Consider the following 143797-nt stretch of genomic DNA (forward strand, 5'->3'; position numbering starts at 1 on the left):
CCCTCTGGTCCCCTCTGTGTTGTGACAAAGTCAGCTTCTTTGCAGCAGCTGTGGTCAGTCAGACCCTGCATTACTCTCTGAGCTTCATGGGCAAATCACCCTTGGCCTTCTCCACTGAGCTGCCTTCCATTGTAGGGCTGTATTGGTCAGTCACAGTCCCTGAGGGACCTCACTAACATGCTGGCTGCCAGCTGGATTTGGCACCACTGATCACACCTCTGACATCAGTAGGCCAGCCAAGTCTCCACCCATCTTATCATCCACTTATCCAGACCATATTTGTTTATACAGAAACTATGCAGACTGTGTCAAAGGCCTTGCTAAAGCCAAGGTGTACAACATCCATTGGATTCCCCTTGTCCACAGGGTCAGTCACCTTGTCAGAGAAAGCAACGAGGTTGGTCGGAATGCTTTGCCCTTGGTAAACCTATGCTGACTGCTCCCAGTCACCTTCTTGTGCCTGGAAATGGCTTCTATGAGTATTTGTTCCACAAGCTTCCCAGGTATCAAGGTGAGGCTGATTGACTTGGGCCATTCTTCTTGCTATCTTCTTGCAGAGAGGTGTGGTATTTGCCTTCCTCCAGTGATCAGGAGGCCAACTGCCATGACCTTTCTAAGAGGATGGAGAGCAGCCTTGCAGTGATGTTGAGCTGCTCCTTTAGCACCCTTGGACCCATCTGCTCTGGTCCTTGGAGTCCTGTAAGTCCAAGTGGGTTAAGTGATCCCTAACTTCATGTTCCTCTGCTGTGGGTACTGCTTTATGGCCATGAGCTCTGATAGGATGCTCAGGGACCTGGGAGACCTGAGGCCAAACCCTACCAGTGCAAAATGAGGCAAAAAAAAAAATTTTTTTTAAAAAAAAAAAGGCATTGTGAGCCTAAGCCTTTTCCCTATGACTTTTCTCTAGGTCACCTTCCCCATTGACCAGTGTGTGCACAGTCTTCTTGGACTTCCTTTTGCTACCAGTGTCTTTACAGAAACCCTTCCTGCTGCCCTTCAACTCCCTTGCTAGTTTCAGCTCCAGCTCAGCTTTGGCATGCATAACCACATTTCTACATGCTTGTATTACTCCCAAATAACGTGTTCCTGCTTCCACCTTCTGTCTGCTTGCTTCTTCTGTTTTGGCTCAGTCTGGAGCTCCACATTCGCCCACACTGGCCTTCTGCCATGCCTGCTCAATCATCTGCACACTGTAATGGATCATTCTTGGGCTCTGAGGAAGTTGTCCTTGATGACCAATCAGTTCTCCTGGGCTTCTTTGCACTCCAGGGCAGTTTCACATGGGATTCTGCCAAGCAGGTCCCTGAACAGGCCCAAATCTGCTCTTGGGAATTCCAGGGTTGTAATTCTGCTGTTTGTATTACTCACTCCTCTCAGGATCTTCAACTTCAGTCTCATGTTTGGTGCAGAAAAGGCTGCTCTCCATCTTCACGTCTTCAATCAGTTCTTCTGTGTTGGAGTATACCAAGTGTACAGCCTCCTCTTCAGCTTCCTACCCTGTCTTTTCCAAAAAGCTTCTATCCACCAGTTGCAGCACTCCAGTCACGACAGCTATGTCCCAGCATGTCTCTGTAATCCCAGTAAGGTCAACTCTGCAACTATGCATGGACTTCTGACGCCTCCTGTTTGTTCCCCACGCTGTGCGCACTTGTGTACAGGCATTAGAGCTAAGCCTCAAACTGTGCTGCTTCTACAGGGAAAGTGTGCTTTCCCCCAACCACACTTTGACCCTTGTGCCCTCGCTTGTCTTCAGGTTGCAGTAACCTTGAGATCCAGTTGCTGCCATACACTGATGCTTCTGAAGAAGATGGAAAATGCCACATAACAGAACATATTTAAGCAAACTGAGCAGCAGGAAGACAATAAATTTCCCTGACACCTGCAAGGGACTGCATGAAGCTCACAAGTGACACATTTATTTACAGACAGTTATTAAGTGTTTGTATTTATTTACTGATATTCTTATAGATATGTAACTGCAGGAAAAGCAGCCATTCCGTACAAAGTTACAACTGCCTTTACCACTTTAAGCCTATCTGGAAAAAAGCTTCCATGTCAGCCAGGACGAGCAGGATTAGGATTTGCCTTCCATTTTCTTTCCAGATACTGTCCTAGATTACTTCCTAATCTGTTTTTATAGCCATTGATCCCTTTGCAATGGTCAAGGGAAGACAGCTGGGGAGCTACAGAACAGAGCAGGAAAGAGGGTTTGGGCTCCAGGAAAGACCCTTTTGCTAACAAAGAAAATGAAGAGCAGAGGCTTATTATAGAAGCCCTTACTCTGAGGAGTTAAACTGGACAGGATTGCCTGTCCTGGAACAGTCATGGGAGCTGTGTCCTGGGAACACAGGTCTTCATTGGCAATATAGGCCATTCTGCTGTTTATTCCGATGTTTTCAGATACACATATTTCCATTCATGCTGCACTCATATCAATCTGCATATTTCTGTTTAAAATCCCTACGCTGGCACAGCTTTAAAACAGAGTCACAGCCAGCTGTTGTCCCCAAAAATGGGATCTTTCACCTGGTGTGCAAAGCCAATACGCACACAGGGTCGAGGAATTTCTCTGTTTACAGGTGTGAAATGTGCTTATCTGACTCGTGTTCCTCTTTGTTCCCCTGAGTTTTCCTTCCCCCACGAGGATGTTTTAGCTATTTGATGAGCAAAATTGGGAAATAGATAATATCTTGCCTAACACCGAGGAGACAAAGCTCCAGATATCAAGGAAACACTTCTACACGCCCAGGACACATCTACAGGATTGCTCCTTACAAGAGGAATTTGCATCAGAAAAGGGGCCCTGGCTTGTGTTCAGGGAGGAAGATTCAACTAATGCAAGGAAGATTAAGAGCGATCACCGGAGGTGTAAATGAATCCCAGGAACTTATCACCAATCACCAGAGGTGTGGGTGAATCCTGGGAATTTATCACCGTGGGACTGCCCTTCTCAGGAGGTCTGATTAATGTGTGTGATTTTTGTGTATATGAACCGATGTGTCTTGCTAGCCCCTTGGAAAAGAGCACGCCTATTATGAATATGTAATTAATGCTAGACTATAATAGAAGTTGCTTTGTTTTTCACGGTGTGCATCCTGGTAGAGCAGAGACTCCCAGTGCACCCAGCGCTGTTTGCTTATCTCTATTCACTTAATAAATTGGAAACTTTGTTTAAAAACCTGGTTTGGGACAAAATTATTTATCACACAGGTTTGCATAAAGCTGGAAGCCAGGTGGTATTCCACAGAGCTAGCTTAACTGGGTCCAGGAGCCACAGCCTATTTATCTTGATACGTGCTTACAAAAATCCACCCAAGTTTACATTCTGAGTTTGATTGGTTCTTGCTTTGCCTGTCTCTGTGTAAAGTCACAGTACTCTTGTAGTTTACAGCGCACGCTCAGAGAGGGGTGGGCAATAGTGAGTAGGGGGTTCCAGTTGAGTTGGTGGTCGCGATCTCCCCCTGCCGCATTTACTTTTCCCCCAGTTACCGCAGATTTTGCTGACTCCATGCTTCTTTGATAATCGTCTATCTCTCTGGCATTCTGAGGCAGGATGTTCCCTTCTTATCAGTCTGTCTGTCTTTCCTCAAGGATGCAGTCGTTAGTGAGGCGTGCATGGTTTATACAAAGTAACCAGACCTATACAGAAGGAGCATTTATCACAGCCTTATGCAAAGAGATTATTTTTCCTCGGTAGAGAAGTAACTACTCAGGAAAAAAAATCTGCTAGGAATACATTCACATTATGAGGTAAAAAGTCAGAGTGCCATTCTGGTTTTAAGAAAAGTCACTTCCCCAGCACAGATTTAAAACCCACAGAAACAAAAACCTCTACAGCAATCTCTGGAAGCTAAAACCAGTGTGATTGTTTCTGGTAGATGAAAACACCTCATGTCAGAGGCAACAGCCTGAGAGGGGAAGCTACTGCAGCTCCCTGTCCCCAGGTCCAACTAGTAGCGAGGCTGAAAACATATTCCCAGCAGGCACACACACACAGGGGACACGCATGCACCACATACGTAGACATGGCCTCTGTAAGAATCTGGACCATTGAATTTTATGTTTGTCTCTAACTTTGTATCTCGGTGGTTTTGAAGAGGAAGTAGAGACTCAAGTCGCGATAACAATGGGACACTGCCTTGAGGCCAGACATGGCTGATGACTTTGGGCTAGATAACATAATTTCTTGGAAAAACACCTGTTTTGCAGTATTTGCTTGTCGCTGTGTTGTAACAGCTAAAGGCATGACTTTGTTTTGGCTAATGCGCTAAACCTCACAAGCTGTGTAATGAAGGTTGCATAGACTGTTAGCTCGTGATCAGCGCATGAAAGTGGCGTGCTGCTGTTAGGTTGGATCTCGTCGCTTGACTGCAGCACATCGCCATCGGATTGGCCTGAGACCATGGCATAAAAGGGACTCTTAGCAGCCTCCGTTTTGCCTTCCAGGGACTGGACCACTACCCGACGGAGAGGACCACCCGACTGGAACAAAGAGGGATCAGCAGGATGCTGCAGATTCCCGGTGGTGACGATTGCTGCTGCCCCTGCCCCCCTCTCCCGCCTCTCCCCCCCTCTTCTCTCTGTCTCTCACCTTTTCTAAATAAACATTTGTAATGGTATTAACAATTGTTGGCCTCGTTTGTGCCTTAATCTCTCGGCAGGTATCCAGACTGTAACAGCGGCCACACAAATCACAGACACTCAGGGCACTCACGTGAACAGTCAGCACCAGTGGCCTCATCTTGCTCCCCTCTCTGGCTGAGCAGGATGGACAACCACTAGTGGGAAAATATCTATGTGTATACATAGATATATATACACACACACACACATACGTACAAGGTGGATCCCTCCAGCAGCTGGGCTCAGGCACCCAATTCACCCAATAGCTGCCCCAGGATCCCAGTCTCCAGCAGCTGCTGGGGCCTGGACATACAAGACCCCAAGGCATGGCCCTACTGCAGTTGGCAGTACAGGCCATCACACACACACGGAGAGAGCTGGCCAGGACTTTCCAGGTCCCATAGCTGACCTCCCCATGCTCTCGTCCCTCAAGACTAACAGGTCCCCTCACAGCTAGAGCTGGTCCCTAGAGATCCACTTGCCCCCAGCTCCCAGGCCACCTCACCTGGGCATCAGCTGGCCCATCACACGCTTGCTTGCATATCTGCACTCACTCCATCGCTGGCTACCCCTTTATTTTCCCACAATTGTTCCTCCCCTAAATTTCTCATAATAATTTCTCGTGTGATCCCAAACTGCTTTTCCCCTGCATCCCATCCCTTTTCCACCCTGCTCCTTTTCCTCCCCTCCTGACAGGTACCTGGGAGGAGTGCCCCTGCCCAGCAAGCCCCACACCCCAACCCACTCCAGCAAGAGACTTGCGCAATGTCATGGTTATGATTCACAGTTAAGGAACTGTCAGCCCCAGCCCAGTCCCTGTGCGTGGGGTGACACCAGTCTGAATTGATTGCAGTTATTGAGTGTGTGGGGGGTGGGCACATCAGGCAAGAAGAGAGCTCCCACCTCCTACCAGATGAGCTTTTATCACATAACCTAACAGTTTCCACACAACAAAAAACTCAAATTGATTTTTAAATCCTCAGGCAAAGGCCGTTAGCTGATATTAAGCAGACAGTACAGAACTAGGAGAAGGTTGTGTAAGAAATCAGGGAGGGACAAGAAAGCAAATGTCCCAGCATGTTCTGCAAAACGCTATTTCAAACACTCTAGGGAAACCAGAACAATAATAATAGTTGATTGCGTGGGAGAGCATAACTATGGGGCTGACAATGAGAGAAACTGAACTAGCCAGATGCCTGAAAAGAAGGGAAGTCGCTTTGGCAGCTTCATGCCCAGGGTGTTTCCGCATACTTCAGCCATCCCCAGAGGGACAGAACTGCTGATGTGGTCACTTCAGGCAACCCATTTGCCTGCTTTCTGTGTTTCTCCATTTTGAGTTTCTGAGACTGTGGTATGCTTCCAGTTAGACTGAAAGGAAAAGAAATGGCATTTGTGATGTGCTGTATCTTCCTGCCACGTCCAGCTGTCAGGCAGTAGCGTCTTCTGCTGACAAGTTCTCTGTGCTACAGAGTGCAGGTCTTCCTGGTTTGACAGAGAAAATCTATTTCTCAGTTTTACTGCCCTAAACTGTGTCCTTGGTTATCAACACAGGCCATTCTTTCAACCTTTGTTCTGCTATTTCTTCTGGTGCTTACACACATCCATTTCCTTTCATGCTTTGCTCATACCAATTGATATTTCAGTTTCAATTCTCTGAAAGCTGACTCAGCTTACTATGAAGTCAGGTGAACACAAGAGCCAGGACAAACATGGAGATATTACAACTGAAAGTAGAGGACAGCAGAGAGAAAGATGTACAAGGATTACACTTCTAGCAGCAGCAAGAGGTTACATCAACCCAGCCACTTTTTGAGTGGTTTCTAACTTTAGGCAAATGGCTTAATATCTAAGGCCAGAATTGCTCACTGCTCTGTGAAAATAATAGCGATTTGGGACTCTTCGATACAGTGATCCCTTCTGCTTCACCCAGCTGAGTTGTTTCGCATAAACTGGTTCTGTTTGAAGTTGATAAGGAAGTCAAGTATTGGGGGCATTTTTATTTGCAAAACGTTATACCAACAAACAGAATAAATCCAGTAACATTTCTTTTTTTGCTTTCACTTTTTTTGCTTTTTGATCCAAAACCCTCTTAAGTGTATTTCGGTGTAGACTAGAACAACATGCTTGCCAAGATTGTATTTGCAGCTTCCTTCTGCTTGCAGTGCTTCACTTTCCTGCTCCATACTGTTAATACTGTTCCAACAAAGTGTCCAGTAAAGCTCCTCTGCCCACATAGTTTAGATTTCGGAGTGGATTAATGCTTGTTCAAATGCATATTTTCACTGGAACTGGCTGCAAAACAGAAGACATAAAATGACTAAAAGTTTTGCCTGATTCATTATTATTATCTACTGTTTAGAGTTAGCAATACATTGCTGACTCACTGTTTGAATAATTTTCTATCTTATCAGTCAGTCTTGAAACTACATGGAGTATGGATCTGAGTTTTATTCTCCTCAACAACCTGTTGACAAACTGAGAATGCACGTATGCATGCCTAAAACATAAACCAGCCCAGAACTATCAATTTAGTTTTCTGCATCTAGAACTGATGCAGCAAACTTCTCCGTCTACCGCTCTACTGCTTTTTTAAAATTACTTCATTTGTTCAAGTATCATAGCAAGAGGATAAATATGGGGAAATGTGCCAAATGAAAAGATCCTTCCTTTCAACAAAGAAAGAGCAAAACCACAGACTGTATACCCTTGGTCCCATTCCTTGAGGTGGTTCTCCTTCTATGACCTGAACAGTGATTGTGACTGTGACTGCGTAGTTTCACATGCCTTTCAAATCAGGCATTAGCATCAGGCAACACGGGCTGGCATTCACTCTTTTTGAGGTTAAGTCCTCAGTCCAGAGGGAGCAGTTGATACTTACTGCTCCTTCAACTTGCATTGCTGGAGAGTTTGAGTATGAAAGCTCATCTCAAATGGATCTAATACTCAGCCCTCTCCCCACCTTTCCAGTTCAGTATTTGCCGTCCCACAGATCCTCCCAAGCCCTACTTGAGCATTAACTGGAACCAGTCACTTCTTGGCTTCACATCCACCGCTGCAACCAGTGTTCAGCAGCTGACTGCCAATATGGATGAAAGAAAAGTAACAGCATTGCCACATAAATGCTAAAATTATTTGGGTATGATAAGTTTTTCCTGCTACATTATAGGCTTGATGCTCTGTACATTTGTGTTGCTGTTGACCTGCAAAAGAACTCCGCAGTCAAAGTTGATTGTGAAGCAGGTATGTTTATTACAGCTCTGCAGCGCTGGGTGCAGCAAGGGTCAGGTGCCCTAATGATGCTTGCACCTCGAGCTGCGGTAATTGTGTCCCATTTAAAGTAACAAAACTTACATATTCACAAGATTGCTTCATTGCCTAGTACATATTCATCACTCTGTCCCGCTTCAGATGCAAATTAGATCTCCTCCCCTTGCGCGGGCGCAGTCTTCCCCTTCGGGGGTATCTTGGTGGTCTTGGGGAGGAAGTAAGAGTTCCTCGATAGTCTTCATCGTGATTATCCTTCTGAACCCATCCTCCAGAGCATGCACAGTTCAGGGACAGCTGGGCAGTGTCTCCCCCGCAACCACAGCTCAAGGCCAGTTGGGCAACATCCTCCTCCGTGGTCATGGTTTGTGCACAAAGACAATTCCTCCTTCATCCTTATCTTACCTCAAACAATGAAGCAGTCCTTCAAGTGATAAAGACCCTACTTAAGCCCTGCCAAGGGCAGGGAGTTACACTCTTGATTCTCCTGATTAGGCAATACCAAAGACAAGGCTAACTAGCTAATATTGAAGAGACTAAAGCACATCACACATTTCAAAAAGGATATTTTCAGGTATCTTCTACTTTCCCATCTCAGTGTTAGGGAGAGATAGCAGAAGTGAGCAGGGAGGTGAGGAAATCTTTCAGCGGACACCAGTGCTCCGCTCTATCCCCACACACTGGGAGGGACTAGCTGGGGTCCACACTATATACATAGCGACCAACAGCAATACTATATACAGAACGTCATCCAGGTGGCAGCTCATCCCCGAATCCAAACATCAGAAACAGCAAAGAACCCGTCATTTAAAAAAAAAAAAAAAAAAAAAAAAAAAAAAAAAAGGAAGAACACCCCCACCGCCTTTAATCACTTCTCCCATTATTTATCCCCTCGGTTTTCAGCCGAGGGGGCCTCCGGGCTCCCCTCGCGTCGCTGGGCGCCGGCGGCCGCGCCTGGCGGCGGTTTCCCGCTGTTCGCTTCCCGCCTCACCCCTCAGGGCTCCCTCGGCGCAGGCCCCGCCCCGCGCCTTCGGTTTCGATTCCTCCCGAGCCCGGCCGGGTGGTGGCCCTGAAGTCCCGCCCCGCCTCGTTCAGTCCAGTGCGGCTTGAGGCGAAGGGGGAACGATGAGCGACCCGTCGGTGTGCTGCTTCCTCACCAAGACCCTCTGCGCCCATGGCGGGTTGCTGGGGCTGCCGGAGCTCCGGCAGCACATCGGACTCTCGGCGCAGCAGCTGGAGGAGACGCTGTTGGCGGCGGGACCTCGGCGGTTCCTGGTGCTGCGCGACGGCGGCGACGCCCGGGTCCTGGCCTTGTCGGCTGTGCGCATCTGCGTCCGCAAGGAGTGTAGGGGCTGCGAGGGGCTGCACCTCTGCAAGCTCCACCTCATGGGCAGGTGCAACCTGGGGCCCAGGTGAGCGCCGATGGGGGGGGGCGGCGGGGCGCGGGCAGCTGTTGGCGCCGGCCGCCCTCGTGGAGAAGAGGGGGCCGGTACACACACACACATACACACACCCCCCCCCGACCCCGACCCTCCCGGCCTTCTCCCGGGAGTCGGCCGCCGTCGGGACCGGCTCGGCGGCAGCCCGCGGCCGCTTCCGTCCCTCGGCGGTGACGGTGGCCGTGGCTGTGGCCGGCCCGCTCCGCCGGGAGTGCCGCTCCTGCCGCGGCCCCCTATACCCCGGCACCCTGCGGGGGAGAGGCCTAGTCCCCGTCCCGTCCCCGTCGTCCCCATCCCCCCCGTCGGGTAGAGCCTTGTTGCTGGGAAGGACTCGTTTGCTGTTCTTACTCTTCCGGTAAAAGCCCGAAGTGACTGCGGTAGGTTGCGGTTTTTTAAAGCCTGTTTTTCTCTGTGTCCTGGGATAGACTTGATTTTCACAAGAAGCTGGAAGGGGACACAGCCTGGAGAGCTGACCCGAACTAGCTAAGGGAGTATTCGGTGCTGTATGATACCAGTATACAAACTGGGGGGGATGGCGGCTCAGGAACAGGCTGGGGATTGGGTTCCAGGTGGTGAGTGATCGCATTGAGCATCACTCGCTTCATATATTTTTTTAATTAGTATTATTGTTATTATTTTTTTCTTCTCTCCTTGTGTTGTGCTATTGAGCTGTCCTTGTCTCAACCCACCTTTTTCTTCCAATTGTCCTGGCACCGAGCGAGTGGCCACATGATGCTTGAGTCCGGCTGGGCCGGAACCACACGACACTGTGTCAGCATGACGATTTTTTTTGTTAAAGTGGCTTGCCTGGCACAGCTGTCCCTCAGCCCCCTGGCATCTGGATGAAATAGTTTACAAATATTTCTTGAGTAAAAAAAAGGCAAAATACCATCTGGTTTTAATCTAGAAAGTTATGAAAGTTTAATTTTGCTGTAAGTCACTGCTCTGCTTACAGCCGTTTCTGTGAGAAGCAGTGTTTAATTTCCCATGTACATCAGTCCCATTTTCTGGATGTGCGGAGAACTCGCAGGAAGTTCTGGCAGCATCTCTAGGCACAGACTGGCCAAAGGTGGTACCTAGTTTGAAAAAATGATAAAAGAAACCGAATGCAGAAGTGAAAACCACAAGCTTTTCAGTGACCGTCAATGGCAGCAGTGAGCTCTGATGGAAGCATTTGCAGTTTTAAGACCCCGAGTCCCTGGTCTTGTGCTGTTCGAGTGTCAGTAATGTGCTGACACCCCACCAGATTCTTCCTCATCTGCCCCCGCAAAATAGCTCACTTGCACTCAGGTCTGAAAAGCATAGAGGGGAAAAGCCATGTCTGTCTCAGAGTGGTACTAGCGAAGTATTAGGGTGCTGAGATTTTTCTCACTGTTTCTTGTTTTGCTGACGGTACAACAAGCTTCCGTGTGATTTGCTGTTAGACATACCTTCAAGTGCATATAGGCACTTGGGCTGGTTGACTCCATGGGAACTAAAATGTGAAATGAGGTGAGATTCCCTTTGTAATGATAAACCATTCTCTCAATAGCACTAAGTATTTAAAATCACCTTTGTATGTGTTAAGTAAGTATTTAAGAGTATGCCATTTGTGGGAGGGAAGTTGATTAAAATGAGGGGGCAGAAATACTGCTAGGTGGACCGGGTGAATCAAGACAGAGAGTATTTTTTAACTGATAAGGTAGAATCTTGTCTTGGTTCCAGATTTTTTAACTGATAAGGTAGAATCTTGTCTTGGTTCCAGATCTTGAATCTCTTTTGTTTTAGAATCTCTGGAAAGAAAATTGTGCAAGTTACTGGGGTCTTCCTATTTAGTGGAATCAGAATTTTTAGTCCAGTTAAACTGGTTTTTAATGTTTCACTTCTTTTTTTTTTTTCTAAATATGTTACTAAACTCAGCTGATTAGTTATCATGGTATTTGTGGACTGTTTCAACCTTTGACTTAGAAATCTGTACTCAAGTGGTGTAGATCACCATATGGCTGTTGGTGGAATCTGAAGTTAACTGTGGAGGAATACTCTCTAGCTCACCTACCTTCATAGCCATTGATCAAGTGCCCACAGAGTCTAATATCCTTAGAAGATCGTTTCTCAGGATGAAAGATGGCACGCTTCTGCCCGTCAGACATTGCGTTATTGTTTACTTGATTCCAAAGCCCTGTGTCCAACAGGTAGCAGGGGTCAGGGTGAAATGTCTATACAAGGGTCTGTACAGAATAATTGGATCAGACACAGCATGAGGTAAAAAAGCTTTCATGAGGAGGTTTTCAGGAGTTAACTAGAGGCTAAAAGGATGAAGGGAGCAGAAACTTGAGTCTGGTAGATTAACAAGTACCTTTATTGGCTGAGTAGGTCTAGTCTTAAGGCTGTGTGGAATAATTTCTAAAGGTGACTTGGGAATTAAGCTTATATTAAAGATACAGTATTGTTCACACATGAAGGAAAGATAAAGAACAGAGTGCAGTGGATATGCAAGGAATCCATCCCACAGAAGTTCCCTAGGCCACCTTGGGTGTTGGCAACATCAGGGGAGCTTGATGTGCTGACTCTTAAGAGAAACTGCATGGAGGTGAAGACACCATGGCCAGGCTCTGAGGTACCACTGCTGGGATGGGAACTTGATGGTACCATGGAACTGATAAGATGCATATTTGCTAATCTGGACCAACAGTCTGTAATTTTTTGACATAATACCGTCCTTTGGGTGAACTTTGCTCGTTATAGTCTCATTGCGATACCAAAACACACCTCCATCCCAAAAGTTACCCGCCTTCAAGGTGCAACCACCCCTCACTGAGCTTGCACCCTGAATTTCTTTAGTCTGCACCTTTAAAAGGGAAGTGAAAGAATTTTATACTAGTCATAACAAAGGTGTGTATGACTGGAGTCACTCAAGCTCCACCTGAAAAGTAAAAAATAGTTTAAAATAGCTTAATAGAGGAGGATGTTAGGGAAGATACCATCAATGGCAAGTCACAGACCATCTTAGACTTCTGGGATCAGCTGACGGGCTGAGCCTCTCTTCCCCCCCCCCCCCCCCCCCCCCATAGATATGCCTTTGAGTAAGACTTGAATGCTCAGTTACACCGAGTGCTCCCTGGGAAACTCAGAAATTTCTATAGAGTTGCTTTTATCACTTAGTGTATTTTATAGCCAGGCTGTGTTATTCTTATCTAAACTTGCACGTGCTTTGCAGGCAGTGAATTTATCACTGGCCATCCAAAGAACTTGTGTATCTGTTGCTGCTCCATTATTAATTATTATTAATCCAGCTGTGTGAGCTCTTTTGGACATGACCACTACTCCTGGCCATACTAGTTTTGTCGAGCACTGCTAGACTGATATTGGATGCGACCAGACTCCTAGAGCCTCCCTTTCCTCCTCCCTGATGTGAGTTGTACTGATTTCATGAAAGAATTGGGCATCACTTAGAATCTAAGCCCAACCACGCCCAGCCCCTCTGATACATGAGGACAAGCTGGAATGCAAGGGGGTTTATTTTCTCCCAAATTCCTTTGCCCTTTAACACAACAGGCTGTATCAAATCATGCTTTTGAAGAGCAAGCCATAAGGAAGCTGTATTTTACTGCATTGAATTAATGCAGAGGTTGACTGTGTTTCTCCTTTTATTATTGATTTGCAATATCTTTTCAAATAGATGCAAAAAAAATTGCAATCTCTCTCTCTTTCTAATTCATACTCACTTCAGACATTTCTCTTGGGTTAGTAAGTGGCACCAGCATCTTTGTTATTGTTGTTTAATTGCTTCTTTATCCAAAACTCGGAAGTTAATGAACCTTCTTGGGTTTTGGGGGGTTTTTTGGTTGTGGGTTTTTTTTACTTCCCAGCTGGCAAAGATAACGAGTTTTGTTGTTTTCAGCTTAATTATCTCTTTGTTTTGGTGCTCTCAGATTCTTGTATCTTTCTTTACATGCCATCTCTGAGACAACAACCTTTTACATTCACAAAATCAAGTCTGTTGCAGCTTCCACTGCTGTTGATGTGTTTCTCTAAAATTAGCTTTCCCTCCAGCTGTTTGGGTCGTGTGGCTTGACTTGCCTTTTACTGGAGGGGAAGAAGGTGTGGGGTAGACAGAATTGGTTTCAAATCTGTGCTGCTAGCTTTCTTAAAAGTGGTCTGGCCACATCGATGTTTAAAATGGGGATAATAATGCTACTGTATTTCACAGAGTTATGCCGTTTGTTCCATTCTCTAGGTAATTACAGAGACCATCTAAATGTTGACATAGAGACTTTTGCCAAGCTACTTCTCTCTCCGTGGCTTTTTCCAAGTTGCATGTTGTGTGAGCTGACACTGGCAGGACACAGGAACAACCACAAAACCATGGATGAAATGCAAAGAGTAAATTTATTCTCGTTACTTTGTTGTCCGAGGGATCCTCGGAGCAGCACCGGGGCAGAGGCACACAAGCAGGGACACAGGCACCACACAGCTCGGTCCTTGCCGGACAATCACAGAACCTGCTGTTGGTGCCTGTGTTTCAGGGATTCGTGCAGGCATAGCTGTCCCCTGGGCTTTGATCTTTCCCACAAATCTCAAGCACATTCAATAGGGTGCCTCTAAGTCTATCACAGGCCTATGTTAACTGAACACAGATGCTCTACTTGTCAAACACACAAGGATAGACAACAATTAGAATTATATGACAAGGGGCAGCGGGTGCAAGCTGGAGCATAGGAGGTTCCACATTAACATAAGGAAAAACTTTTTTAACTGGGGGCGTGACAGAGCACTGGAACAGGCTGCCCAGAGAGGTTGTGGAGTCTCCTCTGGAGATGTTCAAAACCTGCCTGGACATGTTCCTGTGTGACCTGCGCTAGGTGGTCCTGCTTTGGCAGGGGGGTTGGACTAGATGGTCTTTCGAGGTCCCTTCCAACCCCTGACATTCTGTGATTTTTCTACACCCCAGCTGCAAGTCACTTGAGCGTGTTTACAATCTTCCTTACCACTCTTCCATTATTTTCCCCCACACATTATCTGAAATTCTTCTTTACATCAACTTGACTGAAGAAGTAAACATTGATATTTGTGTGTTTTCTTGCAGATTTTGTAAGTACTCACACGACATCATCAGCGCTGAGAACAAAAAAGTTCTGAAGACCCATGAGTTGTCTAGCCTCGATGAGAACGATCTGCGAGTGCTGCTTCTCCAGAATGACCCTTTCCTCCTCCCTGATGTGAGTTGTACCGATTTCATAAAAGAAGCTTTTGTTAAGTAGCAATGGGAGAGGGCAGGATAGAATGTGGGGTTCTGATCTTGATTTCAAGCTGTTAAGATATGTAACAGTAATATTAAGATTAGTCTGAGTAATGTATGAATGGGAATGGCTGTGTGAAACCTCCAGAAGAAGCAATGCAGAGCCAGGGTTATGAAAGTGCTGTGTACTTACAACCAAAACAACCCCAGCAGCAATAAGAGTGTGTTGCTTATGTGAATACCAGAAGGCTTGTACCTGGATAAGGCCATGTCATCTATGACTTGTCAGCAGAAGACCTTCTGTCTGACAGCAGGAAGTGGACAGCAAGGCTACAGCAAACAAAAAAAGTCAGCAACTTCACTAGAGATTTACAGATGGTGAGGTAAGCAAGATGGAGGTGAAAGATCACAATAATTGTGCATGCCTGCAAGATAAAAGGCCTGACCTAAACCCAGTTTGTTGGCTCTTCTCCAAGAGACGGTGGAGACTAGGAAGCAAGGGCCCCTTTCCTTTTTCAGCCTATGTAGGTGTCAAGGTTTAACCCCAGCTGCCAGCCAGCTAAGCATGATGCACATGATGCAGCCGCTCGCTCACTCCTCCTCCCCCACCCCTGGTGGGTTGGGGAGGAGAATCAAAAAAAAAAAAAAAAAAAGTAGAGCTGGTCGGTGGAGAAAAGAACAGTTTAATAACTGAAATAAAATATAATAATTGTAATAGAAAGGAAGATAACAAAGAGAGAAATAAACCCCGAGAAAGACAAGGGATGCACAGTGCAGTTGCTCATCACCTGCTGACTGATCCCAAGCCAGCCCCGAGCAGCGATCCACCCATCCCGGCCAACTCCCCTCGGTTTGCATACGGAGCATGACGTCCTGTGGTGTGGAATATCCCTTCGGCTGCTTCGGGTCGCCTGTCCTGGCCGTGCTCCCTCCCAGCTTCTTGTGCAGCTCCTCGCTGGCAGAGCATGGGAAACTGAAAAGTCCTGGGCTTAGGATAAGCACTACTTAGCAACAACTAAAACATCAGCGTGTTATCAACAGTATTCTCGCGCTAAATTCAAAACACAGCACTGTACAGGCCACTAGAAAGAAAGTTAACTCTGTCTCAGCTGAAACCAGGACAGCAGGCCTGCACATTTTGGTGCTTGGTGATACAGGAGAGTAAGCAAAATCTATGAGAAAATGACCAAATGACTGCAGTTCTATGTAAAATCTACCCCTTCCAAAGTGCACTGAGTATTTGTACACTAATTTTCTATGAAGCAATTTTTGTCTGGTTTGTATGCCAGTCATTGATTTTGTTAAATTTGGCTGAACAATCCATTCTGGTTCTGCATGTGTGTATAAGGGCAATGCTATCTTCAAGGTCTAGCTGTTTCAAAGCCAAGAAAATCCTGTTTTGGTTACAGATGTTCTTGGTTAAGAAGTTACCAGAGTACTGACTGTTACCCTTGTCTTTTGGAGGTTATAGCCTCCGCAGATCTGTTGGCATAACAGTTCTATTGTTTTCTTTTCCCCTGCTGTGACAGTGCTGGGCTTTGACAAAGTAGTTTGGGTTATTTTTTTGGTAGTGTTTTAAAATATGTTGTGCTGGCAGATTCAAGGAGCATGGTGGTGGATAGGAGCAAGGAGGATTAATAATATCTTTGTCCCACTCAGCTGCATCTAAAACTTAAGTGTTTCTTGTTTAATTACTCCCAGTAATGAGCAGGTAATAGCAACCATCATTGATTGGTATTACTCTTAAAGTCTTATCTATAGATCTGTTCAGCCCTCACTGCTGGCCGGCATCATTAATTACCTCTAACTGAGCACCTTAACTCCTGTTATGAAGTAAAATAGCAGAAACAACAGAACATGGTAATTGATGTAAGCCATTTATAAACCTGAGAGCTGGGGAGAGGGGTGTGAAAGCAGACTTGGCTGTTTCTTGCTTAGAGATGCTGACTGGCTCTGTGTGTGCTGACAAATGGCATGTATAAAGCTCTCGAGCAAGAGGAGGCTTTGGTCTTCCATAACTTGAACTGGGGTGCAGGGTAAGAAAAACACAACAGACCACCAAAATCAGGGGTTTTTATACTTTCCCACACCTTCTTTCTGGCTCCTTTTTTTTGGGGGGGTGGTGTGGTGGTGGGGTTTTGTTTGTTTCTTGGCAAATGCAAGGGGCAGTTTGCTTTCTGAGGCAGCACTTCGGTTTGGTAGTTTATCCTGATGCTCCCATGTAAAAATTTTGTCTTGCATACTAACATCATCTTTTAATGCATCTTCCTTTAGATGCTCCACAAAACCACTCTCAACCAGATTCAGTGTCTTTAAATCTCTGGGAGTTTCGCTTGGTAATTTAAGTGGCCGGTATCTCCGGAAGTGATGTTTTGTGTAACAGATGCTCCATACAAAATGTTTGTATTTTCAATCCTCTTTCAGCTTTTACCCAATCCTGTACCTCAGTTGCTCTTTTTACTACACTCTTGAGCAGGAAGATGCAAGCACAAAAGCAATTCCTGTGCTCTGGCCCCCAAAACCAGTGTCTGACATAAGTCTTGTGCTTTTTTTTTTTTTTTTTTTTTTGTAGTTCTTCAACCGCCTTCTGGCTGCATGACGGACTGTGCTCTCTGCTTCTGGTTTTGATTAGCAGTATTCTTGGAGGAGAAAGGTTCTAGAAAGGAGAGCATATTGAAGTTAAGGGGGAAAGATTGGGTTGGGGAAAGACCTATTAAGGAAGCAAGGAAGCAGTGGTTTAAAGTTTTTCTAGAAACATCTAGAGAACTATTTTACTCCTTTGAACCAAGAGACTACTGTGTAAATTTATATCACAGCCCTTAGTTTGTGCTTGGTTGTCTGTCTCTGGTGGATGTTGGACTGTTTGTTTCCAGCTCAGTAACTTGAACAGTTATCCCCACTTGGAGGGGTGGAAAAACAACTTGCGTGTTTAAAGCCTTAACTTATTTTTCTTGTTAGATAGGCACTTGGATGAGGCATGTACATTTTAGATGAGGTTAACACTCTGAGTGGTATCAGGTCCCAAAATAGAGCAACATTCTTCAACTGAGGGAGACCATCCCTTGGCAGTGGTGTAAGACTCGAGTTCTTTAGTGACAGAAGTTGCAAAGCATCTCTGACAAGAGAGTGACAAGTTTGTCACTATCTAGCACTTGCCTATGTTCTTGATACATAGATCTTAGAGTGCTCTGGAGATGATGAGCCTTTCTGCATTCTCCTCGAACAAAGCTTGGAAAATGAAGGAGAGAAAAATGGATGACTTACCCAAAATTCTGGAGTAGGTGAATAATTGCTTTGCGTTGTCACGTGCTGGTACTTCTGGATCTCACTAAGAAAGGCACATGATGCTTAAGATAAATAGCTGGTTATTGCTAAAAGTTATGATGTGAAGAATTCTTATGTGTCCCTCTGATGTTGTGGGAACCACAACAACACAGCATCAAACAGACCATGACTTGTGCAGAATTCCCATCCATGGTGATGTTTGGCACCCTTGCTGTTCTTCACAGCTTTATAGTATTTTTCTGAAAAATAAAACAAAAACAAACAAAAAAACCACCCCAAAGCTATTGGTTTTCTATCCATATAAAACTGAATGTTCTAGATGGTACACTGAGGTTCACCGAAAGCGTGATGCTTTTATGCATCTCTGTAGGAACAAGCTCTTACAAACTGTACAGGTTGTATTGTTAAAGACAGTCCATGCTAATGGCACGGTATTTGCTCTCGTTATGTGCCTGTCACTAATGACACACACTAACGTGTGCACCTCTGCAACCAAGGCCTACAGATAAACTGCTTAAATTTGCTAGAAGTTGCTATTTCCTCATTATAATGTCTTCCAGAGTGGCCCACTCTGTTAGCTGAAAATAGGTCAAAAATTCATTTTCCAAAATTTATTTTCCCAGTACAAGAAAGTGAGGAAACTACTGGAAGAGGAGTTCAGCAAAGAGCCACTAAGATGATGAAGAGTCTGGAGCATCTCACATGAGGACAGGCTGAGAGCTGGGTCTGTTTAGCCTGGAGAACTGAAGGCTTAGGGGGATCTCATCAATATTTACAGACGCCTGAAGGGGAGGGTGGAAAGAGGACAGAACCAGGCTCTCTTCAGTGGTGCACACCACCAGAGGCGATGGGCATAAACCGAAACACAGGAGGTTCCCTCTGAACATCAGCAAATGCTTTTTACTGTGAGGGTGACTGAGCACTGGCATAGGTTGCCCAAAGAAGTTGTGGAGTCTCCCCACTTTGAGATACTCAAAAGCCACCTGGACGTGGTCCTGAGCAACCAGCTGTAGGTGGCCCTGCAGGGGAATCTCTGCTCCTGGAGTACCTCCTGGAGGCACCTAGAGTACCTCTTCCTTCTTCTCACCTTGGTGTCTTCAAGGCTTTTTCCCACTTTCCCCACTGCCCCCCTCACTACTGTGCAGCGTTTTGCCCTTTCCTAAATACTGTTTCCCAGAGGTGCCACCAGCTTGGCTGATGGTCTCGATTGTGTCCTGCAGTGGGTCTGTTGGAGCCAGCTGTGTCCGGCATGGGGCAGCCCCTGGCTTCTCACAGAGACCATCCCTGCTGCCAGTGCCTGTCATAGGCACCCAACAGATTGTAACAGCACTGATAGCATTTTGTGATGCAGCTAAGCTTAAATATATAAATAGCCATAATTGCAAGGGGGTAGGTGGAAAGCTGTGATATAGCTGCACAAACAGGGTGCAGGAAAACATGTAGAAATAAAATGCGCAAGATATCTGGTAAAGTAAAACCCTGCAGAGCAGGCAGGTAGGGTATGTGGCGGAAGTAGAATAATCCAGTGGAACAAGCAAAACCAGAACCAGTCCAGATCCCCAAAATAAGATGTCAAAAGCATCCTTTGGGGTGTTAGGGGTAGAAGAGCATAAAGCATCCACAGTGACAGAGGGAAGAAAGTTGACACCCCCCTTTGATTTCTGCTTCTTTCAGGGGCCTAAGAACCATCAAGGGTAGTAGCCATCAGTGCTCAATTAAATTTCATCAGTTCAATGGCTTTGTTTGCTCCCACCTAATTGAGAGTAAGTTTGTGAAAGTTAGTTGTTCTGTACATGTGTCTCGTTAAGAATAAGGATGTGACATTTGCCTGTCAGAGCCCTCTCAGGGACTTTCACTGAAACAGTTTTGCAAAGTTGCAAATATTTATATATATAATTATCTAATTTATTAGAGCGATGGATGTAAGAGGTGCGGAATTGCCATTGACAAATGCACTCACTGCAATAGCGCTAATGTACTATAATAATGCTGGCCAAGTTTTCCCGGGTATTCTTCGCCAGGGCTAAGGTGCAATTCTTACCAAGAAGACATCCCTATCTTGGGTAGAGGAAGAGGAGCACAGCCCGTCGACCGTCCCTTCTAGATCTTCACTCCCTTTCTCCCAATTTTTACCCCTTATTCTCCTCTTTTTATTCTCTAGTTCTCTGTTTCCCTTCCCACAGGTTATGTATAGCATGTTTTAGGCGGTGAGTTGAGTGACATAGTCATGTATGTATAGAATTAGGCAGAGGTGTTAACTGTAATATTAATTTCCTAGATAATTAAGCAAAAGTTTCACTCCAGGGCAGCGTGGCGTTCAGAGTTTTGTGCTGAAACAGTTTTTCTGCACTCTTAGCCAAAACAAAGCCATCTTGCCTCTGCAAGGCTCCCGCTTTCAGCTGTTAACTCCCCTCGCAAGGTTTCTAGTAGGGAGAAGCAGATACCAGCACTCCTATCCTTCTGCTGTTTTTTGCCAGGTGAACAAGTTGCTCAGCTCTTGTCCTTGCTCTTTCCAGGCATAATGACCTTACAAGCCTAGTGTTTCTCCACAATATGATACTGATGGACAGCGATGAGGAACTTGCCTTTGGTGACGGGTAGCATTAATGAGTATGAATCCAGTGAAGAGTTAGTTTGCAGTTGAAACTGGCCTGATTTTTCAGTCTTCTAAACACTGCCATCCCAGCAACCTTAATTTGCTAGTTGATATATAAATCTATATATATTCAGTTGCAACACAGCATAAAAACTGTCTCCGTTGCTTGAAATGGGGGTTGGGAGGGAATCTGTGACAGTTCAGGTGTGATGTTCTGGCTGTCTGCCAGAGAGCTCTGTGTCCCCCTCAGAGCAGCTTTCTTGTTGTGCCCTGCTCCTCTGTGCTGCAGGAGCAGAAATGTTGCTGTGGTGCTTTGTGGGCAATATGAAGGAGTTTTCCATGTGTGATTTGTTCCCTGGGTCTAATTCACTGCATATCTCTGTTTGGTAAGCAGAGGAATAAAGAAGTGTGTTGTTTTTTCCATATGTACTCTAATCTCAAAGCATTCTTCTTGTTTTTAGATGCTCAAATCTTCAATGCAGAATAAGCTTTACAAAGCACAAATGCAGTTTCAGTTCCATGACATAATACCTCACTTGACACAGTATACATGTTTTTGTGGAAACACTTGTTTTTTGTTATGATTTTGGGTTGGGTTTGGGTTTTTTTTTGATAGAGTAACTGTAAAACAGTCAGTTGTTGTACAACTGTCTTCCTTACGAGTGCCAGAAATGAATGCTTGTTGGATTGGCTTTTCTTAAAAAAAAACAAACAAACAAAAAAAAAACCAAAACCCCAAAAAACTCTGTACAACTTCAAAACTGAAAATGCCTGAGTCAGCTGAAAATGCCTTCTCTGCAAGAAATCTGTCTGGATTAAAGAAGTCATAATGAACACATGCCTTTTAGTCACAGCTTTTCTGCTGTTAAAGCTACATGCCTATAGGACAAAGACAAAAAATACTGATTCTATTGTGGTTTTCTGTTTCATATTGTATCTATCCTCCCCACTTCTAGGTCTGCCAATTTTACAACAGAAAGAATGATGCCTGCAACCAGCAACAAAACTGCAACAAGCTTCATGTATGTCGACACTTTCTCCAAGGGGAATGTAGATTTTTTCCATGCAAGAGGTCCCATAACCTTTTGGATACCCATGCGTTGAGAGTGCTGGAAACTGGAGGCATTGATTTGAACATAGCCTCAAACATCCAGGCTATATGTGATCACAAGCATGTGGAATTCAACAAGGAACTGAGGAGGGGGAAAAGTAAGTTGTAAGAAACACTGGGTTTAAATAGGATTCTGAGTCTGATAGAGGTAGAAGCCATTCTTGCCTTCCTCACAGCTAAACCCCATTGTCTTTTGTGTGCTTTCAGTACCCAACTACAAACCAAAAGAATATTATTCAAAAAAACCAGCAGTTACAAGGAGTAAAGAACCGAGGATACCTTTGCAAACAGTGGGCTCCACACTGCATGTGCCACCTTCAGAAGGTAAATATCTAGATAAGGACTGACTGCTGCTGTGTGAAATCAGCTTTCCTATTTGCCCTCTTACAACATGTACATATTTTTTTTCCCTTCTGCCATTGTTCTGCTTTCAGGAATGGAGTCATGGCCAAGTCGTGCGGGCGGGAGAGCTGCATTACTGTTGCCTAAAACATTGCATGCAAAATTGCTGTCGAGTGGCTGATAGGTGTGACTAGCTGGGATTTGTAACTATTGTTGCTGATCTGTTGTATCAGCAGTGGAGTGCTGGTGGAAAACTATGTGTGTATGGACGTAATCCTCAACACACAAATTGGGATGTTGCCAGCTAGCTGAGGTTCTGGTCCAGCAGTGCTGTTCATTTGGTCTTCTCATGCAGGTCCCGGTAGCAATGTACCTGGTCAGAGCCAACACCAGTTGCCAACAGGAGCTGAAGATAAAGACAAAGGTATGGATTGTTTCTAACCCTCCAGTCTTGAGATCAGTGGTTCTCACTGGGATTTGGTTTCACACAGCTCTACAGCTCCCTGTGGTAGTTGGAGTGCAGCTTATGTGCTTACCCTGCCGTATGCTGAAAACCATAGTACTGGACAGCCTGCAGAGGGGTGTTGAGATTCCTGCCCAAGCATTGTGCAGCACAATGGGGAGCGGTCTGGGATTGATCTCTGTACTGTTCTGGATGCATTGCTTCCTTCCTGGGAAGGACACAGAGTTGTATCTCTGCGTGTGATATCTTTCCTTGCCTTCTGTCCCCAGGGAATGGGTATAGCTTTGTCAGTAGAGCAGTTGTCTTGATACGCCTTCCAGTGAGTGAATAGGAACGTGTGAATCTCCTGTCCTCCGGGGCAGAAGGGCCTTGTCTTTAAAGCCTGTCCGAGTCCAATACTCTCTGAACAGGTTCTTTTAGATATTCCACATGTGGAGGGTGTAATGTTTAATACAAAATTTGCTTATTTGAAGATAGTTGATGTTACATGGGTGTTGTGGGTTAACCCTGGTGGGCAGTTAGGCGCCACACAGCTGCTTGCTCACTTACCCCCCCAACCCCCAGTGGGACAGGGGAAGAGGAAAGAAAGAGGAAAAGCAAGAAAACTTGAGGGTCAAGATGGGGGGGGGGGGGGAAAGCAAACGGTAAGTGAAAGAAGAAAACAAAGCAAAACAGTACTTGCCACCTCCCACGGATAGGCTGATGCCCAGCCAGTTCCTGAGCAAATGATAGCTAACCCTCCTAAAAACTCCTGCTTTTTGCTTTTATTGCTGAGCATAATGGTATATGCTGTGGAATATTTCTTTGGTTAGTTAGGTCCTCTGCCTGGGTATGTCCCCTCCCAACCTACTGTGCACCCCGCAGTTGATGCACTGGGAGGGCAGGGTGAGAAATGAAGAAGGCCTTGATGCTGTGCACACACTGTTCAGCAAAAATTAGGGCATCTGTGTGTTATCAGTGTTGTTTTGGTCACAAAGTAAAACAGTGTCATGTGAGCTGCTATGAAGAAAATCAACTCTATCCTAGCCAGGCCCGGTACAATGAGATTTCTGATGTAGCAGGGGGATGCAAAACACACTGAAAACAAAATACAAGTGTTAAATTACACTTACTAAAACGTAGCAATTGCAGTACATGGTTCAATCGCAGTACCAATGTCATTCCCATTACAGATCTGTATTATATGACAATGCTGTCATGGCACTGGGTGTCCCCAGTCCCTGGGAAGGAATACGTGGGTTGAAGCCAACTCAAGTCTGTTGCTGTCTTTGAGATTCTTTTGTTGTTTAGTTTTTATACCCCTGTGTTGGGCTGAGATCTGTATTTGCTCCCCCCATGCTGGTCTGGCTAACTTGGGGAGAAACACACAGCCAGCTGATCCACTCTGCTGACGTAGCCAGTTATCTACGACAAAGGCCACCCTCTGGTCCCCTCTCTGTTGTGACAAAGTCAGCTTCTTTGCAGCAGCTGTGGTCAGTCAGACCCCGCGTTACTCTCAGCTTCATGGGCAAATCACCCTTGGCCATCTCCACTGAGCTGCCTTCCATTGTAGGGCTGTATTGGTCAGTCACAAAGCCCTTACGGATGTAGTGGGCTGTGTTGGGGGATAGTTACAGCCTGAAAGTGCTCAACTCAGCTACTGCAGCCAACCCTTTGTTATTTCTGGGATGAAACACCGAATGCAATGTTTTTTTGATAGAGTAACTGTTTTGGTAGGGCAAATAAGGACTGATGTGTTCTTTGCTGTAGATAAAAAAGACAATTCCTCTTCAAAAGCTTCAAAGGACAACAAAGAAGATAAGTGTAATGAGATATGCGTGTACTATGCCTGGAAGTACTGCAAACATAATGGTAAGCTTCATAAACAGTAACATTACTTTCGGAGAGCAGTGTCTGCAGAGGAACTCCCCGCTCAGTGGCTCAGGCTAGTGGTGGCATATGGAGTAGCAGTGGTGATTGTGCTTTCTCACTCATTCGCTTTGTTTCCAAGTCACTAATAAACACTGTCAGAATTACAAATATAATCAGAGGAAAGTCACGTGGATACACCTGAACTGTTTCTCCTCTGGATGATCCATCTATGGCCTATTTCAGCCCTGTTGATGGAGGCAGGCTTTGGGTGCGTTTCTGTGGCAAAAACCCTTCAAGTGTTAAATATTATACTTTCTGTAACTATTAGATCAATTTAAGAGCTGGCCTTATGCTGTCATCATTGACAACTGGTAACAATATGTCATCCTTTATTCCTGCTGTATCCTATGTACATCAGATAATAGCCATATTCTTCCCCATTAAGTCCTTTAAAAAGTGATCTGAGGTCTTAAAATGTTTTAAGAAAACACAGTAGTTGTACCAGCTGAGCTAAAAATAAGTCTAGTCCATCGTCTATCTGGCAGTGGCCAATTACAGAGCACTGGGGGAAACATAAGTATAAACAATTGTATTCAGGGGCTGCCCCTGAACAGTTGTTTAACCTCCACTTTAGGCTCTTCCTTGGTTATGAGGAGGTAGCATGAGATTTTCTTTCAGTGAACTTGTCCAGTCGCTTTCTAAACCACCTTTCTGACCACCTACTCTTGGTAAAAGATCCACTTAAATTAGATCAGACTGTGTTTGCTTTCACTTAGAACGTGGACAATAAGTTACCTGATAACTGTTTTGTCTGAGATGCCTTTGTGTATTTAGCATTTCTGTAGTGGGTTTGTGTTCTGGTAAAGATGCAGTTGTCTTGTCAGAAGCTCCTTTTCCGAGAAGCAAACAAGTAAGTTACTGTAGGGCTTGATAATACCTCTTCTTAACCGTTACTTTGAAGTGAGACAGTACTTTAAAAAATAAGTTATCTCTTTTTATGGGCATTTTATGGATCATAGAAGTGAAGTCTGGCCAAGAGAAACCAAGTGTTTTTTCTACAGCTTTTCAAACACTTTTAAGCACAGTGCTTTCAAGAAAGAGTTCATTCCAGCCCTGCTAACAGAAAGGAGGAGGAAAGGGGTGAATGACGCTGTTCTCTTCATAACTGGGGTTAGTTTCTATATGTTCTGTGGTCAGATACGTCAGGGGCCAGGAATGGTGAAACTCCTTTTGGCTCTGTCTGTGCAGCAGCTACTCCAGCCTTGTATCATGTTTCTCGGACCCTCTGCTTCTTGAGGACCAGGCTTGAGGCTTAAGTTTATGAACTTTTGGACCTGCATAATGTGAAGGGTCTACCCATGTGCTAGCTGTGGAGGTGAGGCTCAAAGCAGCTATACTGTGACCGCCAAATAGCTAAGCTCAAATAACGGTTGGAGAGTTAGCGTCCGTGTTAGTTGCCATGCCACGTTTGCCTCAGAAGTTGTAAATAAAAGGACTGGTCCATACTCGGATGCAGAGTGTACATCAGCTTCCCGCAGCAGGGGGGCCTGGAGGTCAGCCCCTGCCTGTATCCAGCAGCATGCACACATGCAGGGGTGTTAAGCAGGTCTGAACTCAAACAAGCAGGCGTACATGCATTGAAAACACAGATGATTTTAAAAAAATAACAAGAAAACAACCAAACCAAAAGTCTTCCTCTTCCTGTGTGAGGGGTATAGAGCACTGCTGCAGGTCTTGCACGCAAGGCAGGTAAAAGTTGCTGCTTCCCGTTTTCCAAGAAGCAAAGCAACTATTCCAACAGTGCCTAGCAGTCTTGTTCATAGGGCAGCGTGCCACCTGCTCAGGGGTGAGCAAGGGACCCTCTTGGGGAATGTTCTGTGGAGTATTGCAGTGGTTTATGCTGCCTCATTCACTGGGCTGGGCCAAAAACCCCCGAAACATTCAGACCTTGGTAACCACCCCATAAGCTCTAAGGGAAGGAGAGAAGCAAATGTGTCAGGGTGCTTATGTGATGTGTAGACTAGACTTTTTACGACTGAGAAATGTGGCCGTGGGACACACAGTCACACGCTTCTTACCTGTGGCACTGCTCTCCCAGCTGCCAGTGTTGTGTCTCCAGGAAGGGAAGGCTGCAGTTTCTTTGGAATATGTTTGGCGGTAAGAGGACTTTGCTGTTTTTCTAGATAAGATTGGAGAAACACACACCGCTGTTGTTGAAACATACTTAGATTTTCAGAACTGTGTTTATTGCTCATACCAAAGCCCAAGAGATAAAGCCAGAGTGTTTAAAAAAAAAAAAAAGTAGCTTGTTTCTTTTTTTTTTTTTTCCCCCTTGCTGTCTGTGTTTATTGCAGAGCTCTTGACTGTGTCTGATCTCATTACAGATAAATGCAGATTTGTTCATTACCGTTTGCCATATCGATGGCAGGTATATAATGGGATCACCTGGAATGACCTTTCCATGATGGAGGAAATTGAAAAGGCCTATTGTGACCCAAAAACCAGCAGGTATAATGACACTGGACTGCTTGCTTAGAGTACTGTAGTTGGGCCCCTGAGGAAAAATTCTTGTTACCTTCCTAAAGATGTCTGACTTTCGTAACTTCTGATTACTGAGCTTTTCAGAATCTGGGCAGATGTACAAATAAGGTTTTCTTTTTAAAAAGAAAAATAGAAGTGATTGCATGGAAATATCATCCCATTTTTGTCTTCTAAAAATAACAACAATGTCTTGCATTTAAAACTATACAGGGTAAAAAGAAGAGGGGTGGAATTTAGTGCTTAAAATATTAGTATTTCAGATAATGAACCGTAATTTATTTATAACTAAGTTGAGCCTTTTACCAGCAGTTCAGAGCTGGTTCTTCTCTGTGGCTATTCCTTTCCTAATACAGCTAGTAGCTATAATAATAATAATATCTATAATGTGCCTAGAGAAGTTTTATTAAATGCCCTTTGTGTAAGCAGCCCTTTTTTTTTTTTTTTTTTTTTTTAGAGTGCATATTCCCTTTAACTCCTTTCTGAAAGCCCACTGTAAGCCACCTGGACTCATAGGGGACCCCAAGTTTGGCCTCAATAAAATGGTATTGTCATTTTGGCCCATGCCTCTTCAGACAGCAGATGATTTTGATTTGCAGCTCGACTAGGCTGCTGGATGTTGCAAATCACAAGCAAGATTCCCAAGAGGAGGCTGCTTTCAAAGTCTTTCTGCCTGAGAGTTAATTTTTCAAGCTTCCCAGGAGCAAGAGCCCAGGTGGCTCCAGTGATGAATGCTATTCACAGAACTCACAGCTGTGATTGCATCCTCTGTAACCACACAAAAAGGACAAAGTTGATAAGCTGCAGGTGTTTGCTGGCAAACTCAGTTGCGTACCAGCTTCTGTTTCGGTACTGAAAAAACCTGTAACCATGCTTATTTTTTGCAGAAATACCTTTTGCCACATTGTACATGTAGCCCCTGACTGTCAGTAAAGCTGGCAGTGCAACATCTGGCTAGCGCTTGAGTGCGCATTTGGTGTCCCACAGGCCATAGTTCACTTCTGAAGATGGGAAGCAGTTTTCAGAGTTGCCATGCATGCTGTGGGAAATAGTCTTATTTCGGGCCTAATAAAGTTCAGACAGTCATATTAAAGAAAATTACACCAGCCTAAATTGGGCATTAGAAGATAAAATATATACTGTTAACTATAATAAACCTGAATTTGTCCTTACAGCATAGCAGATAAGAGCATTGATTTCCAGACAATGACCTGCTGTTCCTCTTCAATTCGACGCCTCTCCACACCGTCATCAGTCACAAAACCCTCATTTTTATTGACCACGGAGTGGATTTGGTATTGGAAAAATGACCGAGGCCAGTGGATTGAGTATGGAGAACAAGTGAGTCCGCATCCCGTGCTTTGAGTCACTTCTGAAGAAATGTGTGGAGCCTCTTCCCCCCACTCCCCTTTACTCAGCCAGGTTAATTAAGTAAATACTTGTGCTTAAATTTTACGGTGTCAAGTAAGGCAGTGAAGCTACAGATGTTCATAACTGATGTGGTAAAATGATGACAGGCTGGGGGGGAGGGAACATGCCTTGTCTCCTTGCAGTGAGATTCAGTATGAAAGGTCATCTGTCTTTTGTGTCGGGAAGATTTGTTTTAACTGCTTTCCTGACACGGACGTTGTTGGCAAATGGAGGAAAGCAAAATGCCTTTTTTTTCAGCGCGTGTTAATCATACTATTTTTGATGATGCATGCTGGCATCTCTAGTCAGATTCCCTTTTGGCTTCAATGCAGATTTAACATGTATATACTGTCCTTGAGAGATACTGCCTTTTAAATTACTCAGGAAGTAGTCTTGCCTCCCTTCTGAGCATTGTCCTCCTTCCTTGGACATGCAAGGATTGCTCTGCTCTCTCAAGTCAAATGTTACCTTTTTCCTTGGGTGGCCAAATCTTTTTTTGATGAGAGAGTTATCTGTCTGAAAAATGCAGGAAAATAAATAAATAAGGAATCTCCCCTTCCCCCCGGGCAGATGAGTTTTCCCCATCTGGTTCACAGTGTAGCTACACAAATGGCAGAATACAAAGGTGATCCAGGGGTGCAGGGAAAGGTGATGGATATAGTGGCTCTGGCAATGATGTGTCTTGATTTCAGTAGGCAGCTTAAATGGGAAGTGTCTCCTTCAGCATACCTCGCATTTTACATTGTTTTGTACGTTAAAGAATTACACTTGCATCGTGGTTTAACACTGGTGCCGTGGAGCAGATTTAGAATCTACCGACTACACTGGTTCGTGGCAGAGGAGATTTTAGGCTGTTTAAAGAACCACCACCAAAGGTAGCAGCAAAAGTAGTTTTATTGAAGTAGGACATTGTAGAAGTGAGACTTAAAGTTTGACGGCAAGGTTCACTCTATTACTTACTGTGCAGAGGATATAATAATAATTAAAAGTTATGAATAAAAAACCTTAGTACGCTGTAATACAAGGTTACGTGCATTATCGGTCACTTACCAAAGATCTGCAGTTGGTAAGGGGTCTCTCACTCTCAAGGAGTACCCTTGAGAGGCATCCCAGCTCAAGGGGCGATCACTGCTGTACGGCCCACTCCTTAGTAGGGAGAGCTCAAAAAAGGCTCACTCAGGCTGCCAGATTTATGGAATAAAGTGGTTGGCTCTCAGTCAAATTATACGTGATAGAAAAGGTAAGTGTGACACTTGTTCTACCCACAGCTTGCTTTGTTCCTTGACAAATTAGTCTTGGAAGAACCACTGGCTATTCATGTGTTAATTGCATGATTGGTTTCCAAGCTCATATGCATCAATGCTCACCATGTCACCTTGTTCCTGTGGGTTTGCAGAGAACAGGTTGGAACTAGAGAAGTTCATGGCCCAGTCATGGCCCAGGCCTTTACTTCCTTTGGAGCCTGAACCAAACTACCACCTGGTTTGGTCAAGGAGGCGAGGGCATCTGTCACAGCCGGCCAGTAACTAAGCCCCACACAGCCGCTCGTGCCCTTCCCCCACAGCGGGATGGGGGAGAGAATTGGAAGGGTAAAAGTGAGAAAACTGGTTGATTGAGATAAAGACAGTTTAATAGGTGAAGCAAAACCCACGCACGCAGGCAAAGCAAAACAAGGAATTCATTCAATGCTTCCCATCGGCAGGCAGCTGTTCAGCCACCTCCAGGACAGCAGGGCTCCATCGCGTGTAATGGTTACTTGGGAAGACAGATGCCATAACTCCAAACATCCTCCATTTCCTCCTCCTTCCCCCAGCTTTTATTGCTGGGCATGATATGACCTGGGTATGGGATGTCCCTTTGCTCACTTGGGGTCAGATGTCCCAGCTGTGTCCCCTCCCAATGCCTTGTGCACCCCCAGTCCAGTCGCTGGTGGGGTGGTGTGAGGAAAGGCCTTGGCTCTGTGTAAGCCCTGCTAAGCATAGCTAAAACATCCCTGTGTTATCAACACTGTTTTCATCACAAATCCAAAACACAGCCCCGTACCAGCTACTGTGAAGAAAGTTAACTCTATCCCAGCCAAACCCAGGACACCGTGTTACAGAAATTTAAATAGGATACACGTTTGTCATCATTCCTTATTTTGTGTTTGTGTGTATGTTATGAGTGTTTGGTAATTGCGCTTTAGGCCATCATAGTTCTGGGTAGTTTCATCTTCATCCTCCTGTTTACCTCTACCCAAACTAGTTATTCAGGGTTTAGTCCTGACTGTATTCACTTATTACTCTTCTGTCTCTCGTTTGTTTGTTTGTTTGTTTGTTTGTTTGTTTTTCTCCTCGTTCCCCCAAAGGGAGAAGGGGATAGTGTGAAATCACCATCTTCTGCTATTATTGAGAATTTGTATCTAGCAGATCCAGATGCCACCATATCTTTCCAGGCTGGCTTGCATCATTACAAGCTCAGTTTTAAAGGTACTCATTTTAAAGGTTCTCATTTACAACTGTGCAGTGCTTTACAAAGACTAACTTGCAAGCTATCCCAGCTTTAGAACCTATGACTTCTTTTACCAACGCTACCAGATATATTCATTGGAAAGGGAAAGTGAGCTAGTGATGGCCCAGAGGAAATTCCTTACAAAACTAACCTTCCCCCTTATTCCTTGACACTATCCAGACTGACATTGGACCAGAAATAAAAAGATTGATAGTCTTCACATAAAGTCATGGTAAACCTTAAGAAAAGTGAGTGAACACTATGGATGGTAAAAATGAAAAATCAAGCATCTTTCTGTGCTGCTGGAGCAACATTGAGAGAGCATGAATGACTTACAAGCAAGGTAGGCACAGGTTAAGTAACAGGGTTACAGGAAGGACATAAGCTTACGTAAGCTTTGTGCAACTGTTCTTCAGCAGACAGAATTGGCAATGAATATGCACTTCTCGTTAACTAATGACTGTCATTAATTAATGACTCCACCTTGTAGATGTGTTAGTGACTTTTTCTTTTTCCTTCTCTTTTCTCCTCAAGAAATGACCCAGACAAACACCTCTTTTAAAACTCGAAGACAGGTTCGCAGGCGACCAAAGTTTGTGTCTTCTGAAGATGTGCAGAAGATAAAAAAAGGGTAAATGATACTCTTCAAGTTGTTGGGGTTTCGTATTTCAGAAGTAATTATAAGGCAAAATGGCTGCCAGCGCTGGCCATAGTTGTGCAAAGAACGCCGCTGTTGCTAGAAGAAAACATACCCATTTGACTGAGCAGAAGCTATGTCGCATCACCTGGTTTCTGGGGTACATGTTACTCCAGGTACCGCATCCACAGGGCTGGTGATGGACAGTTGTTTCTTAACAAAGCAAGTGACAGAGGGCTGTGACGATTGAACGGCAGCATGCAAACCCAGCTTACAGACTGAGGCCGTTTCCCAGTTTCTTTGTGGTTTATTTGGTTTATTTTTAAGTGTAGGAATTGACCAAAGTGGATGCTGCCAATTGAAATCGTAGACTCATTGAACAGTTTCAGTTGGAAGAGACCTTCGAGATCATAGAGTCCAAATGTTCAGAGCAGTACCAGGATTACTAACACCTTGTTTTCTGTTTGTTTGCAAACAGCCAGAGGGATTCTTCTATTCCGGATCAAACCTGTCCTGTACACTGGGATCAGTCTGCGCTGCCTGACTTGGGATACAAGGTATCTTTTTTTTTTCCTTCCCCCCCCCCTCCCCCCCCCCGCTCTTGTAATTCCGATGGAAAGGCATGATTCAAAAGAGGATGCTGCTTAACTGAAGCTGTTGTAACTGGGTAGATGCAAAAAAGGGACAGGAATGATTTCTTGGGTGGGTGTGCTAAAAATCTAGGTGATCTCCCAAGAGCTCCTGAAAAAGGTGACAAATTCCCATGAACAGCATCTACATGCAAAACCAAAACTCATCAAATTCCGGACCAAAAGATTTAGTTAAAAATATAAAAAAAGGCTTACTTTGGAGACTTAGTGGACCAGTTAAGCAAGGGCCTTCTATGAAGTGTGTATTTCTTCACTGGAAGCTGGGCTGAGACCAAACCCTTTCTGTGTAGGTGGATAAAGTTTGGATTGGAGATCTAGGAAAGGAAATCTCTATGTGCTCTTTCAAGTCACCCAGTACTGTCATGTATATCACAGATCTGAGCACAGACCGTGGCCTCAGGGAGTGGCAGAAATAAAGAGTTGCAGCCAATAATACCAAAAAAACATTTGCAGTGATCTCTTCAACAAAACAAACCCACGTCAGCCCAAAGTCTACGTTCCTATTTAGTCTACCAAGACCAAAAACGTGAAGGTGTCTTTTAAATTACTAGACCTAATGGTAGTAAGGAGGAGTCCTTCAGGAAGAGCAACACAGACGGTGGAAGTACTACAGTATGCTTGAAAAAAGCCTTTTACACTTGTCCTTTTTTTTTTATAGCAGTTTTGACCCTGATTAAGAAGAGCACGTGATGTGGAGCATAAGAGGTTTTCCTTGTTGACTGTGTCACAGAATCTTGTATGATGCTGACCAAGTTGTATTGGCACAGACAGCTTGATGGCTAGGGACAGGGCAGAAGTAATATCGTATTTCCAGACTGGGAATTCTTTCTGGCTAGTTTCAGCTGACAGAGACCCCCATTGCTATTTTCACTCTTTGTGTTTTATTTTCCCTAGTATAGTTACACTGGCAGGGGCATGAGAACCAAAAGTATCACGTCTGTCAGCCTCCATGGGCTGGGTTCTGTTGTTCTGCTCTGTGCTGAATGTTTCTTTTTACCCCAACTACCCTCTTGTGTTGGATTGTGCCTTACTCCGTGTCACCCCAGTATCTGGCCGTGTGTGTGTATAGCAAATTCATCTCGTGTATAGCAAATTGATCTAAATACAATTCTGATGAAAAATCAATAGGTAAAATTTAAGTCAACTGCTCTGTACACCAGCTCACTTCAAACAGCTGTTTTTCACAATTAGCAAAAACCCCTAACTTTTAAAGATTGTAAAATGGTCGAGTGTCCAGCACTTGCTGAATGAACTAATAATGAGTTTGTGTGGGAATCTGGCAGACAGACCTTTTGAAGATTTGGGCCTGTGATATTTTCAGCTCTGTCAAAATAATAAAGGATATAGCTAATCAGCTCTTCCCTTGGCTTATCGGCAGCTTAAATTTTTGAAAAGAATGTCAGGAAGACAGCTCAGTTCTTTGTAGGTCTCTGAGTTGTATGTACTTAACTGCTTCCCTCATTTACTCTGAAAACTTCAGTCTGAATTTTAGTTGAGCCCATTTGTTGGGGTGTTTCTGGAGTCTCTGAGGTGTGAGAGGCTTTGGAACATGATGCGTGGATCCGTGGTATCGCTGGTGGTACTTGTGGAGATGTGTGAAACAGAAGGATCATCTTGTTCCCCAGAGCTCAGTTTGCTTGCCGAGTTGGTACCTAAGGAAACCATCTCTTAACTTGTAAACTGAGCGCCTTTCATCAGAAAGGAGAAGTTCATTCTGTGCCTAAAGAGTGACAAAGCCCACAGTACCTGTTGGTGCTAAAAGTGAAAGCCTGGGCTGGATTAAATATTTCTGTGGGACCCTAAGCTTGTTTTTTTGCAGTAGGTAATATTGGGACTGGCTGGGATCCTGCGTGTGTGTGGTGACCGTCGTAAGACCTGACAATTCCGACTTGATGAATTCGCTTCTCTTCAGACATTGAGAAATAATCCTGGCAAAATTCACTACGCTGGAAGTGATCCATTTTAAAAATGAACACCTATATGAGCTAGGGAGAAAGTCATCTTTGCTTAAAAAAAAAACGCAGCTCTGTTTTGGTAATGTTGCTTGTTTTTTGAGTGTTGCAGTGTCTTAACCTGTAAGTCATTTAGAATCGTAGTTCTACAGAAAGTAGCGCGTACGAAATGCACAGTGGAAATTGGTGACACCAGCAGGAAAGTTGGTGTGAAATTCTTCTGTCTTTGTTTAACAGGCAAAGTGGAATTAGTAGTTGGTAGACCTTTTAAAGGCAAACAAAAAAAAAAGAATCGATATAGTCATGGAACTTCATGCTGGGTTTCAACTCGTATCTTTAATGTACAACCAAGAAGTGGGCGCGATGGGTGGGTGGGTTCACGTCAGAGCATTAGCCCTTGTGTGGCTGCGGTGTTGCTGAATCCTGACACACGTGCCAAAGGCTGCTGTGCTGTAACAGGGGTGGGAGCTGATGCAATGCGAAGAGTCTCCGTGTGTGCTTTATAGAAGGTAGTTCTAGTTGGGTCACTGGCACTGATGCAAACTATGCTGCTTCCGAAAGCAAAGTTAACCAGACATCGAGGTGTCACAAGAGTCCTGTTCTCGTACGGTCATCCACTGACAGGGCAGTGATTCTTCTCTGCCTCAGCAGCTCCACCCCTTGATAGTGGTTTAGCAAATGCTTATGCTTGCTAGGGTTTTCCTTTTTAGGTCTGAAGATGAAAAATGCTGAAGAAGTTACGTCATTATGAAGTACCAACCTTCAATAGCAATGTGGTGTTACCCTTTATTAGCAGGGGAAGCATCCTTGGGAAATAAGGACTATCCCAGAAAGTTTTCATGCAAAAGAGAACAGACTTCATTGCTTGGAGGCCGGCGTATGATAAAATAATTGAAGTACCTTTCTTACAGGACTGGGCCTTGTACCACGTGGCTGACCCTCTGTTTTACCCAGGAAGGTTACAGTTCCTCAGTAAATGATGCAACATGGCAAAAGCATATTTGTAGTCTAAATAAGAATTGCATATGCATAAATATAAGGCGTGATACTGAAATACAGTGACGTAATCTTCATCTTGTAGGTGATGGTGAGCAGCTTGAGCTGTGGTATCACAGAGCATGCAGATAATAAACACTCGCCCATCCAAATTGTTTTATGTGTTGTAAATAAGCTTTGGAAAATAGTCTTGTGTTAAGACATGGAAAACTTCATTCAACCTTGTAAAAGCTTTTTAATAAATTCTAAGAAATAATTCTTCTTTGTGCAGCTGGGCTTTATTCTTAATCCTTAGAAGACTTCCCTATAATAGGCCTCTTCGTCAGTAAGTACTTAATGCATGAGCTGGTCATGGTGTCCAGAAAAACACTTATTTATTTATATGCAGCTGTGAAATTAGGTCCTATTTTACCTTCTCTCCAAGCTCGTCTTCTGAAGTGCGGAGCTTTCACCTGACAGGTTAAGGTGTTGATTTCACTCTACCTCCTAGGATGACCACAGCTTTCCTGCTTAAAACACAGCTTTGATACCTGGGGTGTTGGGCATTTCAGGTCATCTTGAGTCCCCACTTGGCTTAGGCAGCAGTAAAGGGGAAAGTATTACCAAGTGACATCAGTCTGCCAGCATTTTGCGTTTTCAGTCCGGTTTATGGAAGATAGGTGTTTATTCTAGAAGATTAAAGGCACAGGTTACTTTGGAGAAAAAATGGAAAATGTATGCATGACATAAGCAAGCAGAAGAGCTCGAATCATGCTTTAATTATGTTTTGCGTTAACTTTTCTTTGGGAAAAATGTGCATTTCTTGATGGATTTTTAAACAAGAAAAGTATGGGTAAATAGACTTTGTTTCCTTTAGGAAAGGAGGAGATGTATTTGCTTAAACAGGTATTTAGTGTAACATTCCTACTAGAATCTTGTTTTCTTATGTTTAGAAATGTAGCTTTCTTGTCTTAAGTCTCTATTTGACTTTGGAAAGTTAAGGAGCTGGGAGGCTGTGCATATTTTGTTTGTTTCCTCTTGAATAGCTGAAGCTCCCTTAAATGTCTGGTTACAAATGATAGTTATCTCACATCTTTTGTTCTTAATCAGCTTTATATATAAAACTAATATTATCTGGAATAATCAGTCAAGGGGTCTCTTTAAAATTTCTGTTTCATTGAGGTTCAAAATTACAAGTGTCAACTTTACTTGGAGATGATAAACATGTAATTGATCCTTCACTTTCAGCATCCTTCCTGAAGAGAGGTGAGGTGTCCTTGCAAAGCAGGAATGACATACTGATTTACGTATTAAGTCTGTCCTAATTATTCACATAGTCATGATCTAAAGCATTAAATTAACCCTCCTAAGTCTAGTTTGGGGACCCTTCTGAACGTGTATCTGCTGTAATTAGGCTTCTGCATGTTATGAGCTAACTGAAGCTTCATGTCATCTTTTGCTTTGGTTTATATTTCATAGGCAGTGGAAATCAGTAACACAACCTCTGAATACAACGGAATAAAGCAGCTGTTTCACCAGACTATGAAACACTATAAGGTCCTTAAAATACAGAGGATTCAGAATCCGTCCCTCTGGAAAATGTTTCAGTGGTTAGTATTTGTTTCCTCATCCTTATGGGGAGGGAGTCTCCAGGAGCTGGTGTCCTGTGCCTACTCCCTAGGAGCTTCTGTGCTTTAACGTGACTGGTGTTTCCTTCTTAGCAGTTCTGGGAGTGAAATTTGGTGTCTAAGGCCTTGCAGAGAATGCCGTGCTCCTGGGGGGAGGTTCCCTTTGCACGGCTCCTTGGAAGATGAGGGGAGTGGTACGGACAGAAAGACATGAATGATGCAAAACTGGGATGAGGATACCCACAGCGATGTGAAATAGTGCCTCATCTCGGGGACGGAGCAGTAACTGCCTGCTGCTCACGTGTTCTGTCCGTTACCAGTGGTTATCCGTCAGACTACGTGAAAGACTTGCTAAAAAACTGAAGGGTGCTTGGGTCTTTTTGCAGTCAGAATCTACCTAAGGCTTTCTCAAGAGTTTGAGTACCCTTGCTGAATGCAGTCAGCGTGCACTGAGAAAGAATCCGTGTGCTTTCAGTTGACGATCTCCGAGTTCCAGAGCTCCTTTCTGGTTTTCAACACCTGCATCAGTGATGCTGAGCTCCAAGTACTTAGACCAAGCCAGACACCAGCCGGTTTGAGCTGGTGCTAGCGACAATGAACAGCCGTGTTCGAGTTACTTTGGTAGCAGATTAAGCTGTTGCATAGACCAGTTGTCTAGTTTAAAACAAAAGCACGGATACCTAATAGTAAGTGTTCAAGGGCTGTAATGGAGTGGTAATGGAGAAGAAAAATACTGCTCCAATAGGTACTTTCACCTGCAAAGTGACTGAACCCAGGAAGTCACCAGCAAATCACTTCGTAAAGCCTTTTCATCTAGCAAAACTTAAGGCGCTTCAGAACATGTAACAGTGCATACTATTTCGTTTTCTCCTCCTCCTCCACGGAGATAATTAAGCTAACTAGGCAGAGTTTAACATTGCCGAGTTCTCAGTGAACAAATTTCAGCCCCTTGCTCTTCACTTTCCATTTACACGGTTTACCAGTTGGAAGGATTCTCCCCTCTCCCTGGCTCCGTTTGCTTTGTAGCTGATCACTTTCTGAAGAGTATTACTGTCTTGTCAACTTCGACAGCTTCTGAACACCTGCGGGATGTCTGGATGCTGTGAAATGGTGATGGGAGACCCTAGTTGAGCCTTCCCTTGTGATTCCTCTTTCGGTACGGCTCGTCGCTCAGTCTGACTCTGGCCTAACGCAGTAAGGCCTTCTGTGGGGAAGGAAGGCTCAGTTTTTCTCCTTCTGGCTCTGCCTCATCTGCACTGATCTCGCCGAGGGGCAGGAGCTCGGGGTGTGTGGCCGTGAAGAAGCAGCTGCCTCTAGCTTTTGCCCGCTGCTGGGGCACAGAGGCTCTGCGCTTAGTGCAGCCTCCACTCCGCAGAGGGTTTGGGGGTAGGAAGGGACAAGAGACATTAAAGCAGAACTAGTAGGACCCCACAGAGGAGCAAAAGGTTGGTACAGTGGGGACTGTGTCAATGCTTACTTAAATTCACTGAAGAAAGCCAGAATTGCCTAGAATTGCTGAGCAGCGGAATCTCTGTATCGCTCATCTTGTCATTGTTCATCGTACTGCTGGTCTGTCCCACCTTCCAAGCTGAGAGAGGAGAAAGCAGACTGGAAGTCTCATCCAGCCAATATTTACGTGTACGTTATATACTTTTTAAAAAAATTCCTCTCTCCCTTCTCTTCCACTGCTGACGCTCTCCTCCGCTGCATTTTTCCGTTAGGCAAAAGGAGCAGATGAAAAGGGGAAATGGAGGGAAGAAAGTAAATGAAAAGCTCTTGTTCCACGGAACCAAGATCTCCCTCATGGAAACCATCTGCGTTCACAACTTTGACTGGAGAAATTGTGGAAGCAATGGAACTAACTATGGAAAGGGTACGTAGGAGGTGACTGTGTTAGATGTCTACTTACAGTCCCCTGATACTAGAGCAAAGTTCTGAAGTCTTGAACTATGGAGGGGGGGGAAAAAAAAAAAAAAAGACAAGTGATACTATGATCTTCCTTCCCTCTGGAGAGGACAAGGATTTCTTTTGTGCAGGGCTGAGTATTTTCACAAAGTGTTAAGAGAATTAATGTAAGGATTTGAAAAAGCCTCTGTTGCTGTAGGTGGGGTCTTCTGAAGCCTCCGGGTCGTAATTTGAACTTGCCAGAGAAATGGCCACTAGTCTTCATGGCAGGGAGCAAGAAGGGTGTGTGTTCCCTCGGTATGGTATGGGAGGTCCTCATGTTTTCTTGGCCACCTCTCTCGTTATACCACACACACCTCTGGTGGGTTTATAGGTTTTGTTTTTTTAAAAAATAATCCTAGAATAGCAAATTCTGAATGGGAAATCCCTTCTAAAAATTTCTATGGTATTTTGTAAACTGAGTAAGAGGAGAGGCTGAGAGACCTGGGGCTCTTTAGTCTGGAGAAGAGCAGACTGAGAGGGGACCTTATCAACACTTGTGAATATCTAAAGGGTGGGTGTCAAGAGGATGGGGCCAGGCTTTTCTCAGGGGTGCCCAAGGACAGGGCAAGGGGCAATGGGCGCAAACTGGAGCACAGGAATCTCCGCTTGAACATGAGGAGGAACCTCTTCACTCTGAGGGTGACAGAGCACTGGAACAGGCTGCCCAGGGAGGCTGTGGAGTCTCCTTCTCTGGAGAGACTCAAAACCCACGTGGATGCGTCCCTGTGTGACCTGCTCTGGGCTAACCTGCCTTGGCAGATGATCTCTAGAGGTCCCTTCCAACTCCCACCATTCTGCGAGACCTGAAAGTTGGGTCAAATACCTCCTGAAAACCAAGGAGATGCTCAGTTTTCGCTGTCACTTTATACACATTCCTTATAACCGTGTTTTCATATCATTTTCTAGGAAATTACTTTGCTAGAGATGCTTCCTATTCCCACGGATACTGTCAACCTGTAGGAAAAACAAACATCATGTTCGTGGCTCGTGTATTGGTTGGAGATTACGTTAAAGGCAACGCAGCCTATGTTCGCCCCCCGACAAAGTCTGTTGACGGGCTTCGGTTTTATGACAGCTGCGTGGACGATGAGTTAAATCCCTCCATTTTTGTTGTCTTTGAAAAATACCAGATTTACCCAGAGTATATAATAGAGTATAAGGAGGGAACGGAAAGATGCGTTGTGTCTTAGAGGGATCAGAGCTGTTTGTATCCCTCATCTTATTTTCCATATTGCAGGTGTTCCCCTACTTGACAACTTTGTTCTTTCTAATATGATCCTTCGGAATGTTAATCCAAAGAATTTCTGTATTGAGGAGGGCTGGCAAAAAACAGGTGTTACATTTGTTGAGACTAATCGCCTTATCTTCTCTTTCTTTCTCAAATGAAGCATAGACATTTGGGTAACCATAGCAGAAGAATCAGAATCATGGGATGGGAAGTTGAATGTACAACTTCCGTGGCCAAATAATTGTGAATGCATTTTCTTAGAAATAGAGCAGAGAGGATTTCTCTCTGCAAACAGTTCAGTTAAGAGAAAAAATAACAGTACAGTAGTTTTTAAGCGAACTCGGGTTTTTAATAGTCAACGATTCTTTTCAGTGCAGAATGTTGTGTTCTTGATCCTCTCATCTATCACAATTCTAAACAAGTCAGTGTACGTAAGAACGACTTGATTTAGTTTGCAAAGTGCTGCTGCTTAATGCTGATCCTAGTTTGCTATTTGAAATGGTAAAACAAAGCAATGAAAAAGCTTATTTTTACACGTCCTAAGTTCTCAAGTGGAGCAGTTCCATCTGTACAATGGCAGCTACTGTTTAGATCAGAAAATTGTTGGATCAAATGATTTTTGCAGCTCTGCCGTAACTTGCGGTGCGACCTCTACAAGGATAGAGCTCAAGCGAAACTGAGGCAGTCACAGCCTGTGAATACGCAGGTACTACAGGTTGGTGGTTTGGCTGCAGCTAATGGCCGTGAGTATATAAAGGCTGTGTCACAACCAGCCGGCCTTTCAAGTGAATGTGGCCACGTATTTTCTCAACGTGACCGTTTGCTCAGCAAATGCTATAGGACAGGAGAAGCCTCTTGAGCAGCATTGATATTTTCTGTCCTATTCGTATACGTTAACTTGCGTTTTTCCAGAAATATGACGTGACTGGAAGAGACCAGTTCACGTTCTCTCGAGGCCAGTGGTGGAACTGCTGTCCTAAGACACTTCGTATACGTGCTCTGCTGCCCACATTGCGTTGGGCAACTCGCAGAGAACTTGCTGACAAATGCAGTTGCTCTTCGTGTTGTCAGGTCGCTGCGGGTGACCCTGGATTCTGCTTCCCTGCGTCTGTGGTTTGCTACACTTACTTTGTCTTTGTTAGTAACGTACAGCCCTACTAACGGTTAAGTCCTTTTTTATTAAGTTACATGCTTTTTATGGTCCCCAAAAGAAAATGCAGAAACTCCATGAGAGTTTTTCTAATGCATTTTAATAAGGAGTTTGTAGGTTAATCGAACTGAAGACCCTCTGCACACAGACGTCTTACTGAGGTGGCCTAGCGGTTAAGAGAGGGGCTGTTGCTGAGGGCAGAGGAGCAGTGATTTTTCACTTTCAGGTACACTTTACAGTTAACACAAAGAGCCTCCCAGCTACTTGCCTCTTCGATACAAGTCTGTCAACCACACATGTACTGCTCAAAGTTTGCAGGTTACCAAGAGGACTGGGAAGTATATAAAACTAGAAAATCTTGTTAAAATCGCTGTCTTGTAACTAAATGAAAACGTGCATCAGTAATGCATGAAAAGGGGATGCTTTTACCACTTTTTAAGATCTCTGACTTCTGTTTGCCTGTGCAGTGCCCGAATCATTGAGTTTTGCTATATTTGCAAATAAAATGGGGTTTCACTCACTTTTTTGCTTGTTAGTGTGCAGTTTGTCTCCGTACGTGAACTTCTGGCACAACTGAACAGACAGAGCGAACCAGCCCCGTAATATGTGTGCTCCCTGTCTTCCTGTTGGCTGTGCTTCTAAACCCGGGAACTGCATGGGTGCGGTTCTGTGTTGTGGTGCAGATGCTTAGCCAGGTATGAAGGACAGAATACGGACTGATTCAGGGAAAATACATCTGTAAATGAACTTTCTCATGAAGATACCCTTAATATTAAGTACTGTTGGAGTCTGTTTGAATTCCGTGTAATTAAACAGTTGCTCTGAGCAGTTGTTAAAGCCCTAAAAAAAGGGGAAAGAATAAGGTGAAGTAGTAGCAGCACTACTGGTTTTAATATGTAGAGGTAGCCAGGTATTGGTTTATTCTAAGGAGGGAATAACTACTGCTCATGTTTCAAGACCCAGAGAATAGCGCCAGAATGTCTTATAAGCAGCACCACTGTAAACTTTTATTAAAACCCCTAAATGTTAGTATGTTTGTAGCATTTTACCTTTGGATACAATTTTTTTCCAGTCTCCCCCTGTGAGCTGGGGTGCCAACCAGCTGGTCTGCTCACAATGCAGCATAGTCCAGCCCCAGCCCTAGTCAGCTGGTCAGCAGCTCTGTTAGTCGAGCCTCCTCCCTCCACCCCGCCCAAACCCCTTCAGGTATTAAAACGGAGAGTTTCGTGGTATCTGTGAGATGGAGCGGCGTGAGCACAGTTTCCCAGGCCCTGCAAGGCTCCAGGGCTTTGTTTTGCTCCTTGGCATGTTCAAGCCTCGGCACAAAAAGATGCTGCGTTGGTGACAGCCGTGAAGAAGTGAAAGCTGTGAAAGTGCAGCCCCTCTGGCACAGCTGCTCTTTGGGTTCTTGCATCCCAAAGACAAGGCAGCTGCGAGCGGGAGTCCGCAAGACAAATGCCGTGTTTCAGGAAAACGACTCAATGCCTCGGAACGAGCCCATTCACCGCTGCCGAGTGTTGTCGTGGCCTGTGAGACCGTGGGGTGGCTGTACACAGGTAGGCCCAATACCCTCTCCAAAGGTCTTGGTCAGTAGCTGTGCATACAAAGACGTTAAAGAAGCTATCGCAGCGCTTCCTGCAGCTGACTGAGGCCTTGATTTTGTGTTTGGAAAGATCTGTATGTATGCCCTTCTGCCAGGAAAACACGTGTTGAAAACTTGCTTAAAAACCATGCCTCATCCTGGGTTAATAAGTCTGGTCTTGACTTGCAAACAAAAAAAATCACTCAAAACCAACGTATCGGCTACAATAGTTGGCCATGATACCACTGATGCTGTGATAGACTTTCTTCACCACCACCCCCCAGAAGCTGCAGTACTGGAGGGCTTTGGGGCTGAGCAGCAGGAGCCTAGGCATGGCCTGAGATGATGGGTGACAGCTGTGCTTTCACAGCAGGCTCCTACACCTAGGAGTGTGTCATCACAGTCGGTTTCAGTACAGCGTAACAGCACGGGCAGTCCGAACCGGACAGGTCTCCAACAATTCTTTGAATGGCTCCTAAAAGCTAGCCCCACTGCAGCCGACTTTCTAAAGCGCCCTGCTTGACGTTGCCAGGAGCAGGGCTGACAGCAGCGAAGGCCAACAGAGCATCACCAGCTCCCTCTCGCACCGCGCGGAGCTACAAGAAACAGGTAACGCTGCGGGAGCTGCGGCGGTGGCTGAGCCGGTGCCGTACGTGGTCCCGGCCCAGATGACTAGGAGAGCAGTTTGGAAAAGGCTTGGGGGGGGGGGGGCTGCTGCCCTTGCAGCCGCTCTGGGGATCCTGTAAAAGCACCAGCAAAGTTAAACAGAGATGGTTGCTGAGGTAATGCTGGCAGGCTGATGCACAGCACAAAGGACCGTTATTACCTCTGCCCCTCCTAATCCAGAAAAAAAAAGTGCCCTGGAGGGGGGGGGTGTCTGCTAAATTTAATGGGTGTGGCAAAGATGGAACAAAAGCAAGGATGGGATCTGTGTTTGCATAACCTGTGCAAAACCAGTACCTCTTTTGTAAGCGGCAGATGTTTATATAAGGTATCAACTGCTTTCCAACTGCTCTGCTGAGGTATAAAAAGATGAGGTTTTGGGAGTCAGCAGGGTTCTTGGGCAAGTTCTTCCTCTGCTTGTTCTCACTGAGCTACCTGCTTGTTCATTGTTTTCCATAATGGTAATTGAAAACAAGTCAGCGTAGCATGGTGAAGCACGACAGAGCAGTTCGAGTATTTTAGATAAAAACAAAGGGAAGATAAGGCAGAAAACCAGAAGTTCTCGTTTATGGGCAAAATGTGCAGCACTAGCTGAAAAAAGCCTTTAGTCACATTCATGCAAGCAAAGAGGACACGTACTGTTACAGGTTTATGAGATTAAGCTGAGTAACCCATTTAAAACTTCATCCATACATGCAAAGAGGTCACATACTTGCTGCTCAACTGAGCACATCTTTGAATTTATTGAAGTAAAGCAGACAAAATTCTCAATCACATTCTATCAAAAGTAGAGCACTACAAATGCCATTCTTAAATTTGCGTAACAATGGATCACATAAACTACATGCTTCATGAACAGCCAGCAGATTTCTCAGGCTGTTGTTCCCTAATAAGATTTGTTACATTCCTTGAGTGAAAAGCTATCTGTCTAAAGTCATTGCTTGAAATGCACGGATTAAAAATAATAGTAAAAATCCAGTATCCCTTTAGCAGGGTGAGCTAATCCCAGTCCTGGCTGGACAGATAAAGCAGTGATGAAGCTGAAGAACAGGGATCTACGACTATCTGCAGGACACAAAAGGCTGCATACAAGGATGCAATTCCATCTGGTTCCCCAAATTATCATTGATTTTAAAATAAACTAATTTTTCCTCAAGTGAGAGCTGGGGAAGAAGGGTGGCAGCAAGGCACTTCCACGTTTTATTCCTCTGGGCAGGAACTCCAGGGACAGCAAGGGCCAGTGATGAAAGTGCTTTTTTAGGTCAAAAGTAAAGTGTACGTGGGATCGGGCTGCTGTGGGACGTGGGGAAGAGCCTGAGCTGGGCAGGAAGGAGGGGCAGGCCTGTGTGTGTCCAGGAGAGGGTGCAGATGTGATGCCAAAGCCAGAGCTTGGGCAGCGGATGAGCGTGGCATGTCTCTTCAGGAAGAAGAGGAGCCATTATTGCCGTTTTGGTCTGAAACGTCACCTTTCCCTTCGTTAGGGATTTCTGGGTTACTGCTGCAAGACAACCTGGTAGCTCTGCTATGCGGCAGGAATCCAGAGGCACTGGAACTTCCTCACATCCCGCCTCATTTGCAGCGCCAAAGCTTGTCACATCACTTGTGCCAGGACAAAGCTTTGTGTCAGTTCCCCTTAGCTTTCTTTCTATGGCAGAAGCTCCCTTCCAGGCTTCACCAGCTCTGAGATACCTCTATGAAGTGCGTGCCTTAACATTGGTTTCAAAGTCTACTTCGCTAACAGGTAGGGACTCACGCTATTGAAATGGCAGTAAGGCCTGACTTTCCAAAAGCTCAGGTAAGCACAAAGATGCCAGTCCAAACTATCGTTCAGAGATGGTACTGTTTCAGCTAAAATCCAGGCTTTTTCTTTTTTTCTAAAATATTTAAAAGTGCCAAGGGAGCACCCGTGTTAGAGCAGTCACAGTTCACTATGATCCCTCTGGTCTGGTTTCATTCACATAGCAATTTCAGAAAGCTCTGAGGTGCTATACTGAAAGGAAAAATTTTAACCTTTTATGAGAGGAGTTAAAAAACACACACCTGGAAAGAGATCCTGAATGCAGACAGATCTCTAATGCCAGAGTCCGTGACTCACGCCTGAATGGACTGGAAGCTTGGTATGGAATTCAGTTTATGCCTGAATTGGCTCTGGCCCTATACTTTCCCATTAGCTACGTTGAAAAGGTTCACCTGCATTACCTGAGCAGTTTACTGATTATTTAACATATTAACAAAGTAACAAATTGGGCCAAGGAGTGACTGAAATCCAGGTGCTGTTACCGTACTGGATATAGTCAGGGTCAGAGGGAACTTTTAGGAAAACACACCAGAAAGGCAGCGTCCCTGGATGCGTCAGAAAGCTGTGTGTTATCAGCAGGCCATCTTCTTCTTTCCTTGTCGAATCATCTAAGACCCAACCTACCCTGAGACGCAACAGCTGTATATATATATTTTTTTTTTTAAGGAAATTGTCACCAGATCTCTGACTCTTACCCCTCCACTCCCTACATCCAGCCTTTGATTGGTAAGCTTATTGCTATTTCAGCTGAAGCGCAGAGGAAAGACTTATGCCATTGAATGAACGGCTGCTGCCTTCCTAATAAGTCGCTCCGTCAGTGGTGAATTCGGTCTCATCACATCACGTTCTCTCAGGAGGCATCTGAGAAAGGAGAAGAGGTAGGGGAGAATCAGGAAGGTCATGAGTACAACATCAGTTTTCTTGCAAGATCACCAGCAGTATCCTCGTAAGAGGAGGGAAGCAGTACATAAAGACCTGCTCTTGAGGTGCAGATTTCCCTTACTGGGAACATTTGGCCTTGGCAGTAAGTTTAGGCAGAACAGTGTTGTTTCCAGCACTGACAGAGACTGAAAATGAGCACCCAGAGACCAGAGTGCACAGCAGAATCATTCTGATAGTGTATCTGATTTTCACGTTTCAAAGAGACCGCAGGAGGGGAACAGGCAAGGCTTCATGTTGTCCCAGAGATCCGTTCTTTTAAGCACACGGGCAGGCCCAGTCAACACGTTTCAACAGAACTCGATATGGGTGAACCAGCAACATCTACCACTTCAACCAAACAAGGCTCTTGTGACTGGTACTAATGCAAGCTCCCAGATCAGGCTCTGCACACCTTATTTCCCAATAAAGCAAAGTCATCGTTAGGACAGATTTGATTTTCAGTGGTTCACAGAAGTTTATCAGTCCATTAAATACACTGACCAACAGGCAGGAGGCCATGTTTTAGGACAGAACCATTTGGACATCAACTGCCCTTGAACAAATACAGATCATTCATCCAGACCACGAGAGTGTACTTTTGGAATTGGAAGCTATTGTACTTTTTACCCTAGTTAAACGTGGCTACACTTAACACAAATGCTTGTGCATAATTTTAGCCTTAATTTACTGGTTTGATTGAGTACACTTGCTACTTCTTACTTTTAGTAACACTACTACTTCCACAAATATTTACCAGGAAAAATACTCACCTTGCAAGGTTTTGTTTGTCCTGTGATTTAGAATTCAAAGCAGCATGAATCAATAACTGGCTGAAAACATCTCTCTGAAAAAAGAAGTCAGCAAAAATACAAAGTAGTAAGTAAGTTAGAATACTGCTGGTTACAATGTCTCATTTACCTAATTATTAAAACCACCAAAGAAGGAAACATATCAACAAGAAAAATTAAATCCCCAGCACTGCTAGTAAGTGCTTGCAAACAGGATTCAGTCACAAGCACAGTTTAGCTTTTCACTTTCTAAGAATGAACTGGTGTTAATAATGTAAGTGCCTAAGGGAGGCTACTGAAAGAGGATTAAGTTGCATCAAGAAGTCTTACGTTGCTGTCCTTTACCTGAGCACCACTGCCTCCTAGTTGGATTAGCTCGTAACGGATTGGGTACAGCAGGTCTACAGCTTTGTCACAATTCCCATTTTCAAACTCTACAAAAGCCTGGCACAGTGGCAACCCCAAACTAGGAGCCAGGGAAAGCTCATGGTCTTCACGAGGTGCTCTGTAGAATAAGAAAGTGGTTAAATCCCATAAGTCAAATTACAAATACGCATGCTTCGATGCTATTCTGTCCCTGCCTGCAGACAGAATTTTTCTTTTACTGTACAAAGCCTGATGTTTCGGGTACTTTAGATAATATCTTTTGGTGTGGTTATGTTACTTCCACCATTCTGTTACTCATCAATCAAGCCATTTTCATTCTTCTGATTATATCCAGAAAAGGCACTAGCCCCCCCCCCCCTTTTTCAATAAACAGTTTTGGCTAGAAAAGTGAGAAAACTGCAGTTTCTTTTCTGATGATCTCATCAGAACGTCCTACTGCTAGTTCTTTGACTGTCCTCATCTCTGCCAGAAGTGGCAATCAGCCCCTTGCAAACAGCTCCAAATAATAATCCTGCAGAACAGCTCGCCACGCAGCACAGCGCCTCGCCGCCCTTGTAACATGAACTGTATTCCTGACGGCGGCTCTCAGAGGCTGCTCCCTTACGCTAACCGTGACAGACTGACAGACTGCTGTTAGACCCACAAACAGCAACGGATTTTAGCTCACCTTTCTGGTGTTTTCTTTTTTTTTTTTTTTAGCACTTCTATCCTAACCCATCTACGAGTGGAAGAGGTGTACCACACAACAATATGCCTGCAGCATAACGTATACTTTCTAGCAGGCATCCTTGCCAATATTAAAAAATATAAAGTGCCAAGTAACCAAACTCTTTGGTCTATAGGCAATACCGGCACAGGACAGCGTGGAACTGTGTTTCTGTGTTTTTCCACTGCTACAGAAGCAGCTGACAGCGATCAGGCCTTGGAGGCAGGGCCATTTCAGTGCCAAAAGGCTGGCTGGCCATACGAGGAGGGCTTTCCCGTGCAAGCCCTATAAATTATTAAACAGTACATGGTTCAATGCTATAAATTCCATCTGTTGTTTGGAACAGATTTTTCTGTAAATTTTCCAATTGAATCTTTAACATTGAGGAACCTTAGTCAGTGGCTTCTGTTCTGAGCGCTTGCAACAGCAGCTGAGAGTCACACTCCCACGCTACTACCTTAAATTTACTGAATACTCTGTGCTCTCCTCCTTGAGTCAGTATTACAGACTTCCCAATACTTCCACTAGGTCAATGTTGATTTTTCAGTATGCGATGTTGCCCAATGTGTTTATCTTTCCTTGAACAAAATATGGCATCCTGAAGAGTTAGAAGTGCACAACAGATGTCCATTTTAAGTAGTTTGAGAGAGTTAAAGATGAAAATGACGAAACAAGTCTTCATTTAAACATGTGTTCCAGCTCTCTGAGAAAATGCACAGAGATAGAAGACTTTTTTTTCCTTTCCCGTTCTCTTGCAGCTGATCTGAAGTATTGATCCATGACGAACCACATACTCCCTGCTTTAACTAACCTTTCCACCCATGAAAATCAGCATGTGATACCAACCACCAGAGAGCGCCACGGAACACGTCACAAAAAAATTTCTTGTCCCTTTACAATGGCAAACGCTGGGGAAAAAGATTAGTGAAAAGCCAAGAACACTTGTGCCCAAGTTTTATGCCTGCTTTTCCCGCACGTACCAAACACACCTCAGGTATCATTTAGCTGTTACATATATGTGTATCACAATCAAATTAATCCATTAATCCAATCCCTCCATCGCACAGTCTGTTTCCTCAAAAAAAGAAAATTAAGCTTTGTAATACTTCAAACTACAGCTAAAAATGTACAGCTGTGTTGCTACAAAAGGCTGAACACACAGACAAAAGGGAGCGCTGGGTAAAGGGATAAGTAGCGTGCGTTCACTAAAGCTTCCCTGAAGGGGTGTGCATGTGCAGTTTTATAGACTTTCTCTATACTTACACATATATAAAAGATATTTGCTATTTCCTACTTTAGTCAAATCAGACATGCTGAGGCTTCATTTGACAGTTATTTGGTTTTGTAAGTATTCTTAAAAATTACATTTATTTTTATTATTTTTGATTGATAGGTGTTATAGTCAGGAACAAATAGTGACAATTTCATGTTCTCCTTCCTTCTTTTTTACTGCAAGGAAAACAATAGATGCTGAAACAGAGGAAAAATGCAGGGGGGAAGAAATTGCCTTTAAAGCATCTATATATCAACCCTTTCCAAAAAATCAAGGCAATTTACAATGATTTAATACATAAGGGAACACAAAGAAAACATTGTTTAGATGAAATACTTAAATATTCCATTTTTTCAAGTAATTCAATTTGAAAGCAAAATACTTTCTTTTATTATTAGCAGTAGTACTTGAAATTCAATTTCCTGCAGAGGTACCTCCCAAGACATCAAACAGTAGTCACCGGAATATCACTACCAACTAACACTCGATTATCAAAGACCTCTTTAAACCAGCACAAAAAAGAACCACCACAGACAGCTGACATGTATTGTGTATCAGTAAGGGCACTCTACAGGTGAAAGACTTGATTCACGGTATGTAATGGAGCTTAGTGTGAACCCATTGAAAGGAAATACGCAGCAGCTGTTCAGTTAGTGTCCATGACCTCAAACAGAAGAGATTTCTGCCTGATGAGACTAGAAACCCTCTAGACATTAACTTAAATAATTATAGGGAATCTCCTAACTGGAGATTGGCCTGCTTAAGCCAGCCATGTCCCAGTGACGTGCTAAAGCAGAGAAGCGCACATGGTAGTGCTTTGGCAAGCCAGAGCCATTATCACTCTGAAAGCCAGAGAACAAAGTATTTATAGACGACAACACACTAATCCACTTGCTTACTTGGCAAGCTCCTGAAGAGTTGTTAAAAGCTCCTCAGTAGTTTTGTGGTCTTTGGCTCCAAGTGAGGACATCAAGACGTGTACATCGTGGAACAGAAGAATGTGATCTTTGGTGTGCTTCTTTGTAAGCTCGAGAATATTGTTCCACCTGTCTCCGAGCTTTACACCTAAGTGTAAAAAAATATTTTTCTCAATAAAAATATCACCTGCAAAAGTGTGACTTTGCGATACACTTTCAGTCACCCAGCGTAAACAGCACTCCTACTAAACTCAAGAAAACTTTCCCCGATGTGGCAAAATTTACACAGCAATGCCCAGCTGCAGCCTGTCCTACCTGGGAAAAGAGTTTACTGACTGTCAGTAATGTATCACCAATATCCTGGATTGCGTATGCGAGGTTCTGGCTTTATTATGAGATTTGATTTGAGTCTTGAGACTCAAATCAACGACTGACGAGATTATAAGTCTTCTTGAAGATGATGCTCACAATGAACTGACTGTAGCAATCAAAAAATCAGTGTAATAGATGGATTTCGTCAACAAATCCAATGCATCATTAGTTTTTAGCTGAACACTGTGAAAATAACATCTGTCCATCGTCCCCCTGCTTCATAAACTCTAGGGCATAAACACTAGCTTAAAAAAGTTGAGGAGAAATGCCACTGAGTCAGGACAGTACGCAGAAGCCAGAGGCTAATATACATGTACGAGCTATTTCAATCAGTATAAAACCAGAAACTTAAGTATCTAACTGGAAATTTACTTCAAGGAAGCTCTACAGCTTTTTAGAGGCTTATGTAGTTGATTGTTCAGCCTCCAATCTCTAGGGACAAGAGAAGTGAATTTGTCAAAAAAGAAATATGTGACCGATGCTAGCTTGAGCTGAATGAAATACCGTACTGGCGTGGAAGAAAAACCAGCTCTAGGGAAGAATAAAGGTTATGGACATTATTATGAATTTCATATTGAGACTTTTCTCGAGAGCAGAATTTTCAGCTCTAACAGAAGATTTCTTCTGTAACACGGAGGAAGCTTGCTCCGTAAGCATATTTAAATACTTCTCCAAAATGCAAGGCAGGGGAAGGGGGGGAGGAAGTCAAAATAAAACTGTTCCCCTTACAGTTTTAAAAAAGAATGGCAGGTGGATATCCTACCTTCCAGATGAAGCCTGTACAGCATCGAACTGTTATCTACGACATCCAGCATGCTTCCACTTGACTGACACTGGGGAGCAATCTGTAATCACAGATATTCATAAGCTGCCCACCTGATGTGCTAGTGGGAACTTACTCAGATAATCAAACTTATTTTCCACAGTACAGAATTCATTTCATCTTTTCATTCATTCAAAAATGCCTGTTTTGCAATAGCCCTAATTGCATCTTTCCTGAATACAGCAACTTGCAATGACAAACATTTATATTGCTTCATTTGTGTTGTTTTTCCTGTTCAGAAGCTGAACTCAGTAAGTATGGAGACTCACCAAGGTATTTTATTTTTTCCAAAACAGTGCCATAAATACTACTTCACTTCGCCAAGGTCAGCAGATGAGAGTCTGCCCACCAGCTTTCTTGATGCTTGCATTATTTTTATAATCCTTACAAAGATATGTTATCCTATCTAATTTGATTTTGCTTATTTACAAAGATTGTTTTGAAATCCAGACAGTAAAGAATGACAATAAATTAACCAGGAATGAAAAGACATCCTTCTGTGGACTACGTACCTAACAGGCCAAATCGGTTCTTTGTAAAGGTGACTTTATAGGAAAATTATTTTATGTCTTTTTAAAAAGAACGAACAAGAAATGTGGACAGAATGGAAAACAGCACCAACAGTGCCCTTGTAGTTCTTTCAAGCACAAGTGTAAGAAACACCTCAACTGTGTAACATCCAAGTCTTTTGGGCATTTTTGGGCATTTTACCCAAACCTGTTGAGAAACGGTTTCCTTAAAAAACTGTAACACCAGATGTAAATAATGTGTATATATATATATATGGGACACTGTGATAGGTTTCAATCTCATACAGGAGGCAGAAAGCACCTATCGTGGTCTTAAGTATGTTCTCAGTAAAAAAAAATAAATAATCTTCTACTCACATGATTGTCATAAATTGTCAAAGCAGCCTCATATTCACCCTGTAAAAGCAAACGAGGACTGCGTGATTAACATTCACATACAGTAACCAAAAGCGACTCGCAGTAACCAACCAGACACATACAATTAATAGATGTCATAGTATCACTTCACAACTGCCTCACGACTTGATCAAAACTAACAGAATCAGAGAATCCTTGAGGTATTAAAAGAGGGAATGGGGTGTAAGATAAATCAGGATTTACTAGGCAAAATAATCACTATGTTTAGGTTTCATTTAATAATAGGTACTGGCGTAAGTTACACATGAAGGAGAAAGACAAGGTATTACCTCTCGTTTTACTGCTCCTTTCAGGGATTTTTGCAAAAATTAGTGTATCCCATGGTGTACGCAAAGAGGTGGGAAGAAAAATAATTTTAAGCAGGCTACAAAAAAGTTGTATAGATAGAAGGTGGGAAAATAAACCAGGCTGTTAGACTACTAACAAGAATTATGCTCCTTCTATGTCAATAACACTAAATGAAAGCAAGTTACTCTGTTTTCTGACCAAAATACACCACCTTCTCAATGACGTCACGTTTCTCTCCCAAGGACATTCTGCATTGCAGCCTGACCGGCTGGGTAAAATTGCATCCATTTTTAAAGGGTTTCAATCATCAGAATTAGTAACATTAATAATTACTAACATTTGCAACCAAATTTAGAGCTTACTGCCTCTTTCTTAAAGTCACGAAATTTTGCGGCCAGCAAATTAGTGTTGAATTTGAAGAGAATTTTGTCTAATTTTTGTCTGAAAATCAGAGATCCCAGTTCATCTTTCTACCAAAGAACTGTGCCAAGTGTAATCAGTGAGACTATTCGATCTTCAAATGTGCAATAATCTCACAGCAATTTTTCAACACTCTAACAAAGATCCTGGAACTTTGACCAATGCAGTTCAAACTTCTCAAAATAATTGTAATAAACGACTAGCTTGTAAAAATGGCATTGTGCTATTGTATAAAAAAGAGCTGAAAAAACTCTATAAATGTTAGGTCTGCCTTTTAAATAACATTAGATGAATGACCTATCTGGACCACAAAATACCTATATGAAAATACCTCCTACCTTTTCAATCAAGTATAAAGCCCAGTGCCAGTAATTATGGCCAGCAAGCACATCACTGTTCTGAAAAAAAAAAGGAAGAGAAAATATTATTTACAAAATAACTTCCCATTTAAACGTGCCTAGTCAGATTTCTGTTTCCTTCTTCAGCAAAATTGAGTATTTCATGTGACAGAAGAGACAAGAACTTTAAACCAGCTGGCCAGGACACCTTCTCATTTGATACATTTGTCCTTGCAGCTATCCAGGGAGACACCTCAAGAACAAAGTTTCCCCCACATCATTTTCCAGTGAAGAATTTCACTTGGATGCCTCACAATTCACCCTGCTGCAGCACCTCTTCCCCCGCCCCCCCCTCAGGAAAGCACACACGTCCGTAACACAAGTAAGATTTGTGGCATTTAAAATTTAGGCACTTTGTCTAAAGTAAGCTGGATAGATAGCGGAGAGAGACACCCACCTTAGGAGTGCCACTCATCCCGCCCATCTAGACACCCATCTCAGACAGAGAAGAATCACTTCTTAAACATATGTTTTACTACAGACTAGAGAAGCTGCACTAAACACCAAACACACTGGCAGTTCATCAGATGAGAAGAATATTTGCTGGACTGTACCAGCTTTGCACTGTCCTCCTCAGCTGGCACCAGAACTTGAAACACTCTTCCCTAGCCTGCACTTCAAGACAATGTCATTGCAGTTCGTTTTCATGACTGCACTGAGAACAGACAAACAGGAATATAATTCCACAATCCTTTAGTGAAAATTAAAATACCAGAAAGGTTCGTCCCTCTCCTCCTGTGCTCCCCCAGTGCTGGATGTGCTCACAAGTGGAAAAAGCATCTTCGTTTTCATGGTGACAACCATGTGGGTCTTTCAGGAAGTAGAAAGGTTCCCAGTGAATGTCAGAGCTTCACGGTGCTAAGATAAACATTCTGGTAACCTTTACTTGCTTAATATTAAATCACAAACCAATCCTGAGCAACTGAAGTAGTTAAGTCCTCGGCATAAACCTGGTAATATCAAGTTTAATATCATACCACCATTCCAAATGGCATACAAACAAGAACATCGGATTTCACCTCACTAAATAAAACAAAAAACTTTTCACCGCTGCCGACTTTGAGTTCTGAATGAGATTAAATGGCTAAAGGAGAAGTGGGCTTGCAGGTAACTAAAATAAATACATAAAAGTAGACTAGGGGAACTCAGCACAACAGCTCAGGAGAAAAACCACTGCCATTTAACAATAATAATCAGCACTGGCAGAGAGGTCCCATCTGGTAAGAAAATTTGCCCCTTTTGATTTTGTGCTGAAATATACGTAAAACCCAAATGGCATCTGACCTCTTTTTGGGGGTGGGGGACCAAACAATACAAAGTACTCTGTAAAGAAAACCTGCACAAAATCTCTGCCCCTCTTACTGGGAAGGAGGAAGATGCATTAAAAGCAACAGGAATCTGAATACTGCGGCAGCACAGCTAGATGATCCTGGTCCTTGAAATAAAATTTTAAAAAATTTCAAATCACCAGGCCAAACACAAGCAACTTCACTAAAGCCCTTAGAGAGACTTGCTTTTTTTCCACGTGCTTATAGTTTAACACTCTGTGTTCATGACTTTTAAAACGAAAAATATTGCACAAAAGAAGCAATTACACACATTACCACGAGGACAATACTGGCTGTTACAAATCTTAGCTACACCGGGTCAGGCACGAAGGAACATTAGACAAATCCTACTTACTGATCTTGCACTTTATTTTATTTGGATAAAGGGTATAAATCACAGGGGCACGCAACTATTTGAAGAAACAGAGTTCAAAAATCGATCCAAAAGACACTGGTTGGGGTTTTTAAGGTGTCACACAAACTGTCAGTCCCCTGCATCACTGTTTCATTAAAACTAAAATACTAATGGACAAAATGATTTCTGGGAAATGACAGATACGAACCTCAAGCAAGGGTTTTCTGCCTGCACTTCCAAGGCTGGTATCCGAATGCTTAACTTAAAAAAAAAAAACAAGTGCAAAATAACCAGCCCTTCTAGACTCATTATCCAGCCCTGCTCTTTGGGTGAGGTGGAATGGTCAGCTCAGGTGACTCTAAAATAGACTCTGGCGGGTTCTAACAAATCCAAGCCTCACAGCCTTCTGCTCTGAACATAACATACTTAATCATTGGGAAAACACATGCTGTCCAACACAACTAGGAATTAAGCTTCACTTACAGCAAAGGACCGTATGACAGACTAACCAACCTGTTCAGCACTCAGAGATACTCAAATATGTTGGATATATAAAGTAACTTCAGTACACTAGAAAAGAGACAAAAGTGTAATTTGTCTTTTCTTTTTAGTTGACCTTTAAAAATCCTTCCCCATCCAGAAGCAAATAAATACTTCATGAGTCTTCTAAAACATTTGATTTGACTGTGTCATTTCACACTTCATCTTAGGTTCCCATGAAGAGATTTGGCCAGGTTCCTCAAATGACCCTCAGTGCTCATCTCAGTCTAAGCAAAAAGCTCGTGAAAATATCAGCAGTCACTTTACTTGTATAACCACACAATAAATCACATCTATATAAACCACATATAAATAAATAACAATTTTAACATAGGATGTTCCACTTGGCCGCGGTGGCCATCTTTATGAGACGTAAAATACCTAACCAGCTTCACCAGGAAAAAGAAACTACATGTGCACATACAAACCACAGACTTGTTGAGAAGCAGGATTTATTACAACATTCCTACCTAAAGTAAGGCAGTGTGAGGACAGAGTTCATGTGAATCCTGGCCTACTGACATGTTTGTCACTTTTGTAATCTCAGCAGTTGTAGTAATGACGACTGGAAGTGGTCCACAGTATGTGCCCCTCATAAAATTCCATTTTTTCCTGCCTCTTGTTTCAAAAGTAGCATGGACAGTAACAGAAGCTCAAGTGATGCCTTCTTCTAGCATGTAAACTTTGCACTGCTTGTAACATGCCTGCAGATACGAAGCAATTGCACACAGAGGAGGAGACAGAGAATACCCAGAAGGAGCTTTTTCAGAGATGCTACAAGAATGTTTACCTTCCAGTTGGCTTCCGTTTTCTTCATGAATTCTAACCCTTTCTTCACCTCTGCTTTCATCTCATGTACGTGAGCTATAGTATGAACAGACCATGCATCTGTCTGATTTACAGCCAAAGCCTACGAGTGAAAAAACGGAAAACGTGATGAAGTTTACAAACTTGCAGATAACAATATTTACCACTGCTGACATAGAAACAAGAGACTACTTTTTACTTGCTGTATGTTAAGTACATCCCTGTACCACTCCAACAAACCACAGCCAGGAAGTTCGATTTGGAAAGAAAAGGAAGAAAATGTTGACTGTCTGACTTCACTTCCCAGCTTCTACTGAGTAGAGATGAACACCTGCAAAACACTTTAAAATGCAGGCTTTGATGAAGATTATCAAATGACATGCATCAATATCAGCCATGAAAGAATTGCATGCACAGGCATGAATATATTCCATGGCATAGTGCCTTGCAGGTAATCATTTCTTCTTCAAGAACATGGCCAGCTCTGAGTATTCAGCAAATTCCTCTTTCTCACTCCAACAAGTCCCACTAGGTTTCAGGCATTTTGCAAGGTCAGTCACTAACCTAGTGAACATTAAATGTTAACGTTTAGTCTTTGTTGTCACTTCCAGCAATTTGATGTAACAGAAGTTTGGCAAAAACACCCATTAGAGATTAATTGTGTCTGAGACTCCTAGAGGACAGGGATAATCCTGAGGACTGTAGAAAGTCAAGTATAATTACTGTCTTCATAAAAAGGAAACAGGCCAGCTAATATTGATCCCCAGGAACATTGTACAGTTAATTGCTCAATAATCCAGGAACAAGCATCTGGGAAAAAAAGGAGGGGGAACCCAAACAGGACGGATTGTCAAAAACAGATTATATCAAAACAATCCAACATTCTTTAACAGGAGTAAACAGCCAATTATACACGGGGGAAACAGCCGACAGGATAATATATGGATTTTATAGGTGTGTTCTGGCACCAACTGACAAGGCGCGCTCATAAGCAAGTGAAGGAAATACAGTCAAGATGAAATGGCCCTGGTATGGCATAGATGTGGGAATCTTTCTAAGGAATAGTTACCAATAGTCTCTTATGAAACTCTGTGAGCATTTCCATGTTGAGCTTTACCTCTTTGCTACTTCTACTAACAACCAGGACGACGAAGAGAGTCAGTTTGTGGCATTCACACAAACCACCACCCAGAGATAGGGACCACGTTTAAGAATCCTAAAACTTTTCAGCACCAGTAGCAGGCAGTTTACCTCATAGGCAAGCTCCTCAGCACGATCGAACAAGTTTGTTTCCATGAGTCCAAAGGAGTAGTAGCCCTTCACATAGCTAAGCAAAAGGGAAAAACCAGCATGTCATCCATTTAGAACTAGATCTAATCTAGGACTGAAAAACATATTAGAAATAGCATTTAACTCAGAACAGTCCTCACAACACAAGTTACAATAAGGGTTCAAGCCTGCAGAATACAGAACAACTAGCTAGTTCTCAGAGGAAATAAGAGGCCTGGAGACACCAGCATGGGAAACCATAACAAGACGCACACCACCAGTGTTTTGAGAACTGACATTTCCATCTTTGGATAAGCTGGAATTAAGAGTTGCACACAACAAGCTGCTGGTCCCCGTAACAACTGCAAGATGCAGAATTAGAAGGATGGAAGCAACACAGTGCTGTCACCGAAGTTACCCGAGCGCCCCAAAGGCAACACATGAGTGCAGCCTTCTGCACTTTCTCCCAGTGCCCACAAAACTATAGGAGAGAACTTTCATGCGAAGTGGCCCTTTAAAACTGGTTGTAAAGCATCCCCATTAAGCCATAAAGGCCCAACATAAAGGAAAATTAGGGACGTTATGTGCTCTTACGCACACACCTGATGCAGTCATTTTAAGAAATATTTAACTGCTATTGCATTTGCAGATTTGTAGATTGCAAAATACCACAGGATATGTTTCTGCTTCTCAAAAGATCTGTTGGGGTTTTGGTTTTAAACTCTTAAGGCAAAGGAACTACTAAAACATGTGGGGCATGTTGCAACTTATTTATTTCATGGACCGAGATTAAGAGAAGTTCCCTTTTTTTTTTTTCGCCAATGTATCAATTCCCATGTAACTCTACATGCCTGGAAGTTTGAGGACAAGAGGAACTTGCCAGGTTTTTATACTTCAAGAAATGCTTGGCATATGTGTGTTTCCTGTTGCTTTGCAATCAAGTGGACAACAACTTGCACTTTTGTAGCACTGTGTCTAGAAAAGTTTATAAAAATGCAGTCAAAACTGCTAAGTTGTCTTCCTAAGTCGTGGTTAAAAAGAACAAAGAGTTTTAGATTTTTCAGAGTTGAGGTAACACAGCTGGAAAAATGAGACTCCTGACACTACCCTCTGTGCCATGAGATTGTGGGATACCTCAGTTAGCTTCACTGTTATGTTAGCATTCAGTCTGTATTCTCTGCACAGTTTGTGGAAGAAAAAAAGGAGACAAGATTGTGCTGGCTATGGAGGTACAGTGCATTGGTGTACAGCAACATTCATAAAATAGTCAGAAAGTTACAGTTGCCTGTGGATCATCTCTTCATCTGCCTCTAAATGTTAAATGCACAACTCGACTTGTAATGTTAATTTTTACATAAAGTTAAAAGCTTTCAAACAATTTAATGGGCCTTAAAAATAATTTAAAAAATTATACCAAGTTAGTTTTTACTAACAATTGACTTGTCAACAGATTCCGCTTAACCTGAATTAACTTTGGGAAACTGAAACTTTCAGGACTGAACTAAAGGACTTTTTAAAAATTCTACCCTCCTGTCAGTCTTTGCTGCACCAGCTGTTATGATACATCCCAAAGTTTTATTTCAGAACGACACTTTGGTATTCCAGGTTACAACTCCTTTCTCCCTTCCACTGACGTGCTCTATCACCTACAATGTGAGCCCCGAGTAAAAAACTTGACCCATAAAGCCCCGAAGGAGTTTTGCCCCTGGCCTCAGTGAGGACACGATTTTATCCTGTGTGTTACATGCAGCAAAATTTACTAATTGAGCCACAGCCCACTTAAGGAAAAAACCCTCAACAACAGTGTCAACAGGGGTACAGGAGAGATGATCTAGCTGTGGTCAGGTTTGATTCACTTCTAAGCCCTTGATTTGTCTACCTGTCTTGTTTCCAACAGATCCTGTTATTTAGATGTGTCTGAACTTAAAAACCACAAAGTACGTGCACACCAGATAAAGAGCAATTTTCAAAACAAAGCGTGACCCACCTGCTTAGTGGTATATCAGGTGTCCAGAAAGGATAAACCCGGGCAACAGAATCTCGCATCTGTATATGATATCCCAGGTAGAAATAAGTGTCCTGGGAAAATCTGAGAGCTAGCAGGTCAGTTGGGTGGCTCTGCAGAATCTGTTCCCATAGATCACAAGCTTTTGGAAGCTGGCTAGAAATTAAAAAATATTTTGATTGCTGAGAGAAGGCACACGTACCTGCGTCTATTGTTAGTTCTAAACTCATGCCATTTTGAAAAACAGAAAATTCAACATCAAATGACTTTTTTTTTTTTTCCTTGAAGGAAATTCTTAGTCTTTTTTTAAAGTAATAATGGCATTATCTTCACTGAGCACCTTTTGGGAGATCTTTTGAAAGAAATGTCCTTGAGTTACAAGAAGTCACTGTAACACACAAGGAAAATGAAACAAGCTTAAACCACACATCTAACGATTTTCCTACAGGGTTGAACAGTTTTTACAGAGACCTACCATAACTCATCTAACTTCACATGCACAAAGACACATTCCCTCTCCTCTAGTGGGAATCAAACTCCTAGCAGCAAGACTTCAGTAACTTCCTCTTTACCTTTGCTAAGAAGTATGTGAGGTAAATCCATGCTCACCTGTTTATTTGACAAACAATGAAAGTGAATCATTAGCCCATGCTTTCCGCAGGGCACATAAATTCATCCTATTGAATGGAACGGTGAGCCTCTACAGCACTTCTGACACTCTGCTATCTCCCTGGTTTACAGAGGAAATAGTTTTTGACACAGGGAGAGAACGGAAAGAAAAGAAGTCTGTTTGTAGCTTTGCTTCTGTGGGTCCAAGTCTGTGTTATATCATACTGGACCTTACTGGAGTTACCTAGTTCTAGACCATATATTCCGCTGATGGCTCTATGACAGATTTAAAACATGGAGTGCTTAATGATATGAAGCAGTGGCAATAGAGCACTTGCCCTCCTACGGTGCTGTTCACTAACTAGTAATGGCGCTTACAGTTTGGAGAGATAAATTCAAGAACCACCACTGACATCCCACCCTGATCCTCTGCTAGGTGTCAGCTAACGTCAGGCAACACTACTACCAACTATCGCTTCTACCTGTGGTAGCTAAAATCTTCACAGCCCTTTAAGTGGGATGACAGTGGACTTACCCACTGGCAAACATGTCCAACGCTGACACATGAAGCTTCTCCCGCTCAGTCAGTGGCTGTGATTTTGAAAGCATCATCATCGTTCTCATCGCACTGTCCAGCTCTTTGTTGAGCCGCACTGAGCTTCCAGCACCGATCAGCTCCAAACCATTGGCAATGACGTGTCCCATTGCTACAGAAAACAGCACATGGCAGCTTGAGCTGTACAGCAGCTCTACATTCACCTCTACATAAACGTGACAGGGAGTTGCTTACTTTCAACAAGCCTGACTTGTAGCCACAGGGGTGCAGACTAAAGATCTTAGAGGCTTTTCGTGATAGCCATTTAAACAGACTTGAAATGAAAAGAAAAAAAACACCCAAAACCATCCCAGCCTGCTCTAGAGTCTGAAGAAGTTTTACAGAATGCTATAAGCCACCACCTTCCCCTTGCGTAAAAAAAGTTAAACACCAAGACAGCAGGTATTATCCAGCACTGTCCATGCTAAGAATTAAAGGCTATACTCACTAAAATTTGGATCTGCTGCTTTTAACTTGGAGAGACATCCCTCAATACCTCCAAGGCTCTCATCATTGGCCCAGGTTGCATACTGTAAGAGAGACAGAGTGTCGAGGAATCCCCTATGATATTGGGCTGCTTCTTGTTCTGCCAGGCATTTAAAACTCAAAAGTAAGCAAGGCAAATGACTAAAAGACAAACACAGCATTCAGATAGTGTTAGCGTAGTAGGGAAATAGGAAAACTGTTTTCTTTAAGATAGTTGGGCCACCAGGAGAACCAATAACCCTGGATTTCTATGTGGTTTATGTTAATTGGTTGATTCTTCAGTGTCAAGTAGGATGAGCACGCTGGCTGAGGTTTTCCCCACAGCTGCAACACATCTAGCATAGCCCTCTGCTACGGGGGTTTTCTGCTCCCTGCTAATGGCTGAACTCCTGTGGCAGCCCAATTTTGAGGCTCTCACAGCTGATAAGAAATTTAAACATCAACTACAGCAAAGACTGTTTCATGCACAAGTCCCTTCAAATCACGTTTTCTTACACTTTTTTGTCATACCTGTGTCAGTGCAGCATCAAATAGCTTACAGGCTTCATTGCTAGTCGTGGACAGGACAAGTCCAGCATCCTGCCAGGCCTGCAAAACAAACAAATACAAACCCGCTCATTTTACACACTTGTTTTCCAAACTATGCCAACAGATTTTCAAATTGATGGTGTTCTGATATTTTCATCAATGCTTTTTTTTTTTTTAAAAAAAAAAGAAAAGCTGGAAGGACAACATGAGCAGACACACAAACCTTTTTGTTCAGTTGCAGTTACTGAAGACTCAGTTAGCAGTGGGAATAAAGACGCAAAAAATTATGAAGTGTAATAGAAGATTATCCATCGCATAACAAGAGACCCATTCTTAATCCATTACAACTCAACTTTTGGCTACTCCCTCTGCTGCAGACACACCTCATGTGAAGCAGGTAAAATAAAACCCTGTGTTTTTTACAAGTGAAATCAACACCTTAAGTAACTTGCAGGCCAAACAGCCCGGCAGAGCAAATCCACCAAGTCACTGGAGTTAAGCCAACAAAGAATTTGGACCACAGACTTGCACGCAAGCCTTACAAAAAGGAAGAACATAGGCATTTGATAAAGCTAAAATGCAAAACAGAACCAGACTGCCATAGTTTCTTAACGAAATAGGTAACACTGGCTGAGGTGCTACATCCCCAGGCTAGCTGCTGGAGAGTGAAGAGATCATTAGGCAGACATGCAGTTTACTCAACTGTGGAATTAAGCTGCAGCAGCTACAGCACCCTGGTTCGTGGCTGTCTCCATGACTGTCCTCCTAAGTAACTCAGGCAGCAAAATGAAAAATCCAATGTCTATTTCACAACATTTGACTTATTCATGTGGGTGCCTACAGCAGACAGGCGTGTAATCTCTAGTCACTTGTGGGCTTTTTCCCCCACACAGGATGGCCACACAACCACAAAGCCTGCCATCTCACAAGCTGAGGTGCTTCCCTTGGGAGCCTACTCAGATATTTTTAACAGCATTTGGGTTTATTTCTACTAATCACTCTCCATTCAGCATTCCTATACTGCACCCATCATTGCCTCTAAGACTGTAAACTTCTCAAGCTGTCCTGGGTTTGGCTGGGATAGAGTTAACTTTCTTCACAGTAGCTGGTACGGGGCTGTGTTTTGGATTTGTGATGAAAACGGTGTTGATAACACAGGGATATTTTAGCTATTGCTGAGCAGGGCTTACACAGAGCCAAGGCCTTTTCTGCTTTCTGTTCACCCCGCCCCACCAGCAAGTGGGCTGGGGGTGCACAAGAAGTTGGGAGGGGACACAGTCAGCTGACCCCAACTGACAAAAGGGACACTCCATACCATGTCACGTCATGCTCAGCAATAAAAGCTGGGGGAATAGGAAGGAAGGGGGGCACGTTTGGAGTTACACATCTCCTGCTGTCCTGGAGGTGGCTGAACAGCTGCCTGCCGATGGGAAGCATTGAATTAATTCCTTGTTTTGCTTTGCCTGCGTGCGTGGGTTTTCCTTTACCTATCAATCTGTCTTTATCTCAATCGACCAGTTTTCTCACTTTTACCCTTCCAGTTCTCTCCCCAACCCCACCTGGGGCAGGGGAGTGAGCAAGTGGCTGTGTGGGGCTTAGTGCCTGGCTCGGGTTAAACCACAACACAAGCACAGACTTACATACAGCACACCATATACATTCCTGTCTAAGCATACACTTATTTGAGGAGCTGCCCCAATCCCTTCAGCATCACTTTTATTCCAGTACACAGAACGTACGGGATAGACATAAAAAAGACCTGGGGCAAGCCAATTCAGACTTCTCCTAATGGGGGATTAGTCCTTGCGGATGCTGCAAGAATTCAGCTCATCTTATTTTACACTTTAACATATTTCCTGGTTCTAATGACCCAACTGTCAAAAATGTTAAGCAAGCAGGCAAAGACATCTTTGTTAATACATCCTAAAGCTTTCCCACTGTGATTGGATTAAAGGCTCACATTCCAGCAGCTCAAGCACTTCAGTGTTCAAATTACAAGCCTGAAAGACTAGACCTGCATATAAAATTACAAATTTTCTTCACCATTCATACTATATCCAGAAACAGCACGAAGAGAAAAGTCAAGAGGGTAGAAAGGTTAGGCCTGCTACTTACAGGCTACCTGTCAAGGTGCCCTGCAAAATAGGCCAGGCACCACTTTCATCATCAGCCACAAAAACAGGCTCCGTTTGAAGCAGCTCTCTTTGCCACTGCCCATCCTGCACAACAGCTTGAGGTACTTGCCAAGTAGAAAATGTCAGCCTACTTTGAGATTTGTTAATGCTAAAATTCACAGGAATGAAAACACCTTTGCATAAGCATCAGAAAAAAACAGCAGAAACAAAAAAAAGGCCTGCATCCATCACTAAGGACACTGCTGATCTAGCTGAGATACATGCTGTTTCTACCCACTCTAGAAAGGCTCTGCTCTGGTAAGGCTACGGCCCACCTAACTCACTCCTCAGTGAAAGTCTCCCACTCTGGCAACAGAAGATGGCAGCAAGGCCGCAGGGAAGAACCACCCCGTAACTGCTGCTGACTCCTAAGAGACATAAAAGATCTGCTCTATATCTCATCTGCTGTTGTCAATAAAGAACTAAACTGCTCCAGGGAGCACAGAAGAGCCAGCACTTTTTGTCCTCTGGGTTGTGCACAAGTTGTCCTGCCCAGATGACTTGGGACAATCATGTCCTGGGGCTTGTCTCTACTCAGGTATCAGACTGTGACTGAAGAAATCCACAACAGAGGGACTGCAAGTAGGTAAAAATCATCCTGGGGAGTACATAAAACAACTATCACCTCCCCTTCTCACAGAGGCTGCCTTTCAGTTCTGTTACACTAATTTCCCCTAGCCTTCCTCCCTAATTCTGCAACAGATTCTTCTCAGTGATGTGTCGTGGAGGACAGCACCATGGTCTTGGCTCATCTTGGCAAGACCATAGCCTTGCCCTTTCTCCTGCTTTAAGACGAGAGTTTAGTCACGGGATCTGGTGACTGGGTTGGTTTTGTATTTTTCCCTGCTAGAATCCCTGCTGGCTCTGAGAAATCTGCTCTTTGTGGACTGCTGTTAGCACATCCGCTATTGTCGAGTGGCAGCTCTCCGAAGCTCTGGCACTCATGAACCTATGGCACTCTAAGATCTTCAAGACTTCTTTTTTTTACTTTCCCCTGCCTAATTAACCAAAAAAAACAACAACCAAAGGATCGCAGAGAGAACTGAACTTCATCAGGAAAAAAAAGCACACAAATGACTAATCCGTAACTAGCTCCTGCGGACAGATTCTGAACCCTTGGACTTAAAGCTGATTTAGAGTGGGACCAGTCTGCACTTTGAACAAGCCCCAGAGATGATTAGATACGGGTTTGCTTCCCTGGAGGGAGGGAAGGATGCAGCGACTTGTCCCCATTTTCAGATCCCAATAGCAGCCTCAATCCACCTGAAACCCACCCCGAGTGTAAGGCTACTGGGGGGCTAAGGAGGAGATGAGCTCCAACAGAGGCCTCGCCACAGCGGGGCTGATTCTCCGCGCCCTCCCACCAGCCTCAGCCGGCTCAGCTCCCCTCCCGCCACAGACCCAGCGCCCGCCAGCTGCTCCCTCCCGGCCGGGCTCTCGGGCGGGCCCGGGGCCTCCCCAAGGCCCACACGGGAGGACACCGCCTGCCCCAAGAGCGCGCACCCGCCGCCCCTCAGCGCCCGGCAGGAATAGCGGCCACGGGCAGAGCGGCCGCGGCCCCCGCGCTCGGTCGCTGCGGCGGGGCCGGGCCGGGCGGGCAGGTGGGGGCTCCTCACCCCGCCGCTCCGCCTCAGAGCTGCCCTCACCTTGCAGTCCCTCAGCGGCGCCATAGTCACCCACAGCTGCTCCGTTGCCGTCGTCCGGCGGCTCCGCACCTTCCGTCCCCGCAGGAGGAGGAGCCGGGCCCTGGCCAGCAGCGGGGCCGGGCCCGCAGCGGGGAGGGCTGGGCGGCGCTCGGACTGTTGGCCGCGGCTCCCTGGCCAGGCCCCGAGTCGCCGAGGGTGGGCCGCGGTGCTGCCGGAAGATGTGTTTCGTGTAGATTAGTGACCCCGAAATACCTGTTTCTTGTGGCACTGGGTATATCCGCACGCGATGCGCAGTTTCTAACGTTAAATGCCTTTCTTACCAGCTGTGCCGAAGGAGGAGCACAGAGAGAGCAGGCTCTGGTCTCCTTGGAACCCTTCTCCAGCAATTGAGACTCCCCAGCTGTCAACCTCCATCAGGTTGCACCCCAATGGCTGTGCTCCGTCCTTCACCCCACACTGCAATGGCAGCGCTACACATCCTCCTACACCTGCTGGGCTGCTGCCCCCGAGGCTCAGGGGCCTCCTCTCCCCATCTTCAGCCACCACCCCTGCTAGTCACCTGCCAGGGCCCTCACAGGCAAGTCTCTCAACAGCAGGACAACGAGCACTGGGCCTCATGCTTGTGGAACAGCACCATGAACGTGTGTTACCAGCCCACTCCAGGAGCAAGACCAGAGGCAGAGAGGAAAGAGGGGCGGCCACTACCCCCACCTCACTGCTTCTGGTACCTGAACTCGTCCTGGGTGAAGAACAGCTCGCACTGGTCAGGCCAGGTCACACTGCAGACAGACCTTCTACCTGGAAGCGCTCGTCCAGCCGTGGTCTCCAGCCTCCTTACCGTGCAATACTCATCTGCTTCATGCCTGGACCTTGAAGTCCACGTTTTCAGCAGTGGGCGGCCTTCTCTGCAGAGCTTTACTTATTTAGTGTGGTTTATCCCTGCACAAAATCCAATGCTACAGTGTGAGTGGACCTTCCATCTGCAGTTTTTTGGAACACATAAAGACCACCTTCTGCAGAACAGCCCATACACATACAACAATCACGTAAGAAACGCCACACGTTTTGTCTGTCGCTCTATATTACCCTTTGATCCAGAGGAATACATGGAGTTTGTGGCAAAAGTGAACTGCAACAGAAGTGCACTAACACCAGCTCTTTTAAGAATCGGTGTCAATAACCGTGCTGCAAAAACCACAGAAGCACCAGTGTCTTGCCAGAAAGAAGCCTGTTACATAGACACCGTGGAGATTCAGAAGCCTGCTCTTCATACCTCTGTTCTGCGGAAGAAAAAGGGGGCATCTTTTTACCTCTTTGTCAAATTGGTAGTGGACTGCAATGTTGGTATATCTATCAAGCCCTTGTGGAGAATCTATCCTGTTCAGGACACAACAACTACTCCAAACTGGACAAACCCCATAAACTCCTCTTTGATGTATGGCGTAGACATGATACGCTTAACTGTTCCCAGTTTTACTTTAGATTATGGGCTGTATCTGTTTTATTTCACTGTTGAGATAACCCCGATTCGGACCACAACAGTCCTCAGGGGCTCGGATAAAGTTTATGTTCAGATTGAGGGCAGTGATCTAGTGGCAAATATTTCAGGAGGCACATTCCGCACAGTGGGTTTTTCTGCTAATTGGACTCTTGATGGCTCTGCATCCTACGATCCTGATTCACAGGACGGACTAAAGGGAATCACATTTACTTGGTACTGCACCAAAGAGCTGTCAGACTATAAACACATGAAAGTCAGCCCGGGAAAAAGATGCCATCCGGCCCAGAGAGATTTGGAATGGTTGACATCCTCAGGTCCAGTTCAAGCAATGCCACCAGAATCCCTCCCAGGAAACACTGTATACTACTTTCGTCTAGCAATTCAAAAGGACAGAAGGAGGAGTTATGCTGACCAAACTGTAGTTGTGCAGCCTGCCCCCCCGCTCCTTCTGGACGTGGCATGCCTCGAAAACTGTGGTAGCACTCTAATTCCAACAGAGAGATTCATCTTGTCTGGAAAATGCCTAAACTGTAGAACAAACAGCCAGCCAGTCTACTACTGGTCCCTCTTTTCAGGAAACTCTACAGAAATTAGCTTTGACTGGTCTTCCAGAACCTCAACGGGGAGGTCTGGGGCTTACCTGTCTATACATGCTCTGACTTTTACAAAGACTGCACTTCGATCCTACATACTTCTGTTAAAAATAACTACCTGGGATGGTAGGTCCTCAATCTACAGACACGCGTTTGAGGTGAATTCTCCGCCTAGGGCTGGAAGGTGTACCATCAACCCACACTGGGGTATAGCCCTTCTGACAAAATTTGTTGTTCAATGCAGTGGATTTTCTGACAGGAATTTACCTCTGACTTATAAAGTGATAGTAGCTTCTGACGTACCCAAAACTACCAAAATAACTTCTGTGGAGGAAAATACATTTGGCACAATTCTGTACTTTGGTTATCAGCCTCAAACTCCTCCATCTTTTCTCCCAGTTGGAGTGCCCTCTCAGAAGTACAGGCTGACACTTTACGTTCAAGTCCGTAATTCTCTTGGGGCATTTACTCAAGTGAATTTATATGTCCGTGTGCAGAACCCAGTTAACCATCAGCTACTAGCTGTTGCGTTTCATGAACTGCTGGCCTCAGTCAGCAGTTTAAGCACACCTTTGCCACCTTATCTCCAAACTGGAGATTCTCTTAGTGTGGGTTATTTGGCTTATCTGGCAGCCTCAGTCTTAAACTACATTAAAGCCACACCAGCTCTTCAGCTCCCTAAGGCTCAGCTTCGGGAAAGCCTGATTAAAACAGCCCTGAATTTTTCAGTTAAGAGCACACTGGAAATCAACCAAGTAGTTGCCTCTCTATACCAGGTCACAGAGGAAGCTGATGAAGTGAAGATTAGATCACAAGACCTTGCCATTAGGAAACTGACAGAAGTAACAGGAGTGCTGAAGATAGAGAGGAATGAGAGCCATTGGTCTGAGGAAGCAGAAATTCAGACCAGCGGAATACTAAGATGCTTGTCCAACATCCTGAGAGCTGCTCTTCTGCGTCGCAGGAACGTCAATGTAAGTGGAGTTAAACAAGTCTTCTCCATCATGGAAAAATTAACAGAAATAGTTTTCCAGGGCAAAGTCCCTGGAGAAAGAGAAACTCTGATGGAAACAAAACACTGGAATATCACTCTGCAGAAAGATGAAACCTGGAACATTTCAAATGCTTTCTCTACCAGAAACACCTGCAGGAATTGCTTTTATCCATCACTGAAAATGGGAAATTATTCAGGATTGCCCCATGATGCTGTGATTTCCACTGCCCTTTTTGAGTTTGATGAGAACCCCTTCCCTTGGTTAGATTATACATCAGAAATCACAACAATGGTCTTGGGCTTCAAAATGGCAGAGACCGAGGCTAATGGGGATCTCGTAGGCATTGTGCCTGAAGAAGCAGAAATTACTATTGCTAGGAAAGATAAGGAATCTTCAACTTTTCAGTTAGCGATGGGACCCGATAAAACACAAGCTTACACAACTGGAGGATTTAGTTTTGAAGTCAACAGAAACACTAAGAGCGTATACATCCAGATCCTGACAAAATTAAAAGTTCCTTTCAAGGTGCTAGTATTCACAGGAGCCAACATCACTCATGCTCATCCCATAGCCTCGTTCACCGCTTTTCACAACATGCCAACAGTCGCAAGTGAAAATGAGACAGCTAGCGCTGACTGTAACATTATGGCTCCCTCCATTATCTGTCTCCCGGAGTCATTGCTGACAGCCACAGCTCAAGGAAGCGGTACCGACACTCATAACATCTCCATTGTCTTGCAGATGCCCTATGTTGTACGGTATCAAACCCAGAGACTGGTGAGCATACACATTTTTAGTGATCAGTGCTTATTTCTGGACGGTGTTGAAAGTCTGTGGAGAGCAGACACATGCAGGCTTGGCTCCTTAACTGACTGGCAGAGAGTACACTGTGTCTGCAATATGAAGCGGCATCGCAGAAGTCTGTCAGTCCACACTGCGTCAAATGCATCCACGTTCAACATCAGGTTCCTGGCAGCCAAAGTAATAGTTACCCCCAACAGAGTAGATTTGGGAAAAATCCTGATAGCAGACTTACCTAAAAACCCAGTGACCCTCTTAACAGTGCTCTTTATTTTTGCTGTCTACATTCTTTTGTTCTTCTGGGCCATGAGAAAAGACAGGGCTGACTCGGACAGCAAAGACAAGGTTATAGTTTTGCCAGACAACGACCCCTTTGATAAAGTGAGCTTTTTGGTCACTTTATACACAGGCAGTCGCTGGGGAGCTGGAACAAAAGCAGACGTCTTTCTTCAGCTCATCGGCCAGAACGGCACAAGTGATGCTCATCGTTTATGGCACCCACATTTTCCATCTTTCCAACAAGGAAGCACTAATTGCTTTCTGTTAACTACTAAGAAAGACTTGGGAGACATTTGTTCCTTCAGGGTCTGGCATAATAACAAGGGCCCATCTCCAAGCTGGTTCTTAAGCAGAGCCAAAGTTGAGAATATGTCCACCAGGAAGACCTGGTTCTTTATGTGCAGGAAGTGGCTTTCTCTTGACAAGGGCGATCACTTACTAGAAAGGACATTTTCTGTCACAAACCCCAAGACACCTCTGCCCAGAACTGACTATTTTTTAATTAATCTTGCCAACAGCCTGACGGAGGGCCATCTGTTGCTCTCCATTTTTGCTGACATTCGCACTGGCACTTTCAGCAGGCTCCAAAGGTTGTCTTCATGTTTAGCAACATTACTCTTAAACTTGCTTGTTAACATTATGTTCTTTAATGCTGATAAGAACAAAGAATCTCCAATACACTTAAGGTATTTCAGATCAATAACAGTAGGAATTGAATGTGCTTTTATTACCGTACCATTGGAATGGATTATAATTGCCTTATTTAAGTATTCCCAGAGGAAGCCTTCTCCTCATGGTGTGGCTCAGGCAGACCCAAAGCTAAGTTCACCCCTCCTCTCTGGAAATCTCAAGAACCAGAAGGAACAATTGCAAAAATTGTACATTTCAGAAATTTCAGCAGAATCGAAGAGTAACATTCCCTTGAAGAACCTTCCTGGTCCCAGCAACTCACAGAGCCCGCCATGTTCCAGAAAGACAAGAAACAAGGGAGCTCCCCAATACTGGAGTAATTGCACAATTTCTGAAAGAGATGCAAATATATTCGAAACAGAGGGGCGGACGGTAACCACGAATTCCCCTCCAATGGCTAAGGCCTGCCAGAGAAGGCCACCACCAAATTCCAATTCTAGTAATCACACAAAAGAAGGGGGCAACATTCAGAAAGAAAGGAAATCACTAGGCATTACCTCCATGTTCCCTTGCAAGAGACTGCACATAGTTTTTTGTTGGTGGTGCATCTATCTCTCATGGGCACTAGTTATAGCTGTCACTGCACTATCATCAATTTTCATTGTGATATATGGTTTGTCTTATGGCTATCAGACTTCACTGGAGTGGCTTTTAGCGTCTGCAATCTCCTTTATTGAGAGCGTGTTTTTCCTTTCAATTCTAAAAATCATTGTTTTCTCAGCTGTGAGTACAGTACGTCCAAAATACTGCCAAGACATCACGTGGTTAACTTGGGAAAAGTATCCTGACATCAAGTTGGCTAAAGAAACAATGAGTGCTGAGGAGATGAGAGAGATGCACTTGAAACTTGCTAAAGCCAGAGGCACCAAGCAGTATAAGCCTTTAGAAGATGATGAAATTGCAAACATGCTGAAAAGGGCAAAAATTAAAGTCAAGGCATTTATTTTCATGAAAGGTTTCACCAGTCACCTTGTCTTTTTAATACTGCTATTAAATTTTGCCTGTTCCGCTGAGAATGCCAAAAGTTTCCACTACAACCGATTCATCCACAACCAGTTCTCTCCACGACTCTCCAGTGTCGATAAGCTGGAACATATCTACGTGTGGGTGAAAGACTGGTTCTTGCTGTTGATCCACAATGACATTCAGCCAACTTTTCTTCCCGAGAGCTGGTCCAAAATCATTGGTTTGCCTAGGATGAGGCAAGTGAGGGCTAAAGGTACCGAGAAAAAATGTTTCCATCCTCACAGCTTTGTAAATAACTTTGTGATCAGTAAGAGCCACTGTCTTCACAAATACGGCAGGGACATCCCAGAGAAAGGTGACTACTCTGGCACTTGGACAAAGGCTGCCAACCAGTCTGATTCCAAGGATGCCAGCAGTTACAGTGGGTTCACTTACCAGAGAAACAGGACTCCGTGGAGGTATTATTCATATGGAGATTTGCACACATACGGACCAGCAGGATACACATTTTACTTTTTCCCCGAGGAAGGAAGACCTAATTCAACGACAAGGCTGGATGCTCTGCAACAGAGCAACTGGCTTGATGAAAAGACATGGGCTGTGATCATTGAACTAACTACATTTAACTCAGATGCGGATCTCTTTAGCACCATCTCAGTCATATTTGAAATGTCTCATCTTGGGGTCATAAACCCAAGTTTGTCGGTGTACTCTTTTGCACTCCCCATTTTGCATCAGCAAACTAAAGCTCAAATGTTTGTGTTTGTAATTGTTCTTGCCTTTCTGTTCATTTACATTGCAGATGAGCTTCACATCATAGGCCAAGAAAAAAAAGATTATCTAAAAAACATTTCCAATATATTCAACTTTGGCTTAAAATCAGTATTCCTCCTTTTTGTTTTTTTTAAGGTCATAAAGTTTAAGGTGGGAGCAGATATAGTGAAGTTTTACTTACTTCACCCAAATGATTTCATTCCTTTTCATGCTGTTTCTCATTTGGATCAGATTTTTAGGATTACTATGGGCCTTTTAGCATTTCTTGTAATTTTGAAAACCCTAAAGTATTCTCTGCTCTTTTATGACATCCGCCTGGCACAAAGATCGATCTTGGCAGCCCTTCCTGCAATCTCCTCGATGGCCCTTGTGGTAGTGGTGTACTTCTTTGTATTCACGACCTTTGGCTACCTTGTGTTTGGGCAGCATGAGTGGAACTACAGTGACATGATTCGCTCAGCTCAGACTGTATTATCTTACTGCATCTCAGCTTTCAGGGATACCACATTTTCATCCAACAGGTTGCTGGGTGGTCTTTTCCTTGCCTCTTTCATGTTGGTGATGATCTGTGTCTTGATCAATCTCTTCCAAGCTGTTATTATGTCTGCCTATGGAGACAGGAAACAACCCGTATATGAAGAACCATCTGATGAAGAACAAGCGGTTACTTTTGTATTGCAAAGGCTCAGAAGGGTATTTTATCTTCTGATCCGTAAAACATCCAGAAAGAGTGAGCCTGATCTTTTTCACAGTGTGCTGTATGGGCAGCCTGAGAAAAGACACCAGCGACATTTAGGGCTCAAGGCCAGAAAAATAAATGGAAAAAAAATGGTTTATCTTGTCGTATGAGCAAGGAAAGATTTTGTATTCAAGACTGCCTTTACTCTGTAATACTTGCAGTTCAAATAAATGCTCATAAATAAATTATTTGCTTTTAAGAATTTTTTAACATTCAACCCCTTACTAGTGATTGTGCTCAGATTTTCTCCAGACTATTTTGCATCAATTTCAGCAGTATTTGGCTGACATGTTGTGGTGGGTTGACCTCGGCTGTGAGGTAAGCCCCTGCTCAGCTGCTCGCTCACTCCCTTCCGAGCAGCATGGGAAGAGAATCGAAGGGCAAAAATGAGGAAAAAACTTGTGGGTCGAGGTAAGGGCAGTTTAAGAAGTGAAGGGGGTGTTTTTGGGTGAAACCCCCAAAACCACAAGTGATGCAAAAGCTGTCACTCACCACCCGCAGATGGATGCCCCAGCCAGTTCCTGAGTAAAAGCTACTTTCAAAAAACTGCCCTTGCTCCAGTTTTCTTGATCTTGCCTTAGACCTCATGGCATTACTACCTCCATGCCAGCACACACGGCAACAGATGCCCGTTTCACAGAGGTGCTGCATAAGGAGTTAGCTCTGCAGTCTGAGCAGGAGTCTTGCCTCTGGCTGAGCACATGCTGATGTAAGAGCAAAAATGCCCTGAGATCCGAAAACACCGATAAATCCTTCCTACTCAGAGCATAAGGAACAAAAAAAAGAGACAGGACTAGTTAGCAGGGTGCGACCTGGCAATTAAAAATACACCTTCACAACACCGCATTGCATTTGTGTGCAGAGGACTTTGTTAACAGCGTCCCTTTGGAAGGCATTAACCGCGGGCTATAAAATCCCGTTATATAGCTGGGGGGTGTGTGGTGTGTGTGTGAAAGCAGACTTCTGTAATGTCAAACTGTACCTGCGCAGTGCTCACTGTGTGCCCTCCTGTAAGGGAAGACTTTCCAAGTCAACTGGGAAGACTTATCAACTTTGTTCGTGGACATGGTGGTATTAGGTCAATGGTTGGACTTGATGATCTCAGACGTCTATTCCAACCTTAGGGTTCTATCGTATCTATGATTATATTTTTATAAAATTATATATTTTTAAAATTAATTTATTATATTTTATAAAATTATTATTATTTTTAAATCCCGCGTGCTGTCGCCACGCAGGGAGTCTATGGGGTGCGCTGCGGCTGATGGGCAGGTGTCGCCCACCGGCCCTCAGTCACTCGCTCCTGGCTGCGCTGGGTGCGGCCAGGCACTGCCTGCCGGTGCCGAAGCCCAAACGCCTTCCCCCCCTCGACCTTCAGCCACTTTCGGGATCGGTGAGGGCCCGGCGGGCCGCCCCCCCCCCCGGCCCGGCCCGGCCCGGCCCGGCCCCTCACCTCCCCGCCAAGCAGCCGAGTGAGGGGGCGTTCGGGACCCCGCGCAGGCGCACAGCGCCACCTGCAGCCGGCGAGCGGCGCAGCCCGCGGCCCCCCGCGGCGCTGGCCCTTTAAGGAGGAGCTGCGCTGGGCCCGGATGCCGCGGCGTCAGCGCGGGAAACCCGGAAGCGGCCTGGTGGCCCCGCCCCCTCGCCGGTCGTCACCCGTGGGTGCTGGCCGCCGCGGCCCCTGGTGGGTGCCAGAAATCGGGGGGCTCCGCGCCGCGGCTGCACCCGGCTGCGGCCTTCCCCCGCCCCGGCCCGCCCCGCCCCGGGGAAGGGGGCCGGGGGCCAGGGGCCAGGGGCCAGGCCCTTTCGGCAGCCGGGCCCCGGTGTGCAGGCTGCGCGGGAAACGCGAGCTGCCGGCGAACGGTTGCCGCTGATAGTTATTATTATTCAAAATAAAAGGAACGAATCTTTAATCTCTCTTCACCAGACTGCGCGTCTGGGATCTGAAAAAGGTTTCTCTTTTCTCCTCCCCAGCCGGGGTCCCTCTCTGGAAGACGGGTGGCGGCAGCCCTGCTTGGGACGGGACGCAGAGCGGCCCACCGGGTGCCGCGGAGGCAGAGCACGGGCCTTCTCCGGCACGGAGGACAGCGAGCAGATGAAGCCTTGCTGCGGAGGTGGGAGAGCGGAGGTCGAACCCCTGCTTTGCTTGGAGTGGGAAAGGTTTAAAACCTGCAAAACCTGCGCTTCTCACCTCCAGAGTGCCCGCCTCGTTAGAGCCTAAGGTAAACTGAGTGGAGGGACCCTCGCCTTCAAACTGCAGAAGCAAATGTGAGAAGAGCCTAGGTCGAGAGAGAGAGTAGCCTGCTGGCCAGGGTGACTGCTTAACGGGAGACACTCATGATTCTGAATCTAGAGTCAAAGCCTGATTCTGATTTTTTTTCTATGCAAAGGTTTTAATATAAAGCATGGTCTTTGTTTAGTAGAGTGGGGTGGCCACAGATTGCTTTTTCTGGGGAACTTTGTGAGTTGAGGTTGGAGCTACAGGATGCAGCCTCGTAAGGGGACCAGGGGGAGGTTTCCAGGGAAGTTCAGAGCTGTTTGAGGGCACTGCTTTTTAACATACGCGAAGAAGGAGCTCTGAGGAGGTTAGGGAACTCGCTTCCTGTCATATGTCGGGCATTTCCATTATGAGATTGCACTTGAACATGGTGGTGTTGGGATCACAGTTTTGGACTCAAGGAACCGTAGAGCCATGGAAACAATCAGGTACTCAGCTCCTCTTGAAAAACGAGAGGGAGGTAGGAAGTCTGCAAGATGTACAAGAGGTGGGGTGCCACAGTTTCTCTCGGAATCTGCTCTGAGAACCCAAATAATATCTCAGTATCTCAGTGATGCTAGAAATGGTCTCTCTGCTTAAGGAGAGAAGTTAATCATGTGGCTTTCCTTCATACTTCTTCCAGACTTGCTTGCTGACCTATTACTTGTCCCTAGGGCGCTTGGGCTGGTGGGAGTCTCTATAAACAGTGCAAAATGCCATCAAAATAAAGCCAGTTGTGCCTTGGGCATGGAGTCATTCAGGTTGGAACTGACCTTTCTGTCTTCCATCTCTGGGCATCTGTGAGTCAAAGAATTGGATTTATGTACTAGTAGTTAGTTATACCAGTACTCACGGGTTTGTGCATTCGTTAATTTTTTTACCAGTTAGGGTTTTTCCCCTGCTGCAGTGTTACCAATATACCACCTTGGAGGGACAGCTAGGAGTATACCATATACTGATTGATTTTGCTTAATTGGTATAGCTTACAAGTTGTATTGCTATGAACCCCTTTTTGTCAGCGTGACTAGTTATAACATGAAAATGTTACACTTCTTTAACTATATACTTAAAATTGAAATTGTGTGTTTTATATAAATGAAATTTAAGACCTTCATGCTTCTGGATCTCATGCCTTAATTTCCCTTGTAAAGGGAGAAGTTTGCCAGGCAAAGTAGCTGTTATAACTAGAGCATTACTTTGTATCTTGTCTCACTTTGTCTTGCCTCAAATAGAGTCAAGACGTGCATCTGTGATCTCTGCAAATATGACAATGTTACATAAGAACAGTGTAGGATCCCCTGCAAGTTTTGCTCTGCACAGACACAGCAATCTGGGGTTGCCTGGAGGTGTTCTGACCAAAGAAGGTTTTTATTTGATGATAATGATAGGAAAATATTTGGATTTCGCTGTTAACCTGACTTGGAATGGAGATTTACTGCCCAGGCTTGTTGAGATGCTAAACTTTCTAGCCTGTACATTGTCTTTGCACCAGCCTGTTTGCTAAAGCAGTGCTTTTACTGGCACAAAACTCAATAAACCAAAAAAGCTGTAAAGAGCCTCAAAACTCCCAATAGATAAGCACAAACCTGACATTTGGATGAAGAAATAAATTAGTTATCTGTGTGATTACAATGGTTTTGGGTTCTTTGTTTTCATTTTTTGCTGTAGGCCAGGATAAAGCAAGGGAGGGTCAGTGAGTGTTTCATTATGTTCCTTGATTCTCAAGTGCCTGGTGAAAGCATTTTTCACCTTTCTGTTTTCGTTTTTACTGGCCAGCTAACACATGAACCATGCTGCCTCCTATAAAGTCTCCTCCTAACTACATAGCATAATAATTTTCCACTAATCCTTCTTCCCCACCTGTTCATTTATTTTGTCAGACCTTTCCTAACAGTGAGTAAAGTTATTACTAACTAACCACACTTAGAGGTATGCATATGTGCAAAAAAGGAAACGTGCATTTAAATCTGTAACAAGCATTACAGCATTCTTAAGTCTTATCTATATATTTATAGCTATAGCCAGTACTTTAAAAAACTCTTAATGTTAGCATATAAACATATAAAATTTCTGTGACGTATAAAATTTCTATCAAGACCCTACCAACTCTGCTGCTTAATTAGCTCTGCTCTGCAGTCTGCACTTTCCTCTTGGACCTCGGTGAAATCTTGGTCAGACCCATCTGTGCTTGCTGAACAGAAGAAGATCTGAAGCCAAAGGAAAGTTACTTAGATCTGTGACACATTGAGGGTCCTGCTAATTCTTACCGGATTTTGAGCTTCTTGGGCAAAAAGACAGAACTGCAAAGATTTTGCATGTCTGCCCTCCTAGCATATGACCCGGTAGGAGCAGTCCACTCTGGTTGTACTGAGTTCTAGGATCTACACATCTCCGTCCATGGTTAAATTTGTCACGTGTGGAAAAATGCAGCTTCCTCCTGTTTTACCTGTGATGAACAGAGCTGTGAATTTGTCCAAAAGAACTTCTGAAACGAAAGAGCATAAGCACACATGCTCTGGAGAACAGGCTGTGCAGACTGTAGAGCATAAACAAAACAAAGGGCCTGGCCGTCTGTGGTAAAATAGTCTCCAGCTGTCTAAGAACGAGTATCATTTCTTTGTATCCTACAGAAAATTATGGAAGTGGTCCTTGTGTATGTGCCTTGACACCTATTTGATGGGCGTTGAAAGAAGTAAGTGCAGCCTTAGTACCTGCGTATCTTTCAGGCAAAGTAATCCGAGTACTGTTGGGGAAGCAGTCTTTCTGAGAGGAGCAAACAGACTAACCTGAAAACATGCTACAAATTCACGGTGTTTGTGCCTGGCTGAATTCACGTTATTTCATATTGCTGCATGGTTAGAAAACAAGAACTTACTGTCTGTGTAAGTCAGGAAGTGTAGAAGCTGCTAGCTGTGACTGAGGGACTAATTTTCGCTGTAAACTGTAACCAAAGGGGCAAAACTGAAATGACCTCTGCGTGAAGGTGTGAAACAAGGCACCTGTTTTGTAAATTCTTGTGACGGAACTCCCAGCAAGTGCCCTGGAAAAGAAAACTTTATAAAGGTTGGGTGATAGTGCACTTTGCCTTATCAGACCTGCTGGAAATAGCTCTTTCTGGTGTTTTCTCATGCTTGCTTATCAGAATAGTCGGGATAACAAACCTTGAGGAACATGTCTTTCAGAGGAAATGGGCATGCCTTTAAGAAGGTGTGTGGGGCCATGTGCATGTATAGTGGGTACAGATCTTTGTTCTCAGGCTTTCTTGAAGCTGACACTCTTTACCCGATACCCCCCACTGCTCCAGTAGTTTTGTGTTTTCTTTTTTGAATGTTTTGGTTTACTTCATTATGCAGTCCTCAACTTGAGCTCAGTCCTAACAAACTGAGAGCCTCAGTCACGTTTTACTGGAAAGAATTCTCTCTCCCAAGTATATTAACATCTCACTAGTTGCAGGGGAAAGTGGGCACTGGCTGTCACAGCAAGGACATTGTCACATGCAGCTCCACATAGTGGTGGCTGAGTATTTCCTTACAGTACCAATTCTGCGTTCTGTAGGGAGATAAATCACTGAAGCTATATTTATTTATTTCAGGATCATGTCAAGTCGCAGTGTCTTATTTCCCAAAACACTGTGTTAGCCTCTCCTCATGTATTTCCACAAAATCTCGATGTTCCTATTTTTAGACTCTGTTGGAAAGTGTTGCACTAAGTTTAGATTGTGCTTAACTAAGCTGATACTTTCAATGGTACATGTGTGGCACTCTGTAACTTTTCTCAAAGGACAACTTAGAAGCAATCATCATCACTTATATATTAAGAGAGCCTTGCCAACTTATTCTTCCCCACTATGGATATTAATCTAACAGAGCTGTAAGAGGGAGCTGTAGTTTGGAAGGGAGACAAAACCAGTTCAGGGCATGGGGTAACTTATGGCTGTAACATGTTTATTTATTGTGGCTATAGCAGAAGGGAGATTTCATGAAATCAGACCTCAGGTCTGTTTTCCCTGTTTTGGCAAGGAATAACTGTAATCTAGAACTGATGTTCACTTCAGCGAACAATTCGGCGTTTGGATCTCCTGTGTTACCTCCTCTGCAGTAAGTCCCTATAACTGTGCTGTGCTGTGAGAAGAGCAACAAGCTGGCATTGCCTGCCTTTAATTTCTAGGGGTTTTACATGTCGAATGTTAGAATGGCATCATGGATGATGACGTGACAAGCTTTGTACTCTGCTTAGGAAAGCCTGTTGTATGAGAGGGAGAAGAAAGAGGAATGAGGGGGATCGAGCACAAACCCATAGATTAATTGGGGGGGGAACAAAAGGAAGAACCAAAGACACTAGTTCTCCCTTCTCTGTCAGGATTGTTGGTTCTGTTACACAGCAAAGAGATGCGCCACTCGCTGTGCCTCTGCAACCGGACATGGAGATGGCCTCTACCGGGCGTGCTTGGGCAGCTTGCTGTTATTCTGTCATTCACTCTTACTGCGTGGTCCATTTATCTGGGCTTTTACGACTGAGTCACTCTGAGCAGCTGAGGTGCTGAAACGAGAATTCCCTGCAGCTAGCAACAGTGATGCTGCCAGTCCCCGCGGCTGCACAGCTCTGATGTGTCCACTAGAGGACAGTGGTATATACGGGTTAATGCCTTGTGGCAGCATTCCTGCGTGAAGCTGTTAAATTCTCACCTAATTTGAGGTTCTTCTTTATTAAATGCTGTCTAATTGAGGGCTGGCTGCCTGCCATATTCAAGTAAGGAGTACTTGGGCTAGATTTTTTTAGATTTTGGTTTCTCAGCTTTGTTAAATCGTGCATCTTGCCAATAGATGCCTTTTTGAGATTAATCTTGTGTTCATAAAGCCTTTTTACCTAAGGAAGGGTTTTGATTTGCTTTTCTGTATTACTCCTCTCTTTCTTCTGACACACCCTGTTCAAACATTTCCTACAACTGTTCAGAAAACATGCTCACTTTCACATTTATGATCAGCTAGGCTGTTTATCCTACTGCCATGGGGAATCCACGTAAGCTGTCATTAAAATAAAAAAGGGCTTTGGGCCTGCTATATGGCCCATACCTAGAGGGAAGCCTGTGTGCTGCAGCGATCTCAGTTCCTTCAGAGCAGAGAGAGCACAGCAATACCAGCACAGTCCCCCCAGCCTGAAGGGAGAAGTTGCTGCAATGAGTGAAGGCTTAATTCAATCAAGTGATCTTTGGGAGAGGTAATAAGGGTAAAAGTTCCAAATGGCTACGCTTGGTGAAATTGTGTTCCTGCGCCAATTCAGGTGAACCTGAGGTAAGTCACCTCAAAGGAAGAGCTGGGAGGCAGCCAACAGGTGACCTAAATGTGCCTTCAGGGCACTAACTTGAAGGAACTGGAGGGAGAGAGTTGTTCACCCGGGGATTAACTAGCAAGTAAGAGGGTTCTGCTGTTTCATCTATTACCTGAGCAATTAGGCAGTGAGTGCATTCCTGGTGCTGAAGTGTATTTAAATTTATATCACACCAGACACTGCAAAATAACTTGGTATTTACCAGGCTATGAAATCGGTGGCTTCTGCCCCTCTAATAGAGAGCACTCCTTCCCATAGAGAATCAAGCTGTGACTATTTTAATAGGTCATCTTCATCAACAGCGGATACTGCAGGAAAATCTTGCAGGTAAAAGAAACAAAGGTTTAATTGGAGAGGATTAAAGGTGTGTCAATGTTGGTTTTATCTGATACCCTTTCAAAGCAAAGTCTATGTCTGCCTGTGGGCAGTTTGTTTCTTGTATAGTTTCTCTAGTTTATCAGTGACTCAGAAATATATGAGTCTCCTGTGGAGTATTAAGAGGGGCTTAACCTATGCATTGTAAGGACTTGTGCTAATGAGGTTTGAAGTGAAGAAAATCAGATTACTTATCTGTGCCACTACTTTGCCACTGACCCTGACAATTTAATGGCGATTTATTATTTCCAGTCTGCCTTCTAGGCCTGTTAGCAGCATGCTCCGAGCAGAACTGCCCTGAAGTTTTTAGGAGGCCCTTGAGAACTGCTCTGAGAGCCATTTCCCCACATCCATATCGTGTAAAAGTCACAGACAGCATGGAGAAACATTCTTGTAGCACTGTCTAACCCATGCCTTTCTTTTACTGCAATTATTTCCTTAGTATGGCATTCAAATCTATGTGCTTTACCTTTCGCCATGACACGTGGGCCAGCCTCACACGTCCTGCAGCATTCTGGGCTTGACTTGGCAGGTTTCTGCTGAGCATGCTAGTTCAGTGTTTGCTTCGTAATCAAGCATGTGTGGGTAGCCGTGTTCATTTCAGAAGAGCTATGCATGTGCTTAAAGTATGTGTGTTTTAAGTACCTTGTGGCTTCCAGCCAGAATGCAAATGCTTGGGCAGAATTCAGTCCTAAACAAGCTGTTCTAAAAGACTTCTTCAGTACATACCAGCCAGCCAGATATTTGATGTGTTACTGGGACATGGTGCTGCTTCAAAAATTTTCAAGGAAGAAAAGGAGAAAAAGCCGGTGGTAGCACTGGTGGTGATTTGAGTCACTTGAGGTCACAAATTTGCCTGTCGTTATTATGAAGGGACTAGTGCCCTAGACTTTTATCTCAAGAAATCCTTCATCCTGTTGTTGATATGCTAGAGGGAAACAAGTTCTTATTCATGCTTCATATGCCTGCTTGGAGGGGAGGCAGACACCTTGTCATAGTTGTCATATCAGGCATCTTGCTAAGGTGGTGTACAGGGCCAAACCAATGAGCTTACTTTGTGCTAAACCAATGTCTGCCTTGCCTGTGGTTTTATCCCAGAATTGCTTCTGTGCGTTCGCTATCTGACATAAAGATACAGTTCTTGTGATTGCATATGAGCTTTTTGGAAGTATTAGAAGCTTTGTGAGAGAGTGCATCTTGGGACTTGTTTGCTTGGTGGTTTAGACTAAAGGTATGAAGCACGTGCATAAACTAAAAGCTTATTACATTTGCCATTACCTTTCTTTCTTCAGAAGGAAAATGGCTTTAGTTTGTTATATAGCAAACTTTACTTCTTAATGGGAACATTCACTTTGAAATCTGTACGTTCATTAACCTCACACCTTGAGTCAGTGACCTTAACTTTCCCAAGTGCTGCTGTGTAGATGAGCTCTCAGGACAAATGATGTTCCCAGTGAAATAAAACTTGGTACAGCTGATAGCAGTGACTTGTAAGCTGGGAGTAAAATGGAAAGCATCGTAAATTCATCTGTGCCTTGCAGGCAGGATCATATGCTTTTCAACTGGCATAGCCAAAAATCTGTTTGTACATAGATGTCATTCCTTCCCAGTGGTAGTCACTGAACAGATTCTGTCCTACATGCCAATGGTCTATAAGAGAGCAGGTGTTCCTGTATCTAACGTACTTCAGCTCTGAACCCAGGGCTGTTATTTTGACTTGGAATCAGGACACATTCATTCCAAAGTCTATGATCCTCACTGCCATAAATACTCTTTTTTTGTTGTTGTTGTTGTTCGTAGTGTTTTGCATTATTTTAAAGTAAAGATCACCATGATAGTCTTCTCTATTTAATTCAAGTGTCTTTTCGTAATCAACCTCTGTGGGGTTAATTATTTCCCATTTTTAAAAAAGTTTGATTACAAAATTTGCATACAATGTTCTGAACTGAATCTCATTCAGATAGGTGGGTGTCTTGGTGTCACTACTGACTGCCTACAGAAAAGGTAAATTTAGGTATGTTTGAGGGACTTACCTGGTAATCCTAAAAGGCAGGGTTCAAAAAGACTTCTTAGTTGAGTTTGTGTATAGTTTGAAGAATCCCAGTTTTGATATACAGGGAGAAATAGGTAGCATGTACATGCCTTGTATCTAACTGAAAAATCTGAAAGCACTTTAGTTAATTAAATTCTTGCAAGCATCCCTGTGAGGTAGGGAAAATATGTGATATCCAAGGGTTACATCACTTTTGAAAAAATGTAGTTGCCTAAGGTATTTCACAAGTTGGATTTATTTATTAAACCAGTATCCAGCCCCATTTGTGTTAAATTTGAAGAATGCCCTGTTCTTCTGAAATGCCAGGAATGGCAGTGGAAGGGCTGGTGGTGAAGGAATGATGGGGTAAGGGAGATTATTCCCAAAATTAAGTTTCAGGATTTAACAGGGTAGGGCTTTCTGAACTGGGTGTCTGTTATGAAGCTCTGTAAGCTCTGAGGATCTTGGGGCTCCCTGCTCTTCTGGAACATTATATGACGAGTTGTCACAACTCTGCTTCACCTTGCCCCTAGTTCACCTTCGCAGCATATGTCCTTAAGGATTCAGTTTCACCACATAGGGTGAGCAGAAATAGCAGCTTACTGTCATTGAAAGAGGGAAATACAGGTCCCTCATCTCAGCCCTCCCTTTCTCCTGGCTGTGCAGTTTTGCCTCTTACCTTGTATGACTGTTAGCAGTTGTTGGGTTCCTCTGCAAGCCAATTTAGTTCCCTAAAACAAGGGAAAAAAGACATTGGAAGAAAAAAAAAAGGTAGCTTTTTTTTTATTTGTTACTACATTATTAACTAGTGTGATGCAGTAAGCGTGAAACCATAGATCAAGGTGTTTGATGTTGGATACCAGCTGCCCACTCTATGTTTTGGGATGTTTCAGATTCCCTCTGGTCCTAGCCTGTAGACTCCATGGCCATTAGTTGGTCATTCTGGCTGGAACGTGTTAGGTGTGCTTCTGGAACACATCCTTCTGTTTATTTTCATCTGAAACTGTCTGATTTGTGTGCTTTAAGACTGCTCTGCGATGCAAACCGAGTGTGGTAAGCAGGGACAGTCAGGCAATTTGTCCCCAAAGAAAACCTCAGAGCTGAGCTAAAACATAAATAGAGACATGGCCTTAGTGAACTGTGAATCAGCTCTGCAGGGGAAGGGTACGGCTGCAAAGCTGAAAGAGTGGGAATGATCTGCTGTCCTTTGGCAGGCTCTGTATCTGCTCAGCTGTGAGCACACACAACCTAACTGCTGAGGTACTGCCCAAATCCAAGTCCCTAGTGCTCACCTTCCTAACAGCTTGATGCCAGCTATGCCTCACTTAGAAAAGCTGACAGGTTTGCAGCAGAAAACTGCATGCCATGAAAAGCATGAGGGCTTTTAGCTAAAAGCTTGAGTTTTCTTGCTAACTGCAAGGTGAATTTGTCTGTTCAAGAAAATGGTGCAGGTGAGCAAAGATAGCCAGTTTGCAAACAAGCAATCACATTTCATTCATGGATTGGTGCAAATTTTAGGCATGCACGTGGTTAACTGTGTTTGATCTGATCATGCACGCATACTGAAATCAGTCCTAAAAGCATACTTGCCACACCATGCTTTTTGAAAAACTCCGGCTGTGACTCAACTAAAGTGGTATTAGTGAAGGGTAAGCTCCCAAGTGTAAGTCAGTGGCCAAGATTTTAAACAAGTCATCTTGTAAGCACCAAAGCTGATGAAGCATGGCTTCCTACATTTTAAATCGTGCGACTGATAACGACACCTTTGTCATGGGTGTCTGAAGTCTTTCAGACCATAGACAATAGCTTTCCTATGTGCAGATTCTCTGATTTATAAAAATATGTGGGTATCCTCCATGAGGATGAAGCAGTCTCCCTCTTCTGCCTATTTTCATAAAAGTTACAGGACCTAAGCTTTTCTAAAGGTGCCTTCTCCTCTGTCCTGTGTGGCTTGAATGGGCCAACACTCTGTCTAGGTGATTACATCAGCCTCATTTCCATAGGAAGCCAGATAAGAACAAGGAGCCAGGGTTAAGGTTCCAAAGCTCTATCTGAAGGTGGACCAGAAGCAAAGAAAAAGATTTAGTAAATCACTGCAACACCTGCCTTTCTGGTACCTGTGTCCTGAGCAGGGTCCCAAACCCTTTCACAGCTCCACTTGCAGTTTGTGGGAGGAGACAGGCATTGCAGAACGGGATTGGGATTCTGCACAGCAGACAGGGAGTCATTTCCTGGGAAGCACTTAGGGAGCGTAGGCCTCGGTTGAGCAAAGGGTTTTCCAGATCACAGCCATGTACTTCATTACCTAAATTCTTTTATGGATCAAGTTCCAAATTGATAGGTGAACTTTATAGTTAGGCTCCCAGGCTGGAATTAAGGCATATATTGCTGTTAAGAAATTAGGAAATTTAACTGGGACGTGGGAAACCAACTTGATTTCGGAGAAGAGGTTTACTAATCAAGGTTTGCAATAATCCATTTTCCATTGGATTTTAATTTGCATAGCCAGATGTCCCACATCAGTTTAATCTTCTTGCAGGCATGCTCCCAGTATTGCATTTGGGAGCTAAAAGGTTTTTGTTTTTCTTGCAGGTAGCCTAAAGATGGATGCTCCCAAAGAAGTTCAGCCTACAGGAGAGTTCACATGTCAGCTGTGTGGCTTAACAGTTCCATACACGTACTATGGGCAGAAGCCACCAAACACACGCTCTATTGTGTAAGTACAGACTTCATTTATGCTATGAGCATTAGAAGCCTTGTACTGTGGAACGACAGGCACTGCATGAACCCAACAACATGCCATATTGCCCCTGAATGTAAAGCTTGGTACTTAAAGTGACCTTCTTTTTCCAAAGGGAAGAAATGTTAAAAATTGTCAGCGTTGATAGCAAAGACAAAAATTAGCTTTCCCATCCTGCTTCAATACCATGCAAAGATTTGTATTTAACATATTTCCTGACCCTACTGTTTGCCTACGCCGTTATTTTCTTACTAGAATACTGTTGACTGTCAGCCTAGTATTTCTGGGAATAGCTCTTTCTTCACAGCTGTGTCAGCTGGGCCACACGTAAACACTGCGTGAATTAAATACATATGATAAAAACACTTTTTAAGAGCTGTTTAACATGACGTGGAGTTTTGAACAGCAATGCTTTTTTGCATGAATTAGACAATCCTTTGGCAGACTGTATGACATTAAAGTGTGTGGAAATTTAGTACATATTTATGTTTTAGGAGACCAAAGCCTTTTCCATCTTCCCCAAACATCCCCCAGTAGGGATAGTTTGACCAGAAACTATGTAGTTACGACTTTGTCTGCAGACGCTAAACTTCCCATAAAACAAAGCACTTAGCTTTAAATGTACGAGTAGCTCTGTTGAGGCCATCCTGGTCAACGAACCCATCAGGCAAACATTGTCAGGAATTCACTGGAACTGGAAGTTAGGCATGTACTCGGCATTTCACTGCTCAGTTTCTTATAAAATGGAAGCAGCTGTTGATCACCTGCTGGACTGTTTTCCTTGGGCAGCTGCATTTTTATCATTCCAAATCCCACACTGCTACTGGTTTTCCCTCTTCTCAGCTGAGCGATCGCCCACCTTTGATCAGGTCCGTTTTTTGTAAAGAGTCTGAATCAAAGCTGAACGTCAATCTTGCCTTTAGTTATCCAAGCTCAGTGTTAACATCTCAGCTTCATTTGGATTGCTGAGATTCAAAAGGCAAAAGAGTAATACTGAAGCATAACACTTCTGTAGATGCATATAAGAAATAGCTTGACACGCTGTCTTCATTGGCTTGCTTTCTGGTCTACTGATGTGTCCAAATGCAATGCTGGAGGAAACCTAGGCCAGACATGAAGGCTTGTACAATGGCCGGGTCTCTGCACCGACGATGGCTACATTAAGACTGTAGATCTTGCAAGGGGAGCTTTGCAAAGGTAATCCGGCCTTTGTACACTAGGAGACCTGTTGACAAGGTGATCCGCCGCGTTAAGACGCTTGATCTTTCCCAACAGTGGAAGGCTTGAGCCATACCATTTTTTGTTTGAGTGGGGAGGAAAGGGGAAAAAGGAATACACTCACAGACGCACACAAATGTGTGTGTGTAGAAAAGGAGAAGGCAGTATGAGTTAACAGAATACCTTCTAAGCATATATTGTACCCCATATTGCTACAGAATGCAAGTTTGATTTAAGTCCAAGAATAAGCCTGCCTTGCAGGGTGCCCTGTGCAGACAGACACCCAACTGACCTGTAATGTTTTTCCTGGAGCTCCCAGGAAGAATAAGGCCTTAGTCTTTCCCAAGCAGGTTGCCACATTATTAATAAATGCAACTCCCTTAATACCCCTCTTTCAAGAGTGGGAACCTTAGCTTTTACAGCAGTGACATGACTAAGAGCAGTAAACCTTTTTATTTTATGCTCACATGCACACAGCTTTGTAAGAGAACTTCTAATTAAAAATTGAAATGGTAACTTGATGAGGTACTGAAGTTGGCCGTGCTAAGCAGTGCCTGTCATAAAATATTTTTTTATCTTGCATTTTTAAGGTAGAACACTGAGAAAATCCTCATAAGATAACATTGAAAGGATCACAAATTGCCCTAATTCTGGAAGATAGATAGAAAGTGCAGTATAGGACTGAATGCAGCCACAGTGTTGATGTTGAAGAGGCAGGGGGCTTCAATAGTGCTACATTGCCTCATGTACAACACCAGTAGAAAGGGCTGATACCTTTTCAACCTCCACAGTTTCCCCATTTCAACTCTCTCCTACTGTGAAATCTACTCTTTAAAGCCTGAAATTATTCTCTTGCAGGCTTTTGGAAGAAAGCTATGTCATGAAGGATCCTTTCACCCCTGACAAGGACAAATTCCTCATCCTTGGGTCTCATTGCAGTTTGTGCAGCAGATCAGTGTGCGTTGGTCCAGTAAGTAACGAGGAAAACAAGCTTCTTCAGTCATTTCGTCTTGTTCCAGTCCTGGTGACCAGTTAGAGAAAGACCAAACAGCCCAAAACCCAAACAGCCCATTTTTAAGGCAAGCTAATTGTATGTTCTTGTGGATTCCTCCGAATAAAGCTCTTTATATTAAATTAAAATGATCAGCAACTTTAAGTGTTCTATGTACAAATGAGCACAGTCCAGCCTCACAAACACGCATGCTCTTTTCCCCTTTCCTAGCACAAGGAAATGCAAGGGAGGTCACATATCACTTCAAGCCCTTTAAGGTTCAGTAGATCATACTATACCAACAGTAGCGTTTTGGTTTTTTTCCATAAAGGGAATATAAATGTCCATGGATTGTTTGGATCCACAGCACAGGGCTGCTATCCTGTTTGCAAAAGCTAATGTAGAAGGGAGCAGGGAGGAGAGTCGTGCAATGCCATGATAACTCTGTAGAAAAATGCATTTGAGTAGCAAATGGTAGGCAACTTTAAAACTGAAATCTGAGTGTGGTCCAGAAAGGTGGTGTGAAATTACAATTGTCTTAATTCCTTCTCCTCAGTGCAGAACTGCCCCCTTTATTCGCTGTGAGTTCAAAGCAAAAATGAAGACAAGTTATTACACAATTAGCAGTGTCCGGTGGCTTCTTTGAGGCAGTGCGAGGAATTGAGAAAAGCCAGGTTCCACTCCTTTCCCTCAGCAAGCCAGTTTTGTGGTTCAAAGAGACTTGAGACCCATGCAGTAATCGGGACTCATGCATGACTCAACCCATGAGGTGACGTCACCCGATTGTTGACACGGACAATGGCATGTATTTGTTATACCAGACCCCATTGCCCTAATAGCAGCCAGATCCTGCCCTTCTCTTTCAAAGTGGTGGTTTGATATCCTAGAGTAATGTGCTTAAATCTAGAGTGCAGCTAGTAGCATGAGCTATTAGCGAGAGCACACCTTGGTCTTAAGTGTCAGCTTCAGCAGTTTTCAAATTCAACCTTTTCAGCCCATTCTGTAATCGCAGTGGTTAGGGGCCAGCGCCAGTGACATGATCCTTACTGCCAGTAGTGGGGGTTTTAAAACAAACAGACCTGCTCAAGACTTTGTGAAGATGTAGAAATCTTTTTTTCATGTTTGATGGCCAATTGTAGTTCTGGTGGGACAAAATAACACCTCTGGCCTCCTCAGAGCATGAGGTGAGAGAATCTGGGCAACTGAGAGAGCTCATATGCCAATGCCAGACAGTTTGTGTGTGGGGACTTGAGGAAATTCTCTTGAGCAATACAAAGGGTCAAATTACACGGACAAAATTTAGAAGGTTGGACAGACACAGCCAAAAGGAAATTGGCACACTTGGACATGTTTAGCTGCTATTCTGACTTGCAGGGAGTCAGCACCCAGGATGGATTTGGTCCACTGTCCTAAGAGGAGTGTGTGATAGCACCTTTTTCCAGATTAGGTTTGTTTCCTATTTCTGAAGTCTCTTCTGTCATTTAAATGAATGAAAATCACCAAAAAGTCAGACTAGAGATTGCAACTGAGAATTTTTTCTTTGTTCCTTTCTGGAACTACCTGAGGACTACATGGGAGTCAGATGAAGTGCCAATGCTCTCTGGTTACATCTTTGATAGCTGGGCTCCAGTTTCCAGAGCCAAGTAGCTCAAGGCAGTTGTGTGGAGACAAAGCTCACATGTGAGCAAGATCTTCCTAGTGGCAATGTCCCTGTCTTGGCTGGTAGTTGACTCACTCCCACACACAGCCAGAGGAAGAGGCAAGTGCTGCTAGTCAGACAGTTTGGGCTTATGAGCTTGATTCCTGCCCTGACATGTCAGGTTTATCCCTCCTTTTTAATAGCGGAGGATTAGCAACTCAGACTAATTTTGGGCAAACTTGAACACATTTAGCTATTCTCATTCCCAAATGAAGTGTCTTGAATTTATGAAGGATTCAACAGATATTTCTGAGTCTGGCAGTTAAATCTGTCAGAAATACAGCGTTTCAGCCTTGTCAGTATTCTTCCACGCTGTGTGCGTTTCTGAATGAAGGTGGTGCTTTTTCTTTTTTAAAAGATTCATTAATTGTTTCAATTAATCTAGGGCATGGCAATGTATAAAGGATATTAGCAGCGAGCTAATAGAAGCCTCTTCTGATCTTTTTTACATTCTTGCCTATTGTGGAAATATGTCAATCATTTACTTCTTGTTATCTGAGTCTTCAAGATTCCCCTGATGATACCACTCAGAGCAAAACTTTGATTGTAAATAATTGAGAATAAATTTCTTACCAAACTGGCCAGGCCAGATAGTGAATCACACATATGACTATGGTTTCAAAATGTGTTTGGCAATAATGCTTAGGTAACATTGAAAGAGATCTGCAGAAATGATAATTCGTGCTTTAAACACCCACACCACAAAGTAGGTAAACACATACTATTCTTTTCATGTAGGGAAAATTAGAAGTCCAGAGAAGTAAAAACTTATCCAAGGCAGTAGAAAAAGCCAAAGTTAGGATAATGTCTCTGTGGATTGGTTTTGGTTCCTGCTTGTACTTGACCCAGGTGGATGTATTTGTTAAACCAGCCCTGCGCGGACTGTTCCCATAATGTTACAACATAAGAATTGAAGCTGGAGAAAATCATGCTGTCTTGGGCCCCTTTGGCAGAGAAGCTGGACCAATTTGATGGAAAGTTTTCAGTGACAGGTTGCTTTAATTTTTACGTTAATTCAAAATAGTACTATTTTTACTAGTTTTATGTTAATTCAAAATAGTACTAGACTAACCTGTGGCAAAATTAAGACTTTTCTGACCTTAGATTTGGCAAAGGGATTGGATTTAATTTGCTAGCTTTTGTATTAGGGAGGCTTAGATACAGATCAGATTTTAGGCTTTTCATGAGACAACCCATGCTAGCTGAATTGTCTTTCCATACAGTTGCTGTGCCAATAAAAGTCCTTAGCAACTGTTCTGTATAATGCTCATAAACTCACCACTTCAAATATTCTCTTAAGTCTCACTCAGCTAATTTACTCCAGTCAGTTTGCGGCATACATCACCCTACTGAACTGATCTTTAGCACGGTGTATTGGTAAGTGCCATTATTTCTGGTCCAACCAGAAATAATTCTAGTGATTATCTGTAATGTCTTAAAGATGTCAAAACCCCACAAAAAAGGAAGATAATAAAAATGCTTTTAAAAGTCCTTAGGAAGGTCGTGCCCTTCTTCCTGTTTCACTTTCAGAAAAGGGGAGAGGAACTTATATAATCTGACCATATTAGTCATCTAAAACATTTCTTTTTTACTGCAACACTTACTAAACATAGGAAAAGAAAAGAGGTGGCTTTTGGAGAACAAAGGAGGAAAGGGAGCAAGTTTCATCCCTTATTGCTCACCTCAGCAGAAGGTGACTAAACACTGACCTTGGACGTGAGTGTATGTAATAAGTGATAAACGTGATACTGCAGCTGCTTTCCACTCAACTTCCAGTCATGTGGGGTCAGTCCTGGACACGGTTGGGCAGAACCCTTCCTTTACATAGAGTTTCCTTTACAAGTGTGGTGAAGGTACTATCCCTGTATATACCACTTTCAGACATGATCTGTGTCAAAACAGAAACAACACTCTGGCAGCATGCTTTGGCAGCTCGGTTTTCCCTGAATTGGACTACTAAGTTTGAAATTGCACTGGCCCCCTGCTGCCTTGATCATGGAAGGGCTGAAACATACTAAAGAATGATCTGATTAAACAGAGAACCCTATCAGGGTAATGGTCAAAGAAGGGCTTCACTATGTGTAGTAATTTGTCAGGCTTTGAAACGACAGCTAGGCTGAGTAATCCCTTGATTGAGAGGGGGACTAAGGGTACGTGGACCCAGTGCCCACATGCGTAGTGGAGCATATTCATGATTTGCGTGAGTCCCGTTGCCCAAAATCAGCAAAAGTTGGCAAATCATTTCAGCTGAAAGAAAGCAAGGTGAGCACCTGTGTATCTGAGGAGCTGTGTCTTCACAGCAGAGTTCCTCATCTGCAGAAGGGCGGAAAGCTTCTCCCCTCCTTTGCCATCACCCAGTGGTGCAGTGTCCGTCACTGTGGAGCCATGAACCTAACCTGGAGGTGGGGGGAGCTCTGTGTCATTTTGCAATACAAACGAGAATACCAGAGCCAACTTAAACTCTAATCTTCCATTTTTAATTGGCAGCTTAAAGTATTAAGGATACCAAGAGACAAAAAACAATAGGCTCTGGAGGTTGTGCAATTGAAATCCAGTTTCAGGGCTTTTCAGAGACCCTGGCCTCACACTAGCTCTGAGTATGAAGGCGCCTGGCAGTCAGTGCGGAAAAGGACAATAGCTGAAGAGAAGTTGTTTCTCAGGCTTGAAAGTCGCACGGAAGCAGGCTGATTGTGATTTTGATGTAATCATCCGCTGAATCTACTGCTGAAATCCAGATAGTGACATGGGAAACAAAAGCAAGAACAGAAACACAGAAGTACCCAAGTCAAGCCTCTAGAGAAAGGCCAGCTGCAAATAACCATGGCAAGAGGAAAATTTTGCTATTTGGGTGAAATGCATGGAATCCATTACTCCCCAAAAGATGTCCTGATCCATCTAGACTGATGTCTTTATTCATGCCTAAATCCCCAAGAATAATCCATCAGCAACACCAGCTCCAGCTTACCCATTAAATCCTATTTGGAATTTAGTGATCAGCACGCCAGGAGAACCATGGACTTCAGTCTCGCTGCAGGGCAAAGGAATAATACATTAATAAGCTTCTCTTCCAGTTGTCCAAACTCTGTACTGCAAATAGATTAAAATATTCCATCGGTTTTGCTTCTTCCTATTCAATAACTAACATCTGGTTAGCGCTAACTGGTTGAAAAGTAATTATGGGGTCTGTAACAGTTGCTAACCAAAACAACTGTGAACAAAACATGTCACCCAGTTAGCGCTAACCAGATGTTAGAATTATTGAATAGGAGAAGCAAAATTGCTGGAATATTTCAACCTAGAAGAATAATTTAATTTAGAAGAAATCTAAATAGAAACGTGGTTTAATGAGACAAGAACTTAAGCAGTTCCATTTTCTGTATCCTGCTAACAATGTTATTTTCTTTACAGGACTGTAGTCTGTTCTACTCCAAAAGATTCTGCCTCCCCTGTGTGAATGAAAACCTAAAGGCCTTTCCTTTGGAAATACAAGAAGATATGGGTAAAAGGAAGCCCCAGCAAAAATCCTTCCCATGTGAAAAAACAGATACAAGAACATAAATGCTGAAGGACCAAGAGAGACAGTTCTTTGGCTGGAGTTTCTCTTCTCTCCTTTTGGGGACTATCATGTTGCTCCTTAGGAAGAAGTGACCTTCATCAGCTCACTACTACGGAACACAGTGACACATTTCCTTACAACGTGAAGCTTGGCTGCAAACATCACCATGATGCAGCGATTGCAGCGCCAGCAGTATGGCCTTAAGGTGTTGGAGAGCCAGAAAGAAAGGCAGACAAGTCAGTTGTCACTACGTGGAACACATGTAGTAAGAAACTAAATAGCATATAGCATAGGAACCGCGTCCAAATTTTCACATTTGTTATTTCAGTGTTTTGTGTTGTTCTTGACATTCCTACAGTGTTATGAAAATCCGAGACAGATTTATCCGGCTTAATTCAGTATACATCCAGGAAAGTCAGTATACACCAATTGTTAACTGACAGTGCTGTCCTGATGAGATTACAGTAGGCAAGGAATCCAAAGCTTTATTTTAAAGTCTAAAATAAAACTGTTATGAGAAAATGTCACTGATATCTATAGAAATATCTAGATTCTTCAAGATGATAACCTCAGTACTATCACAGCATTAAGACTTCTGAAGGTAGGTGCTCTTACAATAAAATACCAATATAATAATAGAAAAAAAAAAAAAAGCTACAAGTCACTTGCAGTCACTGTCCATGTCAATACAGCAATGAGAGAGGACCCTTAATATGTCTAGTTTGTGCTTTACAAGTAAAGCTGACTTCCTTTTCACTTTCACATCAGTTACTCCGCGAATCGAAAGTTCAATTAATAAGCTCTGTTCTTTCCTGAACTGGGTGATTAAACTGCAGCTAGAATAGGGATTTCAGAAACATATTTTCAGTCAAAAAAGGGTAAAAAATTGTTAGGGAGACAGCATTTAGCTTCACACTTATCTGTGTTGACTTTGTCTTAATTACAAGGAAGATTTAGGTGGTATTTATGTAAAACAACTTAGCCACGCACCTTAAGGATATGTGTAGAATGCTCCCTAATCACCAAATCACATCATTTACTCAAGCTTTTGTTGGTCATTGGTTCAGAACCTGTTAATGCCTTCATTAACATCTCCTGTCAGTTCTTCCATCTATGTTATTTGTCATATGTCACATCTAAACTTGATCATTTTAGTAGAATGAACCATGCATGTGTCCATTAAAAGAAATCAGGAATTTTTTTTTTTTTTTTTTTTCTGAACCTAGTGTATTGGTCTCCTCTGAGGACTGGAATTTCTTGCGGTTACTAGAGGAGCGATAATGGACCTATTAGTATCCTTTGCAAGCTCTAGGTGCTTTAAGACATAAAATACATATACGTCTTTGGTTGTGAAGTAGAAGATCCATGTTCAAAGTCAACATTTCAGATTCCTTTTTGCAGTAATGAGACTATGCTTTCGAAGACAGTGATATTAAACTTACTTAAAATGGGCAGTTTAAATTTCAGCTTCAGGTTAGACACACCGATTTTAAAAGCTGTAGCGTATCCCTCTGCTTTGTACAAGTGAGAGAGGCAAACCCTGTGCTGAAACCACAACTGTAAAGAGAATGAGAGATGCTAGGAAGAGAGTCACAGCACTTTTCCATGTTAAAATTGTAGTCTTATAATCAAGCTGACAAAAAGGAACATAGTTATGTGAGATCACATAATATGTTTATACCAGCAAATGTCTTTCTAGAATGTTTTATTTCCTGTATTTCACAATGTTGCAACAGGTTGTATCTTAACTCTTAGCTTGAAAGTCGGTTTTAAAAGCCTGGCTAGTGCAGTGCCCGTCTAAAGGAGCATGTGCCTTTCGGTTGTGTGACACGCAAGCCTGTCTTGGGACTGGGAGATGCACCCGCTAATGTGCTGGGAGGGATCTAGTGTCTCTGAGCTCTTTTCCCTCCTGTTCAACCTCCTCTGTGCCCTTTAAGAAAAATGCAGTTAACTCATTTATTCATCTTTGCCATCATGATATGACAGAAGAATCACGTAAAGCCCTCAGAAATGACACCACCACCCCCCCCCCCCCATTTAAGTACTTGTAGTGTTAACTACATTTTCACTTCAGCACTCTTTTACCAGCTTAATAGATCCCCAGATTCTTGAAGGAATACTGGGACTCAGTATTAAAGGGGAGCAGAATCTGTAACTACAGAATGTTACAGCTCATTTATTTATCTCAAGTACAACAGAAAAAGCCAAGTGAAGGATACCTCTGCTTCACAGTTACCTGGTTATGCATACCTTTTGGGTGAAGAAAAGCATACTTCTACCAAGTACCACAAAGTGGCTTAGTAGCCCAGGGCCATCAGACACGTTCTGTCATCTTTGGCCCATGCTTTAGGGAAAGTAGGCTGCCCTACGTGCAGGTTGGTATTTTGTGGGATGACAAAGGATTATTATCTGTGTCCAGCTGTTAAAATGTGTGTATTCCACATTCTTATGTTCCCATTGAACCTGAGCATTGTGGTCTCTGTATCATCGCGTTTTGGTATATAGGTGATTTCACAGACCAAGTGCTATCGTGCCCAAACTTACCAGCCATGAGCCCTACTCTTCAAGAAATGCACAGCCTTTACAGTTTGGTTTCATCAGGTTCTCCAAGTACTTTCTGCTGCTCAAAATCAGGCCGTCAATACTCCTGAGCACAGCTGATGAAGGAATGTGATTCCTTGCCCTCTGCTGTAATTTTCACTTCAGCACTCTTTTACCAGCTTAATAGATCCCCAGATTCTTGAAGGAAAACAATTATCTGTGACATGTCCTCCCAACTGATTTAACTGCAGCCATACTCATCAAATTAGTTAGTATGCTGCACTTTCGGAGAAGTGCCTTCAATGCCTGTTGAATTCAGCAAATGTCTCAAAGTGGTCATACAAAGAGAATGGAAGGACACAGCAGGACGGTGGGTCAGCAGACAAACTGATGAAATACATATATAAATATTCATACAACATATATATATATATACACACATATGTTACACATATTCATTCCTAATTTAAAAGGCGTGCCTAACAGTAAATCTGTAAGCATCAGCAGTTTAAAGATGCTTTGGATATCATTCCACCTTTAAATGTCCTTGCAATACGCACATCTCATGTAGTAAACATAATACAAGTTGTTAACAGATGTTTGATGCTAACCCAACGAAACCCGGGGCAGCAATCCCACCAAAGGTTTCTTACCCAGTCTTGTTCACGACTGAGAATCAGCATGATTACACCCTGGTATAAAGTTAAGCAGCCAAGTGGTTTCTGAAGCAGGGCTTTGCATAACAAATGAAGGCAAATCAGGTTAAGGCAAAAATCATTCAAGTACCGAAGGACAGTAGAGCAGCGCCAAACACACGTTCACGCCACACGTACTATCGCCGAAGGAGCAACGGGTGTCGCCGTTGCCAGGTGCGCCACCGCCCTGCACTCCCCAGGCCCTGATTCGGCAAACATTTGCACAAGCTATCGGTTGAGATTGTACGTGGCTGTACACGAGCGCGGAGCAGAACTACTTTCATGCACATAAAAGCTACTCGTGCGTGCAGGGTCATTGATTGAGGGACTCGGTTAAGACTTGGCAGATGCTTTGCATAACATACAGAGGCAGCCAGCAGAGGGTAACAAGAATGTTTGTCTCAAAACCATGACGTTACAGCAAATTACTTTATTGGAAATAAAAGATCAGCACAAGTCATTAAATTCACTTTTAAAAATACTTTATTTTTTTAAAACCATTAAGGCAAAACCATATTTCAAATTAACTGTGTTTACATTCAATCTTAAAGGATGACTTTTTTTAAAGCACATCGGTTCCTACCAGTCTCTATACAAATACTATGGATTCAACCTCATTTTTAAAGGAGGTGGGAAAAAAAAAAAATCAGAATGTAAAAAATAAGAAAAATGTTTAGTTCAAGTTTTTTCAACCTAGATCAGTAGGCTGGTAACATTTGAGAATGCATCATCATATTTAGCTCTATGTAATTTTCACATTCACAAGTGCAAGAGACTTTGTCTGTCCTATAAATCCCTGTGAGACCAGGGCTTCCATTCTTGCTTGAAAATGTCATTGGCGTTGCTCTGACAGAAAGCAACTTGGCTTGAATTAGTGGTGTTTTACTGGGAAACGGGCATTCCGTGAGAATTAGGTTTGACTACTCCCTGCAAAAAACGTCTGCTCTTTCTAAGTTGTGTATTTACTGTAATAAAATGTACCCCGAAACTCCTAAAAGCATAGGTGACTGGAAACAATCATTTGCGGGGATTTTACTCCTTAATATTGATATCTTGATTTAATTAAACACTTGTTAGCGCTAGCAATTAGGGTTTGGCAACACTAACAAAACTGGGCTTTTTTGTGTCATATCAGATAACAAGACCATTTAAGATGTGATAAAGGGTTTTAACATCACGATGTAATTAAACTGTTGTGTTACATTGCTAAAGAAAATTCAGAGCAATTGTTTATAAAAGCTGTGAAACAGCAGGAGCAATATGAAATGCAGCTCATCCAAGAAGCTGATAAAGCAGACTTGGTCAAACAGCTACGAGGGGCGTTCTCGTTAAAATCTGTAATAGTAAAACGTCGGTTAGATTTGTTATTTCTAAAGAAGTAACTAAAGCCATAAATGTTCTTCCACTTCTGCAACCAGAGGAAAGCATTTGTGGCCACTGAGATGGAGCCATGGCTTCACACATCCACCCACCCCTCCGGACCCATTTCTCAGGGGAGAGGGATGAACGATTTGATCAGAGGCGGCTCCTTCCCTCTATCGGCACAAACGCCACGGGCAGAAGGGCCGGAGCAGCCTGCTCTGTAACCGCCGGCCCGCAGGTACCCTTTTCCCCGTGGCCACGGCCCCCCCAACAGCGCTCTCGCTAACAGGAGGGGAAAGGCACCGTGTCTCCAGGAAGGCAACCCTACGCTACCGTGCGGCAAAATACACTCCCTAGAGGTAACTCAGTGTGGATGTGAAGAGCACTCCACGGGGTTGGCTGCACGTGAATCATCCAGCAGGAGATTTGCTACCTCCTTACAGTTCCTCTTGCACATCACAGACAGATTCTGAACGATGATACTGCACTCCTACGCAGGAGAACGCAGTACTTGCAGGTTGCCAGTATTTCAGTTGGTTAGTGTCTTCCCATACCACCAATTAATTTTTTTTCTTTCAAGTTTAAAGAACGCCATGAAACTTCTTGCATTGATCATCAGGCTGGTGTCTTTTCCACAACAGGGATTACTGTACCTGCATATCCAACCTGAGAAAATATACCAAAATACTGAAAAACAACTTCAAGTACCTTATGCTTGATCTTGCAGCCCTTATTTAATTAAGGCCCAGCCTGTAACCTGATTAATCTCTTTTGTGCATGCAGCCTATTCCTTGGTCAGAGGCAACTCATCTGAAATTGAGGTCCTTGCAGTACAAATTCTGTTTTGAAACAGCCTTGCAATGGAATCTGACAAGACTGACTAACACAATAAGGGTATTCAAGAAAAAAAACCCCAACGAAACATCTTCAGAAGCTGAAGAAGATTTTAAAAATCTGTAAGCAAATTGGAGAAAACAAAAGAGGAAATACCCTTGCCCGTGTATTTACTGTATAAAGTGACATATCTGTTAGTATCTTTTTCAGGTGGTTTTTTTCATTGCTGCCTATGAAACTGAGAAAAGGAGTAGCTGTAGGTTACCACAAGAAAGTCCAGTAGAGCTTTTACAAATAACGACGCAAACATCTTTGTAGCCAATATACCTGTATGGTGACACTGATCAAGTGAAAGTTCCAAGTTGCAGTGATTAGAGGAAATAAAATTTTATCTATTACAAACGAAATGCAGTAAGTGTGAAGCCATTGCTGGAACATTTGTAGTATTTACTGTGTTTGTACTAGACGCTATGTTTTGACTACACCTTTAGAAGGCAACTGTGTTCCTCTATCCAGATTCGTCAGCAGGAATGCTGTAGGCACAGATTGTCACACCTGAATCCCAGGACACAGAATCCCTATGAACAGATTCTGAAGTCATCTGTACTTAAAATCATAAAGGGAACGCTCCTATAGACAAGTCAGCAATTTTGGTTTTTGTTTTGCGCTGCCAAATGACATGGTTTAAAATGCATCTATAAAACTGCAGGTCAGCCTCAGTGCAGGCAGCAGGAAATAATCCTGAATACACATCGCGATTTCTAGTAAGCCCCAAGTCAGTTCCTCAGAAATTGTCAGTAACAGAGTACTAACAGAATGTGGTGCTTTTTAGCTCTCTTTTTCAGACTTTTAAGGAAAATGAACTACTGTGCTGTAAAGCAAAGATGAACTTAGTCCTATAAACTATGTTTCATATGGGTGAACTTAAAAGTATTAACTCTTCTGAGATTAGAGCTATTCCTCACCTAGACTGACTTTTTAAAAAATTAAATAAAAGTGTATGTTCTGTGTGAAAGTATATTTTAAAATTTCGTTAGAGTTGTGAATACCAAGCACTGCTAAGTTCTAGAATTTCCGATACTTCACAAATGATACAATAATAAAGACCAGACAGCAATACATAACAGTTTGTCTTTGAATTCAGGCCCATCGTCCTTACTCCATAAAGGTAAATCTTCCTCACTGTACAAAAGGGTTCACAAGGTAAAGTATGAAACAAATATTTAAATTAAATAATTTACATATGTTTCTTAAAGCTCCTCTGAAATATAATGTAGTCAAAGTTTATACCTTGCAATTATATTCTTGTATTTTACAAATTGAAACATGAAGAAATGGTATTACATTAAATTAAAAAAATTTCCTCGATCCATAACAATATCAATACTCTTAGATCAAACCCACATATAATTTAAATCTCTAGTAAAAGAAGGATAATAAAGCTGATTAAACCTAGATTAAAAAAAGATATATGCAACTGATCATCAAGAAAGCACTTGAGATACAAGCAAGCACCAGATACCACAGTACACCTTCCATTTCAACACTCAATAAAGGATATGGGTTTCCAGGGAAGGACCATTATTTGTAAGACCTTACGCTTAAGCAATATCACAACAGCTGCAAATGCATTTGTTAAATGTAATTGCAGATTTTCTCCTAAGGAACAGGGATGATTTTAGGGAGAGACAGGGCTGAAATTGTTCCTCTTCAGACACTCTACAGGCAGCTACAGTGTAGTCTTCTCCAACTGCTTTGTCTGAGATGGTGCGTAAGTCATCCAGACTTTCCATTAGAAATAAGGAGGAAATTCAAATTTAATAGTATGTGACCCAGCTCTCATGATGAATAAATCTCCCCAAGTTTTAGCAGTTTGAATAAACAAACACATGTTTAGATGCTTATTATAAGCTCTTTGATTTGCAAACTTCTGCTAGCTCTCTCATGAGAACGGACTTAGTGCAACTGCTGGTATTTCCTAAATCTGTGCGGGCCAGGAATTATGCAAAAATATGCTCTTTGGCAACACTTCAGCTTCCTAGCAGCTGGCTAGAACCAAAGAACAAAGGCACATGGAAATGGCAATTAAAAAAAAACCCCAAATTTCTTTAAATGCGAAGATTCCATTTCACTAAGTGCAAACCACTCCCATCTATTGTCTGTCCATTTGTGTTTAAAAAAAAAAGTGGGATTCTGAAATTTAAGAAGGTACAAAGTAACTGATTTTTTTTTAAACGGCAGTTCTGTGCTGTTACACAGAAGACAGTATAGCTTTAAAGAAAATATTTAAGGAGGAAACAAAAATGAACATCAGATTTCTGTAGCACTTGACATAAAACCTTCCTTTTTTTTTTTTTTTTTTTTTTTACCCTTTGTCGAAGTACCTAGGGCATTCCAATAAATAAATAAAAAACCCAAAAACCCTCAAAAAAAAAGAGTAAGCTGTAGGTTTGTTGAAAACTTAAGTTGTACCGTTGTTTCCCAGGATTTTTCTCTATCCATCTGTTGTCTTAAGCTGTTTGTGGGTACCTGGTTCCTAACCAGAGTTCTTCAATGCTAAAATAAATTATGTTGATAAGAATCCGATCAAAACTGTAGCTGATAAGCCAGTAAATCTTCAATTAATCTTTAATCCTAAAACCTGATCACTTTATTTCCCTCCATAGGATGGGTATTTTAAAATATCAGATGATCTGTACAAGGTGGAGATGCTGAAGGCCCCTCAGTACTAGATCTCAAACGAGTTCAGATTCCAAACTTAGAAAAAACCAAAACCAACGAACACAAATTGAGTAATTTTGAAATCTAACTGGCAAAAGCCTGCTGCAGTCACCTGAAGTAGCGAGTGTACTTTGTTAAAAGTATAATGCAGAAATTAAGAACTTCTTTTGCCCGTTAGCGCTCAGGAAGTGAATTGCCTGCCCTGTGTCACTCTTAGAAGAGACTGTGGGTGTGTGCACAGTGCAGCAGTGTGGGCAGTGGAATCCATCCAGAATTGTAGGCGATGTTAACATCTTGTTCATATTTCTGTAATTCAGAGATGCGTTCTTTCCATTTTTTTTTTTCTTTAAAGGTCTGCAATTTAATTTAAAACAGAAATGAAACTTCAGTGTCCAAGGAACTAGTCAAAAAACGCTTGCTGGTTTTCAAATAACAAAACAAAATGGATCTTGAACAGGAAAAATGCAAATTATGCACTTTCCTAATGCCTATATAGGAACCTGTTACAAGCAGCTGCTCATCTAGCTACACGTTATGCCTTCCACTGAATCACGCTGTTTTCAATTCTTTATAGTTTTGCTAAGAATTTAAGTATTTATTATTAATTTTTCCATGGTTTTTCATAGTTTCTATAAAGTCTTTTAGCCACTTTTGAGAACAAGAGCAGGAAAAACAGTTTTTGTCCACACTGTGTCTGATTTTCCTGAGAAACATCAGTATACCCAAACTATGGAACACAGCTTTGAAATTTGTCCTTTGCAAAAAGCCTGAGCTTTGGGGGGGGGGGGGGGGGATAAAAAAAAATATAAAAAAAATCACCTTATACTTTTTTTAAGAGGATAAACTTAAACCAGTTGGCTATTAGAATTTTACTATGCCATAATAGAACAGCTGGTATTTTGACAATTTTTCGAGTAACAATATTGCACATCAATTACTTCAATGGTGAATGTCTTATGCCTAAACCCCGCAGTTCCTTAGTGAAACATAGCTGACTGGAAGAATGAAGTGGTGTCATTGCTAAAATCCTCTTGTTATTTCTGAGGGCATACTATGTACTGCTGTAAGACACAAAAAGCAACCCACTTCTCATCTGCTGTTTCCTGGTAAGACCAACAGTCTTCTCTTAATGAAGTGTCAGAAGTACCTGTAACGTAAGGCCTATTCTTCCTGTTGCCAGCTGGCGACAGGGAAGGGGAGAGAGTTTTGTGCACATGCATTTATTGTTTCTACCCTGCCCCAGCTGGTCACCAAATTTGAGGCCTCTGCTTCAATATTTGACACTAAAAATATCTGACACTAAAACCTCTGCTAATGACCATCGCCTGGATAAATACCAAATTGCTTTTAAACCTGCAGTCTATCCAGTGTCTAGCCATGCCAGTGGGCCGGTAAAGAACCAAGTGTTGTGACTAAAATAAGAATCGTAGTGTGACCTCCTCACTTTATCAATCTTACTTAATTCTTGTAGTGAAGGTTTAAGATTCTGAAGTCTTCAAACGTGCTACAATAAAAGAAGTACAAAGTGTCCACCTGTGCCACTGAAAGCTTAACTACTGTGAAAAATGCCAAGATTTGCTCCTGAGATCTCCGGGTTATGAAACAAATAGTAAAATAAAGAAACAATAATGTGAAGTTACCATATTAAAAAAATGAAAAGAAAAAGAAATAGCACAGTGTCGTCCGTGCAACTAGCACTTTTGTGTAGCACTCTGATTAAAGATCCTGTAAAATGGCAAAGCAAGCAGTTTCCTTATGGCTTATTTTGCATCATGAGTAAGTGCTATTGGAAAATCAGAGTTTGCTCTCAGGAACATGGTAAACATACTCTCAACTGTGCTCTTGTTCATAATATTACACAATTGACACCTACAAATGCTGTTCTTGGTAATATTGTCACCTTATCCGCTATGGCTGTATGGACAAGGACAAAATTTGGTGAAATGTAGCTGATACTTCTATCGACAACGCCTAGGAAAGAGTAGAAAGAACTATAGCTGAGTGGGTAATTGGAAAAAACAAGAGTGTGTATTGATCAGAAAAGTAAACAGGTCCAAACAGCTCTATACTGCCGAGATATTTGTCAAGAAGGAAGGTGCCTTCCCTATACAATCATTTCTTCAGAGTAAGCTCTCGCTGCCCTAGAATGCTGTGCAGGTGAAATTCTTTTTTCTGGGCTAGGATTAGATTTTTCAGTCTCTCCAAAACTCTTGCTAATTCCAAATAGTATTTTTAAGTCAAAACTGCATCTTGAGCTATTACAAGTTCTGCAAAATACACATGCTATGATGTATTTTTCCTCAGGGACATTTTTGTATTTCCTTAAAACACTCTTGAGAAAAGGGTCCCGTCGCTTTATCACGTTTAGTCTTCAAGAAACACCTGAATGCAGCATCTCTGCTATATTTTAGATAACTCTTGGGATTTTCTTTCATCTCACAAAAGAACCACCCTTTAAACATGCTAACGCTAAGGTATACCAATATTATACGAAACCGTACTGCATTTCATGGAATAAAAGCAGCAGTGGATCAAAGGTCTTTCAGATTTTTTAGAAGTGTATGTACAGTAACAGCCAACCATTCAATCCACCTAGATTGACTGCTGTAAGAAAAAGCATTAGTTGGTTCTCAGTAATTACCGTTAGCCAAAAGTGCATAATCGTTATGATTGTGCATACACCTGGAGAGAATTTGCTGATTTTTTAATATTAATTCTAAAATGACTAAGCCAAGAGGAAATACAATTTTGTTCATCTCTGTTACTTAACATTCTGATTTATTATACAAATATGTATTCCTTACCAATCTTCAAATTTTCAAATAAAAGAACCTTTGTAAGACACTTCATGAGCACTATGATCAGTATTTTTCTGCAGAACTCTTTCAAAAGAAGACAAAAGAGCCCAAACCAAAAGAAGTGTAACACTCCAGTTACCCAGCTTTTAGATTTTTCATGCTTTGGGCTGAGTGAACAGCAGATAACTGTGCAAGTCGTTTTGCTCCCATCTGTTGCTAGTATTGCTCTTGTCTTTAAATATTGTGGAAAAAAAATACTAAGAATCCTTAATACATATCCCTGTAGATTTCCTGTAGTAAAGGGTGTAAATGTGCATCAGATTCAGTCTTCTTAATTATCTGAACAAGCTGAGCGTGCTCTGTGACAAGCTGTCGGAGGTCAGCCATTTTTTGGAGGAGTTTTGGGAAGAGGAAGATGTCATCAGGATGGTTGGTTTGCAAGTGAAGTTTCAGTACGTGCACAATGCTTTCCTGCATTTTTTCAATGTGTCCTACATTTACAAGACCAGGACGATCTGTTCTCAAAACAAATACAAGAACACATGTCAAAATGTTATAATTATTCTTTAAAGTAGGCTACTTTATAGATTCTATGTTGTAGGCTACAGTGTATGTTTACATTCTACATCGAGGGCAACGAGGCTCAGAACGAATCTTTAAAAAAAAAATAGAAAAGAAGAAAAAAAAAGTAGTCTTCCCTATCCCTTTGGCTAAAGTTTTGTCAATGCCCACAGTTATTTGAGGAGAGATTTTATACTACTAAATACAATCATAAATAACAGGCTTTCACTCTTGGTTCCCATATGCACATTGCCATAGCAGAAGGTATTGACAGGACATAGAGAAGCACCTATGAAGGATGTTTCACTCTTTCTAATACATGATCTCATTTTCAGCTACTTAGTCCTGTAATACCTTCACTCTTCAGATCAAACTTCCCTGTAAGAAGTCTGGGATGACAGACTAAATATGTTTTCCTGAAAACTTAAGCTACTTCCAAGGAGAAGGATAGAGGGGAAAACAAAACAAAACATCTTGCCTGCAAAGAACTCTCTTGACTTCTGAAAATGTCAAAATAGCAATGTATTGTTTAAAAGTAATTCAAGATTCGATGGGAACTTTCTGTCTACGCTAGCACACGAAGCTTTTGACAGTCTACAGATTGTGTCTCTCTTCTTGTAATTGCTGGGGATGTAACCGGGGCAGTGAAACATCCTGTAAGTTTGGCAGAAGGCAAAAAATGCAGGCGTGAGCAGTCGTTGGAACTTTCTTGATCTTTTATTTTCCTTTCTCAAAATGCTTATGGATAGTTTTGAATTTAGCCTTAAATATGAACATATTTACTTTTCGGAAGAAAGAAAGGATTCTAAATTATTATTACATTTGTGTTCCTTTGCTCACAATGAGTTCAAACAACAGGCATTTAAAACAAACAAACAAACAAAACCCAACCCCCATATTATTAGGTACTACGAAAAGATTTTTAAAAATACCATCAGCTATGGTTTTTTTAATTAGCTAAGTAAGCTGGGTTTTTTGTTGGTTTTGGTTTGGTTTTGGTTGTGGGTTTTTTTTTTTTTTTTAAAAAACAGCCTGTGACATTAAAATCAGAACACAGGAAGTGCATCAACAGAGCTGTGCATTTGTGCAGAACTCATTACATGATGCAATCAGCAAATGTCAAAGATGACCAAAGCTATAATCTGAACCTGCCTCCAGTCTCATTACATAGTATTTTTCTGCCCATTTGGCAGATACAAATACTGTTTCCAACACAGCCTCAAACATAAAAAATCCTCCAAAACCCAAACAACCCCCCCCACTTTTAAGAACAGACAGTAACTAGACCCCTCTCTAAGTGAGGCTAAACAGTAATTCGAAGCATGCCTAAAATTCTGCAAAGCAAAATACAGGATAAAGACTGTTAACAGTCACACAGTATCTTCCATGAAACATGCTAAAAGGGAAAATGACATTATTAGTAGTAGAACCGAATCTTCAAGAAATATATGAGGTGAAGAAAATTCTAAAAGGTACTGCCCTAAAGAACAAATACACAGTGCTTACCTCCACAGCAGATGATGGCAGCAACAAAAAGGGATATATCACTATCATCCAATTCCAGCGCATTGAATTTCATTGCAAAATCAAATTTTGGCTCCATTATATCACAGAATGGCTTCCTCAGGCTTTTCAGGAACTCCCGGGTTATAAAACCATTTCCATAGGCTACCAGCATCCCGTCCTTGTTCATCACAGATGCTAACATGGCAAATATGGCTTCATAAACTCCATATTTTAACAGTGTCACTTGATCATTCAAGTCAAGATTGGAGAAGCCAGGGATAGATTTGGCAAATTCAGTAAGTTCTGTGACAGTCTCTACAGATGTACACTGGCAGCAGTGGAAGATTCGAACTTCTGCTTCCTTGTTCTGAATTCCATTGGCTACCAATTTTGCCACCAAGGTCTTTTCTGCCATACACAAGGTATCCATATCATGTATAACAAATGGCTACAGAGAAAAAGACACTAATTCAGTTTCAAAACAATGTTATTAAACATTGGTTTCCTAAAGAATAGGAATTTTGATAAACGTTAACTTCCATGCTAATCAGTCTTCAACTATCAATAAACCATGAGTTCTTTCATATTTCTGCATAAAGAGAAACCACATATTACAGAACTACAAACAGCAGCATCTAAAAACAAGTCTGCTCTGCCAACAACAATGCAAACAGTAAAATGTAAATATGTATGACATAACTTTAATCTAGTTTTATGAAGTAGTTATACTGAAGATCCAGAAGTACTGTGCTTAGTATGCATACATCCATCTCAGATCAAGTCCCAGAAGGTTCACAAAAGACTTGTATTACCTTCTCCAGAAGTCCGGGTTATTCTGCCTACACTCCTATCGATTCCTAAACTAACTACACTTGATGCACATCATGATGCTTTCCTGAAGTATCCTAGGGGGAATACAGACAGTCATTTAAATATAGGACAGCATATTTGCACAAGAATGTGAACCCTCTACTAACTCTTGTGTTTTATCATCAGATTTTCATAGCTACGTCCCAGCTGATCTTCCACAGAAATTCAGCTCACCTTTCTAGCTGCAGTTAGTGCCAAGTCATCCCTAAACCCAGAATTGCACTAGAATGTCAGACAACACAAAATTTCAGTCTTGATCATGGTCTTTTCCATAACCCCCTTAATTTAAAAAGATATGTGCGTTACAAACTGAGGAGCCAGCCTCTTAAAACATCATATTAAAAAAAGCATTCAGACTTTCTTAAGAACAACCAGAACTCAAAAATATTTATTTTGATACATATCTGAAGAGCAGTAATCAAAACAGAAGACAATTCACTAAAGAAAAACAATGAAAACCAATGCTCCCCACCCTACCAAAGTCATGGCAGTTGCCCTCGAACGTAAGTCTAGTTCCATAAATGCAAGGCAAAGCACCTTCCCTGTGCTGTTTCGCTCATCTCAGATTAAATATCATGAGGATCACTCGGTGTTCTGTTAGAAACTCATAGAATTCCCTTATTTCACTTAGAAAACTGTCACACTTGGTAGTTTCCCCCAGTTGTCCACTTTTTGAATGCATATGGCAACTACAGATTCTATCTCGCTTCAGTACTTAAGAGTTGAACAGAACAGAACTTCCCATGTGCACGTGAATATGAGCAGAAAGTGGCAAAGCAATAAACCCACCACATTTCTAAACCCTTTAAAAGATCCAGTCTATCTTGTAAATATTTTTGGAATTTATCCTCATTTCACTATGCATAAAACAGGTATGGCCAAGGGTTTAGGAACTAAATTTAGAAATGATACCTTGTCGTCATGCAAAATGCGAGTTCATTCTGAAATGAATTAAAATGGCGCCAAGAATTAGGATTTACTGAAACCAACTGTTAATGCACTGTTCAGAAACAAGCGGATTACTAATTACCAACAGGAAACCCCTCTTTTTTATTTTTCTGTTAAAAAGTCAAAAGAAAATTAAAATGTTTGTTTTTCCAAGAGACGATGAAATACCTTAAAAAGCCTCTCCTCTTCCCTGCATATTGAAAACTGAGGAAGCAGCCTGTTTATAATATACTTGGTCTGATTCCTCATTAATTTTTACTTGTAAATTCACCAAGACACATGCAAGCCACTATTAGCTAGTCAATCATCAGATGACTATAATCTGAGAGCCTTGATCGCATAAATGCAAACACAAAAATTAGGATGCAGCGATCTAGAATCCCTGCACATATGATACATATTGTAACTTACAATTCTGACGTGTGGTAACAAGCTTGAAAAGGACTTTATGCAGATACTTACTCGGTAAGGTGCTAAAGCATGGTACTTACTGTAGGCTTATGTCAGCTTGTACCCCCAAAAAAGTTTAAGCCTGTGCTTAATTTTAAGCACCTCTTTAATCCAATGAAAAAGACTGGGATTATTCATATGTCTCTCTTTTAATGTAGAATTCCATATGCTCGGCTAGACTAGACTACAATATGCCAAATTCCACAATTTAGAAGACAGCTTGCTTACAATTTTTGTAACACTCATCCCCACAGCTACATGTTTTTTATTATGGCATGTGTAAAACCTCTTCCCTGCAAATTTTTACTGAAATTAAAATTGTTGGTAAAATAAGACACTTATCTTCTACATACAATTAACATAAATCAGAACAGAATTTTAAAAAATATGCATAAAGTGAAACAAGTCAGTCCTTACAATGGTTATACAATCTCATTGCTACAAAAAAAGCAGTTGATAGCATTAGGTAGACCTTGGCTAAATTACAATGAAAGAAAAATAACCTCTACAGCATATGTGTCTTCACAACCTTACTTGCTTCTCCCTTCCAAAGTTACCACACAGTAAGACCAGGAAGGCTGGGTGAGGAAATGGCCACAACTGTAAACAAAGTATTAGAAACTCAAGTTTTCTTTCCCCTCCTGCTATTAATATTGTTGTGGTTACAGGCTGAGAGAGCTGGGGTTGTTCAGCCTGGCAAAAAGAAGGTGCTGGGGAGACCTTAGAGCGGCCTTTCAGCACTTCAAGGGGGCCTGCAGGAAAGGTGGGGAGGGACTCTTGGTCAGGGAGCGCAGTGATAGGACGAGGGGTAATGGCTTTAAACTGAAAGAGGGGAGATTTAGATTAGATTTTAGGAAGAAATTCTTCACTGTGAGGGTGATGAGGCACTGGCACAGGCTGCCCAGAGAAGCTGTGGCTGCCCCCTCCCTGGCAGTGTTCAAGGCCAGGCTGGGTGCGGCTTGGAGCAACCTGGTCTGGTGGGAGGTGTCCCTGCCCATGGCAGGGGGGTTGGACTAGACGGTCTTCCAGGTCCCTCTGAACCCGAACCATTCTATGATTCTGTGATTAAAATAAAAGTCATACAGAGCTCCCTAAAAGATAACAGTATTTATCCTGGCATTTGTGGCAGAAAAACATTATTTTTTTTTTCACTGTCATAATAGAAAATTAATTTTGAACCATTTCCCCCACCCATACCAAGACATATTCACATCCAGATGTCAGGGTTTTTTTGGTTTGGTTGATTTGTTTTTGGTTTTGTGGTTGGTTTTTTTTTGTGTGTTTTTTTTGTTTTGTTTTGTTTTTTTAAATTAAGAAATTATTTCCTTTCCCTCATGTGTCTACTACAATTTAAGGTTATGAGCTTCCACTTACAAGTTCATCACCTGGTTTTCCTAAAGCTTCCTATTATTCTGATAGTAGCTGAAAGTAACCATATTTACTACAGGTATTCTCTTTGCATATTTATGTCTGTATTAGCAAGATATTTATTTTCTAAGAGATTTGCTTAAGAGTTTAACAAATTATTATCACCTTACGTACTTGCCAGCTTTACTTTAAAGTTACAGCAAAAGTACTTACTGGATTGTTATTAGTTTTCCCTGCAAGGATGATTCTGGCTTTAACCTTGTTCATATTGAAGTTTTTCAGGTAAGCATCATGAATTCTTTTGGCAAGTGATTTAAGATCTGCCATTTCTGAGTCTTCTACATAATTTTCACCTGTTAGAATTTCTGCTTTCAACTTGGCTTTCTCAGACCTTGGCATTCGTCCAAAACGTATTGCTGATGGGAAGACATAATTGTAAAACAAATGTAAGTTACACAAAAACCTATGCCTTTTACCATTGCCCATTAGAGCAGTAAGACCTTCTTTCTAGAAAAACTGAGGTAGAGGTAGTATCTTCGTTACAATAAATTCACGAGTGAAAAAAATCTCATACTTTCCAACATAGACAGTGACTAATTATCAAGACAATATGCTAAACTGAAGCTAATCAGATGTTTCAAAACACAAACTGGTATCTGCAACAAGCTGAACGCATGCCTTTTTCCTTCCACATTATCTAAGTAGTTATATTTTGTTTTCTCCTTGTTGTGTCCTACAACTGTCAACGTGAAACTCAAAGTCCACCTTGGGAATTCTAAAAAACAGAGTAAACTCACGTCAGGAGCTTGGCAGAGAGCACACACACCAGCTGGAGACCTGCCTGGGGACTTATACCACAGGGAAGGCTGCAACGGAGCTGGGCCCAAATCCCATTGCTGACGTTGAATCTGCTGGGGCAGTCAGTTCAACGTATCTATACTGTCTAGCAAGAACAAAACAGACCAGAGACCCGGATTTATGCTCAAAGACTATAGTCAACAAAACCTCCTCCTAGACCCAGCATTTTAGGGTCCTTTTTTTCAGATTAGCCCTTCAACACTGGAGAGGACGGGAATAGAGTTTCAGTATCCAATCTAGTCATTAAGGATACTCTTTTAAGAGGCAGTAGATGTGAGTTTGAAACACCACTGGGTATGGAGGTCTCCCAGTTCCTGGGCAAGTGGTCTTGCCATTTAGCAATAAAATAGGCATGTCCATATCCTTCTTCAGTTTAAAACGAAAACAGCTCCATTTTAAAAGGGGCCTTACCCTCTGATGGTGTGCAAGGTTTTGAGATGGCTAATATAGCTGGTTACTCTTACTGCACTTCAGCATCTAAGCAGCGAGAGGACAAACCTCACTGCTTAGACTGAGCAATTCAGAGCCTGTGCAGAATTAGCCCTTCAAAATGCCCAAGGAATTTTCTCATGACATAAGGAGATCACTCTAGGTGTGATCTGAAATACAGTTTTGGACTTCAATGGAAGTGCAACATGGAAGGCCTGTTTGGAGTCTGGCCATGGGTCCACTGGAAAAGTGAAAGAATATCTGCCCTAAACTGAAACGTAGTTTTAAGGTTGCGGCTGTAAATCTGGTTCTAGCTCTTTTCCCAAGAAGTACTGCCTGCAATTTAGCAGTCATCTCCTTCCCCCACTGCCTCCCATGTGTTTGCTGCAGTAAAACTGCTACTACCCCCTTTGGCTGGAGCACAGGTGCCCACTGCATTTTAGCAGGATGAACCAGCTTCAACTGAACAATTAATTCCTGCCAACCAGCACAGCTCCCTGCTCAACTCCTGCCCCTGAGATGTTAGTTTGTTGGCTGGCACACTCTTCCAAGTCTGCTGCTGCAGGAAGGTCATCACCAGTCTTGCACAGACTATCAACCCTCTCCCAATGGACCTTAATCTCAGTCAAGGCTCACCACAAGGGAGCCAGACTTCTCCAGAACCAGAAAGTCAACTCTCCCAATGTCTCTTGCCTAGGACTCTAGAGTAAATGTCATAGGCAGCCTCCTCAGCCGCATCCCCACCCCAGATATCTTAATTGCATGGTTTCCTTAGGAAGTTAGTCTCCTAACCCACAGCTTTTCACCCAGCCCAGCATTTTCACATACTTTTCACCTACTCCCAAACTGCACCTGCTCCAAAGTTCAGCCTTGACACTATCGGACCTACATAGATTGGGAAAGCAAACTACTGTCATTTGGACAACCAAAATGTGCTTTCTCATGGCTCGGCCTCTCCCTCTTTACCAAAGTTGCTTAGCAAGCTACATACTGTGCATAAAACTGCCTTGTGGGTTGAAATTGGCCTACAAGCCGCAGTCTTACCAGCCTTATCTTAAATCATTAACACAAACAATAACATATTTTTTCTAACTGGATAGCTAAACGCTCTGAATTTTTATCATTCCATTTAACAAGCAACCTACCAGATTCCTGTTCCACAGTCAGCATGGATCTTCACCCTCCCCCCACACTCCCTGAACCATCTGCCCAAGAGCTGTTACACTGTAACCTGAAAAATAATGAAGTCTGGTTTCCTACCGATTTCTATCCTACATCTATTCCCTCCCACAATGAGCTAGTTATTCTCCTCTTCCTCCTCCTCTACAATGCACACTTGATCAGAATTCTTCCAGTATTGAAATTTGTTTCAATGGGAGTAATGGTGCCAAAGTTCTGAGTGAAAAAAAAGCAACTGAATGAACATTCATATGGACAAACAGACATCCAGCACAATTGTGTAAAGCTCATAACAGTACATTTGGCAGCTGAGTATCAATTACATTAACTGCTCATTAGGGAAACTGGTGTCCCCCGTCATGATCTATACTGTAAAAATCTGAGGTTCAACTCATACGTATAAGTAAAAACACTATCCAAGTGCCTGCTTCCAGAAGGCACTGTTCTGGGCAGGAACAAACAAATTATTAAGGGCACTCTTACCTACCATTATGTGACATTCCAACTGAAAGGCACTTTTGAAAACGACAGTATTGGCACTTATTACGATTTTTTTTCTGAATTTTGCAGTTGCGATCACATTTATCATAGATGAGTTTTAAACGAATTGTTCTTCTAAAAAAACCCTATAAAAAGTTTGAGAAAACAATATGTAATGTTAAAGAATGTTGACTACTAACTTCCATCATACAGGTAATTTTTTTTTTTCATTTATTGTTTATTGATGTCACCAGCAAAACCATACACAAAGTATAACCTGTCCAAAGGTAAGAATCTGTGCAGTGAAGTGGTGTGTACAAAGGCATTTATAGAGCAGAAAACACGAAAGGAGGCAGTATTTCTCAGCCCTCCTTCTTGGGAGAGGACCAAGAGCCCAGAGAGATTTGCTCTTAAGGATTAAGCAAAACAGTCACACATTGCTTTCATATGCATTCTCTCAGTGTCCTCTGTCAGAAATCACCTTCATCTTTCATATGCGTAAGTCACACAAACACACAGATTTAACACATCTTTTCTTCATCCAGCAAATGTGAGGGGTATGACAGCACAGCACAGTGTACAGAAAAAACCAAGGACACAAAAACAAGCATTACAGCAAAGCCTTTAACTCAACAGATCTTACTGTGATGTCTTGATAATGCAATGTGAGGTTAGTCTCATACTACAGAATCATAGGGTTAGCAAGTTTAGAGACATTGCAACATTTTGCTTCACATGACATAACATAAAATTTAGACTGTTGGACACAACTGACTACGAACTGGCTCCCCATAGATATTCCAGCGTTATTCTGTAAGATTTATATTTGAGTTATCATATTTGACATTGTGCATGAAAGAAAAATGTACACATATACAGTCACTTCTCTCACCTTACATTATAATTTAGAAAAAAATGGAAAGCTAAAACATTGGAAGGAAAAAGAAAACAACCTTATACTTCATGGCCCATATCATCCCAAAAATGACACGTTAACAATAACATTAATTTGCCCCAGAGACATGCATGGGCCCCAAAACTACAAGAGGTTCAGGATTCAGGCAGAATGTGGTGGAGATGAGAAATTCAGGATTTGTTACCGTTACAATGGAAATGTAGCAAACTCACATGCTTCTCACAGCCATACTCCCAACACAAATAAAACACTAGTGGAGCAAGTAGGCTTTGACTTTTAGTCACAGTTTAGTGGTTTAAGTTGTTTTAGTGTTTAACTAACTATATCCAGATAAGCAGCATTAAGATTAACATTGTGAATTGCCCCTGCTTGATGAAGGTCTGGTATTGAGTTATGCTATCCAGTTATGGTATCTGAACAATTTATTTCAGAAAGAAGATCACAGATATGTTTATTATTTAAATAATTGTAATGGCTAGAATTATAGTAATTAAACATTTATGTAACAAATGTTTATCTTCATATAACCCTGTAAATAAAGCAACATGATTTAGGTTCTAAAAAAGAAAATTTCGACTGTACCTTACAACCTTCACAAGCATGTACTCCGTAATGGTAGCCTGAGGCCTTATCCCCACAAATTCTACATTCAATGTTTAATGCTCCACTGGGTGATTCATCTATGCTACCTGGAGCTGTGGCAAAATTAATGGATGAAGGACTGGATGCTGGTGAAAGGGTGTCTAAAAGAAAAAGGAACACTTCAAAAATACTATACTATCAAGATTGATACCATTTCTATACTAAATCCACACAAAAATGAGCTTATTCTAAAAAATAATCATGAGTTAATGGCCATTAAGTGAACTAATAATTTGGCCGTAAGTGATCAAAAAAGAATTAATATTTGTATTAACAGTGTAAACACACACAACATACAGGGTGTACCCTGCTAATTTTGATGAGACATAGGATGTAAACAAACAAAAAGCCTTACCAAAGTAACCCTGATAACAAGAACTATAACGGTGATAATGGTTCCTGAGGATTCATAGATATGCACCGTACAAAGTAAGAGAAAACTAAGCTTTTTTGGATTTTCCCGTGTTCCATTTTTTTACTTTTTTTCAAACATTTCTTAATTTGATGTGAACATGAAATTTTTTTATCCCACTACTTAGAATAAGTAACTAAAAAGTACTGAATTAATATTTCTTTCAAATCAAGGAAATTTTCTTAACCATAAAAATGCACATATATCTTCACAAATAACACAAATTTGAAACTGAAAAGCAGCATTCAACATGTATCTACTGCACAAGATAAATAGTACAAAATATAAAAAGAAGGAAAAAAAACCCAAACGCACAATGAAATAGAACCTGCCACGACCTCATGTTTCTATCACAATATCCGTTTAACCTCTCACTCGCTCCTTCCAGAAAGGTTACTAACAGCTCATCTTGCTTGTCACATCTTCCGTCTCTTATGCCATAGCATTGAGCATCAGATCTATTGCTATGATATGACAAGAGACATACTCCTAGCTCACGCTGAGTTCCATTTAAGATACACTTAAAGTACCCTTGACTTTTGAAGAGCTGTTCATAGTTTCAAATGATGACGTAAACTGAGGCCTAAAAAGCAGTTAGACAACTTGTCTTTCTAAAGAATTTTCTCGAAAGTGAAAGCGTGCCCCGGCACATCAATAGAAAGGCCAAACAGGTACTAAAAGGAAGGTAACACAGACGTCTGCTGCTAAGACAATCCAGCAATAGAAGCTTGCTCAGATATTTTACCTTTTGATTATAGCAGGAAAAGCATTTCTGAATTGTTGTACAATGAAATAAACTCTCCAGACAGTTTACTACTAGATGAACATGTCACAAAACTAACAACATTCCTACCATAATTATTTCAATTAATATTTCCACCTTATTTGAGGAAAATATTTTCTGAGGCCAGAATTTCTTTTATCTTCCATCTTGTAACTTGCACCACAAGACTTTAGCAAATTAATGGGTGTGTTATTTTAACAGAAAGATTAAGAAACACTCATGAATGTAGGTCAGCCAGTATTACGTTGGAAAAAACCTTGGCATAGGACTCAGTCTGCACTGCCAGCTCTGCCAAGCCCACAGGCATCACAGTCATCAAGAACAGCCTAAAACCTAGGATTTTTTTTTTTAAGTGTGATTCTCATTTCTTTTTACTTGCCTTATGGAATTTGAGCCTTAAAAGTTTACATTTTCCATCTAACAGCAAATAGAATGTTTTGTGATGAACACTCAAATTAGAAAGTGAAAGTAGAAGTGGCTCAAAATTACTGTAGAACTTGTACATACATACACACAAATAATTAAAAAAATCCCACATCTCAGAAGGACTACGTTACAAACCCAGCACATGTTAACTTCTGCTGTAGAAGGCATCTCTCTAATGTGAAGGTCTGCAACCAACAGGGACCCACATCGTATTTCTAGAAACATTTCTTTGGGCAATATTGCCAAGAGGCAGGTCTCCCTTCTCCTTTCAAAACTCACACTATTCATTTCAACCACTTTAGCACAGAGGCACACCTCAGCTGTACTAGTGCAGTTTTTGTAAGGTGAAACAGTGATCACAGCCTGGGAATTGATTTAAAGAAAGAAACCCCCAAAACAAAAGATAATGTAAACCAACCAGAAAAGTTAATCATAAACTGCTTAAAATGCCTCTACTGCTAAAAGATTTGTAAAACCACAGTTTCAAAAGGAATACTTTACTGACATTATTGCAGTGTCCCATACTACTTCAATTATTTCCATTTTGATCTCTCAAACAAAGCCTCTCACAAAGACCTTTTGACTAAGGACTATATAATGTGCAATACGTAACGTATAAAGACTCTGAGACTGTTACTTTAAACAGGATAGAAGTCATTAGCTGAACAATGCTGCTGTTGAGAACGGGAGAAAACAGCGTGTTCGAAATATCAGTACACTAAAGTATACTGGAATTCTAGGTGCGCTTTTAAGGGTTAATTATAGTTTTTTGGCAAACATTCACAGTACTTTTCAAATATACGTGATTTGAAGAAACTTTAGAAAATTGGGAATTCCTTTAGTGTAAGATTGAGACTTCCTATATGATTACAATACACAGTAACTTCTTTGCTAGTAATACTGATTTTTAAAAGTTATTTTTAAAAAGGTGTTGATACTAATGACAATTGAAAACAGCAACTCTATGTTACAGTAATATTTCAGTGACATTTGTCTAACAAATTAACTTTGGTCTTAAATATTTTAAGACCATGCTATAATCAGCTTAGATATTTCTAGTGTCACTTAGTCATAAACAACAATTATTGCATTTAAAAAAGCTTTTAATTTCCATCACTATGTATTTATAACAGAAAGTTTTATGGTAAACCAAAACTCTCTTACCTGTTTTAACTGATACATCAGATCCTGGACCATTTCCCAGTGACTGGAACTCTGTTAAACTTAAAGCTCCAGAGCTATCATCACCTAGAGACTGAGAGAGGTCTTGAATGTTCTCCATATCTTGTAGGAACTCTCCAGATAAAGGGCTGCCTATATCATCCTCCTCCAAGGGAGTAAGGGGATAGAGCTGGTTTTCAGTGTCCACCATTTTGATCAAGTAGAGCAGTCACTTAAACTTCTTTACACTGGTGAAAGAATAATTTAAAAAAAATCCTGTACTTACAATATCAGAATATTTACTTTTATTTTTTTTTAGTATTTGAATCAGTTACAGCACACTGAATACATGAATTCTAACCCAATAGTGAAATATTATACACCATTGTGTTGCTCCAGAAGCTTTATGCAACATGAATCGTCAACAGGACAGAGAAAAAAATAAATCCCCCAAATACTTCAGTATTAAAGTTATGACAAGATCAATCTGTAGGTCGTTGTTTCTCTCCTTTGCTGACGTAAGTTACACATTGTGTTTCTACAGCAGGCATTATGCACTTCCCACCAAAATTTATAGAAAAATAACAAGTATCAATATGCATACAGACTATGCTTGAGCAGTCTTTGCTCACCTTATCTAACAGCTCTAGATATGTTGATTTGGTCCTCTGTTCTCATTTCTTTTGAATTTGTTTGACAGGTCTTATGACACTGCAGAAAACAAAAAACTCTTTTATACTAAATCTTTGTAGGAGTGGGCCAAACGAATACTTTTTGACCTAATTCAGTCAAAGAACACCTTCAGCAAGAGTGCTCCAGCATATATAATCCAACATAGCTCTAATTGCTAGAGTTAGTTTTATTTCCTACAGCAAAGTAAGTTTTTAAAAGGTGCCTTCAAAAGTAGCCACCAGTGTCATCAACTTTGAGTAAAAGCACTGATTCCTAAGAAAATGTTGAAAATTTTAATTCTTCTTATATTGACTTGTCAGGTAAGGAATTAGTAAGTGTACTGCAGAATGTTACTGCTGCTGCATAGATACACTTCTGCTAGAAGAAACTCATCTTTTACACTGAGTAACTAATACTTGTGTTACGCTCAATACATGTACAGACACATACTGCTGCAGTCTGGTCCATGCAATGAATACACACGGGCAGCTAGAGAAGCTCGGACTGTTACTGTGGTTACCGCTCAACGCTGGCCTTTGCAAAAACACATGTTCACCAGTTTATTGTGAAGCTTGAAACTGCCAGTAACTGGCTATATGGGAATATACAAATACTGATTTTACAACAAAAATGCTATTTTATGACAGAAAAAAAAAAAAAAATCTTTCTTGATGTTATTTAAAGTTTCAAATACCAACTAGTTTGATTCCTATGACACTAAACATTTTATATTGAGAAATCAATCCCTTTCTTTGACAATCTATGGCAGATTCATCCTATGAAAATCAGGCGTTTATTCTGGAGAAAAAACGTGAGTTTTTTGGCTATGTAATTCACCAAATGGTTACAGCTAAAAGTAATACAAAGTTCTGACTACTGCTTTACATGCTAATGACAAAAGACAGCCATCACTTGTATTCAGTTATATCAAAAAAAAACTTCAAAATGTTTTGAAGCGAGATATCTACAATCAAGCCTTTTATCCCCAGGCTGGTGGCAGTCTGCCTTCAAATAAATTGGCATACCTTTTCAAGGTATTACAGAGATGTAATGGAGGGCAGAATGACCTACTCTAAAGAAAACTAAAAGTTATGCTTGTAATAACCTGCAACACACACAGAGTTTTGAAATTATTTTTCTTTCAGGTGCACTTACCAGCGCACACTCCTAGTTCTTTCTGCTATTTCATGGAAAACCATGTTTTCCTATGTGTTCATTATATGACTGTAAGGCAAAACAAACAATTTAAAAAAAAATAAATCTGTATTACATAAGGCTTTCTATTGCACAATTTGCAAATCAATGTTATTTAAAGAATATAAATTAGACTCTGTAAAACTTTCCTTTGATTTTTCAGAGTACCCAAATTTTTTAATTGCGACACCAAATGGCTGTAGTGGCACATCCTATATATTTATTTTTAGCCAAGTGCATAGACATAAAAATGTTAACCCCTCAGGTACCAGGGAAGATTGAAATTGTAGCGTAATCATAAACTCTGACAATTAGAACAAACCAATTTTGTTTTGTATATCTGTGGGGAATTTATTACAGCTCTGTGCACCATTGTACCTGTTTTTGAAAGAAACTATGTTGAGGCTAAACAAAAGAGTTTACTTAAACAGTGCCTAGTTAGATTCTCTTTCCTGCAATTCATGAAAATAACAGTTAAGAGTGTTTAGCCTGTGACACATTTTTTACAACCCAAATACCATTGTAGAGCATAGATACAGATTTTTCCCCCCAGTGTAATAGCTTACCATACACGCAGAAGGACAGAACCAAAGGAGTAGCAGACACAAACACACAGCAAAATCCAGAGCTTCTACTCATTTTACTCAGTTCAAACGCTAAAATGGAGTTCTTTATGAAAGTGAACACTGAAGATTTCAGGATCTGTCCAGCATAACTGAGATCATAAAGTTTTCAGAAGGTGCATTGTATTTTGACTATTAAAACCAAGCCAAATGCAACGGTCAGTGCTAAGGCTGAAGACTGAAAGGAATCACAAATTACAAGAATCCTATGTCTAAATATCTGATGTTATAAACCAAATGGTATAGAATTCCACTCTCCCTTGTTGAGTAGGAAAACACCCAGGTGCTGTCACTGTTACTAACTTGCCATCTCATACTACAAGATCCATTTGCCCAATTTCTTCGAAACAGGGTAGTTTTAACTAGAAAAGGAAAATAAGTTGTATATCACACGGTATAGCAAGTAAGAATATCTAGAAGGCTAAGAATGGGAATTTATCCATGATTTCTAACATCAGTTAGAGACAACAGGTATGTCAGTTGATTTTTTACCTGGACGTGTCACATTGCTACTCTATCACTACGCACAGCTTGGCTGTGTTAAAAATAACTGTCAAATTAAGTTACTGAATTTGATAAATTAAATGCTCATTAGGACATTGTGCCAGATTGCCAGCACTGTAATAGAATATTTATAATCAATACAAGAGTTTTCATGCACATCTCAACTTCTTTATGAAGGGATCAGTAGAAAGGCTGGTGCAGCTTTTATTTTAAGAGCATCCAAGCATAATGAATGTGATGCCTAATTATTTTACAGTATAACAGAACATTATACTGTAAAACTGAAACAAAATAACTTTTTTCCCATAGAGGACTGAAGTGTAACTGCTATCAGTCAAAGTCCCCATAGAATTTCCATAATCTGAAACCGTTTGGTAAAAAAAAAAAAAAAAAATCCAATTGTCACTTTCTTTTAAAGCTCAACAGTTGTCCTGTCTCCAAGATCCACTTTCATTTATCTTATAAATCCTACCAGCTTGTAACATGACAAAATATTAAGAAATGTCTACATTTGATACTCATAAGCCTGTCAGAAGACATGAAACAGAAATTAAAATTAATGTAACATACATGACCATGTTTACTTAAGAAAAAAAATAAACAGAAATTATATGAATGAGGACTCTAAATAAAAGACTACTTAAAAAAACCCTAGTCTAATGCTTTAGGAATGTATGGTCACATGCCATAGGAAAACAGCGCAGATTATTGTAGATTATCTGACAAAAATTTTATTGCTAAACCATCTGCATGCATTCAGGACAAAGCTTCCAATCTCATGAAGACTCGAGATGCAGACTAATTTTGCAGATGCAGAGTGCCTTACAAAACATTACTTTCACAAAGTGTGAAAGACAAAGAACCAACTGCAAACATTTCTGGTTAACATCATCTGTTATCCTCTCCCAATACTTTCAGTCCTGAATATCTTTGTACAATGTCTCTGTTGAGGCAGCATGAACCAGCTCAGTAACACCTGAACCTGCTATTTGCTGTTAGTTATCTAACAGAGACCAAAACATTACATTATGTACCTGAATTCCCCGATATAACTGGAAGATAACATACTCCAGTTGAGAAATGAGAAATCACTTTCATATATTTTATTTCTTAAAATGAAGTTAAATAGCTATCCCTGTGACATGGCTATTCTATGGTGAGGGAAAAGAGTAAAGAAACCTTGACATTCGTTGGTTTGTAATGATAGCCAAGAATAGTAACGACCTGTTCTCTGGCAATCCAAAGATTACCAAATTTGTCTTCCTAAGGAGCGATCAACAAAAAGGGGAGAATGGAATGGCAGAGCATATGCTTGGCACTGCTCCTCCAGCGTACTCTTCATTAAGTTTTCCCAGGCTAAAACAGTTGTTCATGGCACAGAAACATTATATTCCCCTGCAGATATGTGGCACAAGTACGCTGCTCTAGGATAGCTGGGGAGGTTCCGGGAGGCACTAGGCTTTTTCTACCCAATGTTACTTCAAGTTCCTGCTGAATCATGTACATCTCTCCAAGTACCGCTTCTTTGTCCAGCAAAAGTATTTTTAAAAGAGCATGTGAACACTGAAGTCTACCTTGAAACAAAACAGGCATTATTTGACAGGAAAGCAAAGGAAAGGCTTGATAGCTGAACTCTGAACATGGCAACAGCTCTTTCAGGAACATGCCTGCTATTGCCCAAGTTGCACCATACTTTTCCACTTTTATAGTAAATATTTAAAGTTCAGCAGCCTTTTTAGCTGAATTTAAATAAGAACAACCTAACAGCTAGTGAAACACAAATGAAGTGCTTATTGTTTTTACTATTAAACTACATACCTTTTTGTACTATCGAACACTACTAGTAAACTACAGCTGCTTAATAATTACAGCTCTTGTCAATGATTAATTAGCAAGTATAGCCATTACATAACCATTTTTGAAGACTGTCAAAATAGACTAATATTTTCATTACTGAAAAAGTTGTAATTTTTTTTTTTGTAAGCACAGAAAACCTAGAAGTAAAATATGTAGCATTCATGCAGTAAACTGTTTGCCTCCTGTTTTCTCTGTATTTTGTGCATGTTTACACATGCATATGCTTTCATTGGCAGGTTTCACTTAATATGCATTGATCCTGGCTTGTAGGAAAAAAAAGCTTCTAAAATAAAAAGGGTAACAAGTATGCAGTTCATTTAAATAATATTCACAGAGAGTATTTTGCTTTACAAAAAAAGCTGTATGCATTACAACAGCAGATGTGGCAGGTGCAGCATGACGACTCTACTCAAGATCAGCATAAGTTAACATTTCTTACTCTTAAGACTTTAGAAAAATCTGTGCCACAAAGACGTGGGCAGTGGATTTTCCCAGTTTCCCCTACAATATTTTAGTCTCCATATCACCTTTCCTACACCCACATACAAACAAACACAAAGTAAACTGAAAACAAGAGAGTATGACAAAGAAAAACAAGTACACAGTTTCACGTAATCATGGTTCTAAGGATAAACAGGTTTTACTGGTGCTCTCTCACAGCCTGTTATCTCTGAAATATGCCTATTTTCAGAAGTCCTCTTTTCTCACCACCACACTGCAAAAACCCAATGAGTAACTTACCTATAAACTTGAAACAGGTCTTAAAGAAACTGCAGTCAGATTATCAAAGAAAAATACCAAATCATGCAGCGATTGGTTATTTGCTTTGTTTTTGGAAAGCGATGGCCCTTCCACGTTTAATACTTGCCACACTAGGGATAATCCCTGTAAGGAAACAGGTCTCTGAGATGCAAAGGTCTCTGAGAAGCAGTACCAAAGTCTGGATTTACTGCATAAACAAATTGATCGTGTAAAGGGCTTGCTTGCAAATATCAAGGTTAAAGTTGAAACAATCATTACCCCTAGGTCACTTTGAGAATGTTGTGGCTGAACACAGCACATTTAAAACTACTGGGTGCCAAAGATACTTTTGGAACCCTTATATGAATAGGAAGAGCCTGAAATATGTAAGCTGTATTCCAATATCCTGATTCAACAAATAAAAAAAAACCAACTGAAAATAAAAATTTGGCACATAAAATATGAAGTGCAGTCTCCTATCTGGGAAAGGATCCATGTTTTAGCCTCTGTCCTGTCACATTTGATTCAGTTTTCACACTTTGTAACCTCACATACCAGTACTATTTTATATTTTACAAAGTACTAAGAACCTAAGACAGAGAGAATTTACTATGCATGAGAATTTTCATGAGCCACCTCTTCATCAAGACTGCCAGCTGCATCTTGATGAACATGCAAAAAAGAACCCAAACAGAAAAACCTTGTATTTTTTCCCCTCTACACAGTTGTACTCCAAGATATCATATGCAACTTCTAAGCAACCTTGCCTTTAAAACAAATCAAAATTCACATACTCTAATTTTGAAAAATGATACTAACACTGCAAAGTTAAGCTCTTAAAAAGTTACATAATGAAAAATTCTATGCAGCTTTGATTATGCTACCTTTTTTTTTTTTTTTTTTTTTTAAATGCACTATGGTAGAATGTATACACATATACTGCACAATATTCTTCTTTCCCCAAATCGCTCCCCTTATAATTGGGCAGTGCATTAAACAGAAGTGGAATTACACAGCTTGTAAGGCAACCTGGTCTATATTGGTCTCCAGCAGGAAAAAAGCTGTTAATTTACTGGTTGATCAAAAAGGAACATCATTCTTCGCCTAAGCAAAAAGGGAGGAAAGACAGTCCTCCTTCTCTGACCCATAAATACTTGCAGAGCTGGAGGAACACTAGAGAGTTTCTTGAAGGAAGAACACAGGCCACAGAAGCAAGTCTACTGCTTCAGAAAGTGAGGACCATGATGAGTTTTGCCTTTCTCCCCGAACACATTTCTTCAGTTGCATGAGAAGATGCAGAGATAACACACTTCTAATCTCACATGGGAAGAGCTGACAAAGCTTTGAAACACTGCAAATATTTTGTTGATTTATATTAAAAGTGGTAAAAACAATATGCGATTTTTTTTTTTTTTGGTTTTGTATTACTCAGCCAAACCCAAGCAGAACTTACTGAGCCAGGCGGCAGTATTTCTTTGGTCCCAGGATTCTCTGTCCAGTTTGATTTTAAAAGACATGATCCAAAAAGAGAGAGGAAAGGCAAGATTTTCTTATTGAAATTCAACAATTTTCACCAACTTTTCCACACAAGTAATTAGCCAACATCATATGCAAGTACTTTTAGACAGGACTAAAACAGACGAATTAACATGCTGTACAAGTCAGCAGTAAGAAGACGCACACAAGAGCAGTGCTGATTAATGACAGGTCAGGCACGAACAGATCACATGAGCGACTCATGATGTACATTACACTAAGCAGAAGTATTCTTCAACTAGATGTACTCTGTCAGACTGTCAGGAGCACACACAATTCTTCTACATTGCAGTAGCAGCTCCTATTAGCCCACCACGAGTCGAAGAAAATCTAACAATAAGGCCAACATGGTTTGTCTAGGCAAAGTGTTGAGATTTTAAAATTAAGTTTATTTTGAAGCATATGCAGAACAGATGTTTTCCAGCTATATAGAAAAGTGTAAAGATGTTGCCAGAAGCCCTTGTATCATGCAATATACATGATATTTGGCATGCAGGTTCCCACTAGTTTAACAAAAATCTCAGTTCTTAGAACGTCACTGTTTGGTTAGTTGTCTGGTTATTTTTACTTTGAAAAAATAAGGAAATTACTTAATAGAATTATAAAATGTAATTTACAAGTCAGTGTTACAAATCCACACTTTTCCTGGTGCAAATCACTTTTAAAAGAACACATGTGAGGGGATACCAACGTAAGCAACACATGTCACGTGGCAAGAAGAGTATTACCAACAGTAAAACATAACATCAGGACAGAAATTCTGTAGAGAAAACAAACAAGGGTTGTCAAAGAAGAGGTAGCCATACTGAACATGAGAGACACTCTTATGTATTATTCAACTGCAAAGCAGCCATAATGCAGAATTTGCATTAACAGAAGTTTAAGGCTCTAGGAACATCTGTTTAAAATTACTTCCCTCCCAACCAAAAATCTAAAACCTCAATCTGTACGATTCTAAAAACACTCAGTTAAAGGCAAGATGTACAAAGTGATCTTGGATTGCTAGACAAAATGCTACCGTATCTCCTTACGGAAGAGAACTCCGAATTGCTTATAATAGCAATATATACGACACAGTTAAAAATTTAGCATTTGCACCAATATCACAACCTACAAAGATGAAAAAGCCACAAATACTTTTTTAAATGATTGCTTAACACTGCTCAGCTATAAAAATTTGAGCAGACCCTACACAGAAACAGACAGGAAAAGAGCAAAAAAGCAACTGATCAGCCAAGGAAGGGGGGTGGAAAGTGCAGACTGAAAAAATACAGAGAACAATGACATAATCATTAACAGTCACTACTCAACTACTTTGCAGTTACTGAGCCAGCTCCAATCCCTGTTGGCATCTCCCTGTAGCTTCTTACCAAGATTTAGTGGCACAGGGTAGAAGCTACTTCATGGGTCCTGACTCTCTGAAGCGAAGTCTCATTGCCTAGAATATATTAGAGAAAGATAAACGTCTCTGAACAGGGCCACTCATCCCCCTTTTACATGCAACATTTCTGCTTTAAAACTGTTTGGAGCTGCTTTCTACACCTTCATGACTATATATTCATGATTTCCTCCAACGTTTTCCTTCAATTATATAACATATTCATTATACTCTAAATAGGTCTAAAAATCATTTGTTTTGCCAAGATTACTGTTTAAGAAGTAAATGGTAATAACGGTACAGCAACAGAACTATTCAGGAGGTAATTAAACTATTTATCCCAAATATCATACCCTCTCACTTTCCCACAACAGATGCAATTACTAATGGAGAAAGAAATTGCAAAGCAGGAATTAATTTCCACCAAACAGACATAAGAGCGTTATTAATCTCACCTAATATCAAGTATCTCACTTACATGTTTGGGTTGAGCAGAACTCAAGGGACTTGCCAGAGCCATGACTGATCTTGAGGCCACGATTACAAATTAAAAAGCAGTACTTCTTGATCAGATTGCTTCCCTGATCCTGTTTACTGCAAATATTTGTGCTGGCTCAACAGAGGGAGCAGAAATAAATGGCTGGGGAGAGGGGTACATGTGCTGCATGGCCATCAGATACACGTGTATGCGCAGCCTTAATCCCCTCTGAAGAATCCAATGATTGTATCAACAGGCTGGACCTGTAGAGCAGGCACTTGCATCGCCTAAAGGAAAGCAGCCATGCCTCCTACATCTCCAATGAGAGCTGAAAACTGCTCCACAGATCAGACAGCATCACTATCAGATTAAGCAGTCACCATCTTTTGACAGGGCCACAGAACTGTCGTATAGGCTGGGGAGATCATGCCATTTGTTACCCTCCCAACAGTAAAACTCCCACAGAAATGCAGTAAATGGAAGATGCAGGCATTTACTCTGAGTTGAAACAACATGCTCCAATAAATAAATAAAATAATAATTCCAATGCTGGAAACTCAAGCTGAGAGTAGAATCTAGCTCAAAGAAAGACTTCAGTTGCTTGTAAAGAATAAAACAACATCCTAGCATCGAACACATTTCTAATGGGAAATTTTAAATTCAACAGGCCCCTCAAGAACTTGGTACTAGGAACTCAGTTGTGAACACTTCACATTTACATACATGACTTTTTACACTGATTTTTTTATTAGACCAGAAAATAAATTTCATCGTATTTGATCCACAACATGAGCCTAGTCAACCTCCAGCAGACAGAGCTCAACTTAAGGTGTAAAGAAATACCACAGTTCTAGGTTATCAGTACAATGAGAGCCGAAGCCAGTCTCTAAAAACTAGCCGCTGCTAACCCCTTTAACAATTGGAGCCAGATTTGACTTCATCAGCCATGGGACATAAAGGTTTTGCAACCTTTGCCTTCAGGCTCCAGAGACAAGACTTACAGGTCTATCACCTCAAGGTTACATCTGTCTGAAGTCATGCTTGCTTTCTTCCACATAAATGGACATCAAATGCATCAAATCTGCAGCAAGATCCTGCTGAAAAAACAAAAATCTGTTTTTCCTACCTCATTTCTCTTAAGAATGGAGATTGGGTTGCTGCTTGAACTCACATCAAGCTCAAATAGATTCAAGTCTGCATAGAATACCAACGTGACATTGAGATTTTTTGGTGGTTTTTTTTTTTTTTTCCTCCTCTAAACATGAGTTTTCATATCCAAAAAGTGAACCCCTCAGTGGCTTCTGGAATTGGGAAGACCTGCATTTCTTTCTAGTGAAAGGTGAACTGAAGTTGAGGTCAGAAGTACCTATATGTCAAAGTAAAGCTTTCAAATCTCTCTGTTAAATCTTTGTCTGCTGAATCCTTTAAATTCTTCTCAGAGTTGACTACTCAGGACTTCAGTATCAGTCAACAGTAATATTTGTTAATAAACTATATAACATTAGGTTTATTGGTAACCTATAATGTTCTGCTTCACTTTACTATTTTGTTCAAAAAGTGTTTTGGCTGGGGTCTTTTCGTTGTCATGGTTTTTTTGGCTGTTTGGTTTGGTTTTCCTGAGTTCTGGGTTTTGCCTTTTTTCTTTTAAGACTACATTATAACCCAGTCTGATGTCTAGATGATTCCTGAATCTAAACCAAGCAAGCACCATCAAAGACCGAAGTAGAAAACTTTGTGTTAAAGTCTTTAGTCTTGCTTCAACTTTTATTGTCAAGATGCCTAGAAATCCTGACAAACTGTCAATTCGTAATTTTTTTTTCTTTCTCTGTTTATCCTGCCTCTGTTTCCAGTTTTATAGTAAATAATCAGCTCTGGCACATGGTTGAGAATTGACTACAAGCTTAATCTACAGAACAAGTATACTGTTATTAACGTGACATTAAAAAAAAAATAAATCAGCCTGAACAACAGTATGAGGGAGGTTTATTTGATTTATTATATTAATTATTAATGCATGTAAAGCAAATATATGGATTGGAATTAATAATATCCAGTATTTTTGAGGCATGACCAATGAAGTAAATGTATTTTCTTAACAAGAGATTCACAAGAACAATAGGATTGTTTTTTCTGCAAGAAACTAAGCCATGGCAACATCTTAGTAACCACTATGTTACAGAGTATAGAGTTCTCTGATACCTGCTGTCTTTCAAGTTCAATTACAGTTTCTCAAGTTCTACTTACAGCTCACCACAGTTTCTAACAAAAACCCCACTTCACTGTTACATATATCTTTATGCTTGCAACACACCCTCCCTTTTTCTTTTCCTCTCTCCCAAGGATCTCCCGGTTTTGTTCTTTATCCAATGTGTTTCAATGTCAATATCTCTCCAAGTCACTGTTACATTCCACTTAAATTATCCCATGCTTGTGCAAGATTCAAGTGATTACACGTTAATCATAGCAGCCATAGCAATTTGTACTTCAAACTTTTACAGATTCTAAATCATTCATGACAACGACTTGCAGGCAATAAAGCTAAAAGAATATAGTGTTTAGCACAATGATGCTCCCTGTGTTTGTGGAACACTTACATGTGAAGACCACAACTATTGAGAAACAAGGATTTGATGCATCATTTAAGAGGCTGTTTTCTTTACATGTACATTAAAAGCTAAGATTTGATTTATCATTGATATTTGAACCAATGCAAGGTCACATTCGGACAAACATGACATTTATGTATTTGCTATTTGATCCAAGATCCAAGGTCATGTTCACACAAATGTGTCATCTGATTATTTTCTATATTTTTATTACTAAGTTAATGAATTCAAAACCCTATTACTTTTCACATGGGTCCCAAAACTCTTTACCCATTTACTTGGAAGTATACTTGTTTTTTCTAAGTTTTGCAATACTGTACTGTACGAATGTCTGATAAGCTAGTTGCATAAGCCAAGAATTTTGAATTGATTAACTTCAGAAATCAGTGCTCAGATTGAGGCTAAAGCTGGTTGCACGCTATGCCCCAAATTAAGAGAATTTTTAAAAAAAGGAACAAACAAAAAATCCCACAAAAACTGTGTCTTATGAACTGCATGCACATATTAGACATCCTAAACTATTATCCATTATTTTTTTTTCTACAAATAATATGTAAAAACAAGTTTTGAGTGGTGAAGTCAAAGTCGATTCCGATGTGCACAGCATCTACCAACAGCCTACACATCTGTCCTAACATGCTGCTCACTGGAAACTAGATCCTCAAGACTAAATTGGAATGTTGCAATTGTTTCCTTACACATGTGATCACAACATCGCAGATTATGCAAAGTGGCTTCTCAACAATTTTCTAACTATACCCTGATACTCTAGAGAGGCTTCATTTGTTGAAGGATAAAGATATCTGAGGGTAAAAGGCAACTACAAATTGCATTTTAGTGTGGTGACTAAATGATTATCTCCCATATAACCAATTTTTGAAGTAAATAAAATGTAAGCCCCTTGCTAAGTCTGCTGCAGAGTACATTTTCACTACACATGGTAAAAATAAACTTCAGAGGGTAACAAATTAAAGACATCTGTGCAACCAAAGTTGATAATTAAAATTATAATCTAATACATATAGAGACAGTGCCAGGGAAAATTTTTGGCCATTTGCCATTAAACATATTGACTGTGTTATTACATAAACCTCTATAACTCAGAAGTTTTACTTGCTCACGTGCTTGTTAAAAAAAAACCAACACAACAACAACAAACTCCCCAAAACCCCACCACAACATACATGACTGTTCTATCCAGAAAGACATCATAACTTTTACAAGCAAAGCTGTCTAGTAACTCTTACTAACAAATGTGAAATTTTAGACATACCATATTTATGAAAAGAAATAAAAAACAATTGCTGCTAACTTGCAGAGTCAAGCAAAGATTTCGACGCACTTTCTAAAACTCTGGTAATATTTCAACAACCTTTAGCATTCGTGTATATGTATGGATACCTTAAAATGTGTTCCTATAAACTAGGATATAAGAATCCCTTTCGGTTTATATCCACAGACTTTTACTTTCAGTACCAATTGAGATATATTGTCGATAATTCTTTAGGCAGGACTGGTAGGAGCATGCTCTTTAGAACATAGAATCTTTGCTGTGTTATAAATAAAAATACCTGCCTTAAGTTTAAATTTATAGTGAAACGAAGGATAAGAAATAATTAACTAATCTTTTGTTCTGTGAGCATACTTACTATTCCCGTACAATTTCAACCTTGCTTACTCTTCAACAGAAGAGAAAAGTAATGTTCCTGTAACATAAGTACTTCAACTGAATACAACCTAATTCAAGGCCACATATTATATATAATAATATTATATTATTATTATTCTGCCACATAATCTGTTACAGATACAAAGTAGTTTTGATTGGTAATGAAATTTTTGAAGTTGTATATAATTTTGTGAGTTTATATACCACGACAAAAGCTTGAGAGCATTAAGTTGTGACAGTACAGAAACTTGAAAGGTAGAATTCATATCGGTTTTTACTATCACCAGCATTAAAGCACTGAGAAAACGGCAACTTTGAGGAGAAAAAAAAAAAGCGCCTTAATTTCTATTGATTTGTTCCCAAAGACATAAATTTTTCGTACCACTGTCACTTCATGTTGTCCTATTATGTCTCTCTGCTCTTTTCCCTTCTCACTACACTTACAGTGCCCCCTCCCCACACAGCGTCCCTGAACTACTGACTGTGCAAACAGCAAACATGCTGTAGCTGGTTCAGAGCTACATGTTGCAACTGGCACCCTAGTGCTCCTATGCTGATTGGCAATTGACAGGCCAAACAGAACAGGTAATTGTTAAATTTATATTGCATCATTTCCTCAGTAGAGTCAATAATGTGTTTTCCTTTCTTCTTTCCAGTTATCAACTTTCATAAAAAATACAGATCTTTAACGCCTTTGTGACCACCACTCGTCTGACAAATTTGACAAGACTTGCAGGCTCAAAGTCATTGAGTGCAAGGAGAGGACAGCAGACCATAGTGCCAGGTAACTAGCCTAAAAGAGATGAGAAAACAACCCTGAAAACAGTTTTCAGTATAGCAGTTTTGGAGCATAACTCTCTTCCAAGATAGATCTGGACTTCTGCCCTCCCCCTCCCCCCCCCCCCCTTTTTTTTTTTTAGTTCGCTCTCAGCATTTGCTTTATCTTTACTAAGGTTTGCAGAACACACAAACAGTACAATGGGTGCCTGAAGTTATTGTCAGTGCTTGGAGTATTCTACAATTTTCCAGGGTCCCTCACTTTGACTCCTAATTGCATACTTCATTAAGACAAAGATAATTGGCTGTCCTTAAAGTAGTGGTTAAATATTCACTTTGGCTGAGGGCTTCTGACCTGTGGGCAAAAATACTAGTTCTTACAGACGTCTTAATGGCAACATTCTTCCTGAATAAAGAGCTATCGTTTTGGAACAATGCTTTTTAACTAAAAAAGAGAAACAGGGGGAAAAAAAGAAAGGTATCTTAAATTAAAATTACGTAACGCAAGAAGTTGAAAGGTAATTTGGATTTTTTAGCATACTGGTTTAAGATTGTGAAAAGCTTCACTCGAATCTTACCTGCCCTTCAACCACAACCTCGGCCTTGCAATCTCCCTTTTTAAGAACACCTAGTCAGAAACAACTTCTCGACCTGGCAAACTCCCAAATTTTGCCACCCTGATCTCATCACACAGGTCCTGCTTGGAAGAATCGAAATAAAAACACCCACAACTTTGCATTTGTATCCGTTACTACAATAGTTCTCCCACTTATGACCAGCATCCCTTTAAAAGGAACACAAAGCCTCTTAGTTTTCTCTTTTCATTTACAGCTTAAACTGCCACATCCAAGCTCGGTCTCCTTCTTGTTTTGGCTTGGGACGGAAGTCCAGTTACTTTGGTATCTGATGCTGCAACTTTTGCTTCAAAGATCAGCAACAACAAAAAATACCTTTCTGCCTCAAGTACACTTCCTTTTCAGCCTCCGGCCCTCTTCCTATCCCCAGGTCTCAGGTTCCAGTTTTTGCGTTACCCTGGCACACTCAGCTTCAGTACTCTTTCAGCTCTCTTACCCCTCTCTTTCATATGCCAAGTCAACCCATCCTCAAATCACCTCCTTCATCCCCTCGGGTCCTCTAGTCTTCTATCTCCGCTCCTCTCGTATCTGCACAGCTGCACTCTTCTCACCATCTGCAACCCCTTGCATGATTCATCACCAAACATAACAGACCATGATTATGCACTATTTGAAAAGCTACAGTGGAATTTACATCTGTTTCTGGAAGAGATTCAAGAAGTCTGAATTCGCCTTCTTAGCAGAGAACACCACCACTGTGTATTTCTGGTGGTTTTATTTCACTGATAAACTTTATTCCCTTGCCCAGACATAATAACAAAACATACTTGATAACCTAAATTCAGCTTAACAGAAGGATTTATATCCTATAAAAGAGAATGACCCTCAGACAAGATATTACAGATTCAGACCCCTTCTGCTTGCAAGTGTCTTTTTGAAAATTAATTGACTAATCCCAATGGGCTAGCTTTCATATGCCTCTACCAGTAGACAAAATCTAATGTCTTCTATAAACAGCACCTGGAGTTGTGTAATTTACTTATTCTTCTGTGTACTACAGTTTTACTCATTCCTTCAAAGTGTTTTTACAGGCTCTTGTTGCTCAGCTATTACATTTAAATAAATAAATAAATAAAAACTGCTAAAAATAAACTAACTTTGATTTAATGGCATGCCACAACTCAGAGTACCCAGAGTGGAATGTGAAACAAAATTCTTTCACTTTTTGTTGTTGGTGGGTTCTTTGTTAAGAAAAAGGCCTTCAGTTTTTCTGGTAATTTAGAAATTCCTACCTTACAAAGTTTTTCTTTGTGATAAATGTATCACACAAAACCAAAGTTTACACTGAATTACCATTGCTGACAGGAGTCTTGGCATGAATGCAATGAATCTACATTTTTTGGCAAATGGACATCAAGTACTTGTACTTCCAAGCTACTGGCACGTCAGATAGAGGATATACTTGGGACACATGACTTCACAGTTCTAAATCAGGTCACTCACTACACTATGGAGATCACAAGCCTCACACTCATGCATGACCAAAAAATGTCAAAATATAACCAATTATTTTCCTGACATCTAAACTCTCTGTTCTTCCTTCATATGACATGAAGGGTGTCTACTTACCAGTTTAACAGCCCCGTATTAACAATACCATTGCTGCCTGCCTGCCACTCTACTTCTCCCCACTTATTTTAACTAGTTACATAAAGGTGGAAGAAAAACAACAGTCCAGTGAAACACTCAGGATAAGAAAACCTGATTAAAAAGTCATATATGTACTTTCATATATCAGTTTTAATTTACTTTGTAAGACATTTTAGCTGACTGAATCAGACTTTGAAAAAGCAGTTATAGGGACACAGAACTGACAACCCTCTGCAGACCCAAACTGAAGTTGTTGGCTGCAAAATAAAGTTACGTTAAGGGTACAGTTAGACAAACCAGCCTAAGTACTGTAACAGCTCCCTGACATCAAAAGGATATCCCCTCCGTAGCGCCCTGACATTGTCAGCCCTGCACCTTCCCTCTCCCTTCTTTGTTTCCAGCCACACAGCTCCATCCTGCCTAGGCTGGCCCTCGCACTTGTCTGGCCACATCTGTAATAGTAAATAAAACAGGGCCAGAGCACAGGCTCGAGCCATGCTGTTAGCATCCTCTCTGACACCATTTTGGCCCATACCAACCTGGCACTGTCCCAGACAAATGTGCAGGCACGGTTAAGGGAGCGGCAAACGCAGAGCAGCAAACTGCTCTCCACTGGCGCTCTGGACGCAACCATGCTGTTTCGGGGGGAACGCTGTGGGGTGTCTGCAACCTTGACATTTTGTTCTGAGTCCCAGAGATCAGTCCCTGGCATATTTCATTCCCTGTAGCCACAGCCTCTGTGAAACAATTCAGCTCATTAAGCTGGTAGAAATATAACACAGGAAAAACGTAGCTAGAGATAGCTGAACAGACTCACCAAGGGGCAGCAAAAATGAAGAAACACATGGATGGTAGCAAAGGAAAGAAGCACAAGGAGGACGCCTGACCGACCTTTAACTACAGTTGCTAGATCAGACCAGGCCATGCTGTGTAACCACACCTCTCACTGTAAGCCTCCTATTTGCAGGGCTATCAGGAACAGCAAAGAGAGGGGAAATCCTACCCTTTTTTTTTTTTTTAATTCTTTCACATTTATGTGCTCATTCATATCTATGTACACACACATGCATGCCACGAAGAAGAGAAATAAAAAAACGATACCTGCAAACTGAACAATTCTATATTCTTAAAGGATAATCACTGTTACATTTCCACAGGGTTTAGTACAGGATTTATAATCTTGAGAAAATGCAACCAAATTTGGTTAGAATTATGGCAGCTCACTGAAAATCAGGTGCCCAAAACATACATTAAGTTGAACATTTGAGCTGTTTGAAAATATTGGCCTTTTTATATACAATTACATCTCTATGGAAGCACAGTACACAAAATGTACAGCAGCTGCTTTTTTTCAAATGCAGTATCCTGTGCTGCTTTGTCTCTTCGTTACGTATAATCTAAAGCTGCTGCCTGTTTGGCTTCTAATCAGACTGCTCTGCTGAACTGCACACAGCAGACGTTTGTCCTGAGGTAGAAAAGAATACATAAATTTATATATATATATATATATATATATATATATATATATATATATATATATATAAAAATCATTTCAGAGGTAAAAAACCAGTTCAAATTTCTTATGTGCTCTTCTCTGTGGGCGGCTATGTGGAATATGAATAAACACATTACACCATTTTTAAATTTCACATATATATAGCATAACAACATAAGTCTACCTTACGCTCACAGAGCAAAATTTCCAACAACCAACTGGTCAGAAACACTCTCCTGTTTACGTAACTCTCTTATAGTGAAAGTGCATTCATACAGCATCCTATGCTGACAAAAAGCCCACTCAAAACCCCCTCACCATTCAGCACACTTAATCCAAACTGAATGTTTACCTACGGACTAAGAAAAGAGATTTGAAAAACCACACTTAACCATTTCCAACTTTGCTAAGTAAACTTCAATGTCCAATATTCTGTGCATACCTGCAATTGGTAAATTTTAAAAATTTGTCTTAGGACTCCTAACCTCATCAAGAGTGTAGTTCTAGCCTCCATTAGAAACATAATTTATATGCTAGCGATGCCCATTTCTTGTAATCTTCCCCTGAAAATTGACAACAAGCCAACAATATTCACTACGACCTGCAGACTACAAGTAATTTTATTTTAACATCAGAGTGGCTGAGTCCATCAACAATTTTAATGAAGCATTCATCAGCCCTCTTGTAAAGAATCCCATCAAGCACTGCCTGATAATAAATCAAGGAGTCTCCAAAGCAGTCTCTTGACACAACACCCACCTTCCTCCTCTTCCTCCCCCTCAAATCCAAATGGTCCTGTATTATATTTTTCAGCCTTACAACTCCAGGGAACATTTTCCACCCATGTTAAATAAAGATGCAAGAAGGTTTTGATTTGTTTAATATGAGCCTGCACCATGACTCCAATGTCATGTACTTTGTAAGATTCTTTCTGAAGCAGTAACACAACAGGAGGCTAGGAAACGTCAACAGTAATTCAAGCCTTCACTTTCAAACAGGTTTTGCAAATAGACAAAAGTTCTTCTTACCATCTGAACGTTCACATTCTGCTTTAAATTCAGTGTTTTCTTCTGTGAATTGTTATATCTGTGATCTCCAGTAAATAAACATTTAAAACAAAACAAAACAGGCATGTAGTGCCTTTATTTGTGTAACAGAAAATGAATGCAGATAATAGAACTGAGACAGCGTTAACTGTGCTGGATGCATGGATACATACACCAAGACCTGCCTCCAAACCTTAATCATAGGCTGTAGAATAGTTTCAAATGATCAATTTTTTTTTTGTTAAATTTAAATAACAGCAGACAGATTGCAGTATCATTTTTTCCACACAAAATATATCAAACCCTCAAGTATTCACAACAATAAATGCTCTCAGCTCCAGGATATTACACACTCATAGGTGAGTAAGAAGTTACTCAACCAGCAGTTAATTTGCACACCGAACAGCAGCTCTGGTTTCCTTTTACATACTTATCAACAAACTTAAAATAGACTAATGAGATACAAAAATACAAAATACGAAAATTTGGACTTACTCGCTTTCACATGTGTTTCAGCTGCCTGGAAACAAATGCCAAAGAACCTTATAACTTCAGTAGCTCCTAACTACTCTGACTTTCTCAAGGCAGACACATCTTTGAACAAGGTTCTTTTACTATTTGGAAAGATTAAGTGAATAATTTCTTAGTTTATAATTTTTTTTAAAAACCATGACAGTATATCAGCATTTCTAGAAAGGGACAGGTAATTTGCCAAATGCTTGCACATCTATCTCGTTTCCTGAGGCATGAGACAACTTGAACTTAAAACAATAAATTTAGATGTATATAGTACCACAGAATAAACTACACCTCTTGGTCTCATCTTCAGTCTCCAAAGTAAAAACCATCTACAGCTTATGCTTACAGCACTTTAAAACACAGCAACCACACAAACCAGTCACATAATAACCCAAGCCTCAATCAGGATCAGAATACTAATGAACTGTATTTTATAATTATTAATCTGTGCACAAGAAGCCCTTCACTGGACACAGAAATTACACTTCCTAGATACTTAGAAGACACATGCAATGCACTTATAAATAAATATTGTTTCATAAGCAGAAACTATGAGAACTGGTATGAGGAAGTGGAATCAGATTTGGCAACATCTCAATGCCACATGCAATCTGGTCACACAACAATCTCCTCGTATCAATGTAATGTTTTTAAAACACGCCAATACCACGCTTTCTAAGATTGAGAGATTTTAGATTTATTTTGAGGATGGTGATGACTTAGAGGCTAACCTTACTGCATAAATACTTTTTCATTCAGTAAATATTTAGCATTCTATTTTATAAAGAGTCATTCAATATTTAATTTTACAGAGCTGGTCCTGTGAAATGCTGAGCACTCTACTTCCAAAATATTAAGAATCCAGAATTCTACTGAATAATGCCTTTATACAACTTTTAAGTAGAAGTCTAACACAGCAATAGATATCAGAACATGAGGAAATTTTACTTACTCTGTTACACTAATTGTGCTACTACTTTCCATTTACCAACTCTTTGTTGGCACTACTTGCTCAGATTTCTTTCCTTGTCAGTTGACTCTCTAGAGAAATTCTGGTTTTCCTTCTTTAGCTGTTCAAACCACTACCAAGATAGCTTCCAGTCCACACACGTACTCACCACTTCACGCAGCATCTTGCAAGGTTGAAACAGAAGTTGCTTTCCAGAATCTGTTCCCTTGCCATTTCATGTGCACATTGGTGATAAGAGGTGGCTCTTTGCTAATAAAAAGCTGCTGACATTCTCTCTTTAAAAAAAAAAAAAAAAAAAAAAAAAAAAAATCAACAAAATTTCCCAAAGCTTACTATTCCAATTTTATATTGAGATCATGTAATATAAGGCTTTTTATATTTCTTGACGCTTCTTCAGAAAAAAACACTGCCATTTCACTTGGGCTAAAACTATTTTTTAAATGACTGAGGCTTTTAATGCAACACCTAGTTTTACAGGAGGACTACACTGACATCTAGCTAACTAGGGTATATGACTGATATACCCTAGTATCATCCTGATATTTCTTCTTCATACTAGAAAAACTCAAAAACACTCAACTAAGACCACTACAGTAAAAGCCTTGTGCTATTTTAATTATCTGTCATAAAGCAAAGTACATTTACTCATAAAGAGCACTCACAAACATCCAAGTCTATATGTGGACAAACTGTAAGAGTAGTTATGGTTTCCAAGGTGCACACACACTCATCCCACAATATGTCTTTGCAACTGGCCTTTTAAGCACCACTTACACTCCAAAGGTAAAAAGTTTACTTTTATATACTTTATAAGGCCTGTTAAAAAGAATTTAAAATAAAAAAGCATACATAGCTATAAAAATATTTGATTGACTCCCCTGTCCACTCAACTAAAAAACAAACAAAGATTCAGAGAGATTTTTAAAAACCAGTCAGATTATATTAAAAATATTGAAATTCCAAAATGCTGTAAGAAAATGTTTGTACTTAATAATAAATACGAATTCAACTTCATTTGTTTTCCAAGAACTCTTTTTGCCCCTTACAACAAATACGTGATGTGCAAGAGAAACAGAACTCAACTCAAATCTCAGCAGGTAAGCTACAGTAAAGAGAAAAGTTGTGCTATTTGCAATTTTGAAATAAGAGCTTCTTCTAAAAAAAATACTAAGAAAATTTACATTGCCCTCCTTGACCACTTTGGGTCAACAGCGAGCACTATAATCTATTTACTAGAACAAGATGAGTATCTTAGGCCATGTATCCTACTCTCCTGTAGGACATTATCTCCTCTAATATTTTTATAACATTCAACACATAAAATACTAAAAAGGATAACATGGTTTAAAATTCATACAGCCCTTTAAGAAGCCAGTATTAAGGGGTATGAATAGAAAATGAAGACATTAAAGAACTACTGAAAAGCAAGTGAGAAAACCACAAGGTTTTCAGGACATACAGGTTTGTAATAGGTAGCCAAAACCCCCTATGCCACCTGACTGCAGGGGATGACAGACAATATAAGGCATCAGCAGATTGATAAGGACTTTTTTTTTTTGGACTACGCCAAGTGTTCCTTCCAAACATGGGAAAAGAAAGGGAGCGTGCTGGCTATGCAGTTCTACAAACCTCTGATAAGGTCTGCACACGCTCCCATCCTTCTGAAACACTACATTGTGCTACTTAAAATCCACAGAGTTGCCATTAAAAGTAACTAAGAGCCAATGGCTGCCTGATAGCTCATGCCAAATAACAAAGGTTATGATACTGGTTTAGCTTGGAGCAGACTTGTGACCACATCACATGAACCACAACTGCCACCAGTTTCAGCATGAGACCAGGTAGCCTCAACAGTAATTCAGTGATCCAGGATTTACAAAGGAAATGCTTCTTATAACTTACCAGTTTTGCTACCTGCGAATACCACGTGAATTGCAACCCAGTAATCAGTGTGAGATGTCAGTAAGAAAGTCTGCACATTCTAGAACACTGGTACATTTTGATTAAAACCTTCCTTCCCAACAAAACTTACGCAACGTCTTTATTTGTGCAGTACTACTAAGACATCCAATGCCACCGAAATGCCAAACATCATTATTCCAGATAATCCTGTCTGACGAATCCTGTACTCATACTTCTTCCATCAGAGAGCTTAGGAACAGCTACTCCTGTCAGCAAGGCTGCGCTAATCTTAATATGAATACAAGGCAATACTTTTAGCACTCCTTTCCATTACGTTTTGCACGCTATCTGTTTCACTTGCTTTTCAGAAAGCAAGTGGACAGCCCCGCAGGGACAATCAAGAAATGTTTTCCTCAGCAAAACCACAAAAGCAAATAGGGGGGAGCTCCCATTGACCCACTCCTCACTCCAAGGATACAGAACTCTCCTCTGACCAACCGTCTCCAAGGATATAGGACTCTACTTGACCAAGCCAAGCCAACAAAGGTAACCTCCAAGCACAGTGCCTCGTGCCCAAGCTCATTTCTCAAACCAACTTCAGGACAAATCAAATGGGCTGCATTTAAGAGACATGATAGTTGCAAACCAACACTTTACGTGATATGACATTGTCTTCTCCGCTGTTCCCCAGCCCCCAGCATCCCAAACTCTCCCCACAAGGTTTCCAAGATCGCTCTTTACCTACAAACGCCAGCCTCCGCCAAGGCCGGCTCTCGCTCGTCCTTTAGCCCCTCTGACCACGGGCTGCCGCCCACCGCGGTCCCGGCACGGCGGGCAGCTGGCACAGAGCCCGAGCGCGGCAGCAGGAGCAGCTAAAGCATCTCCCCAGGCCAGCTAATTCCTTCTCCTCGCCTTTGCCACCGCCGGACTTTCGCAGAGGGCTTCACAACGCGGCGACGAAAGAAATAAAACACATAGAAAAAGACAGAGGGGAGGGGGGGAAAAAAAAAAGACAGGTCATTAGCAAAACCGCCCCTGTGTTAGCGAGGCGGGGGCGTCACCCAGCCGCGCTCCCACCACCTCTGGCTCCTCCCCATGCCCCCCTCGGCCGCCGGAGCCCCCGCCGGGCTACAGTCAGCCCCTGCACCGCGGCGGGCGGGTAGCGCCCTAAGGCAATACCGTGCGTTACTGCCGGCCCGCAGGCGGGCGGAGAGGCGCGGCCGCCGGCGGCCGCTCGGCGCCCATGGGCGTAGCGGGCTGGGCAGGGAACGGGCCGGGCCGGGCCGGGCCGGGCCGGATCAAGCAGGCACCGGCCGCGTCCCCGGCTGCGACCCGCCGTCCGTCCCGCGGGGAGCCCGGCTCTCGGGGCACACGCGCGCCCAACGCCTCCCAACCGCCGCTGCCGGCCCGCGGGCACCGTCTCGCCGCCAGCCTCGGCCACGGGCGGCAGCCGCCCGGCGCTGTCAGCCCGGCGGGGGGGCGGTCGGGGAGGTTGGGGGGGGGTGGTGGTGGGGGAGGAGGAGGAGGAGGAGGGCAGCAGTACCCCGTTCCTGCGCCTGACTGAGTCTGGGCGGCAGGGTGACAGGTACCGGAAGTGAGGTCGTGGCACACACCTCCCGCAACGGCCGCCCGCGATTGGCTGGGCGGGGAGAGACCTGCGCGGGCCGGGCGCAGCGCGGGGGCACGCGCGCTCCTCCCCCCTCATCTCCCCCCCCCCCGCCCCGGTGCCTCCCTCAGGGGCCGCCGGCGGGGGGGGGGGAGTGCCGGGGCTCGCCGTCAAGGGCGAATGAAGCCTGTGCTCACTTCCCCTGACCCGCCCGGGCCGGGACAGACTGCGGGGGGCCGGCGGCTGTGCCCTGGGCCTGCGGGGAGGCGCGGAGGGGCCGTGCGGGCGGTGGTGCGCAGGCTTCTCCTTGAGCGCGGCCGGCTGAGGAAAGCTTTCTCGTGTGCGGAAGGTTACTGCCGGCCCCATCCGCAAAAGTAAAGCTCGAAAATCCTGAATAAAACCCGTGGACAGAGGCTTTGTAACGGGTTTTGGCTTCCCGAGGCCCTTCAATCTGGGGAAGGTAACCAGGAGCTGGCTTTAAAGGGGGGGTGGGGGTGGGGGGTGTCACCTTCTCCCTTGCCTCGATTCCTGCTTTTCATGTACATTTCATTTCTTGATGAGCCTCGTGATTGTGGTCATCACAGTACAAAAAATATAACTAGCTTTTTTGCTTTTTTTTAAACCATATTATTGCTTTTTCACTTTCATGTTTCCACTCTGTATGAAGGAAAAAAAAAAAGCATCTTAGTTGCTGACCCGAGTGGTGCCAGGATGAGAAAGTTCCACAACCGATTTCAGCTTTACACATGCCAAGCACAAACACATGTGCAGCTTCTGCTTATTTTTACGTGATGGAAACAAGTTTGTGGCAGTTCAGAAAATAGAAACACAGGCCTGGAAGGGAAAGGAGGAGGGCGCTGTCGTGGAGGCACAGCCCCTACTGCAGCAAGCACCATATTTAACTCCCTGTATTTCTCAACCTTAGGGTTGAGCACATGGACCCAGACACCGGGGCACTCCACATAGGAACAACAGTAACGGGAGAGGCTGAAAAAAACAGCAGAAAACATGCCTCAATGTGAGCTAATAAAAGGCAGTATCAACAGTGGAAAACAGAAGCTAGGGAAAGCCCTCACATTCAGCGTAATTTAAAGCTTCTTGAGACTATTTCAAGCTGGTTCTGGTCACAGCCCGACTTCTCAATCATTAGTACTGCTCTGAGGTCTGTTTCAAGCCAGGCCAACACCCACTCCTCCAAGAATCAGCTGATTTAGAAAGTTAATTCTCAGTTTTAACACCTACATATTTCCCCACAGCCTGTGTGTAACAGAGCTCATATGATAACAAGGATCAGGGACTATTTCCATAAAAGATGTTATCTGAACAGAGGAGCTTTTCATTCAGTTTAGTTTTTTTTCTTGCATTTTGTTTTTCCCTGAAATACACCCAAACAGAACAAGCTGCTGTGCAGCTACAAATATATATTGGTTTTCTTTGTGTGTGTGGTTGGTTCTTAAAACTGCTTCCCCTCTTGCTTGCCAAGGAAGCTATGGACAGTGAGGACACTTGTGTTTGAGTTTCTATACTGAAATTTCAGACTGGCTTTAGGAAGTCTGCTTGCGTACTTGTATTGCTGGTCCCTGAGGTGACATTGTACAAGTGCTGCAGCACAATTCTCAAAAGTAAGATCTTGGCATGGTTGCAGGCTTTTGCCTTGGGAATTCACACATTTTGAGGATTCACCACATCAGGGCAAAGTTGCCAGTGAGAGGTGTGCCAGGCTGTCTAGGCTATATCCTAGCTGTTGAGCTCAGATGCTTTTCCAAGGGGCAAATAGATGTTTCATACCTCTTGTCCTGGCTCACACACTCATGCTGTCCCAAAGGCAGTGAAACCACAGAATATTTATTGGAATTTAAAATCAGTTGTGGGCTGTTTCCTGTTTATGAGCTGTGAGCTCCCCATCCCACACTTGCTGATAACCAAACTCATAGCAACCTCTGTCTACAGCTTGGTCAGTTGCCTCTGTTATCCCAGACATGAGCTCTCTTAATCCCTATTTTGGAAGTATTTTCTTCTAAAGAAGTTGCATACATTTTGCCCATAAAAATGGCTGGTGTTGCAGAAGGCATCTGTAGTGAAGGAGGAAAATGTATCCCACATTTAAAATATTTACCCAGGAGACCACACTGCTCTTTTTGTACCAAAAGCGCTTTTTAAGAGTAGATTACTGACTGGATTGCGTAAATTTGTATCACAGTTCAGATCTTAATAACATACTAAATATCATAAACATCCATTAGCTATTTAAATGTGCAAGCTTTTAGAATCAGAAATTAGATTATTTACTAGGCTTTTAGCTGGAATAAGCTTTAATTAGTGTTATATTCTATTAATATGCAATAACCATATTACTATTGCCTAACAGCTTGACAGTTGTGAAACAATCAGCCAGACTTGTGCCGTCATTGATTTTCCATCTTTCCAGTAGCCAGCTGGCTTTGGCAGAGGTCACCATGGTTGTGCGCAGCATTTCTGTCACAAAATGTTTTCATTTGCAAAACAAAAACGCCTATCCATTTATTTAAAGGCCAGATACGGAGTCTTTCCTAACAACTCTGTGGAAGCAGATGTGCAGATCCGAGGCAGCACAGCCTCATTCAGAAGTTTGGGAAACGGACTATACCAGCAAAAATTGGCAGTGCCTTCACCACCTCCTCCAACTACGGGTAAAATGCAGGAAGTGGGCTGACCCCATGCTCAAATATTTGCTGTGGTTTCTCTTGCTGATCTGGTGATAAAGATTTTAACAGACAATGTGTCTCGTTTTTGCTGGGTCATCATGGAAGACTTTACTGACAAAGTCGACATAATAAGTAAAACAGAGCCTTCCCGTTTAGGTATTTATTTGAACGGGAACTGCCGAGACTGAGCATCGTAGCCAGCATTTTACATACATACATACATAGCATCTGTATGGTTCTGTTTCTCTTCGTGTGACTACTAAAGTTTTACTGAACTAACATGTACTAAATGAAAATTACTTAAATTTTATTGAATTACTCTTCTTAAAAGAATAGAAATGGCTGGACAGTCACAAGTTAAGTTTTATGAACTGAGGTCACTAACAGAAGTATAGAAAACTATTTGAGTGTAATTTAG

The 143797-nt window shown here is 42.0% G+C and overlaps 5 protein-coding genes across 10 annotated transcripts; 3 read left to right on the forward strand and 2 right to left on the reverse strand.

Moving 5' to 3' along the window:
• The first annotated feature begins 9012 nt into the window (after window positions 1-9012).
• LOC104349704 (protein mono-ADP-ribosyltransferase PARP12) lies at window positions 9013-41317 on the forward strand. 3 transcript variants are annotated; one of them, XM_086478959.1, is made up of 15 exons: window positions 9013-9299; window positions 14392-14524; window positions 21382-21634; window positions 21744-21846; window positions 21946-21977; window positions 22234-22302; window positions 24091-24192; window positions 26577-26700; window positions 27906-28071; window positions 30488-30608; window positions 31165-31261; window positions 31746-31824; window positions 36324-36454; window positions 38194-38345; window positions 39326-41317. In XM_086478959.1, exons 1-15 carry the CDS (start codon window positions 9013-9015, stop codon window positions 39607-39609), a joined length of 2133 nt encoding a protein of 710 aa, XP_086335085.1. In that variant the 3' UTR covers window positions 39610-41317. The 3 variants fall into 3 exon arrangements, with proteins under 3 accessions (XP_086335085.1, XP_086335075.1, XP_086335093.1); XM_086478949.1 differs by lacking the exon at window positions 21946-21977 and having other exon boundaries at window positions 21744-21860; XM_086478967.1 differs by lacking the exons at window positions 21946-21977; window positions 36324-36454; window positions 38194-38345; window positions 39326-41317 and adding an exon at window positions 33740-34247 and having other exon boundaries at window positions 21744-21860.
• A 4290-nt stretch (window positions 41318-45607) lies between these two features.
• TTC38 (tetratricopeptide repeat domain 38) lies at window positions 45608-65446 on the reverse strand. The gene is made up of 14 exons (XM_086466040.1): window positions 65423-65446; window positions 61585-61662; window positions 61037-61118; window positions 60529-60700; window positions 59367-59540; window positions 57362-57437; window positions 56094-56213; window positions 53021-53080; window positions 51915-51953; window positions 50968-51049; window positions 49815-49980; window positions 46895-47054; window positions 46532-46605; window positions 45608-45701 (listed from the first exon to the last, which is right to left on the reverse strand). The coding sequence occupies exons 1-14, from the start codon at window positions 65444-65446 to the stop codon at window positions 45608-45610; spliced, it is 1401 nt and encodes a 466-aa protein (XP_086322166.1).
• Window positions 65447-65883: 437 nt separating this feature from the next.
• PKDREJ (polycystin family receptor for egg jelly) lies at window positions 65884-72870 on the forward strand. Its single transcript, XM_086466047.1, has one exon. It carries the CDS (start codon window positions 65884-65886, stop codon window positions 72868-72870), a length of 6987 nt encoding a protein of 2328 aa, XP_086322173.1.
• A 2134-nt stretch (window positions 72871-75004) lies between these two features.
• Window positions 75005-93483, forward strand: CDPF1 (cysteine rich DPF motif domain containing 1). Of its 2 annotated transcripts, none has more exons than XM_086466061.1 (4): window positions 75005-75028; window positions 85345-85468; window positions 87569-87680; window positions 92809-93483. In XM_086466061.1, exons 2-4 carry the CDS (start codon window positions 85356-85358, stop codon window positions 92956-92958), a joined length of 375 nt encoding a protein of 124 aa, XP_086322187.1. In that variant the 5' UTR covers window positions 75005-75028; window positions 85345-85355; the 3' UTR covers window positions 92959-93483. The 2 variants fall into 2 exon arrangements, with proteins under 2 accessions (XP_086322187.1, XP_009954702.1); XM_009956400.2 differs by lacking the exon at window positions 75005-75028 and adding an exon at window positions 75803-75817.
• Window positions 93484-104174: 10691 nt separating this feature from the next.
• PPARA (peroxisome proliferator activated receptor alpha) lies at window positions 104175-117108 on the reverse strand. Of its 3 annotated transcripts, XM_009956399.2 has the most exons (6): window positions 116901-117108; window positions 114055-114215; window positions 112564-112702; window positions 109824-110026; window positions 105975-106422; window positions 104175-104422 (listed from the first exon to the last, which is right to left on the reverse strand). In XM_009956399.2, the coding sequence occupies exons 1-6, from the start codon at window positions 117106-117108 to the stop codon at window positions 104175-104177; spliced, it is 1407 nt and encodes a 468-aa protein (XP_009954701.1). The 3 variants fall into 3 exon arrangements, with proteins under 3 accessions (XP_009954701.1, XP_086322213.1, XP_086322205.1); XM_086466087.1 differs by lacking the exons at window positions 105975-106422; window positions 109824-110026; XM_086466079.1 differs by lacking the exons at window positions 109824-110026; window positions 114055-114215; window positions 116901-117108 and having other exon boundaries at window positions 112564-112665.
• Window positions 117109-143797: the final 26689 nt, after the last annotated feature.

The sequence above is a fragment of the Leptosomus discolor genome, chromosome 1 (genome assembly GCF_034619465.1).
Source record: "Leptosomus discolor isolate bLepDis1 chromosome 1, bLepDis1.hap2, whole genome shotgun sequence".
Lineage (NCBI taxonomy): Eukaryota > Metazoa > Chordata > Aves > Leptosomiformes > Leptosomidae > Leptosomus > Leptosomus discolor.

Excerpts from the sequence above, each read along its gene's own strand:
- CDPF1 (XM_086466061.1), top strand. The coding sequence starts at position 85,356 with ATGGATGCTCCCAAAGAAGTTCAGCCTACAGGAGAGTTCACATGTCAG. Across the intron at positions 85,469-87,568 it reads CCAAACACACGCTCTATTGT|GCTTTTGGAAGAAAGCTATG; the intron begins GTAAGTACAGAC and ends ATTCTCTTGCAG. Across the intron at positions 87,681-92,808 it reads GATCAGTGTGCGTTGGTCCA|GACTGTAGTCTGTTCTACTC; the intron begins GTAAGTAACGAG and ends TTTTCTTTACAG.
- PPARA (XM_009956399.2), bottom strand. The coding sequence starts at position 117,108 with ATGGTGGACACTGAAAACCAGCTCTATCCCCTTACTCCCTTGGAGGAG. Across the intron at positions 114,216-116,900 it reads TGATGTATCAGTTAAAACAG|ACACCCTTTCACCAGCATCC; the intron begins GTAAGAGAGTTT and ends TTTTTCTTTTAG. Across the intron at positions 104,423-105,974 it reads TGCCATCATCTGCTGTGGAG|ATCGTCCTGGTCTTGTAAAT; the intron begins GTAAGCACTGTG and ends TTTTGAGAACAG.
- LOC104349704 (XM_086478959.1), top strand. The coding sequence starts at position 9,013 with ATGAGCGACCCGTCGGTGTGCTGCTTCCTCACCAAGACCCTCTGCGCC. Across the intron at positions 14,525-21,381 it reads ACCCTTTCCTCCTCCCTGAT|GTCTGCCAATTTTACAACAG; the intron begins GTGAGTTGTACC and ends CCCCACTTCTAG. Across the intron at positions 38,346-39,325 it reads TGGAACTAACTATGGAAAGG|GAAATTACTTTGCTAGAGAT; the intron begins GTACGTAGGAGG and ends ATCATTTTCTAG.
- PKDREJ (XM_086466047.1), top strand. The coding sequence starts at position 65,884 with ATGGCAGCGCTACACATCCTCCTACACCTGCTGGGCTGCTGCCCCCGA.
- TTC38 (XM_086466040.1), bottom strand. The coding sequence starts at position 65,446 with ATGGCGCCGCTGAGGGACTGCAAG. Across the intron at positions 61,119-61,584 it reads TTGATGCTGCACTGACACAG|TATGCAACCTGGGCCAATGA; the intron begins GTATGACAAAAA and ends TCTCTCTTACAG. Across the intron at positions 49,981-50,967 it reads GTACAGGCTTCATCTGGAAG|GTGTAAAGCTCGGAGACAGG; the intron begins GTAGGATATCCA and ends TTTTACACTTAG.